The sequence below is a fragment of the Pseudorasbora parva genome, chromosome 20 (assembly GCF_024679245.1).
Source record: "Pseudorasbora parva isolate DD20220531a chromosome 20, ASM2467924v1, whole genome shotgun sequence".
Taxonomy (NCBI): Eukaryota; Metazoa; Chordata; class Actinopteri; order Cypriniformes; family Gobionidae; genus Pseudorasbora; species Pseudorasbora parva.
This window is the reverse complement of record NC_090191.1, coordinates 6,481,777-6,607,422: the sequence shown is the minus strand read 5'-3', so window position 1 is coordinate 6,607,422 and position 125,646 is coordinate 6,481,777. Positions and strand designations below refer to the sequence as shown.

At 39.2% G+C, this 125,646-nt stretch overlaps 3 protein-coding genes and 2 long non-coding RNA genes across 9 annotated transcripts in view; 3 read left to right on the top strand and 2 right to left on the bottom strand.

Annotated features, from left to right (window-relative positions):
- Window positions 1-5,119: 5,119 nt before the first annotated feature.
- LOC137049215 (NACHT, LRR and PYD domains-containing protein 12-like) lies at window positions 5,120-64,234 on the top strand. 2 transcript variants are annotated; one of them, XM_067427680.1, is made up of 12 exons: window positions 5,120-5,208; window positions 23,520-23,632; window positions 23,799-23,960; window positions 24,041-24,148; window positions 26,754-26,783; window positions 30,746-32,549; window positions 32,700-32,873; window positions 55,820-55,987; window positions 56,091-56,258; window positions 57,016-57,189; window positions 63,051-63,097; window positions 63,635-64,234. In XM_067427680.1, exons 3-12 carry the CDS (start codon window positions 23,903-23,905, stop codon window positions 64,207-64,209), a joined length of 3,306 nt encoding a protein of 1,101 aa, XP_067283781.1. In that variant the 5' UTR covers window positions 5,120-5,208; window positions 23,520-23,632; window positions 23,799-23,902; the 3' UTR covers window positions 64,210-64,234. The 2 variants fall into 2 exon arrangements, with proteins under 2 accessions (XP_067283781.1, XP_067283782.1); XM_067427681.1 differs by having other exon boundaries at window positions 57,016-57,133; window positions 63,635-63,793.
- A 5,946-nt stretch (window positions 64,235-70,180) lies between these two features.
- LOC137049436 (uncharacterized) lies at window positions 70,181-73,855 on the top strand. The gene is made up of 3 exons (XR_010899597.1): window positions 70,181-70,767; window positions 71,171-71,265; window positions 72,291-73,855. It is a non-coding gene; the product is annotated as an uncharacterized lncRNA (long non-coding RNA).
- Window positions 73,856-87,184: 13,329 nt separating this feature from the next.
- LOC137049433 (uncharacterized) lies at window positions 87,185-88,276 on the top strand. The gene is made up of 3 exons (XR_010899594.1): window positions 87,185-87,728; window positions 87,841-87,935; window positions 88,185-88,276. It is a non-coding gene; the product is annotated as an uncharacterized lncRNA (long non-coding RNA).
- A 10,003-nt stretch (window positions 88,277-98,279) lies between these two features.
- On the bottom strand, window positions 98,280-99,992 carry LOC137049321 (uncharacterized). Its single transcript, XM_067427838.1, has 4 exons — window positions 99,347-99,992; window positions 99,126-99,179; window positions 98,899-99,030; window positions 98,280-98,699 (listed from the first exon to the last, which is right to left on the bottom strand). Exons 1-4 carry the CDS (start codon window positions 99,930-99,932, stop codon window positions 98,419-98,421), a joined length of 1,053 nt encoding a protein of 350 aa, XP_067283939.1. The 5' UTR covers window positions 99,933-99,992; the 3' UTR covers window positions 98,280-98,418.
- Window positions 99,993-123,049: 23,057 nt separating this feature from the next.
- Window positions 123,050-125,646, bottom strand: part of LOC137049244 (zinc finger protein 569-like) — a 10,146-nt gene continuing 7,549 nt past the window's right edge. For all 4 annotated transcript variants that reach the window (XM_067427732.1, XM_067427733.1, XM_067427734.1 and 1 more), the window contains exon 3: window positions 123,050-125,071. In XM_067427732.1, coding sequence (XP_067283833.1) covers window positions 123,444-125,071 — 1,628 coding nt within the window. In that variant the 3' untranslated portion in view covers window positions 123,050-123,443. The remainder of the gene's footprint in view (window positions 125,072-125,646) is intronic.

Below are 125,646 nucleotides of genomic sequence, written 5' to 3'. Positions count from 1 at the left end.
CACTTTGGTCTGTCTTGCGGCTGTTTAAATGTGCTATATAAATAAATTAACTTGAACTTGAACTTTTGATATATAAAAGGTCATGATAATATAAAATTGTCCTGTAACGGCCGTTTCACAGCGCGTATTTTTTTCGGCGCCCATGTTAATCAATGAGTGCATTCACACCGGGAGCAGGAGCAGCGCGCGTGAGCGTCAAGCAGGAGCGTCGCGTGAGCAGCAGTGAAGCGGGGGTTTCAGCTGCGAGCCTATTTTTGCTGCGCTGCTGACGCTCCTGATGCTCAATTAAAGTGAAAGCACACTTTTAAAGGACAAAATAAATGTGATTTCACACAAAAAGCACATAAAATGCACACAGGAAGCTATAGTGTTGTGTGTTTTAACAATAACTGGAGTATTTGAGAAAAGAATATCTGTGGAAGATTTTAGCAATTTAAACTTGTTTTGATTATTCAGTTTGGGTGGTTATGATTATAAAAAATTAAGTAAACGAGCCAGAAAATATAACAAACTTTCGTTTAGTTTAGTATTTAATATTCAGACAGGTAAAGGCTCTCGGTCTGCAGCTGCAGTCACGGTGTAAAGCGAAAGCACACTTTTGATGGACATAATAAATATAATATCACAAAAGCGCTCAAAATGCACACAAGAAGCACATGTGGTGTGTTTTAACAATAACTGGAGTATGTCATTAAAGAAAACGAAGAATAAAAAATCATCTGTAGAAGATTTACCCATTTAAACTTGTTTTAATAATTCAGTTTGGGTGAAAGTATTATAAAAAGTAAAGTAAACTAGCCAGAAAATATAATAATTTATTTTAGTGTAGTATTTAATACTCAGACAGCTATAGACTCTATCATTGTGGGAGCCGCTGCTGTGACGCTGCACCAACGCTTCCAGTGTGAATACTCTCGCGCGTTTGCAGCTGCAGTCACGGTGTAGTTACGCTGAAGTGCTGCTCACGCGCTGCTCACGCTTGCTGACAACGCTTACATAGCTGAAAACTTCCTTTTTAGTCAAAGAAAAGCTTTTATAGACACCACCCAGAAAACCACTTAGCCATTGTTTAAATTCACCTGTTTTAGACGGCTAGCTTTATCTCGCGCTGAAGTCCTGTGGGAACGCAGCGGTAGCCGGAAAAAAGGCAGTCCAGTTGGTAAGAGCGTCATGTGTGTGTAAAGCAAGATTATTTTAAATTACTGCACATCTTTCTTCAAGGGTGTGCCCAAATGGAAGGATAAATAAAGTTTACATTACCTCCACAGTGGCTGCAGCCGTCTTTAACCTTGGAATAGCATTTTTCTTCAACCGGCCCAGCTGTGTTTTGTCTGTGTAAGTGAATCAAGTGTTCACTGCAAATTTTTACAATTCGGAAAGGCACAAATGCGAACAATTTCTTCTTCACTCGTGAGCCCGATCGGATCATCACTCTAGTGATGTCCGGTCATGAACGAATCATTCTTTTTAACCGGTTCTTTTGAACCGGGCGAACCAGTTCACCTAATCGGACTGAATCGTTCTAAACGGTTCACGTCTCAAATCAGCGCTGACACACGTTATTTTAGTTACTCACTTTTTGACATGAGTGACAGTCCCTCCGTATATAAATAAACAAATGTCTTGAATTATATGTTGTAACTCTAACCGTTCACTGAAGTGAGACATGTTTTGCTGAGAGATCTGATGAACTCACGAGCAGCTGATACTGAGCATGCACGAGTAACTGAACGAGCAGCGATCCTCATTGGATCAGCAGTACAGAATCGAATACTGAGGACCGACGAGCCGATGAGCAGAGCCTCTTCATATATACGATGCTCTTCTCGACTTTCCGGCTACCGCTGAGTCCCCACGGGACTTCAGCGCGAGACACAGCTAGCCGTCTAAAACAGATGAATTTAAACAATGGCTAAGTGGCTAAACGCATCTCGTTGTCATGTAAGGGCCCTGTTCATGTTGGACAGACATTTTAATTGCATTTTGTGTCTGTTAAGAGGCACAAAGACACCCTTTACGTGAATGCCCCCAAAGCTGCCGTTTTAGCTGTGTGTGTGTGTGTGTGGGGGGGGGGGGGGGGGGCTCTGGGCATTAACTGTAATAACTCCGCGTTGCAAGCACCAATCCGATTCGTTTTTTTTCTATAGACTGTACTCACAAAGATATAACGATCATGAGTACCTTAAAAATTCACCGGAGTTGTCCTTTAAATGTACCCCTACACTCAATCACTCCCCTATGTTCCCCAGCCCCCTGGAACCAGGGGGCTGGAAACACTTTCCTCACAGTCAACGAGCCTGTACGCGCTCGTCTGTACACAAGCACCAATATTCTATGTCCCACGACCCCCTGCACTCAGGCGGCGGGAAACGATTCTCTCGCAGTCACAGAGCCCATGAACAGACGTGTTCCGATAAGCGCCATCTTAACACAATACCATGGGGCCACTGAGTCCCTGTTACCCATCGACTCGTCGCCACAAATTAATTCAGCCCCTGGCTTTGAAGGCCGAGGCCTGGCAGGCCATTCCCGGCATTTCAAAATGGGAGTTGAACATAATAGAACAAGTTTACTCACTACAGTTTGCTTGCAGACCACCGTGCTTTCGTGCCGTGGTAGAGACAATGGTGAGAAGCGACACAAGTCACGTGCTTCGAAACGAAATATCGAAGCTGTTAATGAAAGAGGCGGTGGAAGCCATTCACCCCTCACAAAGCTAGCCAGGCTTTTACAGTCGCTATTTCCTTGTATCGAAAAAAGACGGTGGTCTCAGGCCCATTCTAGATCTCAGACATCTGAACAAGGCCCTTATGAAGCGCCTGTACAAAATGTTGAGAATGAAACGAATCTCGCGCACATTGAACCATGAGATTTGTTCTTCACGGTGGATTTAGAGGATGCTTATTTCCACAAACAAATAGCCCCTCACCACAGGCTATTCTTGAGATTCGCCTTTGAGGGGAAATCTACCCTTTGGTCTATCTCTGGCTCCCCGCACGTTTACGAAGTGCATGGAAGCGGCGCTAACCCCGCTGAGGCTTCGGGGAATGAGAATTCTCAACTGTCTCGACGACTGGCTTGTAATAACTCAGTCAGAGATACAGTTATTGAACCACAGATCTTGGCTTCTCAACCATTTGAAATGTTTGGGCCTCAGAATCAATGTGGAAAGAGCTCATTGTCTCCCACACACAACGTTTCGTTTCTGGGAACAGTGTTAGACTCACTACAGATGAGCGCGCGGCTGACGTCACAGCGCTCGCTTTTTGTTCAGAACCGAGCGGTTTCCCTCAGGTCCGGTGTATAAACCCCTCTCAAACACTTTCATGTTGGGACTCATGTCCTCGGCAGCGCCAGTCCTCAGACTAGGTCTGTTACACATGTTTCAAGCTCATGCATGGCTCTCGGGCCGATTACAAATCAAGGTAGACCACAGCTGTGTTTTGGCTCTGGCCCCTTGGAAAAATCCCGCCTGGTATCAGACGGGCGTGAGTTTGGGCACTGTTATGAAGTGGAAAGTTATCTCGACAGATGCATCCAACCTAGATTAGGGAGCCCTTCACGAGGGCAGGCCAGTCTCTGGTCCCTGTTTGGGTCTTTGTCTTTTGACTGGGATATATCTATGATAAATCAAGAAGAGAACACAGATTGTTTTTAAAATGAACTACTACAAAAACTACTACTAATAACAACAATAATAATATGATAAATGTCAGCTAGTGGTAGCCAGTGCAGAGAGATGAGAAGAAGTGTGACTTGCGCCCTTTTGGGCTCGTTGTAGACAAGAAATGCCACAGTATAACTGAAAGCTTAATTTTAAAATTTATTAGGATATAAAAAATAACTTTATTTTATGAACCATATCAAATTATAATGTAATTATTTTCTATTCTAATAATGTCACTATTATAAAGGCTAACCCAAATTTTTATTTTATTGCTGAAATTTTGTGACTTTGGTGCTCCGAACCACTGATTTGAAAGTATACTCACATGAACTATTTTAAATACATCTTTAGTAATTTTCTGGATCTTTGCTGGCAATGAAGGCCTCACTGAGCCATCAGATTTGATCAAAAATATCTTCATCCGTGTTCTGAAGATGAACAAAGGTTTTACAGGCGTACACCAACATGAGTATAAATTACATTATTTTCATTTTTGTGTGAACTAAACCTTTAAAACAATCTTCACATAAACCCATTATAGTAAATGTACTTACCTGTGGCCTTTTTTCTAACAGATAGGAAATATACCAACGCGATCACATGGTAATGCGTAAAAATAGTACAAGGCCAGTCGTGCAATCGATAGTCAATAGTGCAATCTTGTGGAATGTACACGGCAAAATTAGTTTTGGCATGCATATGCTACGTGTATATGACACGCTCTTAGATAGGATGGGGGTGGTTGTTTCGTACATATATGGGGACACATATGGGGACACCACACTGACAAAGAGCACCGTCCTTCAGATAAGACGTTAAACCGAGGTCCTGACTCTCTGTGGTAATTAAAAATCCCAGGATGTCCTTCGATAAAGAGTAGGGGTGTAACCCCAGCATCCTGGCCAAATTTGCCCATCGGCCCCTGTCCATCATGGCCCCCTAATCATCCCCATATAATGATTGGCTGGTGTGTGGTGGGCGTTCTGCCGCAATATGGCTGCCGTCGCATCATCCAAGTAGATGCTGCACATTGGTGGTGGTTCTATATGTAAAGCGCTTTTTGAGTGTCTAGAAAAGCTCTATATAAATGTAATGAATTATTATTATTATATAATATGCCATAAAATTGCGTATCATATGCACACAAAAAACCACGTACCATATGCACGCCAAAACTCATATTGGCGTATACATTCGACAAAATTGCACACTTGTACTATTTATATTTGCATTTTCGTGAGATCGGGCTGAATATACAGAAACTGAATAAAGTTATCAAAGTCTGCACTGCACTAATACATTAAGATTAATCCTCATTAATAGATAAGAAAACATACATTGACGTACCTGACACACATTGTCTAAAACACATTCTCACAAACTTCTACAAATATTCAGTATCTGAGAACGAGTCTCTCTGAACAACCAACCAGATCAGAGACGTGTGCTGACATGTGCTGCCTCTAACCTAAAAACGTTTCAGAGTCTTCAACACGACAGTTCAGAGCAACGCAAAGCAACCTCTACAAATGTGATTTGAGGTGAGTGTTTCTTCTTTATTCAGAGTTTTATCATCGTCTTATGATGTGTCATTGGTGCTTCTGAGACTTTAATGCTGTGCTGAAGTCATTTTGATGATTTTATTTAAACCTCTTTATGTCATGATCTGACAGATGACCAAGTGTGTGTTTGAAAGTGAATCACTGAAGGCTGCACAAATCACTGTTTTATCATTTTACTGTTTGTCACGTTATGGTTGAATTAATAAAACACACAATGAAGAACTCAAACAAAGAGGGCATTACAACCATGTAAAGATGACGTAGAACATTGACCAGAGGTAACTAAGAATCAGAATGAGCTTTATTTGCCAAGTGTGCGCAAACACACAAGGGATTTGGGCAACACATTAGAATAATGATCCGTCATTAGTTAGTAACTGTGCAGGAAGTAATGCAGGACTAATGAGTAATACTACATTAACACTTCAGCTACTACTATTGAGTATATTACTACTATTTAGTATAACTCTGGGCTAAACACCATAAGAGTACTGGATTATGAGTCATGACAAAGAGTAATGATTGGCATGCTAGCTATTTAAAGGGATAGTTCACTTAAAAAATGAAAATTCTGTCATCCTTTACAAAAATTCTATGGAAGTTAATGGCTCCAGTTAACTGTTTGGTTACTGACATTCTTCAAAATATCTTCCCTTGTGTCCAGCTGAAGAAAGAAATTCATATAGGTTTGAAACAACTTGAGGGTGAGTAAAAGATGACAGAATTTTTATTTTAAAGTGAACTATCCCTTTAAGGTAGAGATAGCCTGGGGAAAGTTACTGTTTTCATGCCAAAATGTTCTAGTGCACAGAGATGAAACCGCTCCAGGTGGAGCCTAAGAGAGGGAAGAAGGAGTCATGGCTGAGCTGACTGGTTGATGGGCTGAGGACAAGTGTGAGATTGGACAATAGAATAATAATGATTTATGAGGCGACATACTCTGTGCTCCCACACATGGGCTGAAAAGCGTAGAGACATTTATCTGAAGTAAACGAACCCTGAAAAATCTTCTCTGAGACATAAGCCGTCTTTCTGGGAACCCATCCAGCTGTAAACATGCGTGTGTGTGTGTGCATGCATTTTTCTTTTTTTTCTTTTTTCTTTTTTTAAATAGTCCTGGTTAAACTGGTTTGATGTTTTGTTGGTTCAATGTTTTGGCAGTTGTTTCAAATGATTAACTGTAAAAAAGTAAATAAATATCAGAAGCAGTTCTGAATATCAGAACATATTCATTTATTCTACACATTTTTCCCATTTTACTGTCCATCATGTTTCACATACAATGAAAAACTGCAAAAACATTCAAATGCTTTTTATCTGCAGTACTTCAGTTAGAGATGGGGCCAAGATCAAGATCTGCCAATTGCCAATCACTACCAATCACAGAATGGGAATGGGAAACTATATTATTGCAGAGTTTGCAACATTTGTAGAAATGAAACTAACTCTAAATTAACTATATTGAGAAAAAAAACTGTAGAAATAGGCTAGAGTCAAGATCTTGAAGAACCACCAATTGTTAATTTTAGAAAATGAGATAATTGAAGGCTACTGTAGGCCATCTTTCCCAAATAAGGCAGAGTAACATGAAATTATTCCAAACAAAGAGGGGTTAGGCAGACCAACACACATCAGATCAGCTAAATGGGATGTAGCCTCTTAAAACACTGATTACATTTAATAATTAGCAGCTATATGTAAAACGTGTTACACCAGGGATAAAACTATGGCAAGTTTTTTTCCTGTTATTATTGTGAACATCTGATGTAGTTAAGGAACCAACTACATCAGATCCAAAAAAATAAAATAATGTAAGCTATCACTGTTAATTATTTCCCTGTTAAATAATAGGAAATTACAGGCAGCAGGGTTACCATTATTTTCCTGTTATATAAACAGTTTTTTTTTTTTTTTTTTTTTTTTTTTTTTACAGTGCATGCACTCCCCGTAATGTTTTTCAACAGGAATTTACAGGAAACAACTGGCAGCAGTGTTACCATTATTTTCCTGTTAAATCACAGACATATTTCATTTTATAAAATATTTAAAATATGAATCACAATATAACATTTTGTTTCCATTAAATATTGTTAATTAGGGTTAGCATATAATGTGAACTGATTGTTATAGACATATTCTAACTTGAGTTAATACAAGAATATGCATAATCCATCAGATAACACTTAAGTGAAAAAGTGAAAAACTAATAATACTTTGAAATTAACTTTTTTTTTATTGTAATACAAACACTGAAAGGTAAATTCTTACAAATGTAGGCACACATGGATCAGACCAATCACAGAAATATACATTTCATGTTCATTGCTGATATGTCTGGTCGGAAAATACGGAAAATAGCAACTGTGTCTAGTAAAGACACTTGCATTGGGCTTTGCGGTTAGTCAGTGCAAGATAAGGCCCTAAACCTCAACATTTAATGTTCCCTAAACTGCTAAAATTCAGCTAAAAAGACTCAAACCAAGGATATACACTGACTCCTGGTCACATAAAAATGTTACACATAGACTCAAATAGAAACAATATCTCATTTTCTAATGTTCATGGCCTAAAAAGTAGCAAATATATTTTTAAACAAAATACATTGTTTATTATAACAAAATACTGAACCTCAACACTTAGTGTTACCTAAACCACTAAAATTCAACACGTATGAATACATTCAAACCGATAGTTAACACTGAAAGGAAAACTCCACCGTTTTTAGAGATAGGGCTTATTTAACTTCTTTCCTACATTTAGATATGTGGACAAATGCATTTTTGTCTCAGTGCATGCATTGTTTTAGTTTGGCAGGGTCGCCACTAGCTTAGCTTAGCATAATGAATGGAATCCTATGTTGCCAGCTAGCACGTCTCGATTAAAAGTGAACCAAAAAAAAAAACCCCACCTAATTACTTCTTGTGGCCTGTGTATTCACAACGAGTACAAATAGCGGTGCAGATTAAGACAAGGCGATTTTGGCAGATATTGACTAGGGACTATATTATGGGGAAGCACAGGGGAAGCAGAGATATCACACAACACATTGTGATCACTCAACAGCCGGAGGACGTGAGGATGAGAGCCGTGATATCTCTTCCCCATAATATAGTCCCAAGTCAATATCTGCCTAGGAAATCGCCTAGTCTTAATCTGCATCACTATTTGTACTCGTTGTGAATACGCAGGCCACAAGAAGTAATTCGTTTTTTTTAAATTTCTTATCAGTTTTACTCCGGACATGCTAGCTGGCGACATAGGATTCCATTCATTATGCTAAGATAAGCTAGCGGGGACCCTGCCAAACTTAAACAATGCATGCACTGACAATGCATGAGACAAAAATGCATTTGCCCAGTGTGATAAAGTTTGTGTGTGGGAAGGAAGAGGACAAGGGGTCGGCTTGACTGCTGACACTTTTATTCAAAATAATAACTCAATATTTGTACACTCTCAGCGAGTGTCTATTTCTCTCCATCACTTCTGGATTCCGGTTCAAAATCCGCTTCCGGTACAAAGTGCTCAGTGTCCTCAGTGTCAGCGTGTAGCGTCAGCAGTCCCTCTCTCTCTCCTCTGCTTCTGATTCCACAGGTGTTTTATCCTCTCCCCACGCCCATTACTGGAACAAGATACAGGTGTTATCAATCTGCGTCCAACCCACTCACTTACCGCTCGTCCCACGGCTCTCTCTCCCGCTGCAGACCTCGCTGAACCACGCCCCCCTTGCCACATACCCCCACCGCCCGACTCAGGCCGGGGAGCTGTCCGGCCTGCAGGTAGTAGCGGAGGGTGAGAACGGCCCACCTGATGGCAAGGCACTCTTTTTCGATGGTGCTGTACTTAGCCTCTCTCTTAGAGAGCTTGCGGCTAATGTACAGCACCGGCCGCTCTCCCCCCTCCACCTCCTGGGCCAGGACTGCGCCCAACCCTCTGTCTGACGCGTCAGTCTGCAACAAAAAAGGGAGAGAAAAGTCAGGGGAGTGTAAAAGCGGCCCGCCACACAGAGCAGCCTTAACTCGGGTGAAGGCCTGCTGGCACGGCTCCGTCCACTGGACCGTATCTGGTAGCCCCTTTCTAGTAAGATCAGTCAAAGGGCTGGTGAGGTCCGAATAATTGGGTATAAACCGCCTATAATATCCCGCCAGCCCCAAGAACTGCCTTACCTCCTTTTTGGTCTTAGGTCTCGGACAGGTCGCAATTGCGGCAGTCTTATCAATTTGGGGATGCACCTGCCCATGACCCAAGTGGAAGCCCAGATACCTTACTTCCACCCGCCCAATCGCACACTTCTTCGGATTGGCCGTGAGCCCCGCTCCTCTCAGCGACCTCAGGACCGCCCTGACCTGCTGCATGTGCCACTGCCAATCGTGACTGTAAATCACGATATCATCCAGATAGGCAGCAGCATATGCGGCATGTGGGCGCAAAATCCTGTCCATGAGGCGCTGAAAAGTAGTGAAAATCTGTCTTTTCTTTGGACAATGGAGACAAGGGGATCTGCCAATAGCCCTTTGTTAAGTCCAATGTCGAATAAAATCGTGCCGTGCCCAGCCGATCAAGCAACTCGTCAACCCGCGGCATTGGATATGCGTCGAATTTCGACACAGCATTCACCTTGCGATAGTCCACACAGAACCGGACTGAGCCGTCGGTTTTAGGAACCAAAACTATCGGGCTCGCCCAGTCACTGTTAGACTCCTCTATTACTCCCATGTCCAGCATCGCCCCTAATTCTACCTGAACCACCTTTTTCTTGTGTTCAGGTAAACGATACGGCCGGCTGCGAACTACCACGCCCGGCTCGGTCTCAATATGGTGCTAAATTAAGTCAGTACGTCCCGGTAGGGGCGAGAACACGTCGTCAAACTCAGCCTGTAACTTAGATAAATCAGTGAGTTGGGACGGTGAGAGGTGATCTCCACCTGGGGCCAGCGCGACTGATTGTGCCTTGATGCTCGCCTCTGGCCCGAGATCATCCTCCCCCCCCCGATCACCGTTGCCAACAACACTGATTCGACCTCATTCCATTTTTTGAGGAGATTGAGGTGATAAATTTGACGAGCCCCGCTCCTATCGGCCCGTATCACTTCATAATCGAGATCCCCGACCTGTCGTTCGACCTCAAACGGCCCCCTGCCACTTTGACATTAATTTTGAGCTCGACGTAGGGAGTAATACGAGCACTTTCTCTCCCGGTGTGAATTTGCGTAGTTTAGTTCCCCTGTTATACGACCGGCTCTGGCGGTCCTGGGCTTGTAACAAATTCTCCCTGGATAGCCGCCCCAGTGTGTGGAGTTTTGTTCGCAAGTCCAGCACATATTGAATTTCATTTTTCGCCAAAGAAGGTCCCTCCTCCCAAGTTTCTCGCAGGACATCCAGCACCCCCCGCGGCTGGCGTCCGTAGAGAAGCTCAAAGGGGGAAAACCCCGTGGAGGCTTGCGGGACCTCCCGCACGGGGAATAAGAGGGGTTCTAACCACCTGTCCCCAATTTTTGGCGTCTTCCTGTACGAACTTACGGATCATGGTTTTAAGCGTGCGATTAAACCGTTCGACCAGGCCATCCGTTTGTGGGTGATAGACGCTTGTTCGAATGGATTTAATGCCCAGTAACCCTTACAGTTTGCGTAATGTACGTGACATAAACGCCGTGCCTTGATCAGTGAGGATTTCTTTCGGAACCCCAACCCGGGAGATGAGTCGAAACAGTGCGTCCGCAACACTCTTCGCCGAAATGTTGCGGAGGGCCACTGCTTCTGGATATCGTGTTGCGTAGTCCACGATTACTAACGCAAAACGATGTCCGCGTGCGGATCGCTCTAATGGCCCGATGAGGTCCATCCCAATTCTCTCGAAGGGGACCTGCATTAATGGGAGGGGGCGCAATGGCGCTTTTGGAGCGGCCAGTGGATTTACCAACTGACATTCCGGACAAGACGCGCAACACCTGCGCACTTTGTTATGAATGCCTGGCCAAAAAAATCGGGTCATGAGGCGATTCAGTGTGGCCGCCTGTCCCAAGTGGCCCGCCATTGGATTGGAGTGAGCCGCCCGGAAAAGCATTTCCCGGCGGCTCTTAGGAACTAATAATTGGGTTGTATCTACCTTTGTCCGAGTGTCTTGGGTCACTCGATTCAACCGGTCTTTTAGTATGGCGAAATAGGGATAGGTGACGGGCAAGGCGGGTTGGAGAGACTGGCCGTCGATAGAGCGGACCTGCTGAAAGGCGGGTCTCATCTTGTGACTGCTCCAGAGGGAAGTCATCGCGGTCCGAGAGAATCAGTCTCTCGATCCCGCTCGTTTCCTTTGAAGCCGTCCCCAAGGGTCCCGTCTCAGTCTCCCCAAGCTGCACTCGCGCCGTCCCTATCCTAGCCTTTTTTCCCCAAGCGGCATCCGCACATAACAACCCCAATAAAACCGTAAATGCGGGCCAATTCGTCCCTAAAATTAGCGGATGCCGGAGGTGAGGACTAACCGCCACCTCTACACTATGTTTTTCTCCCCTAAACTGAATCGTGATTGGGACAACCGGGTATTCCACCACATCCCCGTGCACACACCGCACCTTAACCACGCGGCTTGTATCCAATGCCCCAGGCTGCATCAGGCTTTGATGGATTGAGGCTTGGTTACATCCTGAATCCACCAAGGCCTGATATGTACCCCCCTTGATACTCACAGGAATTTGGTACTCTCCTGCTTGATCGGGGGTGGCCTGCAGGACGTCCGGAACCCGGATCATTGTCCCGATGTCCATCATCGGACACCGGTCCACAAAATGATCCGGGGGGGAGTGGGTTGGAGAATGGACGTGGAGAGGGGGTGGAACCAGAAGCATTATCCCCTCCCGCCCCCAACTCCCGAACTGCCCAGGGCCCATTCCGCCCCGGCCTCTGGGGGGAATGCGAGGAGGGCCCGGAGGGCGGGACCTAGGGAGAGGGACAGGGCGAGAGAGAGAGACAGAGGCGGGAGAGAGAGAGGAAGAAGTTAGTAGGGGGTCGCCGACCTCAGGGCACGCCACCATGTGGTCCTCCGCCAGGTTGATGGCCGTCTCCAGCCACGTGGGCCGGTGGCACTGGACCCACTCGGCTGTTTTCTTCGGAAGCCAAGCGATGAATTGCTCCAGCACCACCAGATCGACAATGTGGTCCACGTCGCTTCCGCCGGCCAATAGCCGGCGAGGAGTCCCGGAGCTGCTGGGCCATCGCGAATGGTCGGCCAGCCTCGCCCCAGTCCAGGGAGCGGAAGCAATGCCGATGCTATTCTGGTGACCGGCCGACCCGCTGAATGATGGCCCTCTTGAGATCATCGTACTCCAGGAGGTTCGCCACCGGCAGTTGTTGGTCAGCCACCTGGGCTTCTCCCGATAGTAATGGTATCAGGCGCACCGGCCACTGTGCCCGGGGCCACCCGCAGGCCTCCGCTGATTTTTGGAAAAGTTTGATGAAGGCCTCGGGATCATCTTGTGGCCCCATCTTATGCATGGGCACATGGACCGGTGCGCCGGTCTGCCCGGCGGCCTCGGCACGAGCCTCCCGGTCAAGCCAGCTCCGGAACCTCTCGCGGTCCTCCTGCTGGCCTTGGACGATCGCCGCGAACCGGCATTCTTGATCCGTCCGAAGGTCCAGCAGAGCTTGGTGTTGTTCGCGGTGGAGGACCGCGAGGGATGTGATGATGTCCTCAAATGGCGTGGCGGAAGACGTCTGCATGGCGGCGCCGTTATCCTACTTCCTCCCGGGTTTCGGCACCAGTGTGATAATGTTCGTGTGTGGGAAGGAAGAGGACAAGGGGTCGGCTTGACTGCTGACGCTTTTATTCAAAATAATAACTCAATATTTGTACACTCTCAGCGAGTGTCTATTTCTCCGTCACTTCCGGGTTCCGGTTCAACATCCGCTTCCGAGTCAACGTGCTCAGTGTCCTCAGTGTCAGCGTGTAGCGTCAGCAGTCCCTCTCTCTCTCCTCTGCTTCCGATTCCACAGGCGTTTTATCCTCTCCCCACGCCCATTACTGGAACAAGATACAGGTGTTATCAATCTGCGTCCAACCCACTCACTTAAGCCTAGTTCACACTGCCCGATTTTTGCCCCGATTTTGAGTCGCCGACAGGTTTTCCTAAATCGCCGACAAATGCCCGAGATCACAGGCAAATCGGTGCTCGTGCACGCGAGTGACAATCACGCAGTGTGAATAATCAAAGACGCGATCAGAGAGAGTCGCCGACGCCGGTGAGATATTTGGCATGCTAAATATCTGGACCTGTCGGCGATTCAAACCCCCGCTGTGTGAACTGCGTTCTGACTGAAAATTACATCGGCGGGGGGCGCTAGAGAGCACCACATGGAGTGGACGTAAATTTAGGGAGCTCCCTCAATAAGCCTCTATAAACTCGGATATTTTGACTATTTTCATTACGAAAGTTTGCTCAACAATATCTAACAGTGAGATGAAGAAGGCTAAACCCAAGAAAGGTGATTCACCAACCTGTGCAGGTGAAAAACTGGCCGAGAACACATCGTCATCTGAACACGAGACTGATCGCGATCGCAGCACGGACCCAGAATCAACAGCTATCCTCTCCGCAATTCAAACTATGAATAACAGTATGACTGACAGATTTAATTCGTTGGAAGCGACTCTATCGCAACTACAAACAGCGCTGTCTGATACCACGTCGCGTATCTCGGACCTTGAGAGTGTCAAAGCTGAGCACGAAAGCCGCATCTCTGCCCTTGAGGTCTCCTGTCAGGAAATCCTAGCAGCTAATAAGGCCCTACGCGCTAAAGTAGACGATCTCGAGGGCCGTTCCCGACGACAGAATATTAAAATTGTCGGCCTACCCGAGAACGTGGAATCCGGTCGTCCCACTGAGTTTGTGGAAAAATTCTTACCGAACCTCCTGGGAGCCGAGAACTTTCCTGAGGGGATTAAAGTTGACCGCGCGCATCGTACAGGGCCTTTTCCATCGAAAGGGGGGCGTCCGCGAATTTTGATCGCGAGGATACATCACTATCCGGTCAAGGAGATGATTCTGCGGCTCGCGCGACAACACTCGCCTCTGAAATATGATGGAATACAGATCTCTATATTCCCAGATCTCACAGCAGAGGTGCTTTCACAACGAAGGGCATTTGACGGAGTGAAAAAGAAGTTGAAGGATGCTGGTATCCGATATGGAATGCTGTTCCCCGCACGTCTGATGGTCACCCAGGGTACCATCAAGAAAATCTTCGGTTCAGTTTCGGAGGCTGAGGTTTTTGTGAACACCATTGAACAAGATCCTTCTTGATTTGCTGCTTAGGACTGTGTCTTTGATGCTGTTGACCATGACTGAAGGACTCAAATCATTGTTCCTTCTGTTTATTGACGGCCTTTTATATGAGGTTCTGAGTATGTTTTTGGCCAAGAGAGGAAGAAAAGGGTGAGAGAGAGGGGGAGAAGGAGAGAAGGAAAGAAGAAAATAGACAATAGACATAAACACAGACTGTTTGCTTCCTTCTTTTCCTTTTTTTTTTTTTTTCTTTTTTTTTTTTTCTTTTTTTTTTTTTTAATCTGTCCAGATTAGACAGGGTATACTTTGTTTACATTTAATATTTGAGACTTTCAAAATTTGTATGTGTATATGTGTGTATGTATATATATATATATATATATATATATATATATATATATATATATATATATATATATATGTATATATATGTGTGTATGTATGTATATATATATATATATATATATATATATATATTTTTTTTTTTTTTTTTTATTATTATTATTATTATTATTATTATTTTTCTTCTTATAATTGTTTTTTTTTTTTTTTCCCTTCTCTTTGTTACATTGGTTGGATGCTATATGCACTATAGGCCAGGTTTATTGAGCAATTCTTTTGTTAATTATTTAGCTGGAGGCTGTGGGGGTTTCCCTGGTTTCTCAGTTAGAGGTTACTTGGTAGGCAGGTTTTCTTCTTACTCCTTTTGCTGCCCTGCAGCTCCACTGTTCCTATGAGGGTTTTTTCCTGGCTTCGTTTGGGGAAGCTGAAGGATGGGGGTGGGTGGGTGGTTTTGTTTTTGTTTTGTGTTTTTCGTCTCATGTTTAGTGTCTGTATATCTCCTTCACCGATTAATATCCATTTAAATTCTCTTTGCAGCTGGCTTTACGCTAGATATTGTACTCCATGACTAGTAGTACAGGGCCATCACCTAAAGGTGGCAATGTTACTTTTGCCACCTGGAATGTCCGGGGATTAAATAACCAGATTAAGAGAGCTAAAGTTTTTTCCCATTTGAAGTCCATCCCTGCTGACATAATATTTTTACAAGAGACACATATTAGGCATTCGGAACAAAGACGACTGAGATGCAATTGGGTCTCACAAGTATTCCAATCTACTTTCTCATCTAAGGCTAGAGGAGTAGCTATTTTGTTTCGTAAATCAGTCCCTTTTAAACATATATCAACTATTAGCGACCCTAATGGCCGCTATTTAATTGTTTCTGGCCTACTTTCCTCATTTCATATCACACTGCTTAATGTGTACGGACCTAATTTTGATGATCCTGCTTTCTTCCGCAGAGTCTTTAATCTTTTACCAAATACTCTGAATACACACCTGATAATAGGCGGTGATTTTAACTTGGTGCTGGACCCTGCTCTAGATAGATTTCCTTCTCGCCCTGGCACACCCATGGCTAACTCTGCCATTGTTCTTACTGATTTGATTACTTCTCTTGATCTAGTTGATATATGGAGACTAAAATATCCTACAGACACGCAGTATACTTTTTTTTCACCAGTTCATAAATCATACTCCAGGATTGATTTCTTTCTAGTCGACTCCAAAATTATTCCCTGTGTAAAATCATTGAGGCATCACAATAGAATCATCTCTGATCATTCACCAGTGACAATATCTCTAGATCTCTTGGAAATTAAGCCCAGTTATAACTGGCGTTTCAATTCTACCCTGCTCTTGGATGTTACATTTTGTGAACAATTAACGAAGTTGCTTGACGAGTTCCTCAAATTTAATGATACAGGCGAGGTTTCAGATTCGACACTATGGGAAAGCCTAAAGGCTGTCTTGAGAGGGCATATTATTTCATACGAGTCCAGTCTAAAAAAGCAACGGGTTAAACGACTTTTAGAAATTGATAATTGTCTCACTCGTTTGGAGGATGCTTATAGAGACGCTGTAGACCCTGATGTTTTCAATGAAATTACAGCACTTAAATTGGAATATAACCTGATTATCTCGAATCAAGTTAATAACATGCTGTTAAAAGTCAAGCAAAAGCAGTTTGAACTTGGGGACAAACCAGACAAATTACTTTCTCGTCAGTTGAGGGGGCTACAAGCCACAAGAGCAATTCATAAAATCAAAAATAAGAATGGTGTTATTCTAACAAATACCAGGGAAATTAATGATACATTTAAAGAATTTTATGAAAAACTATACAAATCAAAGGGCTGTTCTGACCCCTCAGCATTAGCTAATTTTCTCCACTCATTATGTCTTCCAAAGTTGGAGTGCATAGACCAGACAGCACTGAATGCGGATATAACTGTAGAGGAAATTCTAGATGCTATTAAATCTTCCCCTAGTGGCAAGGCGCCTGGCCCAGACGGTTTTGGGATTGAATTTTATAAAAGATTTGCGCATGTGCTCTCTCCTTTGTTGTTGAGGATGTTTAATCATTCATTTGTTGAACACAAACTCCCTCAGTCCCTGTATGATGCAAATATTTCCCTAATTCTTAAAAAAGGTAAAGAAGAAACTGACCCTTCATCATATCGACCCATAGCTCTTTTGAACTCTGACCTTAAAATTTTTACAAAAATTTTGGCTACTAGATTAAATAACTGCATTGGGAAAATTATTCACCCTGACCAATCCGGTTTTATTCCTGGCCGCTTCTCCTTTTTCAATGTCAGGCGTTTAATGAATATTTTATATACCAAATTTGAATGTAAAACTAACGTTGCAATTCTTTCCCTAGACGCAGAAAAGGCGTTTGACCAAATTGAATGGGATTATATTTTAGCTGTGATTAGAGAATTTGATATGGGTGACTCCTTTGCCTCTTGGGTGAAGATGTTATACGCTCATCCCACGTCTTCGGTTCTTACTAATTTTAACAAGTCACCGCAATTCCAATTACACAGAGGCACTCGTCAGGGCTGCCCTCTCTCGCCCTTGCTCTTCGCGATTGCAATTGAACCTCTTGCCCTCGCAATTAAAAAGAACCCTTTTATTTTGCCTTTGAATTTAGGTAGAATTAATCACCAAATTTCCCTCTACGCAGATGATATTATTCTTTATCTTAGCAACCCAGAACAGTCTGTCCCACCCTTACTAGATCTTTTGGACACGTTCGGTAAACTTTCCGGTTACTCTGTGAATTGGCAAAAAAGTGAATTTTTAGCTGTGACGAACAATATTAATCCAAATTTTATACATACTCTACCTTTTAAAATTGCCATAAATAGTTTGAAATATCTTGGAGTTAATATACCTAAAAGCCCTAAGGATATATATAAGCTTAATTATTTAACTATGCTTGAAAATCTAAAGAACAATCTAAAATGCTGGAGGACCCTACCACTGTCAATGATGGGGCGTGTGAATGCTATTAAGATGGTGACATTACCTAGATTCCTGTATCTTTTTCAGAATCTTCCAATTTGTTTGCCCAAAAAGTTCTTCAAAACCTTAGATTCCATTGTGATGCCATTCGTCTGGGGCTTTAAAGCACATAGAATATCTAAAATCCACGTGTGCAAGCCTAGGATGCTGGGGGGTTTGGGTTTACCAAATTTCCAACATTACTACTGGGCTGCCAACTGTAGAGCCTTAACTTACTGGCAGGACCCACACCCAGACAGGCCTACAGCTGATATACCTTCATGGCTTATGATTGAACGGGGGGCTTCAAATTGGTCTCTGTCTTCATTACTTTTTGCCGCCTCTGAGACATTTAAAATCTCAGCAAGATCCCACTTTATGATTAACAATTCTCTTCGGATTTGGCTACAGATTGTGAAGACATATAAATTGCCAAATACCTCCTCTTTTGCTCCCGTCTGTCATAACCATGCCTTTAAACCTTCACTATTAGATCCGGTGTTCAAAGGTTGGGCTAGAAAAGGAATCCTTACCCTGAGAGATTTATTTATTGACAATAATTTCGCCACATTCACTCAACTAAAAGAGAAATATGACCTCCCCGCATCACACTTCTTCAGATACTTACAAATCAGAAATTATGTTCGTTCCTCACTGCCAAATTATGAAACATTATCAGCCGATAATGAAGTACATAAACTGCTTACTTGCATTCCCAACACCACAAAGTTAGTTACAAAATTTGTAGTTTTTTTCACAAGTCAACTAGATATTTCCACTAGCCGTTTGAAAAACGACTGGGAAGCGGATCTAGATATTCAGATCTCTGAGGAGGACTGGGGAAAATGTCTTAAAAACATATACACCTGTTCTATCAATGCTAGGCATCAACTTATTCAGTATAAGGTGTTGCATAGATTGCATTACTCTAGGGTTAAACTCAACACTTTCTATCCTATTATCTCTCCCCTCTGCAATAAGTGTGAATCCGCGGAGGGCTCTCTTGGTCATCTTTTCTGGACATGCCCAAAACTCTTTGAATTTTGGTCAGAAGTTTTTAAATTTCTTTCTGAAGCTTATTCGTGTGAGCTTCCAGTAGATCCTGCGACTGCAATTCTTGGCTGGTCAGCTTCCCTGCAGTGTCTTAATCATGGTTCTCGATTGCCTATACAGTATGGTATGATTATTGCCAAAAAAACTATACTTCGTGTTTGGAAGAAAAATTCCAAGCCATTATTCAAGATCTGGTTGTCAGAACTTTCCTCCACTCTGTATGTGGAAAGACTCAGATACAGTATCTCTGGTAAAATTGATACATTTGAAGCTTTTTGGAGTCCTCTTTTGAATCATCTGTTAAAAACCAAAAGTGATGAAACTATTTAATTTTAATCGAAAAATATTCTCTTTTTTTGTTGTCACTCCCCTTAAACTCTTTTGGTCTATTACAACATTTCTACCTCCATATCAAGTTGGACTAAAATCTTCCCCTGCTTGTGACTGGCACTGTCGTTAACTGCAAATGTGAATCTAACTGAAGGAGAGTTGTTATCGTTGTCTGTTGGGTTTCCTTTTTTCTTTTACTTTTTTTCTTTTTTGGTGTGTAGTGTTTGTTTCTGTCATGTGATTGTATTGTCCATATGTATGTAAATCTGAAAATACTACAATAAATATAATATAAAAAAAAAAAAAATTACATCGGCGATGGCCGACAGCCAATGAAAGAGTGAGATACAGGGCAGCAGGACGTTCAGGGAGGAGTTATAGAGCAGAATATCAGTATTTTAATAGATATATTTACAATTCTATCAAACAGAAACAAAGCCCAAACATTTGCACATCCAGCCACAGCAGCAGCACCTTACAAAATTGTTTATTTACCTCAAACTGTCTTTGCAGAACACAATCCTGACTCTCTCTGTCTCTCCAACAATTTCTTCCGCCATAATCTTTTTTCTTTTTCTCCTCAAATCAGCACAGATACAGTTTGAAGCAAATGTTGTGCAGTTTATCATTTTAAATAAAGTCTCGCGCGAGAACTCTGGTCTTACGCACGTGTGATCTCGCGTGGTTTACTCGGCACATCACACGTGTAGTTGGTAAACGTAGTTTGCGCACTGGAGAGCGAGAGAGTTGTCGGGGATTCTTCCTCCTGTACAGTCATGCAGTGTGAACTCCTCTGTCGTCAAACCATCGTGCAGTGTGAACACAGCAGTGACTGAATAATACCCCAGATAGTCATGCAGTGTGAATAGAGCAGTGACCCGACGAGTTTGAAAATCGTGCAGTCTGAACTAGGCTTTACCGCTCGTCCTGCGGCTCTCTCTCCCGCTGCAGACCTCGCTGAACCACGCCCCCCAAACGGATAACAATTTATGTATATTTCCTGCTTGTTATACAGGTAGGAAGAGCACAGGTACAATCTAAATGTATTATTATTATTATGGGTTTATGTGAGGAATCCCCCCCCCCCCTTTTTTTCTTTGTGAGGTGTGTCAGGTGTGTGTGTGTAAGATCACGGTCTCTTTGGAGAGCGTGCGAGTGTTGAGTGAACACTGAGAAGACTTAAAAATAAATGCAAATGATAAACTTTAGTGACGATTCGACACTGCTTCGATTGTGCAAGTGGCAAATCCTGTGTCAACTGTGCAGCTCGATTTTAGTTGCAGATGCGTTGCGCTGATCTGGAGCCATTTGAGCACTTTGAGAGTGAAAGAGAAAGAGTGCGCATGCAGTGATTCACTCGTGATTTCGAAGTTTGCGCTGTTTGTGAACTTACATCTCACAGAAAGTTTTCAAATAACTTCGTAAGTTATTTAATACAGACTATTTATTATTATTATATTTATTATATCAATCGTGTTTACAGTGGTCTAAAACAGTATTTGCGCAGCAAAATACGCTTTTGTGATTACAAGCGCCGTACAAAACACGCAAAATACATCAAGGACGGCGTTTTAGTGTGCCTAAAAAAGCGCCGATTTTTACACCGGTCAGCCTGCCATATGATGCCGTAAAAAAACTCTGCTTTGGTCGCACAGAGCGTGCGTTATTTACGGCATTTTGCCTGTAGTTTAATGAGCCACACCCAGCGATTTTCACAGCCAGTCATTTTAAACTGTTCTAACCCAATCCATGATGAACTGAGTCAGACTAGACAAGTTTAAGCCAAAGGAGTGCCTATGAATTGATAGGGTATATTTATCTACAATAGCCAATACTTCTTTGGATATTTTCATCTTTACTAACATTAAACATATTAAAGATCACAACTCGTTATCATACTTTAATGTAATTTGCTAAGATTTCATATTCAGCAATTATCCTACCCCCATGTATTCAACTTGTTACACACTTTTCACGTTAGAATAAATAACTGGACAAAGCTTTTGAGTAATTTTTCCAAAACGAGAAATCGTCACTAATATAAAATCAAATAAAATCAACTCAAAATTTATTTATATAGCACATTTAAAAACAACACAAGTTGACCAAAGTGCTTTACAGGCTCCACAGTTAAGTAGCGTTTAACAGACATCCATAGACACAAAGCATTCAATCCACATATAGCTAAGGACAACTGAAAGCAACGGAAAATAAATACGTCTTTAACATAGACTTAAAACCAGCGATGGAGTCACAGGACTTGATGTAAACCGGGAGACCATTCCAGAGCCTCGGTGCCGCCACCGCGAAGGCTCGATCTCCCTTTGTTTTTAGGCGAGATTTCCGAGCCTTTAACAATAAGCTTTGTGATGATCTTAGTGGTCTTGAGGTACAGTGATGCTGTAATAGCTCTGAGATGTAAACAGGAGCTTGTCCGTGTAAGCCTTTAAAAACCATTAAAAGGACCTTGTATTGGACCCTAAACTCCACAGGGAGCCAGTGCAAAGATGCCAGAACTGGAGAAATACTGGAGTATTTTCTAGTTCCAGTCATTTTAAAAGAATGAAAGAACCCGTCCCAGATAGTTTGTTAGTGTCTGACTCCAATAGCCTACCAAAATGATCGCTGGTTCATGTCCCGCTCTTTGCAGGCCTGGTTTGAAAGAGTGTAGCCTATTTGCTGAATATGATATAGGCTATTTTAGTTAGACCCTCACTCTAGAACTAATCCTTTAAAATAAATGATATTCAGAACAGAAAAAGAATGAAATTATATGGTTATGAAGCCAAAACGATTTTTTTAAAGCAGAAATGAAACAGAAACGTAAGTTATAGCCTACCTCTCTCATTTGTCACAAATCCAAAGTTTCCATATTCAAGATCTAAGCTATTTTTATGCTAAACTAAATTATTTAGCCTACAAGTTTTGTACTTCCAAACATGCGCAAAAAGCTTGGCATAACAGTGAACGACACAGATTGTACACAGACTATTTCAAATAGCATAACTTTTTATGCATTATGTTGACTGTTTTATATTTTGACAATGAACAGGCATTTCTTATACATCTACACTAGCTAAACACGGCACATTTAGATCCTAAACGGAAATCCAATACAATGCAAATTTGTGACGAATGTAGGGGTTTGCCATATCTATAAAATGTGGTGGCAGTGGCAGAGCCAGAGGGGTGTCCAGGGTGGCAATGGACATTTGACTGGCCACCCTGGGTGCCACCTTAAATTTAGATTTTACCTTTGGCTATTTCCCTTTCACGTCCTATTGAAAGAAGCATGTATTTTGACGTGCGGCGGCACAGCACATTGTTATTATTACCGTTCAATATTAAGAGAATATTAACGTTAGTTGCCAATCAGATGATTAATAGCCTAATTAAAGTTGTTCACAATCCTGCACCGCTATTAGTTTTCTATTAAACAACCCAATTTGTCTTCAAACGTTGTTAATGTATAATGACTTCACCCTTGGTTGGATGAGTGTGTATAGAGCTATTTTTTTTCTGTGTGAAGTCTGTTTTTATGGAAGGGATGTGTAACACAATAACCATATCGCGTTGTTCATTTTAAATGTGGATTTTGAGAATTATGGAATTATGAGAACGTCATACATAGAAAGCATGTCGTAATGTAACAAACCCACTTTATCCGCATTCAACGTGAAGGGTGCACGCATTTCAAACTACACTCACTTCTTCTGGAGGGGCAGCAGGAACACGAAGAGCTGGTACGTTACAGATCTTTATTCAGGAGCAGCTTCTTAGCAAAACCTGCTTTATACTGACCCTCGGTTATTAAGCAGTCTGGTGAGAAATGCTTCAGGGTTTGTGCAGACATAAAAGCATCGACGAAAACAAAACTCAGCCACTGCGTCTTCAGCGGTTCGGATTTAGGAACATCAGAATGACTGCTGTGTTCATTATTACACCCAAGAACAGAACACCACAATCGCTTAGATGCCCTTCTGCTCCAGCGTATCAACAATGGCGGACTGTGATGATGACAGCTTGAGCTTGCTCAGGGCGGGTCTGAGATGAAACGCTGCTGTCAATCAACAGTCGTGGGAGGGGCGTCTGACCATGTGACATCATTGTCCTCAAAGAACTGAATTTTCAACCATATTATAGGACGTAATGAGTAGTGTTTATAGTGTTGTTACGTACACAGTGCTACGTAGTTTTTTGTTTGTTATATGACCGTAAACGAAAGTTTTGTACATGTCGCATCAACATGTTGAAATTATATTGTTCGCCTATGCTATCTGACAGATCGCCGGAGGAAACAGGAAAGCCTGTGCCGACTTTGAGTGAGGTTTCAGCCGCTGCCATTATCCCTGTACCTGACACCGCAGCGAGTGGTGACGTGTCGGTGATACCTTTGGGTGAGTGTGATTCTGATGATGGGTTTGCACTTTGTAATATGTCAACTTGTGGCAGACTTGTGAATTCGGAAATTTTGAGAAATTTGCCAGCTAAGCTTGACAATCTACTCGAATCCCTGCAACAGGATATTACTCAGTTAATTCAAGAATTCCTTGTGCTGTTCAGTGATGTGCCAACCCAGACCCATGTGATACAGCATGATATTCAAGTGACGTGTGATCGTGCTATTAAGCAACATGCTTATCGAGTGAACAATACCAAACGGGACGATGGCATCTGCAGATCAGCATCGTGACACACTAGATGATCTGGAAGAAGACAAGAAAGGTAATGAAGGAAAGAATATCAGTAATGTTAAAGTTGTCATTTAGGAAATGTAATTAATCTCTGTCTCTGTTCCACTGGAGTCTGTGTTAATCTGAATGCTCAGGCGGGAGCGACTGTAAATTCTCCTGTACTCGCTGGAAACATCATCACAGGCTCCGTGATCTTCAACTACAACGCTGCAGGAAAAGGTACTGTCACTATAGCTGTGCTTCAGTGGTATAATGTAACACAGTAATAATACTCTGTTACAGTACTTGAGTATTTTTTGGAGAATCTATTTGAGGTCACAAGATTTCTGGTTACAAGGCATAAATCTTTATTCTGATTTCAAAATGCATGCTTTGACATTTGTAATACATACACTGACGTGTCTTGTCCACCTGCTGAGCTGATTATAATGAATCTACTATAATGAATATGAACCTAACTTTTTAATCAGCAGGAGAAATTCCTGACTTTAAAAGAATAACAATTTACATGCTTAGGACATTTGTGTTGTAAGAATATACAGATATAAAATGATATAAGCTTCAGAAAAACAGTGTCTCCTTTAGGTAGTACTTTCTCAGTAGAAGCTGTACTTTACTTGAGTTTTTATATTTCTTACTACACTATATTTCCTAAATATAATGTATACTTTAACTCTGATACATTTTTTCAAAGCATATCCGTTACTTACTACAATATAAAGTCGGAAGAACACAGACTACAAGCAAGCATGTGCTTGCTTGTTGATTTCATTGTCCGTTGCTGCACTGTAAAAAATATTTAAACAATAAGTTACCTAGTTGCCTGAAATTTTAGATAATACATTGAACATTTTTGAGAATCGACAGCCTTTAAACAAATATTATTAAAAGATTTTGTAAGCATATGGTATAATTGTGTGTGTTTTATTTGTGATCACACAGTGAAACATGCCAAATTGAGCTAATTTCATGATTTATCCCAACCCGATCACACATAAATGCGTATAAATAGTACGAGTGTGCAATGTCGTGGAATGTATTCGCCAAAACTCATTTTGGCGTGCATATGATACGCTGTTTTTCGCGTGCATATGATACGCACTTTATGGGGTATATATGACACGCTCTCTTCGGTAGGTTTAGGGTGGTGGGGTGGGGGGTTCTTATGTATAATACGCCATAAACTGCGTATCATATGCACGCGAAAAACAGCGTGGGATAGACACGGCAAAATGAGTTTTGGCGTATATATTCCACGACATTGCACACTCGTACTATTTATACGCATTTTCATGAGAATAGCCTGGATTTATCACATTTTTTATTATGGTTCAGACACAATCATATTTTGAGTTTCTATTTATTGAACCAATTTCCTTCATTGTATCAACTCAAATTTTTAATTTCAATAAACTACAAATTTTAAGGCAACCAGGTTACTTTTTAATTTAAACCAACAAAACATTTTTACAGTGTGTAGCGGCTGACACTTGAGGCTTTGTGCTGCACAGAGCAGATACTTCAAAAACAGATTTAAATTATAGACAACAAACTGGTGTGCTATACACTACAGTTTTTGTTATAATTCTGTTCTGGGTTTTTTTCGTTTCTTTCATATCTATATTAGATCTCATTAGTTGCTATGTTGTCTGATTAGTTAATGTCTGCCCAGCTGTTCCTGTTTAGCGTCCTCGTTTACTATGTATTTATTCATCTCGTTCTGGTCAGTTCTCGTCGGTTATTGATTGTGTGAATGTAGTTGTGAACCTTCTCAGTTTGTTATTTTGATTAAATACTTTGCATCTATCAATGTCTCCGTTATCGTGTGCTTTCTAAGCCATAAACCGGTGACAGTTTTCCTATCACAATAAAGTAATTAATCTGTTGACTAGATGCTACATTAATGCTGTCAAAACTGAGAGGATGCCAACATTAGTTCCTCAAGCTGTTAAAACAATGTGACAAAAACACAAGCAAGCCAGATCTAAATGTTTAATGTCATGTTTTTTTACCATCTATTTGCATTAGTTTATATCCAGTGGGATGTATAAAGCTTGTGACATGAGAACGCAAACTGCATCGTCATGCAGCCGACAGAAACATAAATCAGCAATGCATTCAATCAAAGTCCCTTTATATAAAGTCTTTGATTCGATTTCAGTTTTATCGTCACTATAACATATTTTGATTAGATGACCATTAACTGTTCTAAAATAGTATACATATATACTTTCTAATTTCAATGCTCCCTCTCAATCGTCTATGGTCTGCATCTGCGTAGCTGTGGGAAGAATCGCCACATGGACAGTCCCAAATCTTCAGTCTTTATTGAGCAGTTTACACAATTCATACTTAGAAAAAAGTGACACCCCAATCCCAGATGTTGCCTTCAGTGGGCATGCAAATATAAAACCATAGAAGGAATCATGACAACAAATGTGACGTAGGCAGGTGAAGACAAAACTTAAGTCCAAAATAACGTGAATGTGACAGAATAATTTCACAGTTGGAAATATATAACTTTGAACAAAGAAAAACAGGAACAAGCTGGCTAGAAATAAAAGAAAAAGAAACATAAGTGGTTTTCACTGCAGTTATGGAAAAATACAATTCATACATATTCTCTATGGTGACTGAACATAATGAAGTTAATGGTGACTTTTATTACACTCAAGAGAATTAAAGGGAGGGCTGTATTAAGGCCGCTATATCTCACTATTCATTTTATGGTCACGTTTTTCATAGGCAAACATGCTTTAGCTTCAGTATTTTCTTTTGTGTTTCTGTATATGGTTCTCATTTGTTTCTCTCTCCTCTCTCCCAGAGACAGCAGAGGAACTCACAGAAGAGCAAGGTACATTCACAACAGTGTTGACACCAATAGACATGAGCGCCAGGTTTTCAGCTTTTGTTCTATTACTGTTGGTCTGTTTATATTCACCCGTTATCTTCATTCACTTTTTATCAGGAACGTGATCTGGTAATTGCTCAGTGTCAGTCTGTACTAGTCTGTTTAAAGTGTTTCAAAAGTGATTTAAACAGGTGGGAAGTATTTTGAATTTGGACACCAGTCCAGTGGCCTAATGTACAGAATTCATGGGCATTAATATTAGAACGGAGGTTAACAGTGAGCAGTAAACCTTACATACAAGAACTAGAGCATTCACTGCCAATTGTTCCTCCAACCATGTCCTCTGTACTGAGTTTACAAATTAGGCTTAAAAAATTATGCTTGGATGACAATTCGGATTATAATGTTTAATAATATTTCCTTTCATGAGTGTAATATATTTATCAAGATGTAGTGAATTAAATGGAAGATCTGAGGCCTTGTGTCTGCCCATATGGAAATGCAATATATGTGTTCCTATATCGCAAGTGACACAGTCATATATGCTAAATGTAAGACAATATATTACTATCACATTAATACAGTCTTGGTCAAAATTGTTGGCACCCCTGGTAAATATGATCAAATATTGCTGTACATTTTTTTTATAAAAAAAAAATCAATCTTTTGATCTTTTATTTAAAAAAAAAATCACAAAAATCGAACCTTTCATTAAAGTAAAATAATTGAAAATGGGGGGTAAATCACATTATGAAATAAATGCTTTTCTCCAAAACATGTTGGCCACAATTGTTGGTACCTTTTTATTAAATACTTTTTGCAACCTCCTTTTCCCAAGATAACAGCTCTGAGTCTTCTTCTATAATGCCTGAGGAGTTTGGAGAACACCTGAATAGAGATCAGAGACCATTCCTCCACACTGAATCTCTCCAGATCCTTCAGATTCCCAGATCCATGTTGGTGCTTCTTATCTTCAGTTCAGCCACACATCTTCCATGGGGTTTAGGTCAGGAAACTGGAATGGTCATGGCAGAAGCTTCATTTTGTGCTCAGTGACACATTTGTGTGTTGATTTTGATGTTTGTTTTGGATCGTTGTCCTGATGGGAGATCCAACCACGGTCCATTCTAAGATTTCTAGCAGAATCCATCAGGTTTTGATTTTTTATCTTTTGGTATTTGCTAGAATCCATGATACCATGTATCTGAACAAGATGTCCAGGACCTCCAGCAAAAAAATACATGACTTTCCAGTCGTGACAACTGAATATGCTGGAGTTTGTTTATGGATCAGCGAGGAAGATTTTCCTTGAATCGCTCCCAAACAACATGTGGTGATGTAGGGGTTGTCTGATTTTTTTTTTTTTTTTGGCTTTCTGACCCCAAGACTCAACTAATCTCTGCGATTCTCCATCTGTGATCCTTGGAGAGTCTTTGTCCACTCAAACGTTCCTCCTCACTGTGCATTAGGACAATATACACACACGTCCTCTTTCAGGCAGATTTGTAACATCTTTAGTTAGATGGAGCTTCTTAATTATTGCCCTGATGGTGGAAATGGGGATTTTCAATGATTTAGCTTTTTTCCCACAGCCGCTTTCTATTTTGTGAAGCTCAACAATCTTTTGCTGCACATCAGAACTATATTCTGTGGTTTTACTCATTGTGATAAATGATTAAGGGAATTAGGCTTTTATGCCTCCTTATATTTATACTGTGAAACAAGACATTCTACTGGACAATTTCATGTTCCTTGTCACCTTGGTGTGCTAAAAAAATGTAAATATTAATATAAATATAATTCAGAGATATTTTACTCATTTAAAATTCTTGGGGTGCCAACAATTGTGGCCAACGTGTTTTAGAGAAAATAATTTATTTCATAATGTGATTTACCCCCCATTTTCAATTATTTTACTTAAATTAAAGGTTGGATTTTGTGATTTTTTTAATATAAGATCAAAAGGATAAATAATGCAGTTTATTTTTTACAGCCATATTTGATCATATTTACCAGGGGTACCAACAATTTTAACCACGACTGTACATATCTCAAGATATATGTTGATATAAGTTTAGAACATATAATTTGTCCATATTAAATGAGTATATTGAAGTATATTTAATATATATTAAAGGTAGGGTAGGTAAGAATTGGTTAAAAATGTTTTTCCAAATTTGTTTCAACTTTCTTTATATATCAATACATAATTAAAATGTAAGTACTCTGAAAAAGAAAGTGTAAAAATTAAGTGTCTGTAGACCTCTCACGACTGTTTTAAAGACAGCTCATTATTTCCATTCACTCCACTTTGACGATCAATATCTCATAATTAAATTTTGCGACTTCACACACCGCAAGCGTGAGCAGCGCCTGAGCAGCGCTTCAGCGTAACTACACCGTCACTGCAGCTGCAGACGCACGAAAGTTTTCACACTGGAAGCGTTTGTACAGCATCACAGCAGTGGATGTAGCAGAGTATTACATACTAAACTAAAAGAAAGTTTATATATTATATTATATTATTTGGCTAGTTTACTTTACTTTTTATAATCATAATACTTTCACTCAAACTGAATAATTAAAAAAGTTTAAAGGTAGGCTAAATCTTCTGCAGATATTTTTTATTCTCTCTTTTCTTTAATGATCCAGTTATTGTTAAAAGCTTTTTGTGTGATATTATTTATTTTGTCCATCAAAAGTGTGCTTTCACTTTACACCGTGACTGCAGCTGCTAGACCCTATTTAAAAGAAAGTTTATCATATTTTCTGGCTCGTTTACTTTATTTTTTTATAATCATAACCATACTTTCACCCAAACTGAATAATTAAAACAAGTTTAAATGAGTAAAACTTCTACAGATATTTTTTAAAATTAGCGCGTCAATAACGCGTTAACGTAAATACATTTTAACGGCACTAATTTTATTAACGCGCGACATAGCATTTTCTGTTTGATCAATGGCCCGTAGTAGAAGAAGTTGAGATAAGCCATAGACGTAATGCAGCACCAGCAAACAACAATAACATTACTCTGAAACAAGTGCAGTTATGCCTATAAGCTACTATATTTTCTGTTAACTTTTATTAGACTTATTTGAAGAAAAGTGCGTTTTTTCACCGAGCACATTCTCTGCAGTCTGAACGCGATACACTGCGAGCTCATTCTCGCTCATATCTGAGGTAAATCATTAACACATTCACCGCTTACAGTTCATACTTTATTGAACTAAATACATAACAATCGGCTAAAATTAATGCGCATGTTACTTTTCTGAACAAACGCACTCCCGAGTCCATGTTCTTCACACTTTTTGTGTGCATCGCGGCACAGTTCGGCGCGCACTCACAAAATACCGTCAGTTCAATGGGGGCAGTTCAATACCGTCAGCATCTCTTAAAGGGGCTGCACTATATTCCTACTCATGGAATATGGACCTCCTCCAGGTATGGTGTGGTACTGGTGCGCTCTCAGGTCCGCATGACAGCCTTCACATTACCAATTTTTCATACAAACTGTGCCCTGTTCTGAACTAAACAGCCAGTATAAAAACTCCCTTTATTTATATTCTTAAAATGAGAGAAATCACTGCTTATTCTAAAATTTTAAGCTTGGGCTTAAGAGACATGAACAAGTTCTTTGATATATATGTATATTAATGACTGTATTATGCATATATGAACATGCATTTATATGGGCTAGTTTTATATGTCAATATATGAAATTGCTTTTTCTAATAGGCTTTATATATGGGCAGATATGTACATATATTTTTTCACTTTCTATGTGGATATATTTAATAGATGTATATTTCATATGTGTACATATATTCAATTTTTGTATGGGTGTAATACTTTAATACTAGTAATTTAATTACAATATGTTGAATGAATTTTCAGATAATCAGATGATGCTGATGTGAAACGTTTGTAATTTATTTATTTACACCAATATTTTATAACAGAGGATTTGATTCTGAAAAAATTCTTGGAAACTCACAAAACCAACATGAAGAAGAAAGCAGGGCGTATTTTTGAGTGCAAGAAAGAAAAAGAAGTGTATCTCAAGGCTGTGTACACAGATCTGTTCATCACAGAGGGAGATATGGAAGATGTCAATCAGGAACATGAGATTATGAAGATTGATGATGCTTTCAAGAACAAACAAAAACAAACACAGGACAAACCAATCCAATGCAGTGATATATTTACATTATTAAAGGAAAACAATGAGGAAAAGATTGTGCTGACTAAGGGAGTCGCTGGCATCGGAAAAACTGTCTCTCTGTACAAATTCATCCTGGACTGGGCAGAAGAAACAGCCAATCAGGATATAGACTGTGTGTTCCTGCTTCCATTCCGAGAGATTAACAGCATTAAAGACAGAGAGTTCAGTCTCCATGAGTTTCTGCTGAAAGTTTATCCCCAAATGAAGGATCTGGAAAAATCTGGAAAACCTGTAAAAAAGTTATATAAAGATTGTAAACTTGCCTTTATATTTGATGGACTTGATGAGAGTCGCCTGCCTTTGAATTTTGGAAGTGGGATATTGGACAATGTTGAGGAAAGATCATCTGTAGATGTGCTTTTCACAAGTCTGGTCAAAGGGAAGCTGCTTCCATCAGCTCTCGTCTGGGTGACCTCACGACCAGCAGCAGCCAATCTGATCCCTCCTCGGTATGTGGGTTTGTTCACAGAGGTGCGAGGATTCACTGACCAACAAAAGGAGGAGTACTTCAGAAAGAGAATCACAGATGAGACTCAGTACTCCAGAATCATCTCACACATTAAGACGTCTCGAAGTCTCTACATCATGTGCCACATTCCCGTGTTCTGCTGGATCACAGCCACGGTACTTCAGAATATTCTCATCACAAACAATACAAATAACATCAGCACAACCCTCACTGAAATGTACATCCACTTCCTGCTGATACAGATGAACATGAAGAACCAAAAGTACGATGAACAAGAAGAAAGACAACGTAAAAAGCTCTTACAGTCAAACAGAGAAATTATAATAAAGTTAGCCAAGCTAGCGTTTGAACAGCTGAAGAAGGAAAACATTGTGTTTGATGAGGAAGATCTGGAAGCATGTGGTATGGATGTGGGTAAAGACACTGAGTTCACAGGAATGATTGCTGAGATCTTTAAGAAGGAAGATGGACTTCATGAAGAAAAGGTCTTCTGCTTTGTGCATCTGAGTGCTCAAGAGTTCCTCGCTGCTGTGCATGTGTTCCTCTGCTACCTGAGCAAGAATATGCACGAGCTTCAGTTTTTCTTTGATGAGCCCAAAGAAAACATCACATTACAGGAGCTACTAGAGAAGGCTGTTGATAAAGCCATGAAGAGTCAGAGAGGACATCTGGACCTGTTCCTGCGGTTTCTGATGGGAATTTCATTGGAATCCAGTCAAAAGTTGCTCAAAGGCTTTTTTACAGACACTGAAGACACCACAAAGAGCATCAAAAAAACAACGGAATACATCAAAAAAAATCTACACAGGCAAATCTCAGATGAGGCTTCAGTCAACCTATTCTACTGCTTACTTGAGCTCCAGGATCATTCATTATATGAGGAAATCCAGAGATACCTCAGTTCAGATGCACATCCAAGAAGGAAACTCTCATCTTCAATGTGTACAGTCCTGGCCTATGTACTGCTGATGTCAGAGGAGGTGCTGGACGAGTTCAACCCAAAGAAGTTCACATCATCACAAGCCGACTACACAAAACTCCTTCCAGCTGTGAGATGCTGCAGAAAAGCCCTGTGAGTAATTTCACTGATCACTGTTTAATTAAAGGTTTAACTCTACATCGTTAAAGAACTGAATGTCAAAATATAGTGTGAAATATCTGGCTGATTATGCAAAACACTGAACATCAGAAAATAATTTGGGTTAATGTTCTGTTTTGTCAGATTTGACAGCTGTGGTCTTGATGAAACATGCTGTGAAACTGTATCTTCAGCTCTACAATCATCAAACTCCCATCTGAGAGAGTTAGACCTGAGTAGCAATCACCTGAAGGATTCAGGAGTGAAGCTACTCTCTGATGGACTGAAGACTGCGCACTGTCAACTGAACATACTGAGGTTTGACATTCACTTTTTTACTATGTTCAAATATGTGGATGAATAGCCATTCCATATCTGACTAGCAGATATTTTTCCTAGTCTATATTGTAGTATGAATACATCAGTGGCATTTTCTCCAAGAATACAAGACAGACAAGCCGGTTTCAGTTTTTACAAAAAGACCATGCATGAATGAGAAAATAAAGTGTGGGACATCCTTGCTTTTAAAGAGAGTTATCAAGCACAATAAAACACAGAAAAGATCTCAATACATTACTTGCACTGACTGACACAAAACCAAAAAGCTTGCACAGAAAGATGCCTCGCAGACACCATGAAATCCTATATTGTTCTCTTTAGCGACATATGATCCAAACGCAGAGTGTGATTAGACTTGCTGTGATAGTGTATGTTACCAGTGTCACCAGTTACATCACTTGCCTACCACTGCAGCGCCCCACACCATCATTTTTTTATAGTAATAAAATCATTTAGTGCAGTTGGAGAACAGAAACTTTTTTACAATTAAAAACTGAAAGCGTCTGTTCAGTGCATCGTAAATCAGATTTGACCTCGCTTCGCCCATTTCACCTTCACTCTTGACTAGACGATGGTGGAAGATCTGGTTTTAAAGCAAGATGTAAAATGCACCTATTCCGCAATATTTTGGATTTAAATCCAATGCTAATAGGGAACATGCAAAGGATTCGTTTTTTTTTCTAGTTGTTGTTAAGAATAATAATTAACCCACCATTCAAGCAATTGCTGCTTGAAAGTAAAGTGTTTCACAAAATGTGTCCAATGGCACAGAGCTGAGTGAGCATTTTCAGTTATGGTGCATCCGGAAAAAAAAAAATCACAGAGCTTCACTTATTCCACCTTTTGTTATGTTACAGCCTTATTCCAAAATGGATTAAATTAATTATTTTTTAACTAATTTCAACAAACAATAACTTTGTCCAAATTTATAAAAAAATATTTAAAAAAATTAAATCACAAAACAAAAAACCCACATGTGCATAAGTATTCACAGCCTTGATACTAGGGGTGTCCCAGACTAAGGATTTAGACATTTGAATCAGAATTTTTGAATCTCTATGGTCGACTGATTCGAATCTCTCTATGGTCGAATCATCTATTTGTGTGTGAATGCAGGGTATCCGCGGGGTCTTGAAAAGTCTTAAAAGGTGATAAATCAATTTTGTGAAAATTAAGACCCTTATAAAGTATTAAAAAGTCTTATCAAGGCTTTATAAAGTCTTACATTTTGAAAGTATTTTGTTCAAGCTTTGTCAAAAGAGTTTGACTCCAAAAAGTATTTATGAATATATTTATTTTCATCCCCATAAGTATTAAAAAACAACGGGGCGCTCAGTCTGAGATCAGCTCGGAGCGCCCGCCAGGGATGGACATTAGCGCCGCCACCTGCCAGACGCGGCTGATTTAGAGTTGTGGCGGGTAAACTCGCTTCACCTACCGAGCTGTTTCACCTCTTTGTAAACTTTGTTCAATGCATGCGAGTGCTGCCGTATGTGCGCATATGACCAGTCGTTTTCTCCATCATCACTCACGTGAGTCTCACAGTCTCGCGAGTCTCACAGCGCGCAAATATTGAGTTCTCTTTCAAGTCTTGTGCTTAAACGGACAAACTCACACAAGAAGTATGTCAACATGTCCATCTTGATGCGTATCCAAGCAGACATAGTCTGAATGTGCCTCAAGTGAACTGTATAGTGTGCACAGTCGAGAAAGACGAGCATATCCCTGCATCAGCTCTTAAAGGCGCAGTAGCCTTCACTGCTGCCTGAGTGATGTCCTTATATTTAGTTTGACATTAAATATCTTTTGTAAGTTTAATAAGGATTAATCTTTCATTTAAACAGTTAAGTATGCAGTTATTTTACATTTGATTACTTTATTTAATTCCTGTACCTTTCTGCAGGCCATTAGGCCTGTGCATTATTATTTAATGTACACATGAGTGCGGTCGAGTCAAACATTCTAGTTTGAATTTTATTTTTCGGTTTTCGGCTTTGGTTTCTTCTTTTTTTGTTTCGGCCAAGAATTTTGTTTTCGGTGCATCCCATTCTGACAATGTTCTGCTCGGTGTGTTGTCAACACGCTTCAAAGATGCCAGAACGAATAGTTTCATTCTTGGGACTAAAAACCATAAAACTGGAAGCCATAAAAGACCACAAATCATCGTGAAAATGTCAGTATTTCATTGAGACTTGAGATTAAATAAACTGCTTAAGTATTGTAGAGCTTGTAGTATTAATAGGTTAAAAACAAAAAAGTGGCTGGTAAAAACATTGAGTGGTAGACTTTGAAAAAAGTTAATTTCCATCCCGGGCGAGCGCCGTCTACGGGTGACGTCAGGTATTTTGCGAAATCCGCGGTTAGGTGATGTGTCGCCCTCCATACGTTGTAAAACAGATAAGCAATATAAACAATACAAAATTGGCCTACGATAGAGATTTTAAGTCTACATTCGACTACAACTGTTTATTAAAGGTGTGTTGCCGATTAGAACTTGAAGTGCGATGAGGTCTTAAAATATTTTGAGAAGGTCTTTAAAAAGTCTTAAAAAGGTCTTGAAATTAACTTCAGGATTCCTGCATATACCCTGGAATGGGTTGGGAGGGGCACGAGACACTAGTCAGCAGGAGGGTAAAACTAATTTTATTTTCCTTTACATACTGCACACAGCAAAAACTTTTAAAAAACTACCAAAACTGCCTGCCAACTGACAGACGAACTGACAATGGCTTTCTTATTTATGTTTAAATTATTGCTGGGCAACGATTAAAATGTTTAATTGCGATTAATCACAGTATGCGCAAAATTCAATAATGAATACAAAAGTAGTGTATTGCATACTTTTATTTTAAAAGTGTTTATAAATGAACAAAAGTGCAATAACATATGGTTTGCAAACAAATAATGTGCTTTTTACAGCAGTTAGTAACAGTTACAATAGTTCTTGTAAATATCAACTTAAACATTCAAACACTTATGTCTAGAGCCTCAATCATAACATTACAACATTTTGGTGCACATTGGGCAATCACAAATTTCACAATTTGATATGATATTGATTAACTTTGGGCCAATCAGGTAGAGTACATAGCGAATTGTATGTACTGTACAATGTGTGGGGGTGATTTTTTGTTGGTATACATGTATTAATTCTGAAGCAATATTCTCATCAGTGTTCTGCCAGCTTTTGCATAGGCCTACTTAAATCTGCATATTTGTGATATTCACCCCAGGGTGTTATTTAATTTTATAAAGGCCATTTTTTAAAATCTTATTAAATGTATTCATCATATTTCATGTTAAATTCTTTCATTTGATTAATAAATTAACAGTTATAATAGTAAAGACACTATAGCGCTGTTACCAATCAAAATAAATAATTTAATCTGCAAAAAATACAGCTGCAATAAATTATGTTATAAGATTGATGTTCTAAATAAAAACATGCAATCATACTTTTAAACTTGAAACTAAACCGCCAATAGGGGGCAGCAAGTAATCGTCTTAATGAGTGAGTCATCGATTCGTTTATTCAAATTATTCATTCAAAACGCTGAATCATTCGGTTACAAAACAACGAGTGTTGCTTTCCTTTGGAACTATTTTCGTTTGTGAAATCATGAGTGAAATAGAACAAAAATTGTTTGGGTCTAAAAATATAAGTAACTTAATATTAATTAGGCTACTTGTTTATTGAACTACACCATTCATGCTACACAATTCACGATTGTAAAGTCGACTTGTGTTATAAACAATATCATAAATCATAAATATCAAGAACTTCAAAAAACTCAGTTTTACCCCAGTGTTTTTCTTCTGTGAGTTTATATTGCTGTTCACTTGTTTTGATTTCTCCAATGTCTCTCACAAATTCAATAAAGAATCAACGAAATAAAGAATATCACATTCTGTGTGTATTCGAATTTTAAAGGGGCGGCACGTCCAGTGCAAAGCTCAGCGCCCTTAAAGGGGTCGCACACCTGACCGATCGCTCAGCGCCACGTCTTTATAATACTAATATTGGGCACCCCCATATTGCCAAAACAGTATGATCCTCGTTTCATAACACCCACAAAGATTCGACTGTGAGATCGGTGGTCGAATCCGGCTCCGCATGTCGATGCATGGATTTTTCAACTATTAGGGGTCACCCCTACTTGATACTTTGTTGAAGGACCTTTGGCACCAATTTCAGCCTCAAGTCTTTTTGAGTATGATGCTACAAGCTTGTGTCAGGCTGTTGAATCAGGAAACACTGCTATCATTCGTAGGGCAAAAACTATTATACAAAACCCTAATCACCCCCTCAATTCATGTTTCATTCTTCTTCCCTCAGGCCGCAGATACAGACAGCTACCCCATAAAAAAAAAATCATGCCTAGGGAAAAGTTTTGTACTCTCAGCAATAAGAGCACTGAATTTACATACAGTACATAATTCTCATATCTTACAGGTTTTGTTGCTGATGCCATCTGTGGTGTATGTTTATATTTATGTGACCAATAATATGTGTATTCCGTGAAGTATGTGTATGTTATGTGTGCTGAATGTTACACCTGGTACAGTCTGTGGAAGCATATTTCCTCTACTGAGGACAGTAAAGTATAAATCTGAATCTGAACACAGAAGATCTAATAGCGAGTTTACAGAACAGGTTTATTGAGCATATATACTTAGAACAGTAGTAAGTGACAGTCATGAAGATCAGGAACTGGTTGGTGTTGGGCTTGGTGATGGGCACAGAAACTGCAGAATAAGCCAGCCCAGAAAACAGGGCATGCACTCGAAACAACAGAGATCAGAATCCAGGAAACAGAGAAAAAGAAACCCAACCGCACCCCAGGAAGGCCTGCAACAAACAGGACATGTAGACACACACATTAAATAGGCAGCCGCAACGAGACACAGCTGGAGCTGAGCAATATCAACCCCAACAAGGCCATACTTAACTCACGCACCCAATCCAACACACAACGCGAGGGCGAGTCAGTAAACCCATAAACCTTGACAACTTGGCACACCTATTTTGGGGCAGTTTCTCCCATTCTTCTTTGCAGGACCTCTAAAGCTCCATCAGGTTGGATGGGGATCATCAGTGCACAGCTATTTTCATCTCTCCAGAAATATAAAATCGGTTTCAAGTCTGGGCTCTGGCTGGGCCAATCAAGGATATTCACAGAGTTGTCCCATAGCCACTCCTTTATCTTGGCTCTGTGCTTAGGGTCGATTTCCTGTTGGAAGATGAACCTTCACCCCAGTCTGAGCGCTCTGGAACAGGTTTTCATCAACGATGTCTCTGTACATTGTTGCATTAATCTTTCCCTCGATCCAGGGACGGATTGGCAATCTGTGTGTTCTGGAAAAGTCCAGAACGGCCATCCAACCGAGGACCGTGAAAAAAAAAAAAAGTATAATAACTAGGCCTGTCGTCGGGATAGTCAATAAATCAATTAATCAAACGATAAAAATAATGAGCTAATTTTTCCGGGCCACAATCATTTCCATTTGCATGCTTATTTGTTTTCCTCATCTCTCTCTCGCTGACGGAGCGCGCGCCTCGTCCGTTTGGGGAGGTGTTTAAACTCGACACGCAGACTGGATCCCGGCGCGATGAAACATCATGCTCGGACACAGCCGCAGACAAAGTTACACAATTTGACGTGAAAACCACCAAGCGAAATGGGGTCTCGCGCACACCACGTTGACGTTATTTTTGCCACGCGCACCCTCGCGCTCGTGCGGACACTTCGAGTATAAACAAGGCTTAAACCTACACTGAAGTTGGCAGTTTGATAAATGCAAGTTAATTCTTCAGTTCAATCTTTGTGTGCTAAAAGGGCACATTAGTTCCTGTTGTAGAGATAGCAATAAACACTCATTTTTTTGCCAAATAAATTAAAAGCATGTCATCAGTGTCTTCTCTCTCGCTGTATGCAAAATCTTACCTAGCTTTCCTCAGAGATGGTCAAGTTCAGTTTGTGCATGATTACATGATACATTTTTTTAAATTCGGTATCCTAAATTGTGGATAATTAAGCTATATATAATATGCTGAAGTAAATTTCTGGAGTGTTAACGATTACAAGAAAAAACAAGAACCGTACAGAACCGAAAACCGTGACCCTAAAACAGTGAAATGAACCGAATGGTGTCCATTGCTTTTATTGTTTTTAGTTGTTTTGTTCATTTATTGTGAATATTTAAAATGTTTCTGTTTTCAGTGTTAAATAGTCTTTAGAAATAAAAGTTTTTTTGATCTTTGAAAAGGTGTACCTGCATTATTATGCCATTATAATTATTTTAGATATAAATGACAATATTATCGTTTATCGCAATCATTTCTTGGCCAATTTATCATCCAGCAAAATTTATCTTGACAGGCCTACTAATAACACAATATGAACAGCCATCAGCAGGGGCACTAATACGATCACTTATCACTATACTGCTGCATGCAAAACAACAACAACAAAAACTGAGGAAGACGAGTCGGTCTACTAGCCAGTTTGTGATTGGCCCCCGGATTTCCGGAATCAAATTACGACAGAATGGCTAGTAGAAAACGTAAGGAGAAAGGTAGATGGGAAAAAGTTAGAGAAAAGAGGGCCAAGTACAGTGTAGTATATAGTACCACATAGTACAGTGTCTGTTGCGCACAGCTAGGGGCGAATGGCCGGATGATGGGCCTATTTGGGAGAAAGTCCAGGGCTGTTTTTTTAGCCCCAGTCTGTCCCTGCCTCGATCCTGACTGGTCTCCCAGTACCTGTTGCTGAAAAACATCCCCACAGCATGATGCTGCCATCATCATGTTTCACTGTAGTAATGGTATTGGCCAGGTGATGAGCGGTGCCTGGTTTCCTCCAGACATCACACTTGCCATTCAGGCCAAAGAGTTTGATATTTGCTTCATCAGACCAGTGAATTTTGTTTTTCATGGTTTGAGAGTCCTTCAGGTGAATTTTGGCAAACTCCAGGTGGCCTTTTACTGACAAGTGGCTTCCATCTGGCCACTCTACCATACAGGCCTGATTGGTGAAGTGCTGCAGAGATTTCTTCTGGAAGGTTCTCCTTCCAATTCCAATTATAACCAATAAAATAATATCCAAATTTCCTGTTTTTATAAAATAATTCTTACAGTCTGTTTCAATGAACATTGTTTCATTGTGAACATTTCCTTGTGCATTTGATTATTATTGTAGCTTTACTTTCATTTCATCAGTCAAATCCTCTACACACCAAGCTCAGAGGATCGTATTACTTCTGGTTCTTGCCTCATTTTAGTAGGACAGATTCAGTATGTTGATAACTTGAGAACCGCTGTGAGCATTGAGTCAGTGAGTTGAACTGTGTCAGTTCACAAATGCACAGATGAGTTATAAACATAACTCTCAGGATTGACCTTGATTTTTTTTGTGTGATTATTTAAGTTCCTCATAACATTTTAATGGGTAAAGCAGGGTGGGAACATTGATCCAGAAGGTCCACTCTCTTGCAGAGTTTAGCTCCAACCCTAAAAATAAACTGCTCATCTGCCTGTAACTTTAGTAATCCTGAAAACCTTGATTAGCTTCAGGTGTGTTTGATTAGGGTTGGAGCTAAACTCTGCAAGAGAGTGGCCCTTCTGGCTCAACGTTCCCCACCCCTGGGCCTGAATACACTGTGTTATGCGCAAATATGCAGTCCAGAGTCCTCATGTATAAAATAGTTGATTTTATCCTAAAAGTATGTACTGTACACACAAAAGCTAGATTTTGTATATGTACAAAAGTTTTTAGATTTATAAAACCATGCATACAGCAGAACCTGTGCAAAATGACCTTTTTAAAACTGCAGAAGATTGTGCGGTGCATCTCCACCCAGTCTTCTCCCTGAAATAACCATATGGAGCTTACAACGCCTAGTTTTACTATGCATAACGTAATCTGCATATCATTTCCATGCACATTCCCATCCACATTGTGATACCATTTTTAAGACATTAGGAAAATATGAGCTATAGACTACTGTCACAGAAGTCCACTTAAGAAAAGTTGAACCCATGTGCAGTTGTATTGCATGCAATCCAAACTTGTACTTAACTTGACTGAACCACATGAACTTACCAATGAAAGAATTACACAAACAATACTAAAGGCTAGTTCACACTGCCCGATTTTTGCCCCGATTTTGAGTCGCCGACAGGTTTTGCGAAATCGCCGACAAATGCCCGAGATCACAGGCAAATCGGCGCTCGTGCACGCGAGTGACAATCACGCAGTGTGAATAATCAAAGACGCGATCAGAGAGAATCGCCGACGGGTCGCCGACGCCGGTGAGATATTTGGCATGCTAAATATCTGGACCTGTCGGCGATTCAAACTCCTGCTGTGTGAACAGCGTTCTGACTGAAAATTACATCGGCGATGACCGACAGCCAGAGATGGGCATAAATACATGGAAATGTATTTAAAATACAAATACAAAATTCTGTGTGGAAAAATGTATTTAAATACAAATACAGTATTTTGTATTTTGAAAATACACCAAATACATGTGAAATTGGCAATTCAGTGAAGGTATCCATATTAGGCTGTAATCTATCTGGGCCTATTCTGAATGCCAAAAAGCAACTGCTTAGAAACTTTCGTTTTCAATTTGAATTTGAATTTCCTTTAGCGGCAGCTATAATAACACAAATTACGTCAATAACTCATTCGCCCTCACTTCTTTTTCCACTCCAACATTCCAATTATTCTTGCCCACTAAAAGCTGCACAGATATATGTGCTTACCCCGATAGGCCTATCTATGTAAATGATTTAGAAAAAGTTCCATCGATTCACATTTTATATTATTGCTACGAATCTACGATATGTATTGTCATATGATATCACTCATCCCTAACATGCAGTAACGTTAATACTTCAAACACATTTGACAAGCTACTTTAATCAACAAGTAGAATTGACCATGACATCCTCACCTTATTCCAACAATTTTGTAAAGTTGCCGATCCAAGGCTGGGTTGTACTAGCCTAGAAATCTAGACGCACCCTAGCGGCAGCAAATCTAATCTGCCACGAGTGCCGTCTAGCAACTCTCAATACACTTCTGAGCTGTAAAAACCAAACTCTGGTCGGGCCAATCACATCGTGTATAGAGTCAGTGGGCGGGGCTTAACATAATGACGGCAGAGTTGCGTTTGCGTCAGTGTTGCCAACTTGGCGACTTTGTCGCTATCTTTAGCGGCTTTTCAGACCCCTCTAGCAACTTATTTTCAAAAAAGCGACTAGCGACAAATCTAGTGACTTTTTGGACAAACTTCAACTACTTTAGTTTACAAATGTCGCCAGTACTGTCCTGCGAGCGCGAGGTCTTTTTTCCCCTCTGCCGTCACACACACCCCTCTCTGCGTCTGCCCTGTTCAGTGAATGGCTGAGGGGAGCTGCACGCGCACACAGACAGCTGCTGACAGACATGAATGAGCGAGCTACACGAGCACACAAGGTTGCCATTGATTTCTCACTTAATGTTATCTGCTTCTTTTATTTTATATTTGAATAAATTAGTTATGATGAGTTCCATCTCTTGTGCTTATCACTTATATTACTCACTGTACAGAGCTTTAGTCCAGAGCTTTCATCCAGTTTCTCAATTCAGATTTTACACATATAATTTTTTTTGTAATTCACTATATCATATATTGTATGACAAAAAGGTATAGGAAATGAAAACATTTATTGGACAGTCGGCTGTATTATATTATTGTAAAATATAGTAAATGAGCACGGATTAGGAGAGAAAAAACGTCAGGCAGACTGAACGCAAGGACGGCGTGATGACGTCACTAATATGCTAATTAACGCATGACGTCATCTAGCGACATTTAGCGATTTTTTGGGCAGGCTTTAGCTACTTTCCTTGGAAAATAGTTGGCAACACTGGTTTCCGTGCTTCTAGTAAACAGACGCAGGCGAACGGCGGTCTTTCGAATCAGCTTTGACCGCGACTCTGGAAGACTTAAGCTTTTCTCTGAGAAAAGAACAAAGAACGGCACTGAAGTCATTCTTAAGAAGGGAAGATGTGTTCAGAGTTTTGCTGACTGGATACGGCGAATGTTTAATCTGTCAGCTCTGCTTCACCTTCGTTGCTCTGGTTGGTGTAGCGCTATCCTATCACGTGCAGAGGGAGTTTGACAGACAGCCGTTTATCCCGGCCCTCGGATTGAGCCCTGCCAATGGTGAGTTTCCAGACCAAACATCTTGATGTGGGTCTGGCTTGTCAGGCTAGGGTTGTACAGCTGCGGCTCACCTGAATGAATGTTGGGGGGAGGGGCGTGTCTGGTCTGAACTAGTAGATGCATGAAAACAGCTCCTGATAAAGAGGTTGCCTGGCTCAAAGTATTTTGAGTATTTTGAAAATACAAAAATACTCATCTTAAATGTATTTAAATACAAATTACATTCGATTTTTTCCAAAGGCTTTAAAATACAAAATACAAAATAGTATTTTGTATTTCAAATACGTATTTTAAATACATGTATTTGAAATACTGCCCATCCCTGCCGACAGCCAATGAGAGAGTGAGATACAGGGCAGCAGGACGTTCAGGGAGGAGTTATAGAGCAGAATTTCAGTATTTTAATAGATATATTTACAATTCTATCAAACAGAAACAAAGGCCAAACATTTGCACATCCAGCCACAGCAGTAGCACATTACAACATTGTTTATTTACCTCAAACTGTCTTTGCAGAACACAATCCTGGCTCCCTCTGTCTCTCCAACAATTTCTTCCGCCATAATCTTTTTTCTTTTTCTCCACAAATCAGCGCACATACAGTTTGAAGCAAACGTTGTGCAGTTTATCATTTTAAATAACAATTCAAAGTCTCGCGCGAGAACTCCGGTCTGACGCACGTGTGATCTCGCGTTGTTTACTCGGCACATCGCACGTGTGTTTGGGAAACGTAGTTTGCGCACCGGAGAGAGAGAGAGTTGTCGGCGATTCTTCCTCTTGTTCAGTCATGCAGTGTGAACTCCTCTGTCGTCAAACCATCGGTTAGTGTGAACACAGCAGTGACTGAATGATACCCCAGATAGTCATGCAGTGTGAATAGAGCAGTGACCCGACGAGTTTGAAAATCGTGCAGTCTGAACTAGGCTTAAGAGACAGTGGAAACATGAGGCCTATTTATACACACAAGACTAATAAGCAAACAAGGGACACCTGTGAACAATCAAACAATGAACCAGTGACAAACAGAGCAGACTATCAAAGACAATAGGGCCCTGTCCCAAATGGCACCCTCAACCCTCACGGTCTTCCTCTGAGTCCACACTTTCACAACGTAATGCCGCTTTGACTGCCGAGTAGAAGTCCTCTGCGTAGCTCGCAAACTTGCCGTCTCGGCTGAAGTGTGCATCGAGGGCGCAAAGGGGGCGCTCACGAGCACCCTTCTTTAAGCTCAAATGAGAAATGGGACAACCTACGGTCTTGTGGACTTAACGGACAAGCACACGCAATGACCATTGTAAGTCCACAAGACCAAAAGTGCACATGAAGTGTGCCATTTGCGACAGGGCCTAGGTGTGTTGAACAACGGCTGGGGCTGGATGTATCCGATCGGTGAGAGTAGCCGCATGCAGGTGGGGAGGAGCTGCAAACGAAAAAGTGAAGTCGGACACTTTCTGCTTCCCGCAGTGACGCTTGCGCTATATTAGCATACTGTATCACAGCTGAAGTTAAATAAATTTAATATTTCTCAAATACACATTATACATTAAAAAGACATTTCCGTTCAATACTTTGTGCATTTGGTGGGTGTTAATGTCAAGCCCTGGTTTTAAATATATGATTTGTGAGCATTAGTGTAACATAAGGATTCAGAATAAACACGAAACACACGTGATCGATGTCATGCAGGGATTCCAGCGGTGATTTCAGCCAATCGTGGATCAGCTGTGTCGTCCTCAGAGCTCATGCACCTGCTCTTGAGAATCTGCACCAGCTGCATCAGCCGGCTGCTCTCGAATCGCTCTCCTGGTACTTTGTTGTCATACGTCAGTCACGTGCCATCAGCGCTGTCTCAAGTCGGACAAAATTTCTAACTGGCATGCAGTGCTTCAAGTCAGCCACCAATCGGTCTGCGCATCGCTATATGAAGTTGTACAAGCCTACCCAGATAGCATTGTAACATTGAGTCAATGTTGAAATTCCATCAGAATCATAATTTTGGTTGAGGTTGAAATTTCAATGCTAAGTAATAATGGATCAATGTTGAAAATTCAATGCTAAAAACATAATGGACCAATGTTGAAAATGTAATGCTAAATAATATTGGATCCTGGATATTGGATATTGAATTCCAAGCTTTTCAGTGTTGAAAAGACAAACATTGAATCAATGCAGATGTTTGTTCAGCTTATTTCTCCACTGGTGAGGCTTATGGTCAATCTATCTGTCCCATCATTCAACATGTTAAAGCAAATCCAAATCAATTGGGTACATTTCTGTGAAATGTGAGCACATTCATTATAGGGGTTGAACGACTTTCATTTTTTTAAAGTCCACATTTATGTGATGAAAGTCGAGTGGACGTCGACTAGTTGCTGATGACGTCATTAATAAAAAATAAATAAACGTGAACCTTGAGCTGAGACTCGAACTCTGGTCTTCTTGTGCACAGCACAGCTGATATGGCATATGACACAGCGCTGCCCATAAGGTTATTGATCCTACATGACAGCTTTTATATCAGTTCTTTTATCTTATGGTTGTGTAACAACAATGACTAATGAGTTTAATGTCTCGGGGAATAATTAACTCAAAAGGGATTTAATATTCAATATTCATGAATTTATGAATATTATTTGCCAGTCATTCATTACGTATTAAAATTTTCCGATAGGGAAAATTGTTTAATTAAATACAAGTAACCCTTTATGAAATTGCTTGAAATTATCCTACTAAGTTTGTCCTGCAAATTAGTTATAGACTTTTCAAATCAATTCTCAATAAGGGATTACTGCTTTACGAGCGCATAAGAAACATTAACTTTACTGATCAGGATAAGTTCAATATTTCAAATGGTCATACAGTTTACTTTACTAACATAGTAGCATAAGCAGTTAGGTAACGTTAGATTGCAAGTTTCATTGACTTTGTGTATGTGGCAGAATAACAGGTTCAACTCATTAAATGTCTTTTGGAGGTTTAATAAACACAGACTAAAAATAACACTACAATTCACACAGAAAGTACATACTAAATATGCATCAAGAGAGTAGAAGTATAGATATTAACGAAAGAATACATAAAAGAGAATAATGAATAGACTGAAATTAGAGAGAGATAAAAGAGAGAGAGAGAGAGAGAGAGAGAGAGAGAGACAAAGAGAGAGAGAGAGAGAGAGACAAAGAGAGTGTGTGGGGGGGGGGGGGTAAGCAGCAACTTTCCTTCAGTTCATCAAATACGACCTTCACGTGGTTAACTTGTCCCAACGGGAAAATAACACACCCTCTTTACAGCAGTAAGAATAAGAATACTTGCATTCTTTTTGGTTTCGTTTTGGCTTCTCGCTTATGTGCGTGTACTCCGAGTTCAAAATGCCCTGCGTGTCCGGGTCGAGAGGGAGCGGCTGGTTGCTTTTAGGGATGCTCTGTGTCCTCCTTCTGAAGAATGCCCTTGGGGCTAGTAAGTTGATGACTCAGTAGGGAAGCGAGGAGAACAGGATTGTTGAAGATCGGATTGTAGAAGAGAAGATTTTTGGAAGAGCTGAGGCCTGTTGGAGGGCCTGCATTGGTGGCATGGCTTAAGTGCCAGCCACCGTGGGGGTTGGCTCCCACAGGGAGAGAGTTGGAGAAGTAAGAGCCAGAGAGTTTTTCCGAGAAGAGAGCTAAGAGAGAGATTGTGGTCTCCACTGGTCTTTTAAGACAATTAATCCACGCCCCCTTCTGGGTAGTCTACCCAATCCAGAGGGTGAATTCTGAGCGGAAAAAGTTCTCTTTGTCTTGGTTTACGACCTACTTTGCATGTTTCTGAGGTGTCGTAAAGGGGTGTTGATTTTGTATGGTTTTACTCCCAAGTTTGCTAAACATATTAATGATACATTTCATAATCCCATTTGGTGCATCGTTGAGTAAGTCAAAGAAATAGGAATATTTAGATATCAAACACCTTATGGCTGGGAGGTATTAAAGCAGAGATACATTCTTATACAGAAATACAAGCATTTAAAATAGACTTACATTGTTTCTACCCCATGATTGAGGAGGCATGAGTCAAGGAGCATGCATATATGAGGTTACCTGAACTAGTAATTTGTTAAGACAAAGATAAAAGAGATGCAAAATACCATACAGAAGAAACATTTTACAAAACAGTTATGTGTTTACATATAATGTCCTGGGGTGCATGTTCATTTATAGATGGTTTGTCTATAATTTGAGGCAAAAGCTCTGTGTCTTAAGCTCTTTGTGTCTGAAACTTCATGTGGCCAAATTCTTTTCGGCCATAAAACATCTTATCAGATGGTTTCCAGGGTAACTAAGAATCTTTCTCTGTTGTGTTGGGGGAAGGTCTGCCACCCAGCACAACTTTCAAAACATATTTGTTAAATGTAACTGGCGATTGTGTGTTTGATTCGCCTGAGTCGCTACAGTTGTTATATTTCTCACAGATTTCTGCTCGTTCTGAATAAGATACAGATAAAGTATCACAATAAAGATTACATGAATGCATTAGTAAGTGATTGTGTGTGAATTAATTCTACCTGGCAGCGTCTCTCTACTATACTAATAGTAAAGCTGTGAGTTTTAGTTATTAAGAAATATATGCTAGAACGTTTCATTTTCTAAGCTATTTTGTTGATAAATCACAGAACAGTGTTGACAATACATTTCTGCGCTACTGAATGGTTTTTGTGTGAGACGCGCGATCTCCGCGTGATGTGCGATCGGCTATGTGTGTGTGTTGCAATGCAGCACGCAGTTAAGCGCGATGATTAACTTATGTGTACAATAAGCCTGCATTCTCACGATCAGTTTTGAGCATCTAGATGGTAATCAAACATGTCTTGTGGAGAGCTCACGGAGTATGCATTTATTCATTTTTAACCGTTCAAAACAGAGCCTGCGTGTCAGGAATTGCTTATCCTGTTGCGCCCTCTATAGGCCAGCCACTAGTCGACGTCAAGCTTAAAGCGTCATGGCAGAGCATTAAGGTCGACTAGTCGATAAGTCAAATAGTCGGTGCAACCCCTAATCCATTATTAACCTTAAAGGATGAATCTCCACCAACGAGTGTGCGGATTAACAAAGATCCCCTACCATAAATTAAACTCAATGGGATGAACTATTTGATTATTATTATTAATATTTTAATTATTTTTTAAAAATCTCCTCCATCATGGAAAACATCTCCGATCCCCTTTTTTTTCTGCTAGCTACAGCGCATGCAGTGAGACATATAATGTCACAGAGTCCTTAATTCTTGTGGTCAAAAAAATATAGGCTATTATTATTATTTAAATCATGTAGAATTTATATGAATTTAATCATGTATCTAAAGAATATAGGGTTAATAAAGAATTTTAAATATTTTCCCCTACCTATCAAATGCGCCAGCAGTAATCCAGCAGTAATGCACCTTCAAAACAACCACAAATCAATGCAAGCGCAACTGAACAGACTTCAAACGTGAAAAAGACAGCGACAGTGCTTTTTAGCGGTAAGTACAAAATTATGAATACAAATAATCTCAATTTTATTTATCTTAATTTCTTACAACTTGTGTGCTTCTCCTGGGCGAGTCAAAGTGAACTGTGATGTTAATAGGGTCACGCGAATGCCCTCGTACACAACCAATGGTTAGGATAATCTTAATACATTGAGTTTCAGTTTGTTTTTCACTAAACCCTATCATATTTTTATTCATCTTTATTTCTAAAGATTGCATACTTTGTGATTTTAGTCCAATTTCGAACCAAATTCTGACTTGTGCAACTAATTTTTTTGTGTGCTTTGTTCGTCTATCAATAATCAAGATGATTAACGTAATTTGTGCAAGGAACAAAGATGTGCATTTGTAGAAATGGTGCCGTGCATGCTTTCATTGACTTAAGAGTCTATCCTATTTCATTCATTTGGATTTTGAGACAGTATAAGATCGATTCAAAATCTAGTCAATAAATGCAAGCGCGATTGCGCGGTACTGGATCCACAAATGCACATTTTATGCATCCAGTTTGTGTTGTATATGTATAATCTCTTCCAAACTAATGTAGCCTATCCAGTTCCTCTTTTATTAATTTAGCAACTTGATCAATAATTTACTTGTTTCACTTTCAAACTTTATGTATTTACTATTAAATACAATTATACTCTCTTCTCACTTCATTTTTTAGTACATTTGTAATGTATAATTAATCACATTTCCAAATATTTACGAACTACTTGTTGTTTTAGATGCCTTACAAGTGAATGCTGATTAAAAAGGAGGCATCAGAGATCTTTGCTGGGACAGTTCGAAATGTCTCGGTTACGTATGTAACCCTCGTTACCTGTAGGAAGGTAATGGAAACGGGGTTTCGCTTTGAAAGCCAGCTGCCTTCAATCTCAATCAAAATGATCCAATGACATGGAAATGTCATGGGCCTGCGGAATTTGCCTAATTTCAGTCAGAACAGTATGAGTTACGTCAGTACTGACTAAATGGGGATCCAGTCTAATCACGCCACAGTGCTGTCTTCCAGCATCCTGGGCTGACCTGAGCACCCTGCCTCGGAGTTTAAACAACGAGGGGGCGGCTCAGCTACCAAGGTACACTGGAAGGCATATCCCACTTAGAGAAATGCAATCACAGCGCCTACCCGTAGGGAGGACTTAGGAATACACGTATGGCCCACATATGGGTTGCATACGGAGGAACAACAAATGTAACGTTAAATGTGAAAATTAAATTCTGCTATTCCTCACCTGTTCCAATAGAAATGTGTAAATAGGTAATTCATCTAATTACTGTAAGCATTTAACTCCTATTTGTCACATAACCAATCCCTTCCCTAAACCTACCTGTTTGTGTTTTATATATAAAAAAACAGGCAGATACGACTGCAGAAACAATTTATTAAAAAAGTACAATTATTCCAAGTGTCCCGAGGCCAAACGAATGGTTTGTGTGAAGTAAATCCCCAGAAGCGATCAGCAGCGTCGAGTTCATCCACCGGCCGTTGATTAATCATTAACACATATCAAAATTTGCATTAATCATTAATGAACGCGTAGTCATATTTCATAAATCATTAGTTAATTATTTACTAATCACTTGTAAATGACTTGTAACGGAATTTACAAAACATTCATAAAATGTTAGCATATCACTTGATTATCATTTATGAATGTTTTGTAAATTACTAGTTCATCATTAACTAACCACTTATAATGACTTACAACTGAACATTATTGTAAAGTGTTACCAACAGATCTATCTGTGTGTCACCGAACTGGTCCCATATCAGCTGAACCACTTGGGGATGGAGCCGCCATTCCCCCGGCAGAGGCTGAAACCGTGACAGCTTGTCAGCTGCACGGTTCAGTTTCCCGGGGACATAAATGGAACAAAGCGACCTCAGATGCTGGTTGATGAACGCTACTGTCGCCGTGTTGTCTGACCGGACCAGTATGTGCCTGTCCTTGAGCAGGGCTCAGAAGCAGTGCAGGGCAAGATGTACGGCCAGCATCTTGAGGCAATTGATATGCCACACACGCTGGGGCTCTTTCCAGGCCCGAGCGGCGGCATGACCATTGCACATGGCACCCCAGCCCGTGGCAGAGACACCACAACATGCCTGGAAACTTGTTCTAAGGGAATTCCCATTCGTAGAAACTTAAGGTTCCTCCACGGAGTGAAGGTTTGGCGGCAGGTTTGAACGTGCCGCATTGCCATGCCCACCTCGGGACTTGGTCGCGAAGCCAGTGCTGAAGCAGTCTCATATGAAGCAACCCAAGCGGCGTTACTGCGGTTGCGGATGACATATGCCCCAGGAGCCTCTGAAAAGGTTTCAGTGGGACCACGTTCCTGCGTTCGATTTGGCGAAGGCAGGCCAGCAGAGACTGCATGTGCTCGCTTGTAAGCTGCACGGACATGGCGGCCGAGTCGATCTCCATACCGAGAAAAGAGATCCCCTGCACTGGGCAGAGTTTGCTCTTATCCCAGTTGACCTAAAGGCCCAGACGGGCAAGATGGTGGAGAACCAAGTCCCTGTGTTCACAAACCTGCTGTTGCGAGTGGCTGAGGATCAGCCAGTCATTGAGATAATTCAGGATGCAAACCCCGAGTGGCACTAGGGCTGCCTCGACAACCTTCGTAAAGACGCAAGTAGACAGGGCCAGCCCGAATGGGAGTACGGCGTACTGGTATGCTCTCCCCTCGAAGGCAAACCGAAGAAATGTTCTGTGTCGAGGAAGTATGGAGACATGAAAGTACGCGCCCTTCAGGTTGATCACTGCAAACCAATCACGTGGACATCACGTGGATTCGAAAATGCGTTTGGCTGTCAACATCTTAAAGGGAAGCCTGTGTAGAGTTTGGTTCAAGATGCAGAGGTCCAGGATTGGCCTTATCCCACCGCCTTTCTTGGGTACAATGAAGTAAGAGCTGTAGAAGCCGGACTTCATCTCGGCCGGCGGGACGATCTCGATGGCACCCTTTGCCAGTAGGGTGTCGATCTCCGCACACAGGACAGGGGCATTTCCACCCACCAAAGTATAACGGACTCCCTGGAAGCGGGGAGAAGATCGTGCAAACTGAATTGCATAGCCGAGCCTGATGGTGCGGCGAGCCAGTTGGACAGCTTGGGGAGCGCTAGCCAGGCCACCAAAAACAACCAAGGGGATCATGCGAGCCACAGGCGTACCTGGTGTGGGGCAGTGAAGCAGAACAACCGGCCCAGAACCTGGAGGCATGGAAGCGGCCAGGATGGTGGACGGGGTCGAGTTTCGCGGCCTGCCAGTGGAGAACAGGGGAGGCGGAGCGGTCACACTGCCAGTCGCACCCTCTTGGGGCTCGGAGGTGAATGACTTGGTTCTTTCTTTAACCAACAAAAGGGTGTTGCCGGCCCCTTTTTGGGGGCTAGCAGCGAGTTGGGTTTTTTGGGACAACAAAAGATTCTCCCCCAGGGGAAGGAGTGGTCCTGTCACCATCTCCTTGGAGAGAACCGAGTTAGTCTCCGAGCGGCCTGTCTCAGGACTGCCACATAGCCTGCTTTTTTGCCGCCTTCCTGTTGGCACCTCCATGCTTTGGCCTGGGTGAAGGCTGCTGCTGTGGCTGAGCGCGAGAGGTGGGTGCTGCAGGAGGGCGTTCTCGGTGGGGAGCAGACTGAGGCACCTGAGCCGGCGGCGTAACGGGCGCAGCAGCTAGCCGCCAGGGCAGGATGTGTTTGATCGCCTCAGTCTGTCTCTGAGCGGCCGAGAACTGTTGGGCAAAGTCCTTGACTGCCCCGCCGAATAGCCCAGCCTGGGAGATGGGAGCGCTCAGAAACCATGTCCTGTCAGCCTCACGCATCTTGGCCAGGTTGAGCCATAGGTGGCGCTCCTGGACCAAACATGTGGACATCACCTGACCAACAGCGCGAACAGTCACCTTCGTCGCCCGTAGGGCGAGGTCGGTGGCCGCCCGCAGCTCCTGCATAAGTGCAGGGTCAGCACTGCGCTCGTGCATATCTCTGAGCACTTTTACCTGATGGACTTGAAGGATTGCCATCGAATGCAAAGCGGACGCAACCTGCCCCGCAGCTCTATAGGACTTACCCACAAGCGTGGCTGAGAACCTACAGGCTTTGGAGGGGTGCTTTGTGTCACCACACCACGTGGTGGCGCTCTGTGGACACAGTTGCATCGCAACAGAACGCTCCACGGGGGGAATCCTAGTGTACCCTTTAGCCACGCCCCCATCGAGCGCAGTGAAGACGGAAGCAGCTGCCAAGCGGTCGCGATAAGACAATGGAGCCTTCCACGACTTCGACACCTCTTCATGCACCTCGGGAAAGAAAGGCATTGGAGGCTGGCGGGCGCGCTCGGCGCGGGCCGCCCCCAGATACCAATCATCGAGCCTTGAGCGCTCGGGACATGGTGGAGGATTCCACTCAAGCCCGATGCTCTCGGCTGCCCGGGCTAGCATGGCTGTTAGCTCTGGATCAGACTCGCCAGGAACGGAGCACGGGCGAGACATATTTAAAAAGACGTGCCACCTGCAGCTCTTTTTGTGAGGAGTTTTTACTCAGGCAGAGTGCTGAGACGCCCAGGGAGAACACACAGACCTGCACAGATCACTGCACAGACCGACAGGAATGCGGAGTCACACCAACACTTTGGGGAGATACTCGTCTTGAAGAGAAAGATTGCTAAGGTAGGCAAGTTGAACTCGGCTCCGAAGCAGAAACATAAATGTATAAATGTGTGACTGTAACGCCGTTTATACCCACGCTGTGGGGCGGGCTTGCATTTGGCAAATTTGATTGAGATTGAAGGCAGCTGGCTTTCTAAGCGAATCCCCCATTTTGTCTGTACTGACTGAGAGGGAACTGGGTCCCTTACGGCCCTTAAAGGCTTGAGGACATTGCTCATGGTGGAAAACCCCTAAGTTTGGAGTATTTCATTATTTCGTCCATCTTCTTTCTTTCAGCAGTACTGTCATTTTTGGCGAGTTTCCATTTGTTGTCCACAGGTTGTCATGTTTTTCCAGGCTCTTCTCTTCTCATTTGTGTTATAAATTCAGATGTAATTGTTTTAATTCAATGTGAGATTTTCTGTTGTAACTGTGGGGGTATAAATAAATACATTTGCATGTAAACTGAAGGATGGTGTTTACTTTGAGTGACTTTTTGATACAAAATCATATCGATTGCAGCCATATATGGTCTCTGATTGAATGGAATAAAATAAAGAGACAATTAACTGGCATAGAATCCTGCTGTACATAAAGCAAGATTGATCTATTTTTCATCATTGAAAAAACATTATTTCACAGTGCAAACCTGATGAAAAAATCAATGTTGAATTTCAATATTGATTCAATAATATTTTGATTGATACATTAACATTGACTCAATGTTGATTCAGTGTTAAATAAGTGATTTAATTTTAGTTGAAAAACTATTGATTTTAAGCCCAACTTGATCTATTTTTCATTGTTGAAATAACATTATTTCAGGGTGCAAACCTGATGAAAAATAAATCAATGTTAAATCTCAACATTGATTCAATAATATTTCAGTCGATGCATTAACATTGATTCAGTGTTTGTCTGCTATCTGAGTAACGACAAGACAAAACCAACGAGATAACAGGCTTGATCGACTTAATGCTGCGGCGCAAAGATCGGCTGCAGTTTGACAAAAGCAATGCATTCTGGTTAGAAAATGTGTCTCACTTTGATCGGCGCTGCAGCCGCCTTATGATCACGTGCCATCAAAGTACCGCAAGGGCGAAATGAGACCAGCCATCTGGGTCAGGTGCTGCAGTTGCTCAAAATCAATTGTGAAAGCCTTGATGACGACACACTTTATTCTCTTGTTCATATTATGTGATGACAAGGACGACATGTTTTTCTTAGACAAGTTCCTGTATTTAACCAATCTTGATATTGAATATTTAATACTCAAACAAAACACACAAACATTAACAAAAATTAAGACTACACTTTGGAGTCTGGACCCTAAGGCTAATTTGTGGCCCTGAAGAAGTTTGACATGCTCTGACATTTGTGTTTTTTTTTCAGTTGCAACATGTACATAAAAGTTTGTAGTTTGGAGAAAATATATACTTAAATGAATAAATGTACACTGTATGTACTTTGTATATAAAAATATTTGCATTTAGATACTGTGTATATATATATATATATATATATATATATAAAAACATTTCTTATTTATGTGTATTTATATACACATAATAATTATACACACACACACACACACACACACACACACACACACACACACACACACACACACACACACACACACACATATATATTATGTAAACATAAACTTTTATTTTGGATGTGATTAATCACAATAAATCAAGTTGGCAGCACTAATATAAATAAAATAGTAAATCAGTCTGGCGAGTAAACAAAAAAATGTACTAGCCAATGGTGATTATATTGCCAAGGTGTGCGTAGAGGGTTGGGGGGCGTTTACAGGTTTGCGTTCCTTCACGTGGACGATTTGCATGTGAATCATTTGCGCGCGCATGGGTGTGGTCCAGTGATGTGCGGGTCAATGTATAAACAACCCGCACCTGACCGACGCTTTAAACAAACACGGCCACAACTCGGACCACAAAAAAATAAAGAAAATATTGTACCGACCCACTTCCTGACCTGTATTTTTTTTAAGTAGTAAATGCTCGTCGTAGCGTCAATTTATTCATTTATTTTGTTTCATTTTCTTAACAGGTAAGATACTGCATGTGTTTATCTAGTCTAATCGAAGCATGCGTCTCTCCCCTGATTTTCCCAACAAAAATCTCATTAAAACTATAAATCTCATTAAATCAATAAAACTAACATTACTGAGCTATATGCATTTAAAAGTAGCCTATTAAAATGGTACAATGGCATTGCTCAGTTCAGCGTGTTGGGAAATGGCCAATCAGGCATTTTGTCCTGCGTCAGGAAAGGGGAATTCGGCTCAAAATCTGACAAAAACCTGTGTATGCCCAGCTTTACAAGGCCCTAGCAATGACAGCAGCCCTCCAGGACTGAGTTTGGAGACCCCTGGTCTAGAGTGTCCGTACGGTGCGCACAGATTTACACCTAGTTTATTTTTTATAAACCCTGATACATTTTGTGTGTATGCAATGTTTATACATCAGGCCCCATATTATAAACCCTACCTAATAAACACATTGATATCACTGTTTGTTTTGTCATCTACACAGGCTATGTGGATGCAATCTCACTGCTCAGTCCTGTGAAAGTTTGTCTTCAGCTCTACAATCCTCAAACTCTGTCCTGAGAGAGCTGGACCTGAGTAACAATGACCTGCAGGATTCAGGAGTGAAGCTTCTTTGTGATGGACTGAAGAGCTGTAAGCTGGAGATATTAAGGTCTGAGTTTCAAATACTTTCAATGTTTTTTCCCATTAAGCTAATTACTAAAAATCACTCTGTTGAATTTATTCATTATGCAATTACTGTTTTTCTTGTTCAGATTGACCATATGTAATCTCACTGCTCAGTGTTGTGAGAGTTTGTCGTCAGTTTTACAATCCTCAAACTCTGTCCTGAGAGAGCTGGACCTCAGTAACAATGACCTGCAGGATTCTGGAGTGAAGATTATTTTTGATGGTCTGAAGAGCTGGAAGCTGGAGATACTGAGGTAATTAATGTTCCTTTTTTTTTTGGCAGTGTCTGTAAATTCGCTGCTTCTCAACTGCACTCAGATTGGCCATACTTGACTAATATGTAATTAGATTTGTGCCAAATGTTTTAAATGTAACTTTTTAATAAACTAATAAAAATATGAATTAAACACAAATCCCTTGTGTGGATGGGGCAAGCAGCAAACGATTATCATTGGCTAGTAAGTTTTTGATTGACAACTTCTTGACCTGGAAGTGAGGATTTCAGTGGAGTGTTTACAATTGTGAGAATCATCAAGCAGCTTCCTATTTTATTTTAGTAACAAAGTTTGACATTTTGTTTTTAAATGTTCGATTTATATTCTTTCTTTCACTAAGATTTCAGGGCAAGTATTGCACCACTGTTGTCTGTGTGGGATCAAATCCATTATTTACTTTTCATTTAAGCTCAAGATATAATATGAAATGTTTTGAAGGGGAATATTTATTTCTTCCGGATAATGATAATTGACCACAAAAAAATATTTTATGAAATGACGATCAATTAAAAATGGGTCTTCAAGTTTCGACCCCTGGTGTTTACTGACGATGTAGAAATACTTTGTTCCTGTTCTTATATTTCTTAGTTAAGTATATTTCTACTTTACTGGAGTATAAATGTTTCGGTTGAGTTCACTTTTGTTACTTTTGAGACTGAAACTACAGAAAATTACAGCTACCACCCAAATGACTGTTAGTGACAAGCTAATGTGATATTGCTGTGTGTGTTTGTAGGTTGTCTGGCTGTATGGTGACAGAGGAAAGCTGTGGGTATGTGTCTTCAGCTCTGAGGTCAAACCCCTCACACCTGAGCGAGCTGGATCTGAGCTACAATCACCCCGGAGATTCAGGAGTAAATATACTCTATGATACAGTCAACAATCCAAACTGCAGGCTGGAAAAACTCAAGTATGTTGAGCAGGAAGAGTGTTTAATAAGTTCTACTATGTTGTAGTGCACTTCCATAACTCACTGAAATTGAATAAACATTTATGCAGTATATAATAATAATATAAATAAATGAGAAAAGTACACAGCTGTAAAAGAGCACAGTAAAAGTGTTAGTGTTAAAATAACACTTGCTCTGTGTCTGAGTCCAATCTACAGAGTAAAAAAAGTAATACTACAACAGTGCTGAAGCTAATTAGATAATTAAACGATCAAGTAATGATTAATCCTCATATGCTCCTAGTTTCCTGTGCACGATGACACTATGAATGAAATAGTGACTGTAAAAAAAGAAACTAATGATTAGGACTGTCAATTGCTTCAAATATTTAATCGTGATTAATCGCATGATTGTCATGAGTTGCCTCGCGATTAATCACAACTTAATCGCACATTTTTATCAGTTGTAAATGTATTTTAAATTAATATGTTTCAAGTTTTTAATACTCTAATCAACATGGTTATGGACAAATATGCATGCTTTATGCAAATGTCCGTTTATTATTAAAGGGTAACTAAACCCTTAACCAACTTTTTTTAGTTAATGATCTGCAAGAGTGGGGCTTTATTAATGCTCTTTATTGATTTCGAGTAAATGTTTTGTCATTTGGGTATAAAGTGTTTTAATTCCTTAATATATGGTGTAAAAACGTCTTAGTGCTGCCCTCTTAAGGTTGAACGGTTACTGCAGTCGAATTTTCCTATTGGACGTTGTGGTGCATCGTATGATGGTACTTCTAACGGCTCACTATCCACGCCCCTGGCACAAGCTAACCACCATAGATATGTATACATATCTATGCTCACCACGCCATGAGAAATGTTGTCCCGTGATCACATGATGACAACTAGAGGTCTTCACGGGTCCAAAAATTTGTTCCCGAACCCGAAGAGACCCGCGATGTTCTACACAGAACCGACCCGGACCCGTCTATTATTTCTAAAACTGGACCCGGACCCGTGCAGATCCGAGAAATGCCAAAAATATGGTACCCGGGACCGACATGGACCCGTCTATTATTTGATAGCTGGAACCGAACCCGGCGGGAAGACACAGACGCGACTGGACCTGATTGTCTCATATTACATAATAAACTGCTGTTAACAAGTTAATAAACAAGCTGCGAAAAATAACTTTGTCTCAGTCAGACTATGTACCTAACGATAGATAGGCTAGCCGGTGTCTCCCTTCCTTGTACCTTGATTGTGATGTATTACAATATTCCTCTGTAATTGTTCCAAGCAGGCTTAATTCACTCATTTCAGCTGTAAAAGTTCTCTTTAATTCAGTGACGGATTTATGAGTTAACTCACATAAGAACTTTGACTGTTTACCCTTTTGAACTAATATCTATTGCTCGTTCAGTGCCATGGCCGCTTCCGTTAGCATTATTTATTTGCCATAATCTCTCTGAGCCGAGTCTGACTAGCAGAAATTTAAGATTAAACAAGACGGTTCATTCATATTATTTTTGAAGTCATTGCAGTCACGGCAGAAGCTCGGGCTGCCATAGAAACATGACACGCGCTTGAGACTGCACTCGCGCGTCAGCTGGAGCACCTGAAATATGAGCTTTTTTTTACGCAATTTGAGCATCACAGAAAACATTTATTTGACAGGTCACTTGAGGTCTTGATGCTGATTTGAAATATATTCTTGAGTACATTATTACCGCGCGCCTGCCCGCTTTCTAAACGGCTGCGAGAGAGAGAGAGAGAGAGCTTGTGTTTTTGTTGTTGTTGTGTATTTCTAAACCTCATTTCCCGGCTCACACTTTTCTTATCCTAATTTAGCAATTTGTAAGTTACACAAAAAACACAAGCCATGCTGACTCTCACGGCCAGGTGATCTCCGAGTCCGATTTATGTATTACATAGGCTACAACGTTAACAGACCCGGGACCCGAAGTAATAGATTGGGACCCAACCCGGACCCGGCTGACCATTTAAAATATAGACCCGAATCCGTACGGGTCCCGGGTCGGATCCTGGGTCCACGGGTCTCGGGTGCCCCGTAAAGACCTCTACTGACAATGGCTTCACTCCAGTATTAGCGGCATGTTACATGAAGTAGAAACATTATGAATGAAACTTACTCATCACTGGCTTTACACATCCTAATGAAGAAAATACAGATAAATAATGCACTTGTAAGTACACGTTAAGCTTCTCTTATGATATTTTTGCCCCTCGTCATGTCTACAGATCATTTTCAGACGCTTTCAGACCAACCCTGACACGCAAATGGTTGCCGTAACGTGCTGGCGCATATAGTCTAACTTTTATTTGAGGAAATCTGTTTATAATAGGCTATTAGGTTTGAACTTATTGGTCCTGTGCTTTTTTTGTGTGTGGCAGTCAGTATAAGGATTTGACTGTTCAGTGTTCATAGATTAGTTAGTGGTCTCATTCTCTCTTGTGCTGCTGCTTCGCTAGCATAAATAAATGAATGAATGAGAATCGTCAGCATCGGGAGTTAACGCAGTTTAAACCCAGTTTAAACTACGATTTTGGCATGCGATACGCCAATGTCACGTGATTTCAGCAGTTTGGCAGTTTGATGCGGACCGAACTGCTGAAATCACGTGACATTGGCGACCCGAATCATTGATCGATTCACTGATTCAATAACCGTTTGATTCTTTTTGGAGGCACATGGAGGAGAAGACAATGTTGAATAAAATCGTAGTTTTTGATATTTTTGGACCAAAATGAATTTTCGATGCTTCAAGAGACTCTAATCAACTGATGTCACATATGGACTACTTTGATGATGTTTTTATTAGCTTTCTGGACATGGACAGTAAAGTGGGCATTGACTGCATTATGCTCTGGGACTAAAATATAAAGTATCTTAAACTGTATTCCGATGATGAACGAAGGTCTTACGGGTGTGGAACGACATTAGGGTGAGTCATTAATGACATCAATTTCATTTTTGGGTGAACTAACCCTTTAAGGGCAAAAATTGTCCAGATACAGTTTTACAGGTCCATTTACAACCCTAGAAATTGTCCCTAGGATGTAATGCTCTGTTTTTGCCTTATTGGGAAGGGTCATGAATATTAATGTTGAGCTCTTCTCTGATTGGCTTATTTTAGCAGCTCACACAAGTTCAGGCAATGACGTCACATATAGGCAGACTGCATCGAGTAACGTTTAACACCTTTATCATTACAAGTGCTAAAAGATTGATATATGTCGTTCAGAAGGGCAACTTGCCGAGCACAGATCGATGTAGTTGGATCGTGTGAATATAAGAGTTAGTCAGTCCCTTCAGGAATTCGCAGGCCTTTTTTGTGATTGTTGCGGCCTAAAATGCCTGTTGCGGCCACATTTTTTAAAAGTTGCAATGAAAGTTGCAATGTTTTTTGGCATTTGTTTTATAGGTTAAAACGGCAAAGGTAGAGACATTTTTACTGAAATTGCTCATATTAGGCTTTTTTTTTCCTTTTCAATGTTCTTTATTGTGTTATAATATCTTTTTGTTTATGTTATAGGTTTACAAAGTGAAAAAGCCTAAAGTGCACCACAAAGGGACTTACCATGTCCCACAGAAAACAATGTTCAACCTAGTCCACAATAATACAGCAAGTAGACTAGACATACATCACATTACATGTCTCTTAAGCCTAAGCTTTAACATTCTGAATAAGTAGTGATTTCTCTCATTTTAAGAATATAAATAAAGAGAGTTTTTACACTGGCAGTTTAGTTCACAACATGAGACAATTTTTCGTATGAAAAATTGGTAATGTGAAAGCTGTCATGTGGACCTGGAAGTGCACCAGTATCCCACCATACCCGGAGGATGTTGTAACAGGAATATAGTGTGGCCGCTTTAAGATCTGCGTTCCCTTTTGAAATTCCAGTATTTTGTGTTTGTGTGCAGAAATATGCCGCGATTCACTAGCCTAGAAATCTAGACACACCCTAGCGGCAGCAAATCTAATCTGCCCGCGAGTGTTATCTAGCAACTCTCAATTCCTATCTGAGCTGTAAACGCCAAACTCTTGCTGGGACAATCACATCGTGTATAGTCGGTGGGCGGGGCATAGCATAATGATGATGGCCGAGTTGCGTTTGCGTGCTTCTAGTAAACACAGAAACTGGCGAACGGCGGCGGTCTTTCGAATCAGCTTTGACCGCGACTCTGGAAGACTTGGAGTTAAGCTTTTCTCTGAGAAAAGAACAAAGAACGACACTGAAGTCATTCTTAAAAGTGAAGATGTGTTTGGAGTTTTGCTGACCGGATACGGCGAATGTTTAATCTATCAATGAGCTCCGTTTCACCTTCGTTGCTCTGGTTGGTTGTAGCGTTATCCTATCGCGCGCAGAGGGAGTTTGAAAAACAACCGTTTATCCCACCCCTCGGATTGAGCCCTGTCAATGATGAGTTTCCAGACCAAACTGGTGGAAACAACACGAGACCATAATAGCTAACGCGACTGTCAAGATGGCTCGCACAGCGTTCAGAGCATTGGTTCAGAGTCCGCGCCAGCAGCAGCAGCACACGTTGCTTGTGAGCAAGGCGTTTCTGTTGCGTGTCATCCGCAGGGCGTCTGCTGCTATTAATGTACAGGGAAGCCCTATACTTCATGTTAAATATAAATATATTGCCTATTGATACAGCAAAGGCAACGTCGGCAGTAGCCGGCCCATACCATATCCATGGTATCGACGGCAAAAGGCTACAGAATATTTCATTCTGTATTGACATTGAAGTTTAATATTTCAAAATCGATAATTATGTTGTTTTTTATTATTACAATTAGGCCTATATCTGCATTTATGTTAACCTAGAGACTTTCAAACATGAAAATATCATTATGTGTCAGAATGTGTTATGGGCTATATGTTGTAGTCAGATAGATATGATGCTGCAACACGCATCGCCGCAAATGACTAATGCAAGCCAACGCAAATGGCCGTAAATGAAACTTAAAATAAGTCTTAGATGCTCAAAAACACAATCATCTTCAATAAAAATGAATGAGACTAAATGATCTTACCAGTGCGCTTAGGTCGCGCTCTCTTATGTGGTCTTTGAATTTGAAATAAGCTGCTGAATAAAATGAATCTTTTGCTTCTGTTGCTGCAAACTTCGTTAAATGAGCATATACCCCGGGAATTGAAGATGGGATTTATATTCATTTGCGTAGGTGTAAGGTAGGCTATAAGACAACCTGCATGTTCTTTTTTATTATTATTTGTTTTTAGATTGTTTAGCTCCGTTTGCGAGAGCCGCGAGCAGAATCAGCCTGCCTCAGCTCGTTAAAAATGCCTTTTAGGCTACTGTGGTGGTAATAGTTGGCGAAATTAACTAACATTGTGATGCTTGAAGTGTTTTATATCTATGGATTTTATTATAGGCAAGACAAGCCAAGAGTTGATTTGAGTGACTAAATCGATTAAATATGCGGTTAACTCACTGTCGGCCGCTGGCCGCTTGGTCGTCACTTAAAAAAAATTAAAACTTTAATTTAACAAACAAAAAAATGTTCTAAACATTTTTCAAAATTAACTTAATAAAGAAACTAAATGAAATATAACTACTTTGACATTAAAAACAAAACAAAACAAAAAAACACGGGCTCCAGTCGGACTCGGGCGGCGAGAATTTTGATAAGCTGTCGGACACGGGCCGGGCTAGGGCCTCAGCGTCTCAGGCCAGGGCCGGGCTAGGGGCCTAGATTTGAGGCCCGTGCAGGGCTGTATGAGAGTGAGATGGAGTATGTGTTGTGTGTGAGATTTGGTGTGTTGTGTTGTGTTGTGTGTGTGTGTGTGTTCACTGATTAACTGTTACTGTGTGTGTTTTATAGTGTGGATCATGGAGGAGAGATCAGGATTACTGCAGGACTACACAAATGTACGTCTAAACACACACTCACACCCTATCACACACACACACTAACTCTCTCTCACACACACACACAAACACACAAACACACTGACACGCGCTCTCTCTCACACACACACACACACACACACACACACACACACACTTAACTTTATGATCTGATCTGTTTAGTAACCATGATGATTTCAGTCAGAACCTCATTTATGACTAAATCTATCACAAAATGACAATAAAATAAAATTAGAATGAAAGTATAAAAAACACATTTTATGAAGATTTTCATAAAAAATGTCCTTCTGTTATAGATTTTGATATCATTGGTTGCTTGGCAACAGACCTGAGGGTTGAGCACTGAACTACAGATGAGATAAGATTTATAGACAAGATAAGAATCATAAATCACGTTCAGATTTGCTGCTGGAATATGAATTTGTGAAAATTATAAATGTTAGATCTGAACTCAGTTTCTGTAAGAATATTTTTTCCAGTGTTCATTATAAGATCAGATTCATAATTCCTGATTGTCATGTGTTTTCTCTCCATCAGATTTCAAAAAGTTTACTCTGGATCTTAACACGGTGAATAAACGCCTCCGTCTGTCTGAGGAGAACAGAGAGATTACATTCACTGACACAGTCCAGCCGTATCCTGATCATCCAGAGAGATTTGATGTGTATGAGCAGGTGTTGTGTAGAGAGAGTGTGTGTGGACGCTGTTACTGGGAGATTGAGTGGAGGGGTGATGTGCGTATATCAGTGTCATATAAGAGCATCAGCAGAAAGGGACGGGGTAAAGAGAGTGCATTTGGACGTAATGATCAGTCCTGGAGTTTGAGCTGCTCTTCCTCCAGTTACTCATACAGACACAATAACAGAGAGACTGTTTTCCCTGTAAAGCCAATCAGCTGTAGAAGAGATCACAGTGGAGTAGATCACACTGGAATAGTGTCTGGTGATATCTATAGAACAGGAGTGTATGTGGATCACAGTGCAGGAACTCTGTCCTTCTACAGCGTCTCTGGAGACACAATGACCCTTATCCACACAGTCCAGACCACATTCACACACACTCTCTATCCTGGGTTTATGGTTTGGTCTGGAGCATCAGTGAAACTGTGTTGATTAATCAGGACAGACTGATCAGAGATTCAACCCATAATGCTTTGAGCTCATGATAAATCAGTGACAGTGAGACTCTTCATGAGGCTCTTATATAATCTTTATGACAATATGACAAACGTGTGTGCGTGTGTGTGTGTGAGAGAGAGGCATGAAAAAAAAAATCTCATGTCATTTTACTTCTCTAGTAAAAGCATCTTGGTTTAAGATTTATTAGATATTTAGACTAAACAAAAATACTATCTATCTATCTATCTATCTATCTATCTATCTATCTATCTATCTATCTATCTATCTATCTATCTATCTATCTATCTATCTATGTTGTTTTTTGGAGTTGTGTTTTTTTGTGTTTTGCTGTTGTTTTTTGTCATTTGTGGAGTTTTGTTATTTACCTTAAACCAGAGCTACAAATCCTTCAAGTAACACTTCAGAATCTCTTGAAGCATTCTAAAATACATTTTGGTCCAAAAATATCAAAAACTATGAATTTATTCAGCATTTTCCTCTCTTCCGTGTTTCTCCAAAAAGATTCAAACAGTTAATGAATCAGTGAATTGATCAATGCTTCGGGTCGCCAATGTCACGGTTAAGTAAATTCCTGTTATTAACAACAATAACATTTGTAAGTTAACAGCTAATTTATGTAAGTGTCAGGGTCTGGCTGTATAAAACACATTTAAAGATGAAGAATAAGGTAATTAGTACAATTTCATAAATCCACATGATGATCCAACAGAACAGTGCAACATCTGCAGTTAAGTGTGTGTATAAAAGGCTCTCAGACATAAACACATAAACCGCACGGCTTTAATACGGCACACTTCATTGATGCCTTAAAGGTTTAGTTCACCCAAAAATGAAATTGATGTCATTAATGACTCACCCTAACGTCGTTCCACACCCGTAAGACCTCCGTTCATCTTCAGAACACAGTTGAAGATATTTTATATTTAGTCCGAGAGCTTTCTTTTCCTCCATTGAAAATGTATGTACGGTATACTGTCCCAGTCGTAATATCAGTTATTAGAAGATCTGGGGTCAAATCATCTCAGATGTATTAAGCGAGGTATGAAGAACAGACCCCTGGTCTGGGAGCTCAGTCCACTCTCAAATTCTCAATAGCACATAAAACGGTAACACTTTACAATAACAAGACATTGATAATCATGTATTAATACATGAATTAATAGTTAATTCAACATGAACAAATGAGCTATCCTTAATTAAGACAGTCATAAGGATTCATGCATGAATACAGCAGCATTACTACATGTTAGTACATGTTTGGTAATTAATGCATTAATTAACATGTATGGGTAAACTAAATCAAACAGGTTCCTTAAAATAAATAAAAAGTACTCTGACTTTTAATTAAACATGTGATTTAATACTTTCATAATTTAAACTGTAAACTGTATTAAAATCTGCCATCTGCAGCTTTGTGACAATGATTGTAACATGATTATTTAGCCATCAGTTTCACAGATTTGTCTAATCAAACGTGGAAAATAGACTAATAATTACCACTTATAATTTTAATTTGATATAAACCGTTTTCTGATTTTTATAGTTCAATTACATTTAGTCATAGCTACAGTTTTCTTCCCGGAACTACAGTATTTTTGGTTTGTTTCTTGTGGGACAATCTTTAGTGGCGCTCTCGGTGCTCCTAGCATGTTAGTTGTGTTACTTCGGTAATGCTGGCATTTTATCAAATAATAATGTCAACTGCTTTGGTTAATTGAAATAATAGTTTAAGAAATGTTTGTATGATTGTTTTATTGGGATATTTGTGGAGGTGTGTACAGTAATTAACTGTATTTTTTAATTGTTTAAATGTTTATGATTCGATTAGTATTAGCCAGTGGATGTGCTCTGCTTTACATGTAAACGTGCCTTGTATGTGTATTTACAGTTATGTTTGGCCTTTATTTTAAGTCCATATATGTTTAATTATATAAATAAAATAACTAGCCTACAAATACTTTGTATATTTTTGTTTGTTTTTTGTACCGGGGTGAAAAGGAATAAGGATTCTTTGTGCATATGTTAATTCATTTTGTAGTTAATGAATTGTTAGTGCATCATAGTGTCTAAACTCATGGTTAACTAACCATACACTAATTGAGGGGGCACATCATGGTTAATTCATTATTAACTAACCATCCATTAACATCAACTCATAGCTTGTTAATGCATCGTGTCATGACTTCATGATTAATTCACTATTAACTACTTACAAAAGTCAGCTCATGATTTATCATAAACTTATTATAAATTTCACATGTAACTAGTATAACTAGTATTCAGCCCAGTTAAGAGAACGGAGGTACCGTATCATCATAGCCTATGTCTGGGTGGAGAGAGAACTGTACAGATCCCAGCAGACGTTTCCTCAATTCCGGACTTAACTGCATTTCCTGTTTGGTTATTTTTTGGGGACTGATTCCTCAGAAACCGTTATAAGTCACAGTAGGTTTAGTTTGATGGGAAAGAGATCACAAAACAGACCTTTTGAGATAAAATATAGCAAATTTAGATGATCAGTGAAAGCAATGAAAAACTAATGTTGGCTTTCAGTAATATTTATGATGAAGCTTCTGGTAAAAATGGTTTAAATTATGACAATAATTCATTTGAAAATGTGTTTTAAAGTCAAAATATCTGTTATTCCTTCTTAGAGAGCCTGTTTAATTTAGTTTACCCATACTTATTAATTAATGAATTAATTACTAAACATGTACTAACATGTAGTATTGTTGTATCATTATGACTCATGTCTTAATTAAGGATAGCTCCTCATTTGTTCATGATTAGTTCATATCTTAACTAATCATGAGTTCATGTTGAATTAACTATTAATTCATGCATTAAATACATGATTATTCATGTCCTGTTATTGTAAAGTGTTACACATAAAACTTCATTAGATAACTTACAGATTTGTATTTATAGCCATTATCCAATATTCATTCTCTGGACAAAGATTAGTAGAATATTCATATTCTTATGTTTTAAAGTATCAATATCTCACTCTCCCATGTCCTTGAAACAGAGAAGTTTCAAGTTGTTCCTTTTCAAGTCCTTCAATTATTAACGCTTAATATTTCCTGCAACTCTCAGGAATGCAGTTTATTATAGTCTATATGGTTATCATCACAGTCTCACTCCGTTTGGACTTTGTTTGCACTTGCATAAACGTGTATTGTTTATTAGTTCTTCTGTTTCTGTTCATTACTGTCGGGTCTAATATATGTTAGAAGCTGTTCTCTTCCTGTGGATTATTGCCTGTGGATTCATTAAACACTGCCTTTTGTCTTTATCATGTTCATGTGTGCTTTATAACACAGTGTTTGTGACAGTGGCATCATTGTCTGAGTCTGCACTGTCAACTGTTACGACCCCTTCAAGGTGTTTAAAAAACTTCATCATTGTAAATATTAACCATTGCAGTTCAATGTATGCATTTATCTATCCTCCAGCTCCAATCTTTCATCTGATGCAGCAACAGAGAGAAAGTTATGTTTTGATATTAAAGACCACTGTGTAATATTGCTACATATACTATTACTCAAAAGTCTTGCAAAAACTGCAAGAGATTGTTGAAAACTTTCAAGACACCCTTGCAATGCCAAGAAGATCACTGGCTGCTGAATCTGAGATTGTCACGGTTCATGGATTCCCTGTCTCACTCTTGGGTGCGTGTTGAATGTAGGTGAGGGCGGAGCCTGGGATTGGCTCATCATGCACCTGTGGCTGATCACCTGCACCAGCTGCAACTCATCACCTTCACCCTATTTAGTCTCTCTGTTTCTCTCTTGTCTTTGTCAGAGCGTTGCTGGATGTTTCCCCTTGTGTCTCCGTGTTGGTTGTCGTTTCCCCCTTCCGTGAAACGCTGGATCCCTTCCCGGAATACCTGTACCGACCTCCCGAGTCACAGCTGCTCACAGCCTGCCCGTGTCGCCAAACAGAGCCTCTCTCACTGCTCCGTCTTATCCGGACTTCTTCAGTGTTCTGAGTTTTGACTTCTGTGACACTATCTGTCAATAAACTGAGTTACTTGCAATTGAATCCTGCCTCTGTGAATCCGTTACAGAGATAGTGATGGAGGAAGGAGGATATCCTGGAAAATAGACCATGCCAGACAGTGCAGGAACTTCAACAACAGAACTGGGAAATAAATAAAAAAGAACAATATTTTAAGACATATGCAAGAAGCTTAAATGTACAATTATGTCAATACGTTTAACAGCAAAGGGGAACACTGAAAAAATGATGATAGTGGATGATAATAGTAGATTTACAACTGGTGAAAACAGGGGAAGGTACTTAACCTTGGTGCAAAATATTGGATGCTATTTACACACTAAAGTTCAAATTGATCAAAATATAAATATAGTTTGTAAATCAACTATGGTAGGTTCTTTGCAACGGAACTGAGTTTTTTTTTCGGGAGTTGTGTCAGGAACAATCACTGAAGCCTTGACTAAAGAAGATCTGAGGATTTGAGAGGACTTCTGTTCAGTCAAGACAACAAAAGTCTAGCTGAAAAGAATCGAGAGTTTGGTGAATGAGGAAGATAAGAGATGACCTAACCAATGATCTAGGTCTGTCAGACAATGAAAGAGAAATCATTGATTCGCAAAACAAACATTGTCAGAATGTTGAGGGAGATACCAGTAGATTCACAAGGGAAATCATTTCCAGAATATTTGCAGTTCTCAAAAGCCGCCAGAGGAAGAGAAAAGCTTAGATGGGACTGGCCTGCTTACAGCAAAATCTAAAATTCTTTTTGCAAACTTGTGTGGTTGGACCGACAGCTCTCGACCCATGGTTATATTAGCATAGTTTCTTGTTAGTTTAAAGCAGTGGTCGGCAACTGGCGGCGATAATATCTGGCCCGCACCCGCATCTGCCGAATCTGGCATATTGTTTTTATAATAGGTGGTTCTGAAACATATCTGTCAGTATAATGGAGGCGAGCTAATGAGAACTGTGCAGGTAAACTCCTGTCAATTCAAGAGACGCTCACCTCATCTAGTGGCCAGTGGAAAAATATGCAGCATTTAGCCTCGTCGTTAGAGCATCAGACTCCCATGCGGAAAGACCTGAGTTTGATCCCCGCTCATAGCAGTGCAAACCTATAGGTAGGGCTATATCAATATACACTTATTATCGATTTTGTTTTTAGTGATCTTGCCTTCAAAAAATACGACTGTTTTAGCAGCAATGTTTTATTTTTGGATAATTGAGAGCATTCAATTAAAAATGTTCTGAAAGACATTCAAGGGTCTGTGGAATAGATCGCTAGACACGCCTCTAAAAGAGCCGTTAATGAAATGGGTGGTATGATGATAAAACAAACAGTGGACCATTGAAACATTTGCCTATATCACAGGGCCTCAGCACATGAATAATAACAACTCAAAGTCAGCTTCCTTTTTATCAAAATTATTGACAAGACAACCAGCAAAAAATGTGCCATGCTTCATCTCGTGGCCCTTGTCAAAAAATCCTATTGGAATTTCACTTTGTCCTATAGGATCTTATTGGATTCTTAGAATCCTATAGGACAATCTGATTTATTTTATTGGAATTTAACTTTGTCCTATAGGATCTTGTTGGATTCTTAGAATCTTATAGGACATTCTGATTTATTTTATTGGAATTTAACTTTGTCCTATAGGATCTTATTGGATTCTTAGAATCCTATTGGACATTCTGATTTATTTAATTGGAATTTCTCTTTGTCCTGTAGGATCTTATTGGATTCTTAGAATCCTATTGGACATTATGATTTATTTTATTGGAATTTCTCTTTGTCCTGTAGGATCTTATTGGATTCTTAGAATCCTATTGGACATTATGATTTATTTTATTGGAATTTCACTATGTCCTGTAGGATCTTATTGGATTCTTAGAATCCTATTGGACATTATGATTTATTTTATTGGAATTTCTCTTTGTCCTGTAGGATCTTATTGGATTCTTAGAATCCTATTGGACATTATGATTTATTTTAATGGAATTTCACTTTGTCCTGTTGGATCTTATTGGATTCTTAGAATCCTATAGTACATTCTGATTTATTTTAATGGAATTTCACTTTTCAATGAAAAAACACAGAGACTGGCTTAATATTGTTATATAACCAAAGCAAAGCGTTTGCATAGAAAAACAATCACACTTTCAAATTAAATAATTAGGTTGAGTGTTCCTATAAAAATACAAAATACATTAATATAAAATATATATAAAAGTGCCATTGTCTCACTATCTAGTGCAGGGGTGGCATTTTGCACCTATGAATGGCTCATATGACTAAATTAATTTTAAATTCATGATTTAATATCAATGAGATTTTTATTTATGTAATGTTTTAAATCTATATGGTTATTTATCATGTAAATAATGTGTGACTGTGGCGTTTTAATGCGCATGCGCGTTGGATATTCGAATCGCGTTCTTCAAACCACACTGGAGCAGAGTTGCCATGGAAACGGGGACTCGGAGTCAAACGAGCAGCACTTCCTCAGACGCTGTTTTCACTAGTTTCAGGTGAGTTTAGTCCCTAAAACCACACAAATTATACACACAACTGTTCCTGACACCTTTCTTACGTTAACTGACACACTTCTGTTGAATATTTACTTGATAGAAATGGTTTAGTGACTTCGGGAAAAGTCAGCATCTCAACCGTTTTCAAGAGGGTAACTTAAGCTAACTCTATCGATTTGATCGATTGAGCCCTTGTTTATGAAAGCTTGAGCTTTTAAATAAATCTTTATGTGAAACTTAAATGTTCTGATAGTTTTGTTAAGGTTTTGCTGCTAATTTGTCAATGGTACGTATCAAAAATATAAAAGTATACACTGTAACATTGATGATGTCAGTTACATGGAGCGCGAAAATTAGCTACAAAATGGCAAACAAATATTGTAAAAATGTTCTGTGATTTCAGGAGGGACAAAATAACCCATCTACAACAGGGGAAGATTCCAACATTTCTGGAGGAAGCTGCTGACAGAGCTGTAAGAAACGGGTGAACTGAGGAAGGTAATTTAATATACATGTATTTCACATAATATTTGACATAATATCAGCATGATTTTAGTTATTTTCATTAGCAAAATTATACATATTAAGAAGGCTTTGACATTCAAAACATAAGTGACACTGTATGAGCAATATTAAATTAACAAGTAAACCTAAAAACACAAACCCTGTTTATATTAAAACAGGTCACAAAACTATTGAGTTTCACTGGTATTAGCTATAGTGGAGATGAGTGTGATGAGTTTCAGGTGTGAGTAATCAGTATTCGGGAGAGGGAGTGCGCTGTGATTGGCTGGTGTGAGAACCTGGCAGATTAATAACAAATAGAAATTGAATTTGAATCTAAAACCATATTCTGTATTGTTAAAGAATTAGTTCACCCCAAAATTAAAATCTCCTGATAATTTCCATCGGTCATTTTCTAAAAATAAATAAAAAAGCATTTATATACCTTTTACCTCAAATGCACGACTTTGATGTTGTTTTCCCACTGCGTATTACGCCGGAAAGGTCAGTGCTGACCCAGTGCCGAAAAACTCCATCTCATGTTCTCCTCTAACTTTAAAATTGTCCGACATCGTTGTTTTACCTTTTATTTTTGTAAAGGGTGTTTGATTTAGTCTTTGCACGTTTGTTTTAACACTGGGATGGTACTTCCACATACGTCACACGCGTGACCTTTCAAACGTAATGACGCCACAAAGCCTTACATCATCAAAGTCGAGCATTTGAGGTTAAAAAGTATATACATGTTTATTTATTTTCTACTGAAGAATGAAAGACATGAACATCTTAGATGGCATTGGGGTGAGTAAAAGATCAGGAATTATCGTTTTGGGGTGCACTAATCCTTTAATGTACATTCTTTCTGCTTTACTTTTGGAGCCATAATAATTTATGGGTTGTGAAAACACAGACTGAATAGACATCATTGTACTTGGACATTATTAAATGGCTACTCAATAGTAAAGTTAAGAATTCCAGCTAGCCGTGTGTTAATGTGGTGTGTATTCTTCTCATTTTAGATCCTACATCCATTTGGGCTGAAGGTCAAGACAGAACCAAACCAAAGCTGGCCTGTAACCTGCCGGCCTATACGACAGACTTCACACTGACAGCTGCTGGCATGGATGCTGCATCACATGTTTTTGAACACTTTTCCACCTAGAATGTATTCGTCCCCCACCAGGAGACTTCATGTCTTCATCTATTGTGAGTGGATATCATTTTAAACATTATTTTAAAAAAACACTAATTTCTTCTAATTTTTATTGTGTAGTATATGTATTTTTTCGTAAAAAGAAAAGAAAATTTTAGTAATGTTTTTAAGTAATAAAGTAATTAATTGTTAAGTAATGTTGTTATAATCCTGTTAATTTATGTACAGTATAAATTGCAAACGTATGCTTGTTTTGGGCACATGTTTACAGCTTATAGAAATTTTAGGAGGAAGATGCTGTGTATTTAAAGGTGCTTTAAGTCATTTTTATTTGTACAATGTTATTTTTGTATATAAAGCATTATTACAGTGGAACAAATTGCTATTTTTTTATTTGTAAATTAGCAACTGAATTTTTTAACCATTGCACAGCACCACTTTATCACCAATAATTTACAACTTTTTTTTATGTCACATGAGAACACATGAAAGTTTATATTTTTGTTCAGATTATGTAATTTCTGTAATAAAGTTTGAATCATAGAATGGTAACTTCTTTCTGTTGTTATTTTGTAGATGTTTGTTGTAACTTAAGTACTTAAATGTACTTCAAGATAATTTAGTAAAACCATGGCTGCACTGTGGTAATACAACCAATTTATGGTACATGATCCATGTTTTTTAAAACCATGTTTACTGCAAAAACCATGGTTGCTGCAGTCATGGTTACAATGGTTTTACTGTAGTATTAGTACTTATTACTACAATATAACTGTAGTAAAACCATGGTTGTTAAAAATACCAGTTACTACAGTAATTCAAACTACAGTTTTACTATAGTATTACTACAATATAACTGTAGTAAAATCATGTTTTTTAAAAACCATGGTTTCGCACCAAAATACCACGGTTACTACAGTCATAGTTAAACTACAGTTTTACTATAGTAAAACCATAGTTCTTTTTCGTAAGGGAAGTTAACCTAACTATGACGACTTCCGCTCTGAGAAACCCGGAAATGTGAAAAGGGTCTAATTCTACTTTTTTTTCTTTCTTACAGTGTACCAAGTATTCAGACATAGTAGCCTTGGTACACTTTGCTATCTTTGCTGTGTCCGAATATGCCTTCCCTACCATGTAAAAAGCAAAGATAGCAAAACCGTGTGTGTGCGTGCGTGCGTGTGTTTGTGTGTGAGAGAGAGAGAGAGAGAAAGACCCAATTGGATCCAATAAAATCCTGTTGAAATTGTCCTACAGAATATGTATGTATTGTCTTATAAGACAATTCTCACAGAATCCAATAGGAATCAGATTACATTTGGAATCTTATTGGAATCCTTTAGGATTTATCCTATGGGATATTTATGTATTATCTTATAAGACAATTCCCAAAAAATCCTATAGGAATCAGATAAGAATCTTAAAGGACAAGACATAAATTATCCTATAAGATTATTTCTAACGGAATCCTATAGGAATCAGATAAGAATCTTAAAGGACAAGACATAAATTATCCTATAAGATTATTTCTAACGGAATCCTATAGGAATCAGATAAGAATCTTAAAGGACAAGACATAAATTATCCTATAAGATTATTTCTAACGGAATCCTATAGGAACGGTTCCAAAATATGATAGAAATTTTTAATGGAATCCTGTACAGATTTCCATTAAAAATCCTTAAGGATTTTTTGACAAGGGGGTGCCGTCTGATATTATATTCAGATTCGTTCACTGATTCGTTCAGTAAATTTTTTTTTCATATTACATAAATATGAACGCAGGTGATGAAAAAGAGTGTTATGTGTAATGTCTTAAGTCAACGAACACATTTACTTACAAAAAAAAAATGATTTGGCTTTATTAAAATGTGCATAATCTACTCATTAAATAAAAAAAGTCTAAATAAGTGGTTCAGATGACCAAAGCATGTTTTCTTGCATGATTAACATTTAATTGTTTGGAGACATTCATATATCTGGGATTATGGTAAACGTGGGGTTATAATGATGTTTTTCTATAACTATGCTTTGCATCCGCTTTCTGCTGATTGTTCAACGAGACATGCATGCTAAATGACCATGGAGGTAGCCTACCAGTTCGTTTACGAACGAGATCTCTCTCTCTCGTTCAGAGCTGGTTCATTTCGTTCACGAACGAGAAGTACCAGTTCGTTCACGAACGAGATCTCTCTCTCGTTCAGACTCAAAACAGCAACTCGGTCAGTGAAGTTCGTTCAGTAGCTCAGAATGCTATTTACTGACGGGACACACGAGATCTATTTAACCATACCGTCACATTTTTTATTTGTTTTACAGTTTTTAGAGAAGTGCATGACATGACTCAAACGTAATAAAGAAAATGGTTCAAACATAAAAATAAAATAAAAACACTTTACTTTACTCTGTAGTAATCATTTAACCATAAACCTGCATTATTACACTGTTTTCATTACAGTGGTAAAGTGTACATTTCTTTCTTTGCTCAAAAATGCCACCTACAAGAGCCGAGCTGTTCGCTATCAGTATCCTTCAACAACTGGTTCATTTCGTTTACGAACGAACAACATGTACCAATTCGTTCACGAATGAGATTTCTCGTTCAGAGTCAGACTCAAAGCCTCACGGTCAGTAAAGGGCGTATTCGTTCACTGAATTCAACAAATCACATGCTCCGTCACATCTCATACTCGAACGCTATTGGCTTGAGGTTGTCATTCTTTGACACAATTAAACAGTCGACAGCGCTGCGCATGCGCTCGCTGCTAATAGCGCCATGCTGCGGTGGAGGGAGGAATTTCAATGAACGAGAAACATGAGTCAATAGACTATGTGAACTAGGGTTGTGCCGATAGACGGCTCACGCACCTGGTTAGACCTTTGCTGGTGGTCCGGGCTCTGTGGCGATGAAACCCTCCATCCTTGTCCTCGGTACGGGCTCGTCATCCACGGCAGCCGGTCCCCGCGGTCTGCGGTGGGCTCGTGCAACTTCTCTGTTGCGTCACTCACTGGTGGTGGTTGGCCTCGGGCAGTGGTGGAGTGAGGCTGGTACCGCTGTCCTCCTCAGCGGGGCCGATGGTCAATGGCGAATGGTTGTTTACCAGCACCCACTCCACGAATGCGGCGAAGTCTTCCTTTGGTTATTCCCGGGTGTGTGCGCTTCCAGCAGGCGGTCTCCCTGCTCCAGGCAGATGAGTTGGACGTCGGGAAGGGCCATGGGAAGACAGGGTAACAAACAAAAAAAAGGGGGGAAAAACAGCAAAAAAACTGTTTCAGTCGGTACTTCTGTTACAAACTGTGCATCTTAGATAAGCTCACGGCGATAAAGGAGAACAAGAAACATGTATTTTAATGATAAACTCAAGGAAACACAGCTACACATGAACGAGTACTGACAAACACAGAGGGCAAACTGAGGGATTAAATACACTGGATAACTGAGGATAACAAGGTGCAGGTGAATGACAAGGCACAGGTGATTGACATGACTAATTAACTGAACAGGGGAGAAACACAAGCTAAACTAACAGACAGGACAGGCATACATGTAACAACATATGTGTCATGGTAGATTATTTTTCAAAGTGGTGTGAGGCTTTCCCACTAAAATCCAAAAGAGCGGAGGAGGTGACAGACTGTATTGTCCAGCTCTTTTATAAATTTGGTGCTCCTAAAAGGATTTTAACAGACCAAGGCACTGAATTTGTCAACAAGGTTGGTTTTATACCTTTTTGATTATTCTTTTAGTGATGCTTGAATAGTTGTTGGAGTATAATAATCTAACAAAAAGCATACATTTTCTTCTTGCTCCACTAAAACTGAGATGCATTATAAAGATCAATCTGGGCGTGTGTCCAATGCTTGGCATCAAGCGGAGTTTATGTGCTCCATATCATCCCCAAACAAACGTATTGGTGGAGAGGCTTATTGGAACAATTCAGAAGTAAGAAACCATGTAATAGTTTAATTGTAGGTGTAAGACTGCATTGCGAGCCATGTTTCTCTTCTCTCTTTTTTTACAGAACATTGAGCAAGTTAGTGGAAAAACGGCCAGACACATGGTCTGATTATTTAGATGCAGCCATGTTTGGTCTGCAGACCAAAAAACAGCTGACCACAAACTTTTCCCTATATTTGTTACTTTTTGGTTGAGAGGCTAGGTATCCATGTGTGGTACCAGACACGTATGAGGTTAGTGCATTTATGAGGAAAGTAAATTATATTAAACTTGGAATGTAAATGTTTTAACGCATAATTTTTCTCCTAGATCAATGAAAGTGTAGAGGAGATGATTGCATTGGAGCCAATATCAGAATCCATAAACCGACAGGACAGGATTTATAAAATTGTTCAGGAAAATATGGCGTGGGTTCAAACTAAAATTCAAAAAAGAAAACTTCAACAGGGAAAGCCCGTTGTCATGCAGGTTGGGGACAGGGTGATCAGGCATAACATCCGAAGGCAGCAGAGAAAGGGTGGAAAATTAGAGCCTGATTATGTTGGCCCATTCACTGTAGTGAAGGTAGATGGGAAAAGCATCAACCTTTTAGATGACAGTGGAAAACAAATCCCCAAGGTAACAATGATCAGTTGATATACTTTTTTAGAGGATCCCCCACCAAAGCATCCTAAAATCACATCTGTCACAACTACATCCCTCCCTGCCTCTGTGCCTGTGGCAAATTATAAAATTTCAGCAACTACCCAGCCCCCTTCTCTTCAAGCACCCTTCACAGTCATCCTTCCAATTACCCTGCCAATTGCACAACTTTTTCTCCACCATTTAACTGCTTCAGCAACTATGCCTATTGACATGGCTCATCCTCAGATTACATCCATTTGTCATCAAATGCCTGCTGCCCCACCTGCCTCACAGCCTGCTGCCTCCCAGACTGCTGTTTCCTGCACTGCTGTTTCCTGCACTGCTGCCTCCCAGACTGCTGTTTCCTGCACTGCTGCCTCCCAGACTGCTGTTTCCTGCACTGCTGCCTCCCAGACTGCTGGCTCCTGCACTGCTGCCTCCCAGACTGCTGGCTCCTGCACTGCTGCCTCCCAGACTGCTGCCTCCTGCAGTGCTGCCTCCCAGACTGCTGCCTCCTGCACTGCTGCCCCCCAGCCTGCTGCCTCCTGCACTGCTGCCTCCTGCACTTATGCCTCCTGCCCCCAGCCTGCTGCGTCCTGCAGTCCTGCCCTGACTCCTGCCCCCAGCCTGCTGCGTCCTGCACTGCTGCCCCCAGCCTGCTGACTCCTGCCCTGCTGCCTCCTGCCCCCTGCCCCCAGCATGCTGCCTCCTGCCCCCTGCCCCCAGCATGCTGCCTCCCAGCCTGCTGCCTCCTACCCCCAGCCTGCTGCCTCCTGCCCCCAGCCTGCTGCCTCCTACCCCCAGCCTGCTGCCTCCTGCCCCCAGCCTGCTGCCTCCTGCACTGCTGCCTCCCAGACTACATGTATGTCTCCACTTTTAACTTCAAGGATAATTAAATGAAAATTGAGCATTGTTTCTCTTTGGGTCCATTTAGTGTTGCAAGACATCTGGGCAGGCAAAGTAGGAGGAAGGATGTGTTCTAAAATAGGTCCCTATTAATTGTTTACATGGGACCTTGAGCGCCTCAGGCCTGGGATGATGCTTGAGAGTGAGGTCAGTGACTTCATGTTTGATTTCGTTCACATTTCCATAATTATAAAATGACACCCTTTTTTTTTTACTTTGTTATACTGCCATATACATTAAAGTGTGGAATTATGGGAATTGTTCACATTCTTAAATTTGCTGCAGGTTATCAATGCATACCTCACTTGCCTGAAAAAAATGCTATGCAGGGAAGGCATTTGTCATGGATTCATTTGAAATGACATATATGGGATGGCAAGGGCAGTTCAATGAAGAGGGTAAACTAAAAACCATGCTAATCCTAAAAAAATGACAATAAAAGTTAATGTCCTTAAGGATGTGTTATTCTTATTACCTATACCTGTATACTGTAGATGGATCCTCGGGTATATGATGTTCTGTTGGGGTCCGTAAATGAGGGCAAAACCACTGGACACTGCTGGTTTGTTTGTTTCATTACATGGCTTCTGTCTTTCTCTCTAAAACCAATTTTTTTATTTTTTTTTATTTATTTTTTTTACAATTTTAATAACTCAATCTTTTGGCAGATGATTTATCCTCAAAAAGGGAGGATTGTTTATATGAAATCATGTGGTGAGAGCCACAGGAATGCAGTTCACAGCAGAAATGCAGTAAGGTAAGAATAAATGGAAAACATGTTCATGGATCCTTGTGTTAACTTAAACATTTTTAAACTAAAAATTCCTCTCTTGCCCCCAAAAAAGGTGTTTCATGAACCGCAAGGGTTTCCATGATACCAAATGGGCCTGTCACTTTACCACACAGCTTGCAGGCTGATGGCAACTCATGTGGTGTGTTTGTCTGCAAAGTTAATAGAAGCTACTTACTTATATTTATTTTAAAAAACATATGCAGACAAAACAAAATTAATAACTGCGGCTCTCGATGATATATTGAGGTCTTAAGAAACTACAAGATTAGTCTATGTAAGAAACTGAACATTATTTACAACATGGTTACCTCTGAGGCACAGCCATGGCAAACGGTCCTGAGTGCGTTCACAACAGTCTGGAGTGCGAGCTTCCTGTCATGTATGACGTACGTGCGGCTGCAACTGCAACAGGTTTGTTCACTTCAGAGAGGGAGGGTGCATGTCCGATGCAGGCTGATGGCAACTCATGTGGTGTGTTTGTCTGCAAAGTTAATTGAAGCTACTTACTTATACATGTATGTTTATATATATATATATATATATATATATATATATATATATATATATATATATATATATATATATATATATATATATATATATATATAATATTTTCTCTCATTGAATTTACTAAAGTGTTCAGTTTGCAGAAGCTATTTTAACAGGGGGAGACCTTAATTTTGCATGCAAGGAAACAGATATTGCACTGATGCGGGATGACATTGGCCAGCGCCTGCTAAAAGAATCAGGTCTATTTTTTTGCTTTAAATTTGGTAAATAGATTTTCATTGCCATATGTATATTATTATATTGACCAATTTTCTTCCACAGAAGAGCTGGATGACTTGTGCCTGGCTTGTGGCAATAAATATTCACATGCAAAGGGCAAAATGGACACGGGTAAATTTAACAGCGACTATGATTTACATAAAGAGAATTTTCAGCAATCTTGACTTTTTGAAGATTTCTTCTTGTGATATCTTTTTCAGATTCAATGTGACAGTTGCAGTGGGTGGTACCACTGGGACTGCATGAGCAGACCAAAACTAAAGGCAGTTTTCATCTGTCCAGCATGCAAAGGGCCTATTCCCCTCCCCCCCACCATCACCATATTGCAATCCTTAAAGATTTATTTTTCAAGATATCAAACATGTCTTTTCAATATGCACACCTGTAAATAAAACTTTCAACCACATTACAGTAGTGAGTGCAGTTGTTAATCCAAACTTTTTAATTTAATATTTAACCATTTAATTCCTTCTTGCTATGGAGTAGGCTAACAAATGTAATGGCACTGCTCTGATGGAAAACATTTTCATAAAGGATGGTATCATCACACACACACACACATAGCCTTTAAGTAGCTTTTGCTTTGCATTAAAGTAGCCAAGGCTATTCCTCCTCAAATAAGATACTTAATGTCACAAAACCACAACAGTGTAAGGTAAAGTTTATTAGGCAACAGATCCATTTGTTCAGGTTTAATAGTTGTTTTAATGCTCTGGATTTATAAACTGATTACTAAAAAGAAAATAAGTCTCACAAGATACAAATGCCCAACTGAAATTAATGTAGACTCGTGTCAGTTTAGTATGTTTACTTCTGTATCATACTTACTGTGAATGTCAGTGTTTAACATTAATCATTAATGTTTGTAATCAAGACAAATGCACAGAATAAAATAAATAAATACAATAAATTAAAAAAACGTTGCAAGCAATAAAGTCTTTAACAATAACAGTTGTACTACGGTTAGTTTGTCGCTGAAACCTGATTACCTTTTCTCATAATTGTTTTCTCAGTAATTCTAAAACGTGTGAAGATTCGAGCAGTGTTGACTAAAATGTTCTGTTTCAAGCGTGGCGCGCATGCAGACGAATCTTATGAATATTCATATAAGCTCCGCCCAGTGAAACCGAAAATCTCGTAACACCGGCGTTATAACCTTTTATTGCTGTTTGCTACTCCGTAGCAGCAGAGGGCGTCTTTCATTAACAACAGCCATTACAACCCTGCATATTTAAAAAAAACTACTGTTAATGTGTGGCAAAATGTAGTTTTAAAACTTTTTCAGGCAATAATGTACTTTGGTAAAGCGCAAATCTGTGGTTTATTTATAAAGAGAGCGTCTATTTGAATATTGTATCTAGCGTTTTTGGAGTTCCAGTGGATCAGCGGGTGCTCAGCACTAGTTAACTCGCCGAGAGCCTTTCCTCAGTTAGACCTTCTTACGTCAGCCACTGGCTCTGATGTCTCTGTAGTGGTTAAGCATGATATATAATTTGTCTTGTGTTGATCTAACAGGCAATCTTTGGTCCTATGGATCTATCATTTGTTCCCTGGCAAATTGTATAGGCTGAGGGCAAAGTGAAGTTTCATTACTTTAAATTTTTAGTCTATTTAACTTTGTGTTACTGTTGTAGCTGCTAGCACTGACTTTGTAATATGTTTGCCAAATAATTGCCAGATAAAACCACTACTGTAATGGAAACATGACTTTTCTCAATGCCTAATAAGTAATACTCAGCCATTTTAAAAGGATAGTTAAAATAAAAAATTGCTGTTAATTGCTATTTTTACATTTAGCATATCTTTGCCATCTTCTAATGCTCACTTAAAGTTAAACTTTATAAAACATGAATCATTTAAAAACACTGCTCATTAGTCTCAATTCATTTTTCACACTGTACATTATAAAGTTTTATCTTGAAAACAAAGTATTTGTATAATTTAAAATATTTTATCATATTTTTTTTATTTAATGCAGTCAGTAACTTTTTGCACTCTAGCGGGTAAAGGTGCACTATGTAGTATATTTGCAGTAAAATATCCCAAAACCACTAGGCCAGTGTTATATATTTTGATCCGTACACTAGAGTTCTTACAATATGCCAAATGTTTTTAACTATTTGTAAATTGTGAGAAAATTGCTATTTTAACCAAGGAACCGGGACGTCTGAGGGAGTCGCCTGTCAATCTGTGTTACCCTCGGATTCCGGTTTTATTTGGCAGAAACTCTTTTCTCTTAGCAGTGTGAACAAGTGTCACAGCAGCCGCTGAACGAACGCACAGAGTTATGTCATAACATCATTTTAAACACACTTAAATGTATCTGATATGATAAATAGAGCTGCGTTACCTCATACTCATGACCAGAAAAGCGGAAATGGAGCCTGTGACTGTGTCCCGTCATAATTAAAGTCCTGCTGCTCGTGAGGCGTGTGTTTGCGTAACAATCGCTTCAGCTCCACAGCACTCTGTCTTGCTCCGTTTCACACTACAGTAACATTAATAATCACATCCATGAACATGATTTCTGCCAGAGTCCTATCCCGATTTTTTTCCACCGGCTATGAGGTGAAAACCACATGTCTCCCAAGAGTCTGCGCTCAAACTTGGTGTCATCAAACTACTCCTTTGTTTAGAATTGGCAACCTCTAGCGTACATATTCCTGGTTGTGGAAGAACACAGTCGCTGCATAAGCTTCCTTTGGATCCTAATATTAGGAATGTGTGATCTTCATTTATTTTTAATGAAGTTCCAGCTCACGTGGGGAAGACATTCGTGCGTTTGCTTCATTTCACTGCGGAATCGTTTGTAAACAAATCTCAGGTCGATGCTGGATTTGTAGACATTTAAGATTAAAACATCTAATAGTATATATTACATTTATATGTAATAGTATTGCATTGTTATAGATCGTTTTGCTTTTGTGTGCCCTCAGAAGAGACACAAACGATAGCATATGATGAACAGTGGCCTGCTGCACAAAGCTGGTTTCAGTTGCTACCCAGGTAAAGCCTAGTTCACACTGCCCGATTATTGCCCCGATTTTGAGTCGCCGACAGGTTTTGTGAAATCACCGACAAATGCCCGAGATCATAGGCAAATCGGTGCCTGTGCATGCGAGTGACTAGCCTGACAAACCAGATGATCAAATCGGTGCCTGTGCACGCAGATGTCAGACTAGCCTGACAAGCCAGACCCACATCAAGTTCTTTGGTCTGGAAACTCACCATTGACAGTAGGGCTGTATACCTTGGAGAACCTGGCGATACGATACATATCTCGATACACAGGTCACGATTCGATACGTACCTCGATACAGAGCTGTCTCGATACGATTTGATACAATGTGAAAATTCGATACGATTCAATAAAAATACATGGGCCAGAGTTAATTAGTTAATGCTGAACACATTTATTCAACAAACAGAACTCTGCATTTTTCTTCAATTTATGGAAGACAAAAGTGCATTATAACAAAGTGCATTTTGCTTAAATATTTGCAACTTTAAGTGCTCTGATTAATTGTACACAAATTGTATTAATCTGGAAATTACCACAAGTCAACATTTAACTTTCCAATAACAGTCTGAGCTCACACAAGCACAACATCTTATTATTACGCTTATTCTTATTATATCTTCTTATAATTCATTTGTTGTGACACCATGTACTGCCATAAAATATTTCACTATGAAATCACTTAAATGCTACATCTTGCTTTAACATTTAGCACAACAACAAATCTAATCTACCTCATAACTGGATGGATTTTTAAAAATCTTAAGGCTAAACCAGGTTTGTCCTCAAAAAGGCAGGTTGAGAAAAGGATAATCTTGGTAATGCTAGCTTTGTCCTATGACGACGGATAGGATAACTCACGAGCACCACCCGACCTTACGATCATTTTTAAACATGTTTAAAAAGTTCGGGGAGTCGGCCCGATTTTTACCTGCATATGGCTGTCCCCTATTGCCAAATCATGCACAAGCACTTCACATAGGCTCAATCTATGAGTATTATTAGCTCAGTGGCTGCAAACATAGGCTACAGCGTTCACACACACACACACACACACACACACACACACACACACACACACACACACACACACACACACACACACACACACACACACACACACACACACACACACACTTTCTCTCTCTCACGTGCACCCTTTCTCCCTCTGGTTGTTTCGGTTAAAAGGAATGGCTACTGTTCTCTGCTTTTCAACAAATCATTTGCACACATATTTTTTCTTTATTTTTTTGTATCTGAAGCTATAGCAGCAACATTGAAAGCTCCGGTGTCTGTGTTTAACACGAAAACTCGTGTGATCGCGGCTGGCTCGCGGTGCAGAAACAGTCGTGCCGTGTACCAGCTGATTTGATGCGATGATCAAATTAAATGACTCGTAGCGTCTGCAATATCTCACGACCTCCCGAGTGTCCGAATTCGCAGTGTACGCTCGCTGTATTACCGGTGTAGCATATAGAAGCCTGGCAATGCTTGCAGATTGCATTTGTTTTATGGATCCCTTGGTTTCCTTCCTTTGCGTGTGTCCAAACATCTGCCTTTAGGGACAACTGCGCTTCTAAAATCTTCAACATTTTCCATGAGTTTTTTTTTAACTCGCGGGTGTCGCTGCGCCCCCTAATGGCTGGGGGGAGTATCGATACTAAGGGCTATAATATCGATACTGTATCCTTTTTTATTATATCGGTATGTATCTAAGAATCGATATTTTGAGCACACCCCTAATTGACAGGGCTCAATCCGAGTTGCGGGATAAACGGTTGGAGTCTTTCAAACTCACTCTACACGCAATAGGATAGCGCTACCACCAACCAGAGCAACGAAGGTGAAACAGAGCTCGTTGATAGAATAAACATTTGCCGTATCCAGTCAGCAAAACTCCTAACACATCTTCCCCTTTTAAGAATGACTTCAGTGCCGTTCTTTGTTCTTTTCTCAGAGAAAAGCTTAACTCCAAGTCTTCCAGAGTCGCGGTCAAAGCTGATTCGAAAGACAGCCGTTCGCCAGTTTCTGTGTTTACTAGAAGCACGCAAACGCAACTCGGCCGTTGTCATTATGGCCCCGCCCACCGACTCTATACACAATGTGTTTGGCCCGGCAAGAGTTCGGCGATTACAGCTCAGAAGGGTATTGAGGGTTGCTAGACGACACTCGCGGGCAGATTAAATTTGCTGCCGCTAGGGTGCGTCTAGATTAGAAATTTGCAGTTTATAGTGAAAAAATGTTTGCTCATCAAAATTACTCATCCTTTGGCGCTAATTATTTATTATATTTTTATTATACAAATTACTTTTAATTAATATAATATATTCACATAATTATCATATTAATTGACAAGTAGACAAATATTAATATAAATGCATAAAACATGCATTCATAATTATTTTAAACAATGTGTATTCATTTGAGCTCATTGTGGACCTATAAATATTAAGCATATTCTTTGATTCACATCATGCATTGATATAGTTAGATATTCTTTAAGCTGCCTTCTTGTCTTTCGTTTATTCCTGTAAGCGCATTTAATTTTATGATAATTTTCAAAATGATCTCTCAATCTTCAGAAGAGAAGTGAATCAAACAGACACTGTGATTGGCTGTTTGCTGCACGTGTCACACTTTCAGGTGCATGCGCTTTAGGGTTAATCGCAAACTCTGGATTAAACCTGAGTTGACAGAGAAAGTTTATATCAAGCTTTGAGAAACGGTTGAACTTCATCTAAACCAGGTTGGATTTATCTGGATTTGTCAACTCTAAACCTACTCTGAAACTCAGTTTGTTCAGCCAGTTTCATGCAATAGGCCTCAGATTTACCAAAACATGCATACTGTAATAAACAAATGTTCAAATGCTTGACGCATGAAAACAACCCTTGTGAAAAAGTAGTGTGCTTAATTGTATTGAACAATACAACCTTTGGTCTTATGGATCTAAAATAAGTATTTGAATAGTACCCTGCTATTTTGCAAGTTTTGCCACTTGGAAATCATGGAGGAGTCTAAAAATTGTCATCGTAGGTGCATGTCCACTGTGAGAGACATAATCTATAAAAAAATACAGAAATCACAATATATGATTTTTTAACTATTTATTTGTATGATACAGCTGCAAATAAGTATTTGAACACCGGTCTATCAGCTAGAATTCTGACCCTTAAAGACCTGTTAAGCCCTATTCGGATGGGATTAACATGGGGACATGGGGGTAAAGTCATTTTACCTCAGGACGTCTGTAATATTAATGGCCAATTCGCACGGGATAAGACATCTCAGTAAAACTAGCAGAAGTGGGAGGAGTAACTCGCTTTACGCACCTCCTTGACGTCATGTGCGTATGACGTTACCGTTATAACGTGAGCAAACACACAACCTGAGCGCCAGTCTGAACTCCGTCTCCAATATATATGTGTGTTTTAATAAACAGTTAGGTCCAGTCTAGCGATTCTGATTGGATTATGTTGGTAATAGACACTTTCCTAGAGCTAAAATAAGTGTTGTGCCTCTATTAAGTGCTTTTGATCTTCCTTTTGCTTTAAATGATATGCGGAAAATACCGGACATTTTCCACAGATTTGTCCCACCACCTACAACGCAGCCGAATGCTTCAAGTTCCTCCAAGTTCGCAAAATGCGCTTTTTTTTTAACTTTTAAACAGGAAATGACAGAATTTTACCATATATTTTTACAGCAGGTCTATTCGAACGGGATTAGTATTACCCGAGGTCATTTTTCCAGACCTTTTTCCAGAAGCTAAAAGTCTTGGTAATCTTCACTGACATTGTCCGTAATGATTACCGAGATGGCACATTCGGACGGGACTAAAATCACAGAGAACCTCTGGTAATAATTACTTTACCCCCACGTCCCCATGTTAAACTAATCCAGTGCGAATAGGGCTTTAGTCTGCTTTTAAAATCTCCACCTCCACTCCATTTATTACCCTAAATTAGATGCACGTGTTTGAGGTCATTAGCTGCATAAAGACACCTGTCCATCCCATACAATCAGTAAGAATCCAACTACTAACATGGCCAAGACCAAAGAGCTGTCCAAAGACACTAGAGACAAAATTGAACACCTCCACAAGGCTGGAAAGGGCTACGGGAAAATTGCCAAGCAGCTTGGTTAACATTGATTTTCTCAGGGGTTCAACTACTTATTTGCAGCTGTATCATACAAATTAATTAGTTAAAAAATCATACATTGTGATATCTGGACCTTTTTTTTTTTGATTATGTCTCTCACAGTGGACATGCACCTACACTGTAAAAAAGCCAACTTCCAAAAAGTCCTCCCAATAAACATAAAATAGTAAATTGAACTAAGATATATTTTTTGGAAGTGTTCATGCATGATACTAAGTTGATTTAACAAATTCGTTCCTTAAATATTAAAAACGTGCAATTTTTTGTTGATCTTACTACGAAGTTTTAGTTTTCATTGAATCTCGCGATTCTCGTTAGCGCGTGCGCAGTTTGAACATTGAACGCATGCGCAGCTTGAGACAGCACGGGGTTTCCAGAAGTTCATGCAGGTGAGAAGAAGCGTTTTTTTCTAGAAGTTGATGCTGATGAGAAGAAGCCAGTTACAGTGTGTCCTGCCTAATCAATCCTTCTTTTTTGCACAATAACTGGTATGTAATAATTTATATAATCGCTTATGTTATTTTTCATATGTACTGTGCTCTTCCCAAACTGATGGCGTAACTTAATCAAATTTAGCAGTGTTACAGACAGTTCATGGTTAATGAGAAGAAGTGCCTTAAATCAACCTCTGCAGAATAATTTGTAACTTACGTGTTAATGTTTATTTTTTGGTAATCCACTGTATGTTATTTGTCATAATTAATATTGTGTTCTTCATGAACTGATGGCCTAATTTCATTGGGCAGTGTTTCTTATTCCGCGCACTATTGGGTGCTTTTCAATAACTTAGCTTCACTTACTGATGTGAAGGCGTGTTGTTCATCCTAAATCTAGGTTTTCTTCAAAATAACTGGTGTGTATTAACTAATCGTTTTGTTTTTATAGTTGACTGTATGTTATTTGTCATATATAACGAATATTGTGCTCTTCACGACCTGACGGCCTAATTTCATTGCGCAGTGTTTCTGATTCCGCGCACTTTTAGGTGCTATTCGATACTGACGTGAAGGAGTGGTGTCGTTCATCAATCCAGCTTTTCTTCAAAATAACTGGTGTGTATTAACTAATCGTTTTGTTTTTATAGTTGACTGTATGTTATTTGTCATATATAACGAATATTGTGCTCTTCACGAACTGACAGTCTAACTTAATTTCATTGCGCAGTGTTTCTGATTCCGCGCACTTTTAGGTGCTATTCGATACTGACGTGAAGGAGTGGTGTCGTTTCTTATCAATCCAGCTGTTCTTCAAAATAACTGGTGTGTATTAATCATTTTTATAGTCGACTGTATGTTATTTGTCATATATAATGAATATTGTGCTCTTCACAAACAGACGGCCTAATTTCTTTGCGCAGTGTGAAGGAGTGGTGTCGTTCTTCATCAATCCAGCTTTTCTTCAAAATAACTGGTGTGTATTAATCATTTTTATAGTCGACTGTATGTTATTTGTCATATATGATGAATATTGTGCTCTTCTTGAACTGACGGCCTAATTTCATTGCGCAGTGTTTCTGATTCCGCGCACTTTTAGGTGCTATTCGATACTGACGTGAAGGAGTGGTGTCGTTCATCAATCCAGCTTTTCTTCAAAATAACTGGTGTGTATTAATCATTTTTATAATCGACTGTATGTCATTTGTCACATCAAACCAATATTACATAACTCAAGATTTAACATTGATGTTGGATATATTAAATTAGCATGCTTTTTAGTGTCTGACGGAGTTGACACAAATTAAGATTTTGGAGTGAGTATACATTTTTTAGAAAAAAATATTTAGTAATCAAAAAACCCTTACATGGTTCATTATTACCATTTTTTAAATAATGTACTGTTATTTTTTGTTTTTCTTTCTTTCATCTAAAAAAGTTCCTTATCTTAAGAATCAATGATAGACAAACATGTATTGACCATCTAGACATCTTCCTGCAGTTGTTTTAAAAGTAAATGAGCACTGTCCATGTCTTTTTTAATTTTTGAAAGAGAACATTGCTAATAGGAAAGGGGATTGTATTTTAATCGTTTGATGGAAATAAATTGCGCGTTATTCATAAAATGTAGTATAATTAGTGCTAGGCGGTATACCGGTTCATACCGAATACCGGTATTTATTTTTGTTATGATATGAATTTTGATGATACCACAATATCGGTATATGTCGCTTTAAACAACGTTCTGAACACGGCGCAGCGTGACACTGTTTATAGAGGGGTCCCTTTTCACTGTTGCACTGTAGTGAGAGTACGACAAGATCCTATGGCGAGATCGCAAGGCTGAATCCGAAATCACCCACTGAATAGGGGTGCAAGAAAATATCGATACACGTGAATATCGCGATATTATGTTTGGCAATATTGTATCGATTCTCAAAAACGCTGTATCGATATTTATATATTTATTTATTTACATCCAAGATTCGTGGCTTTGTGTTCGGTTTAAACCACAGACTGTATAACACCCAACCGCTAGATGGCAGTGTTATCTCAGAACGCATAACTGACGCGGAGCCGGAGAAGCGCAAGGTGAAAGTGCTACGCTGCGTCCCAATTCGCCTACTTATACTACGTCCTAAAAGTATGTACTCTTTTTGTGAAGAAAAAGTATATACTTTTGAGTGTGTAGCAGAAAAGTATGCAAGCTTCGGGACATACTACTTCGCCATCTTTAACGGACTCTGTCGATTAGTTACGTGCCAGTCACCGTTTATCTGCCCTGTCAATCATCGTCAGATTCGTCACAATTCAAATCCTCCACATTCAGTTTAATCTCCTACCGTATCGGAGAGAAATGTAGCCGCTCGTTGATCTGCCATTTGTGGGTCTTTAATGCAGAGACTCTCCTCATGTATTTACAGTTTAAATATAATGATGCATTTAAAAGTTAATGGCCAAACGTGTCATTTCAAAAGTTCTCAATGCTGCTGCGGGTGAAATATAATGTGACAACACTGAATAAATATATTTTTGTCAGGTTAAATATTGATAGTTGGTCACTCAAACCCCTTTATCTAAACTTCTCTACTTAACCGTCGAACTCGCACATCCGTCATGTTTGTAGTTTTTTTTAACGCTTTTTATCCGCGTTTGTAGTTCTAATCGAATCCTCGTCCAACTCGCAATGGGTTGTGGGCAATATCAGCCGTTAGAGTGCCCATCGATCCATACTGTGAATTCGGACCGGAAATAGTAAACCATCCGGGAATCTTTGGAATACTCTTTTCAACATACTACGATTTGGGACATACTAATTCTATTTTCGAATACTATTTAGGATGGATAGTATGCGAATTGGGACGCAGGGCTAGTGTTTGCATTAGCAAACCCAGCTCTCAAGACGATAGAATTATTCCGCTCTTGCAGTATACAGAGCTGAAGTGTGGACTCATGTTGGCTTCAGCTATAAAGAAGCCACTAAGGAAATCGACAAGAATCATTTTGTTTGCAAAATAGGCCAAGTTATAATCTAATACTCGGGAAACACATTGAAACAGAGAGCTCGCTTAACATCCTGATGTCACCCGCGCTGCTGAGAAGTGTTTCGATAGAATGTCCTGCACGTTTTCCTCTCAGTAACAAAATAAACACGCACCAAAACTGACAGCGGTGGCAGGAGAACGAAAGATAATAGCGATGTGGATATGGATGCACCAGCTCTGCAGTTCAGTAACGTTACTTGAAATAGCACTTTATACAATAGACTGCTTTATAGAAAGCTTTAGGGTCCGATCACACAGAACGCGTTTTTCAGGTTCGAAAACGCGAGGCGCACTGCACTCCCTTTTTTGGTCGGCGTTTTCTCATTCAAAAATGAGCAGTGCACTTTAATGTTTCTAGGCAACCCCCAAATCACCTGTACTGTCAGTCAAATCAATGTAACGGTCAACACAACGGAAGGTCCGCCGCTTCATTCATTCGATTGGACAACAGAACATAAGCGCGATGATGTTGCGCGCTTTTCCGCTCAAGAGTTGACTTTTTTTTCAACTTCATGCGCTCGGAGCGCTCCTTCAAAAACGCGAGGCGCCCAGGGCGCATAAGCAGCGCGCATAACGCTCTCTGCCAACCGAAATCCATTCAAAAAAGGCTTCTCGCTGCAAAAACACGTTCTGTGTGATCGGGGCTACTGTGTTAAATATAAAACAAACAGTCATTCAGTCATGAAATGGACTGCACTTTCTGTTGTTAAATAGCCACTGCTATACTGTGAACCTTTAAAACATATACACATAAAGAATCCTGCAGTCACTTTACATTTCCCTTAATTTAGATTGCACATTGCATATGATTAGTGTTATAAATGATACTGTATTAATTAAATAAAATACTTTGTCTCGTGTTTTAGGCTTATGGTTGTGTTCTTTATTCTTTTAAATTATAAAAAACAAAAACACACAAAAAGAAATATCGCAATATATTGCCTCTCTTACAATGTCGCAATATATTGCAATATATTGCCTCTCTTACAATATCGCAATATATTGCAATATATCGTATCGTAACCCCTGTATCGTGATACGTATTGTATCGCCAGATTCCTGGCAATACACAGCCCTACCACTGAAGCATCATTCAGTATTTCCTACATTATCCACTAATATAGTTCACTTGAAGGAGTGAATGAAAAGGAGTGCGTGAAGTCGGACAGCCGTTGTATGTACATCGGCTGTACACTCGACATTGCGGTGCAATGTGAGATTGAATGGGTGCACTCAATAACGTCCACTATGGTCGCAGACACCACTATAAATGGCTGTCCCCTCAAATAATGTCTATATGGGGCGATTTCGGGTTCAGCATTACCGCAGAGAATTCAAACAGCATGCGGTGTGCGCATGAGCAGTTTCTGTGCGGAGTGCCGTTATGAGATTAACAATGCTCAGCAGAGGGTAATATAGATCAGATTCAGAGCAGAGCGAGTGCTTTTAAGTGTTTTTTATGGACCTATTTCATATACTGTAGTGCTCTAAACATGAACTAGCAGCGTGCATGGGCACATATTTCATCACGTCTTCTTCAAATGAAATGTAAAGGACACGCTTATAACTGTACATCTGATCACGACAGCGATGGCACCATAGATTATTCTGCTACACAAAATACAATGATGTAAGTTAATTAACAGACTGATAATTCAAAGAATATTGGGCAAAAAAGTAATGGATTTATTCATTCTGTGTTAAACTTAAGTGTGTAGTTTGTTCAGTGTTCTTAAATATATTGAAAATGTCCTAGACCTTTTAAATGTTCCTCCGCATTTTTTCTCCCTCGTTTTTGCATTTTGTTGTTATATAGGGTTAGATTTTAAAAATACTTAAGGTGCCCTCAACTCTCTAAGGATCTCTAAGTCAACTCTATCTAAAGATTAATCAATGATTGATTGATTTATTGTTAATAAAACGGTTAATCGATAAAACTTATCGATCATCGATTAAGCAGGGTCATGCACGTGCTTGCTGCCCAACCGTGAAACATGTAAAGCAGACATGAGAAAAAATTAGGCATGTCAGAGTTAAGTTTGGCACCATTTTGCAGCTAGAGTTACACCTTCATCATGACTAAGTTTGCGTGTGCATTCGCAGCCTTTTGTTTTGTGCAAATGCAAGTTTGAGCAAGTTGTAATATTGTGTTTATATTGTGTAGGCTTATCTTAATCTGATTTATTTCATAGAATGCATTTGGTTAAGAATTAACATGGTAGTTAAGCACACCGGCGATCATTTTCAGCTTTAAACAGGAACTAATAATGACTATGATTAGGACTGTCAAATTACATGATATTATAAAGAGAGCATATTTTAAACGTGAGTTATTTTTATCAAGTTGCCCATTTCACTGTGTTGCTCCAGTAAGAGCACATGCACAACATGAGTCATGCATTTTGACTCGCATGTAACTTAGTTCAAGATGAGGAATAGGGTCTTATCTAGACAAATCATCAGTCATAAAAAATAATCATAAATTAATATCCTTTTTGACCTAAATTGCTCATTGTAATACGGTTTGTAGATTGGAAGGAAGGAGGCGGGAACCGGCGAACGTTCAAACAACTTTTATTAATTAAAAATAAATAAACAAAACGAAAGTAAAACCGCGGGCAGCCCCTCACGGACGACTGCCCGCAAACACACAAAATAAAACGTGGGCAGCCCCTCACGGACGACTGCCCACAAACACATAAACAAAACATAACATAAAATAAAATCCAGGCCTGGTCCTCTCTCGTCTTCCGCAGCCCTTTCTCCTCCTTATATGCTCCCGTCACATAGCCGCGAGACGAGACCGGTGTGCCACGCAGCTGGCACTCGTGAACATTAATCACCGGCCCGCTCTCGCGGTCCCTCGCCCCGCTGCCTGTCACACCACACTCATCTTGTGCTGCTCTGCGACCTGCTAAGGATTGCGCAATCATGTCGAAAACGCCACATAGGCAGAAGTACCGCCCCGTGTTTACAAAGTGCACATTCAAAAAAAAAAAACTAGGTTAAACAACGATGACGGATGATTTTGAAGTTGAAGATGGAGTGTTTTTTGGTAAAGGGCGTATGTATTAGTCTTCGCAGGTTCGCTTGGGGCGGTACTTATGCCTACGTCTAGTGTGACCTTTCCGATGTGATTGTGCAATCCGTTGCAATCCGCAGAGGACGATGAGCAATTTAGGTTAGAAAGTATAATCATTTTTATTTTATTTTTTAAATGGCCGATGGTTTGTCTAGATCAGACCCTATTCGTCGTCTGGGATTGTGCAGAGACTCTGAAGCCCTTCCTTTGAAACTCCATTGATTTGGAACTTCAACATCTTGTTTGCCATTGAAGTCAATGGTGTGGAGAAAAATCCTGGAATGTTTTCCTCAAAAAACTTAATTTCTTTTTAACTGAAGAAAGACAGACATGAGCATCATGGATGAGACTGGGGTGAGGAAATTATCAGGACATTCATTTTGAAGTGAACTAATCCTTTAATAAAGTATTTGGCGATATTTAAGAAGTTGAGCAATAACCAGCTGTTTTAATGTCATGAAATTTTACATTGAATGAACATACAGATAGGAAAATAGTCAGTAAGTAATAACTTAAATACTGTTTGTCACTCAAAGCAATTGTGTCAATTAGGAAACGCAATGAGTTTTGTGGAGTAATTTTATGATAGTTTTCTTTTTTTGATGCAACAGTATGGAAAAAAGATATCAGTACATTTAAAAAAAGATCTTCTTTGTTCCAAAAAAGAGAGCAAGTCATATGGGTTTGGAATGACATGAGGGAGAGTAAAATATGACAGTATAATGTTACACTATACCTTTAAATACCAAAGCAGTTCATAGAGCATCTGCAGATTTTATGAAAAGAAACTATATATATATTTTTTCATTTTAGGTGAGAGACATTGCCACACATCGGAAAAGAACAGCTCTTAAGGGATTGCCAATTTTTCTGCGTGAGAAGCCAGCATGTTTACTCAAGATGTGCCTGGTAACTATCATACCCAATATCTAAATCCTTTTTTTTTTAAACTACATATTTTACATGTATTCAGTTTACTTATACAACAACGATGATTATAATGATAATAATAATATTTAATTTACATAAACATTCCATTAATACCCCCCTCCCATCCATTATTCTCCCAGGATACTGATTCTTTGGACCACTGCACCAAAAGTGTAAAGATCGGAATCCTTTCTGTGATGGAAGATGATGTTGCTGCCGTCACCTCACCACCAACTGTAATCAACCTTGCCATAATCCTTGAAGAGGCCATTGTGCTTGAGGACATTGAAGATCTGCCAGCAGCATTCGCATACTTGTTCGGTCTCTTGTATGCGCTCAACATGGAGTATCCAAAAGAACTTAAGTACACTTTTGAAGTAATACAAAAACTCTTCTTGGATCTTGGTGGTACCTGCTCTGCAAGAGTACAGTCATTGAAGTCAAAACTTGGCTAAATGGACATCTGAATGACGTTTTTCCACTGGCCATTGTTTCTTTTTTTATTTTCAAAGGTAATGACTTAAAAAACCTTGTTAGAACCTTTGCCTTAAAGGGTTAGTTTCCCAAAAAATGAAAATTCTCTCATTAATTACTTACCCTAATGTCGTTCGACACCCGGAAGACCTCTGTTCATCTTCGGAACACAAATTAAGATATTTTTGTTGAAATCCGACGGCTCAGAAAGGCCTTCATTGACACCAATGTCATTTGCTCTCTCAAGACCCATAAAGACACTACAGACGTCGTTACAAAGCCCATCTCACTACAGCGGCTCTACAATCATTTCATGAAGAGACGAGAATAGTTTTTGTGCGCAAAAAAAACTAAATAACTTATATAGTGATGGCCGATTTCAAAACAAGCTTCGAACCGTTATGAATCAGCGTATCGATTCATGATTCGGATCGCGTGACAAACTCCTGAAATCATGTGACATTTGCGATCCGAATCATGAATCAATACACTGATTCATAACCGTTTGAAACTTTGTTTTAAAATCAGCCCATCACTATACAAGTCGTTATTCATAAAATATCGTCGCTTCATAAAATTATTGTAGAACCGCTGTAGTGAGATGAACTTTGTAACGACGTCTTTAGGACCTTTATGAGTCTTGAAAGAGGAAATGACATTGGTGTGAAGAGGCAAGGGTGTCGGCCCCCTACCCTTGAAATGAAGGCCTTTCTGAGCCATTGGATTTCAACACTAATATCTTCATCTGTGTTCCGAAGATGAACGGAGGTCTTACGGGTGTCAAACAACATTAGGGTAAGTAATTAATGACTGAATTCTCATTTTTGGGTGAACTAACCCTTTAAAGAGATAGTTAATGAAATGAAAGTTCTAAAACAAGTTGTTCTAAACCTGGGAACTTGGGGGTGAGTAAATGATGAAAGAACTTTCATTTCATGAACTATATCTTTAAGGCAAAGGTTGTAACAAGTGAATACTTAAAGGAACACTCCACTTTTTTTTTTGAAAATAGGCTCATTTTCCAAGTCTCTTAGAGTTAAACAGTTGAGTTTTACCGTTTTCAAATCCATTCAGCCAATCTCTGTATCTGGCGGTACCACTTTTAGCATAGCATAGCATACATCATTGAATCTGATTAGACCATTAGCATCGCGGTCAAAAAAATTACTAAAAAAAGACTTTCAATATTTTCCTATATAAAACTTGACTCTTCTGTAGTTATATTGTGTACTAAGATCAACATAAAATGAAAAGTTGCGCTGTAATATCATTGTGCTGCTGCACCCATGGGACGGCAGCAAAGTTCCATGATTATTACGCAGGAACGAGAGAATAGTCCCTAACCATATCGGTCTAAAACATCTAAACTTTTCATTTTCTATGTGGTCTTAGTACACAATGTAACTACCGAAGAGTCAAGTTTTAAATAGGAAAAATATTATCTTTGAAAAAATAAAGTCTGGTCATTTTTGAGCTATGCTAATGGTCTAATTCGTTTCAATGATGTATGCTAAGCTATGCTAAAAGTGGTACCGCCAGATACAGAGATCGGCTGAATGGATTCAAAAAGGGTAAAACTCAACTGTTTAACTTTAAGGGACTTGAAAAATTAGCCTATTTTCAAAAAAAAAGTGGAGTGTTCCTTTAACAATAATTAATACATCGAAAGAAAACATTGTTTATTAAGTAATTAAGTTTATTAAGGATTTTTGTGTGAACACTCTTCAGGCTGGAATTTATCTTGAAGTGTTTTTTCCCTTCCCTTTTTTTTTGTTCTGGCCAAAGTAATTGTATTTTATTTCTATGTAGACACTGGTACATCCAAGGGTTTAGGTCAAGAGTTTACAGGCATATCATTGTAATTGTAGTTTCAATGTTGATGTTCTGACAAAAAATTACAGTGGATTTATATGTTTACTCAGATGCTTTCACTAGTTTTGTGTTTTTGGACACACTAGTAACTTAGTTTTGAGGAACTCTTAGGTTGATGTTAAAATGTGCAATAATAGTTTTCACATAATTGCTCCTTAAAAAAATCAACCAAAAATGGTAAATATGTCCCTAATGCCACAAGACAGCTAAGGTATTATAACAGTGGATTCATTGAGTTCAGTGTAAAATGCTTAATGCAGAACTTGATACTGTAATGTGGTGCATTGGACAGAAACTGTTAAAATAATAAAAAAGAAGTTTTTTGACCTGTTATGACTGTCTTTTTTTTTTATTAGACTATTTAAATGAATCGGTCTATACCTATAGATAAAAGGCCTATTTGTGTTCAGTGAACAGAAAATATTTTGTTCTGTTATTCATTAGGTAAACACGACTATTTATGTTGTGACAACTTGTGATGTTAATGTAATATTTTAAGTTGGGTGGACTTAAGCGCTTGTTGGTTGAGTTTACTCAAAGAAGCGCTTGCGATAAGTTGCCTTATTATTTTAAGTTTATTCAACTTTTTTTTTTTACAGTGTATGATGACAATTTCAGACCCCTCCATGATTTTCAAGTGGGAGAACTTGCAAAATAGCAGAGTGTTCAAATACTTATTTTCCTCACTGTATAAAGTTGTATTAAAGTCCCACTTAAGTTGTTCCAAAAAATCACTCTTAATGGCAACTTATTGCATTTAATTTCAAATAAATGTTACATTTGAAATTAATTACATATAAAATGTATTAAGTGTGTCAAAAACATTGCATTTAATTCACACTTAAGTGTATTTATAGCTGACTTTATAGTATATTTTAGGGCATATTAATTGCTTGTCAGTATATTGAGCAGTGCACTTTAATTACATTTTTAAGACACTAGAAGCGATTATGAAAGTACATATAAAGTTGTATTAAAATCCCACTTAAAAGTGGTTTTTAAAAAATCACTCTTAATGGTAACTTATTGTATTTTATTTCAACTTAATACATAATACATTTGAAATCACATTTAATGTCTATTAAGTCTATTAATCACACTAAAGTGTATTTTTAGCTGACTTTAAAGTACATTTTAGTACTTTAGTACATTTGAAATCAATTATGTTTAATGTGTGTTAAGTGCGCCTGAAAACATGTCTGTCTCAGAGCTAAGACACTTTATACAATGTGATATATATATATATATATATATATATATATATATATATATATATATATATATATATATATATATACATATACACACACACACACACACAGCTCATAACTTGTGAGTATAGTGTATAGTCATACAGTCATACAGACTCTTGTAAAGTTGTACAGTACATTTACTGCAAATTTCAACCACACTGTAAAAATTTGCTTTTGTAAAAAAAATGTTTTTTATTGGTTTGACTTAAAAAAGTAAGTAACCTGGTTGCCTGAAAATTTTGAGTTTATTGAAATTAAAAATTTGAGTTGATACAATGAAGGAAATTTGTTTAATAAGTAGACATTCAAAATATTTTTGTATCTGAACCACATAAAACATTTGATAAATCATGAAAATTGCACTATTTGGCATGTTTCACTGCGTCATCAGAAATAAAACACACACACACAATTACCCAATATGCTTACAAAATACTTTTATTAATATTTTAATAAAGGTTGTCGAATCTCAAAAAAAAAAAATCATTGTATTAACTAAAAAAAAATAATTTCAATGAACTCAAATTTAAGGCAACCAGGTAACTTTTTTTCTAAATAATTTTTTACAGTGCACATATTATTCCTCATTAATACAGATTCAGTGTTAATGATTCAGTTCAAAATTACTGGAATCACATTCTGCAAAGCTCTAGTTATTTTAAGGGAAACAGTAGGAAACCAGTGAAAGTGTTGTGGTTATTCTGGCTTTCATACACCCTCCTACCAGACCAAAGTCCCACGTAGACAACATCTCCAACCTCCAGGATCAGCACAACTCCATTCGAGGAGTTTGACTGATCGTTAACCTGATAATCATGTGCAACAACCACATGCTTTCCATTCTTAATAATGACTGCAGTTGATTGAGTTCCCCCATAACTATATATAGAGATTCTGAACATGTACGCTCCTTTCAATGGGGCTGTGAAAACACCTGAATCAAATAAAAAGAGACACAGAATCACCTGTTTCCTGTAGGATTGATGAATTACCAAACACACTGTGTAATAGTTTTGACAGATGGCAGATCATTTAATTCTCTTACACACATTACACAATTGCAGAGATCTGACTGAGCAGAAGGGATTTCATTACTATAAACTGAGTTTATGACTCATTTCATTGATAGTTACCTGTAGTTGGGTTGTAGGCGTTCCCTATGTTAGTGAAGACATTCTTGTAGGTTAGTGTGATCTCAGTGGTAAAAGGACCGATATATCCACTGCCAGATTCCATCAGTCCAGCTGAAAAAGCAATCTCTCTGTCTGTTGTTGAAAAACATAAGCAATAATGTGATTTATTACTGTATTACATAGTGAATGTATTCACTGAATTTAACATAATTCAAGCACACTTTCACCTCTATTCTCCTTTCTCAACTCCTCCACTTGACTTAGAGTAAGATTTGACGTTTCTGTGTAGGAATATTCTGTTAAATTACATTTACACTGCTTATTGTAATATATAACACAATTTACACAGTAAACTCTCAACTTTACACTAACATTTACACTGCAATGAACTGCATTGGTGTTTTACTCTGAGGATCATTGATAAAAGAGTGAATGTTTTGGTAGGTACCATCAGTTTTCTTCTTCAGCTCTTCCAGGCTAAACGTCTGTTGTTCTGCAGCCTGTTCAGCATCTCTCAAGCGCGTCTCTAAAGCTCTGTTGATTTCTTTCTGCTCTGTGACCGTGGTGGTCAGTTCTCTGATGTTTGCTTTCTGCTCTGTGACCGTGGCGGTCAGTTCTCCGATGTTTGCTTTCTGCTCTGTGACCGTGGCGGTCAGTTCTCTGATGTTTGCTTTCTGCTCTGTGACCGTGGCGGTCAGTTCTCCGATGTTTGCTTTCTGCTCTGAATCCGTGGCGGTCAGTTCTCTGATGTTTTCTTTCTGCTCCGTGACCTTGGCGGTCAGTTCTCTGATGTTTACTTTCTGCTCTGTGACCGTGGCGGTCAGTTCTCTCAGGGCTGCATGGATGTCAGGGAAGCACAGATGGCAGTATTGTTGACAGTCAGTTGAAGCTTCATCTCTCAGAGTGTTTGTTTGAGGTGGATTCTGTCTTCTGTCCTCAGAGCTTAGCTGTTGACTGATCTCATTCTTATTGAGTCCTCCATCGACAAACACAAATGTTTCCAACAGCAGCAGTAAACACACTAAACCCTTCATTCTTCTCTGATGTTTGTCTCCAGCTCTTGCTCTGTCATCCCTACTGCCTCTCCTGTCCTTTTATAGTGTCCTGATTTATTGTCTTTTCTACTTGAGTTTTATTACTTCAGATGATAAAAGTTGTTCAAGTTAATTGTTAATCGTATTCGAAGGAATGGTCCAGGTTCAGTAGATGTTTATCTCTATTTACAACATTTATGGCACTATGTTGATCTCAAAAGAAAATATCTGACTCATCTCTTTTAATTTTTTTAAAATATATTTATAGACCAGTGGTTGGCAACCGTATAGATCTGTGCGCTAAAGCAGGTTAAAATCTCACACTTGAATAATATTTATATCACCTAACTTAATAAAACAGGCTGTTTGACTATGAGGAATGATTACTTCAAAATGTACATCCATATGCAATAGAGTGCGGATCGGGCCGCATTTTTCTGTCCGAGCCCGACCCGCGTCCGACAGAGCAGTAACCGAACCCGACCCGAGCCTGACAGGCATTCAAATATTTATGTCCGAGCCCGACCCGCGTCCAACAGAGCAGTAACCGAACCCGACCCGAGCCCGACAGGCATTAAAATATTTATGTCCGAGCCCGACCCGAGCCCGACAGTTAAAATCTATTTTTTTCCCTCATATACTAATGACACGTACGTTTGTTTGTGTGGAAAGCCCGCTTTTATTAAGCAACTGTAAGAAAGGCATTCTGAAATGTTTACAGACGAGTGCATCAGCGCGCATGGGGCATCAAACGTTACAGAGCCCAATCAAATAGCCAACTGAAATTAAATGAACAAAGGTCTGCTAAAAATGGCCCAAGCTAACAGAACAAAACATTAACATAACACAATTGAAATGCTTATTGAAATGAAAGTCATCTTACCAATTTTCTCAAACTGTATGGTTCCTAAACTGCAACATGGGATCTATTTACATAATCTATCCATCAAAGTTTAGGCTAATCAAGGTTTTATGCAGAAAAAGGATTGCATCAACTGTGGATGTCTTCAAGGCTGTCCTGCCGCCAGCAGCGCTGAAGTTGCGCTCACTGGAATGACAAGGATGCCGCGGGCAATATGCACGCACGTGTTGCGTGTTATTGTCACGGCGACATAAACAAATTTCCGCGTGCAGGATGTTAGGGTAATATTTTACATTTATTTTAATCACAAAAACAAACCATTGCATCAAGTTAAACAGGCCCATTGGCTACTTGCATAATAGGCAGTTTTAAATTTAAAAGGTTCAATGCCTTATCGCGCTGACGTGACCGAGCCCGACCCGAACCCGAACTCATTTCTAAATATCTGTCCGAACCCGGCCCGACCCGTCGGGTACCGTCGGAACCCGTCGGGCTCGGGTCGGGTATCCATCCTCTAATATGCAAGTGTGAGTGACTTTATTTAAATTAAATACATTAGCTTTTATTTTTGACTGGCATATATTTCCGACCTCTGATATAGTTATAGTTAGCTGGTTTACCAGCATTGTTATGACAAAAACAAAAAGGAAAGATTGAATGTTAATTTATACAGACAAAATTAGCAAGTGATGTTTCCATATTTAAGGTTTAGCCTCTATACTAATGAAAAGGTGTGTATTTTAATATTTATTGTTGGCCCATTTACATCGATTATAAGTGCCTGACAATTTATCTAACTAAAAAATTAGTTAAAGGTTTAGTTCACACCAAAATGAAAAATCTGTCATAATTTACTCTCCCTCTAGTTTTTTCAGAACTTTCTTTCTTTTGCTGAACATAAAAAATATATATTTTGAAGAATATGGGGAACACAGTAGCTGCTGATGATACTAAAGGACCTTATAGTGCTGGGATAGTTTCTTATTCTAGGTGGACGTGGATCATCGTATTTGACTGATTTGACCTGACAGAACTAACACACTAACAGTTATTACAGATTTGCCCTTAGACTGCAGTTCTGATTAAGTTTACAATACCTTGTTTTATGGTTTCATAATATGAGCTGTTATTTTATTATTTTTGCAGTGTGTACTTTGATCTTAACACCTTTAACCTTATTATTTATTCATCTCAGGTTAGGTGAAGTAAATCAAGTCAGTCCTAAATGATTAACATTTTAAATTACAATTACAGTTCAGAAGATTTCGCTGAGGTAAGTTCTTTCTCAAACTCTTAAAACACTATAAATCAAAGCTTCTGTGGACAGTTTTGTAATCAACTAAATTTATTTTAATTGGTTACTTTATTTTTTATAATGAAAAAAAAATGTAGAGGCAAATAAAACTTAATCATTAAAGTATAAATTACAATAATCCCTCTTTGAATCAAAGGTGTCATCAGCTCTGGGCTGCTCGTCTTCTGAAGTTTTACATTTACACACTTGCCAGATGTTTTAATCCAAAACAATTTACATTACAATTCAATTCATTTGTACATCACCTTTTACAATGCACACTTTGCACTGGAGAGGTTTAGATAAAGGTGTTTGAGTGATCAATTATCAGTATTTAACCTGACAAAAAGATATTTATTCTGTGTTGTCCACATTATATTTCACTTGCAGCAGCATTGTGAACTTTTGTAATGACACATTTGGTCATTATATTTAAACTGCAAACACATGAGGAGAGTCTCTGCATTAAAAACCCACACATAACAGATCATCATGCGGCTACATTTCTCTCCCATACGGTAGGAAATTAAACTGAATGTGGAGGATTTGAACTGTGTGATGATTGACAGGGCAGTTTAAACGGTGAAGGGATGCAAGTAACTAATAGAGCTGTGCGATACCGCTAGATTTGGTATCGATCCGATACCAAGTAAATACAGGGCCAGTATCGCCGATACCGATACCAATACCGATACTTTTTAATAATTAAGGTGGATGCGTCTTCAACCTAAATCAAAATGAATTTTCATGACTTTTAATTTGTTTTTGTGATTTGCATTTTGAGTTATTAATCAGTGCTACAAAAGCTTTTGTTCAGAAACAACTTTTGGTTACTTCTGCTTTATTTAAATAAACAAAGTTACAAAATGATTACTTCACAAATATAAAAAATGTAAAAACAAATTCTCTTTTCAAGTAGCATGTTAACAAAAAATGTTTCTTCTCTTTAGTGCACTTCTTTTCAGGATTTTTTTCTTAAATAAACAAAGTCACAAAGTTTTACTTCACAATAAATATAAAAAATGTAAAACAAATTCTCCTTGTAATACGATATAATGCTGAAAATTAAAATGCGCGGCTGAGCTGCGCACGCGCCTGACTGCTGGTGGTAGCGCTATAGTGGTGAGTCACGTGACGGTACAAAACAGGAGAGGGGGAGGAGAGCAGTGTCGAGCACGAGCAGCCCTCTCTTGAGAGCTTCCTCTGCTCTGTGACAGCAGCAGCATTTTGACAAACACAGCCAGGTCGCAAAACGAGAGAAACTGAAACTTAAGTATCGATATTTTCACGTTGGTATCGATCAATACCGATACCAACGTTGGTATCGATATTATCGATATTAGTATCGATCTGCCCACCTCTAGTAACTAAGCAACAGAGTCCGTTAAAGATGACAAAGTAGTATGTCCCGGAGCTTGCATACTCTTCTGCTATACACTCAAAAGTATATACTTTTTCTTCACAAAAAGTGCACATACTTTTAGGACGTAGTGTAAGGCAAACTGGGATGCAGCACGAGTTTGAAGCTCAAAAAAGTGCATCCATCCATTATTAATGTACTCCACACGGCTCCAGGGGGTTAATAAAGGCCTTAATAAATGCCTTCACACTATCATTTTCCAAAAAATGTTCATCTACTCTGAAACGTCTGAAAACGCTCACATCCCCGTACTGCGCATGAGCAAATACAAGACGCTTCGACTTGCGTCATTTCCGCTACTCGTTTATTTACTCTTTGAAATTTTGCGGCAATGTCAAGAAAAGTTTTTTAACAGTATGTACAAACTGACATTAATATTTAACAAGGCTGTCAAAACAGAAAGCATACAAAACAACTGCTGTACAATGTCGTTCACCATCTTGGCTGAATTGGTCATATGACTGAATCACATGGCTAAAAATGCGTCATCGTATTAAAAAGCCTCCTATTTCACAGTCCACATTACTACGCAAAGACGGCGTTTTCAAATTCATCCACTTTGGAGAGCGTTTACAAAACGATGCGTTTTCATTGACTTAAAATGCTGTCTCAGTGTGGACGGAAGAGAAAAACAGAGAGAAAAATATGCGTTTTCAAATGAAAACGTATTAGTGTGGACATGGCCTAAGCAATGCCATTGGACCATTTTAATAGGCTACTTTTAAACGCATAGCCTATAGCTCAGTAATGTCAATTTTATGTATTTTCTGAGAGGCGGTGGGATTTTTGTAGGGAAAGACGCACACTTCAATTAGACTGGATAAACATTATTAATAAATTGACGCTACGATGAGCTTTTACTACTTTAAAAAATGTGGGTCAGGAAGCGGGTCGGGTACAATATATAAATATTTTTTTGCGGTCCGAGTTGCGGGCGGGCAGTTTAAAATTGTAGCTACTGTTGCTTGTACAAGTCAATTTAATACCAAACCCAGTCAAGTTTAAAGCAGAGCATTTTATTAAAACTGCAATCCTAAATCAGTGCAATGTTATTCATATTTGTAATTTTGTACATTTAAACTGTAAACCCCTAACCAGAAAATTTGAAAATAGAGCTAAAGTCAATTGACAATGCTTAATTGGCTGTAAGGTACAGCAAACTTGTAAAGACTGTTTAACCAATAGGCTTATTATAAATAAAATTTTAAAAGAATAATAATAGAAATCCTATATTAAAATATTGACTTTTGTGACCTTAACGATCAAAATGCTAAATCAGTTACAATTTTTTAAAGGGTTACTAATTTACCCAAAAAGGACATTTCTATCATTACAAGGAAATAACCTGTTTTTTTTAATAAAGTCATGTAAACACGGTTACTTGTGTTGTCAGTTTACTGGTTTGTATGTAAATGAGGAAAACTGTCTATTTCAATAAGCTGATATTTGTGAGTTATCAGCTAACTGGTGTGCATGTAAACGTACTCGACTCAACATAGTTCAACGAGTCAGTGTTTCGCGACACCATAGTTCCCATGAACATTTGCAAACAGCCTCACAGAGTTGTGTGGTTGCAACAACAGATCTCGACCTGTGGTTAGAAGCATAGTTTCTTGTTTGCATGACATGTGGACTGAATATGTCCTCAAATTAATTGATTAAAAGCAGTTATTACTCCACCACCTGCATGACATCATTAACCAACATGGTTGAACGAACGATTTGCGACAATAAAGTTTCTGGAAACAGTCGTGACTAGCTAGCTGATTTCTTCAACGATGCAATGTACTGCTAGCCTAGAAATCTAGATGCACCCTATCGGCAGCAAATCTAATCTGCCCGCGAGTGTCGTCTAGCAACTCTCAATACGCTTCTGAGCTGTAAACGCCAAACTCTTGCTGGGCCAATCACATTGTGTATAGTCGGTGGGCAGGGCCATAATGAAGATGGCCAAGTTGCGTTTGCGTGCTTCTAGTAAACACAGAAACTGGCGAACGGCGGCTGTCTTTCGAATCAGCTTTGACCGCGACTCTGGAAGACTTGGAGTTAAGCTTTTCTCTGAGAAAAGAACAAAGAACGGCACTGAAGTCATTCTTAAAAAGGGAAGATGTGTTCGGAGTTTTGCTGACCGGATACGGCTAATGATCTATCAACGAGCTCTGTTTCACCTTCATTGCTCTGGTTGGTGTAGCGCTATCCTATCACATGCAGAGGGAGTTTGAAAGACAACCATTTATCTCACCCCTCGGATTGAGCCCTGTCAATGGTGAGTTTCCAGACCAAACATCTTGATGTGGTTCTGCCTTGTCAGGCTAGCGTACATAGGCATTCAATGCAGTTTTGAGCAATATCTCGCCTTGACTTTTAGTAAATATCTTTGTAAAATTAGGGACAGTCGTCAAACGGACCCATACTCGAAAAAAAACTCTGAAACTTGTGAGAAACCGGAAGGAGTATTTTTAACACAGAAATACTCCATCAAACGTCCAACATTAGTTTTTGAAACTTTGTCAATGTTTAGGATGGGAATCCAAGTCTTTAACAGTGTAAAAAGCTCAGTATGCATGAAACAGCATTTCACCCCCCCTTTAAAGGGAGGATTGATAATACTGTTGTCACATTAGTTAGTGTATGAGGTAGACAAAACATTCTTTAACTTATTGTTTGACAGTTACAATAATGAGTGAGGGGATTTTGATATGTGGAGGCAATTGGAATACAATTTTGATTTTATACAAAACATAAGAAAACTAGAAAAACAACAGCATATACCGGTAGATTAGAGTGAAAAATTGGCTGGAATTAGAAAAGGAATTAGAAAACAATTATCTGACATGGCAAATGAGGATACTGGAAAGAAACTGAGATTAACAAAACAATTTTTTTTAATGAATCAGGCTTAAAAAATCCAAAGCTACTAAAATATTAGCAAAATGATTAAGATCATAGCAAATAAGGAATTCAATTAACAAAATCCGAGACCCTGAAACTAAGGACGTAAAATATGAGGAAATCAAAAATATATTTTATAATTATTATAAATCTCTGTATTTATAATAATTATACAATTATTATACTGTATAAAATATAATGTAGTATAAAATTATTATACTATTATTCAGAACATGTAGACAGGAAAGAAATTGAGGATTACTTAGCTGAATTAGATCTCCCCTCCATAGGAACTACTCAAAATGGATCATTAAACACACCGTTACCAAAAAAGAGCTGGATAAGGCTATCAGTAGATTGAAAAACAATAAAAGTCCAGGGAACGACGGCTATCCTAACGAATGGTACAAAATTTATAAAGAAAACCTTGCCCCTCTATTGTTGGAATCTTTCAATTGGACACTCAAACATGCAAAATGCCCGCCATCATGGAAAGAGGCCATGATAACAGTCATACGAAAGGAAGGTAAAAATAAAGCGTTATGTGAGTCCTATAGTCCAATCTCTATTTTGAATGTTGATTATAAATTATTTACATCTATAATCGCCAAAATATTAGAAACCTTCTTCCCAGACCTGATAAATGAGGACCAGACGGGCTTTATAAAAGGACGCCAAACACAAGATAACTTCTGGCGCACATTACATATAATTAATGAAGTTAATAAGCAGAGCACTCCTACAGCCTTATGGGCCTTTCACACCGAACGCGGAACGCGCTGCGCTTGCCGCGGGGTTCAGCGCAGCCCTTCAGATGCGCTTCACTGGCCAGCGCAAAGTAGGCGGAGGTTTCAAAACTTTTCAAAACTTCAAATTATTTATGCACTGCAAAAGATCATGACTAGATCCAGAACAGTACTGAATACAATTCCTCATAATAATCTCATTGTTAACACTAAGTAAAGCTAAAAAATGGTTTCAAAATCAATTATATCTTGATATTTTTTTTACACTTTTAAAAACCTTATTCGCCTACCTACAAGCTACCTTAAAACACACCTGGCATGCCAACTTGAATTGAGATGTATCTCCATGACACAGCTTTTCTCCCGATGTCCCTATCTGACCGCAAACTTGTATTATACAATTCCGGAAATTTTGACACGCACAGTACAAGCAGAGTACAAGATGTTCATCCATTTTGATTTCCGTGCTCGATGTACTGTTTCTATTGGCCGCGCGGGTAATCGTCACAGAGCGCAGCGGCAAAAGTTAAAATATTTTGAACTTTGACCGCGGCATGCGCGCAAGCTCGTCAAGGGTGCGCTCCGCCGCGCGTGCGCTTTGGTCGGCGCAGCAACAAACCGTCCTTGCGCGGCGCAAGCCATTGAAATGAATGGATTTCTTAGCGCAGCTGCGCCATTGCCGCGTTCGGTGTGAAAGGCCCATTAGTAAGTCTTGACACTGAAAAGGCTTTTGATAGAGTCAGCTGGAACTTTTTTAACGGTTCTGAAAAGAATGGGTTTCAATAAAACTATCATTAAATGTATACAGGCCCTGTACGATAAACCAGTGGCTAGATTCAAGCTCTTCAGAGGGACAAGGCAGGGATGCTGTCTGAGCCCCTCCCTATTTGCATTGTTTATAGAGCCTTTGGCTCAGTGTATAAGACAAAGTAAAGAATTTAAGGAGTCAAAGTTGCTAAGGATGAACATAAGACATAAGGTCTCTTTGCTGATGATATCATCATTTTCCTCAGTAATCCCGATCATACGTTTCCTAAACTTTGAATGTTACAAAAAGATTTTTGCGGGAGATCTGGGTATAGGTTAAACATTTCAAAAACCCAAGTCCTCTGTACAAAATATAGACCAGCTGACACAATTAGATGAGCATACAAATTAAAATGGGATTCAAGAAAAATAAAATATTTAGGGGTTTATCTGACTAGAGTACTAAACACATTATATGAGGCTAATTATAGTAAGATTAATGAAGCTACACAAAAATATCTGACAAAATGGGCAACACTTGTAACGGATCTTAGCTCAAGGATAGAGGTTATAAAAATGAATGTATTGCCCAGATTATTGTACTTATTCATTTCACTGACAATTTGTATACCAAATACTCATATTGATGAATGGGATAAACAAGTGAGTAGATTTACATGGAAGGGGGCAAGACCATGGGTTAAGCTCAAAACTCTACAACTAGAGAAAAAAAAGAGGACTTAGTCTTCCAAATTTTAAAGAATATTTCTTAGCTGCCTAGTTGAGATATATACTTTATTGGTGTTCATAAGAATATTACTCCAAATGGACCTTTGGCCTTATCTATGGAGCATGCCAATCACAAAGGAGACTGGGTGAGAAAACCACAACCCAACTGATAGAACCAAATCCTATAGTAGAGACAACAATTAAAGGGATCCCATGGTGTTGAGACTTGTATGGCTTAATATAACATAAATGATGTCTCTTACTGAATTATGTAGTAGAAAACCCATGAAAGATCTACGTTATTTAAAAAATCGATTTTATATTTGGACCATGGGCGGCGCCATTTTGTTTGCGTTCTAGGTTGATGACGTAGAGTGGTTGAACTCCTCAATCAGCTGGCATTACCCGTAGCTATTTTTACCACAACGCAACTCGAAAATTGTTTCAGAGTTAAACAAAACCAATGAATTCCTTTGTAATTATACTTAAAACACACTCAAACATACATGTGCACACAAACTCACCTACACAAGTCACAAACAGATCGGCGGGCGCGCACACGACAGGCTCTGTCTCAATCGAGATGTTGGGCTGCTCAGTCTCCACGACAGGGGCTGAATCTGAAATCGACCCTATACCCTTAAATAGGGCATTATTTGAAGGGACGGACATTTGTAGTGTTGTCCGACACCATAGTGGACATGTTCGAGTGCAGTCATTCAGTCTCACGTTCCACCGCAATAACGAGTAAAGCCGATTTACAAACAGCTGTCCGACTTCACGCACTCAAACATACATGTGCACACAAACTCTCTCTCTCACACAGACTCACACACACCCCAACAGATCGGCGCGAACACAGCAACACACACACCAACAGATCGGCGCGAACACACACACAGCCCAACAGATCGGCGCGAACACACACACACACACACGCACTGCGCGCGCATACATAACCCTCAATCTATTCCCTGTGTATCCTGTTCAACACATCCTGTTCCCCAGATAGACTGTTGATAGTAGATTAACTATAATGCCTAATGTGACCAGCAGAGGGAAATATCTAGGTAGGACGATGGGATAAAGTAACGTGAGGAAGAGAGGCAGGATGTTTTGGTGATGATGCATGCGATTGAGACAGAGCAGTCTGTCAGTGTGTGTGTGCGCGCCCGCCGATCTGTTTGTGACTTGTGTAGGTGAGTTTGTGTGCACATGTATGTTTGAGTGTGTTTTAAGTACAATTACAAAGCAATTCATTTGTTTTGTTTAACTCTGAAACAATTTTCGAGTTGCGTTGTGGTAAAAATAGCAACGGGTAACGCCAGCTGATTGAGGAGTTCAACCACTCTACGTCATCAACCTAGAACGCAAACAAAATGGCGCCGCCCATGGTCCAAATATAAAATCGATTTTTTAAATAACGTAGATCTTTCATGGGTTTTCTACCACATAATTCAGTAAGAGACATCATTTATGTTATATTAAGCATTACAAGTCTCAACACCATGGGATCCCTTTAAGATCTGGTGGGATTTACTGAATAAATACAAAATGGAAGGGGAATGTAAATTGTTGATCTGGCCATTGCACTCTCCAAAATTCAGAAATGGTCAGATGGGATAGCACATTTACAAGCTGGACTGACAGTAAAACTGTGCCACTGGATTTTGAATTCTAATTTTTAGCACTGAATTTTTTTACATCAATTTTTTAACACTGAATTTTATTTTGCTTCTAAATCAGACATTGGACTTCCGCTTACGTCATGGCCGAGAGCGGTAGGTAGACTTCTCAGCCCCGACAGATCCATTAAAAATAGCCGTTGAAAGAGTTTATTGATAAATGAATACAAGACTACGTGAAAGAGAAAGCCTAGCGGACATGCCGATCCAAAACCCGAGCAAGAAAGAAGTAGGGAAAGGGAGTAAAACGGACGAGGGAAGACCAGGTCCTAAACAGCTAACGATAGCTGAAGCTACTCCACTGAAAACCAGCGGGGATGCTAACAGCATGGCTAGCACGGGGGCTAATGATGTGCTAGCGGAGTTACGAAAACTCCGACAAGAAAACACAGACTCATTTCGAGATTTAAAATCCTCTTTCACCAGAATGTAGACCACGTTGACTGAGATAGCTACACGCACAGGCGACTTGGAACAAAGAATGACCGAAGCCGAGAACAGAGTAAATGCCACAGAAGACTCTCATGTTAAACACGGGAGGGTGCTAAGATACTTGTTGCGAAGGGAAGCTGATCTCACGAATAAGTGCGACGATATGGAGAATAGACTGCGCCGCAACAATATTCGTTTATATGGGATCCCGGAGGAATCAGAGAAAGGTGACATGGTTGACTTTGTGATACATTTTCTGAGGAGCTCGGTAAAACTACCAGAGGGTCTTGAACTTAAAGTGGAAAGAGCACACCGAGCCCTTGGGCCAAAACCCCGAGCCGCGGCTCCGCCGCGGTCTATCATAGTCCGCTTTTTGGATTTCCAGGTGAAGCAGACAGTGTTACAACAAGCATGGAGACAACGCAATATCCAGTTTGAAGGCCATACAATCTATTTTGACCAGGATTATTCATCTGAAGTGCAGAGGAAGAGGAAAAAGGTTCGGGAGGCGATAAAAAAGCTAAAAGAGAAAAACATCAAAGCCCAGGCACTATACCCTGCCCAGCTGAGGATTTCACTGGAATCAGGTACCCGCGTTTTTGCAACACTGCTGGAAGCACAACCTATACTGAAAGATTTGGGGGTTGAGATAGCTTTGGAGGACAGAGACGTACTCGAGATGGAGATGGCACGGGAAGCTTGGACAGCGCAGCCCAATGGGAGGAAAAAGAACCGGCATCATCTGAAGGCATCAGATATAAGGGAGTTTATTTGTGGAACGGAGGAATGTGAATAAAGCTGGACAGGATGTGAGTAAACGAAACATTTTCGGCTGTCACGAATAACTCATTTGTCAATATAGTATTTTATTTTATTTTTTGTAATCTGGGGTAGAGGCTAGAAAATTCACACCGAAGTACACTGAGACTGGATCTGTCTGGGAGGGGGGGTGGACTGGTATTTGATCTTGGCCTTGGGACGGTCTGAATGCAACCACAAGTTTGCCTAAAAGATCGTCTTCACTGCACAACGTGCATTTTACCCAGAGAGCAACCATTCTCTGCCCAAAGGACACCGGGAGTGAGAAGCCCTTTATTTGTTCTTCAGCTGTTCTTATTTCAAGGGCTAACCACTGGTTTTTTGGAAGTTTATAAAGACTTGTTCATTACAGTTATCTGTCCTGTTATTATCTCTGTTTTCTTTGTTTTGGCACTTGGCAGTATCATGTATAATGATTTTCTGTTTCTATTTCTAAATACACGGTATGAATAATATCAATGTGGTTAGTTATAACATAAATGGTATTAATCACCCCATCAAAAGGAAAAAAATGTTGTCCCAACTAAAAAAATTAAATTGTTCAATTGCGTTACTTCAAGAGACACATCTTGATGATAATGAGCACCAAAAGCTACGGAGGGAATGGGTAGGGCAGGTTTTTAGTTCAGCATGTAGAGAAGGAAGAAAGCGAGGGGTTGCCATATTAGTACATAAAGCTCTCGGTCTCACTGTTGAGAAAACATATGCAGACAAAGCAGGCCGGTACATTTTGATTGTTGGAACAATAGGAGGGATAAAAATTTCCATTTTAAATTTGTATGCCCCAAACAAAGATGACATTGCTTTTTTCAAAGATATTTCAGCTGTCCTCACCTCACGAGCTGAGGGGATGCTCATATTGGGCGGGGATTTCAATTGCGTGTTGAACCAGCAATTAGATAAAAAACCTTTTGAGTCTGGTTCAATGACAAAAAAAACAGGGGTGCTGCGGAGTATGATGGAAGAGATGGGTTTAGTAGATGTATGGCGTCAAAAACATCCTAAAGAACGAGACTACACTTTTTTCTCTAAAGTACATGGTAGCTACTCCAGAATAGATATGTTATTTATGTTAAAAGGAGATGTTTACAAAGTGAGTGACTGTCACATTGAATCAATAACCATCTCTGATCATGCTCCGTTGGTCCTTTCATTGGCTCTAGATAAAAGTTGCAGTTTAAAACAGTGGCGGTTAAATGTTTCCCTCCTCAATAATTTGAGTGTTGTACAAAAGATTAAGCAAGAATGGAAAGATTATTTAGATCACAATGATAACGGAGAGGTCTCGACCTCTACGTTATGGGAGGCAGCAAAAGTGGTTATAAGAGGAAAACTGATCGCACTATCATCTAAAATCAAAAAAGAAAGGATTAAGGAACAACAAAAACTGGAAAAAAATATTTTAGATTTAGAAAAGGAGCATAAGGAGTCTGGTCAAGAAAATACCTTTCAAGCTTTAAAGAAGTGCAGACAAGAGCTTAATGACCTGTTAACATATAAAGCAGAGGGGAACCTACGATTTGCCAATCAACGATATTATGAATCGGGAAATCGAGCAAGCCGATTACTAGCGTTTCAATTACGCAAAGCACAGGCCAGTCGTACAGTAGCAAAGATTTTACATCCAAATTCTAAAAAAATCATATCTCATCCTAAGGATATTGCCAATGCATTCTCCACTTACTATGAAGTTTTGTATGACTCACCGGAAGCCACAGAAAAGATAATTAAGATTGAAAGATTCCTGGAAAACATTAATCTACCTTCATTAAATGACACCCAATCTGAAGCATTAGTAAAACCAATTTCAATAAAAGAAATCGAAACTGCCATTAAGAAGTTAAAAAACAATAAGTCTCCAGGGGTAGACGGCTATCCAGGTGAATTTTATAAATGTTTCAAAGATGAAATTATCCCTCTATTACAAAGAACATTTAACTATGCTCTCACTCAAAATGACCCACCTAAGTCCTGGTCGCAAGCTATAATATCCGTAATTCATAAAGAAGGCAAGGATCCAACGAGTTGTTCCTCATATAGACCAATAAGTCTGTTATGTTGCGATATGAAAATTTTAACATCTATATTAGCCAAAAGATTACAAGAGTGTATAAAACATGTAATTGGTATTGACCAAACTGGTTTCATACCAGGTCGCTTGGGAATAAATAACATTAGGAGAACATTAAACATAATGACAGTAGCTAAGAGGAAATCAGATCCATCAATGCTTCTCAGCCTTGATGCTGAGAAAGCATTCGATAGAGTGGACTGGTTGTTTTTAGAGTATACTTTAAAGAAATTAGGATTTCATTCTAAATTTATAAATTGGATCGGGGTGATGTATGTAAATCCTACCTCCAAAGTTAGGGTAAATGGCTTTATTTCAGACGAATTTGCGCTCAGAAGGGGAACCAGACAGGGTTGCCCCCTCAGCCCCCTGTTGTTCGCAATTAGCATAGAACCACTGGCAGAGTTAATTAGGGAAGATCATAGAGTACAAGGAGTAACTGTCGGAGACAAAGAATTTAAACTGTCATTGTATGCTGATGATGTTATTCTATATATTTCTAACCCACTGACTTCTGTTCCTGCATTGTTAGAGTGCCTGAGAGAATTTGGACTAGTTTCGGGTTATAAGGTCAATGAGACCAAGTCACAAGCTTTGTGGTTGGTAGGGAACAAACCAAACCAACTGGACAAAATAGCCTCATTTAATTGGCCCACTCAAGGCTTTAGATATTTGGGGGTGGTTATTACGCCTCTTGTTTCCCAATTGTATAATGAGAATTACGGTAAACTAATGTCCAAAATCAAAGCAGACGTGGGGCGTTGGGAAATTCTCCCCCTATCTTTTATAGGCAGAATAGAAGTTGTAAAGATGAACATCCTTCCTCGTCTTTTGTATCTCTTTCAGGCCTTGCCTATATGGATACCTCCATCTATGTTTAAATCTCTGGATAAGATGATTTCTACATTTGTATGGCAGGGGAAAAAAGCTAGGATCCGGAAGAGATTACTATGTAGCTCTAAGGGAGCTGGTGGCTTGAGTTTACCCAATTTTAAGCTGTATTATTGGGCAGCACAGTTACGAGCAATAGTGGAATGGGTGATTCAGGACATGGATACAAATTGGTTATGGTTGGAGAATATCTCAAGCCCATCGGTTCCCTTGGAGACAGCATTATTTTTGGAACAAAAGAAATGGAGAGAACTTAAAATACAAAATGAATGGATTGCCTGTACCCATCGCATATGGTCAATGTTGAGGAAGAGACTGGGTATCTCTTCAACAACTTCACGTGCACTCCAAATAGCTAAATTGAATGACTTTCCTCCAAATAAAATAGATCCTGGTTTTTCAAACTGGGCAGAGAAGGGATTGATAACTGTACATCAGATGTTTGACGGGGAAATCCTAAAATCCTTCACACAATTACAGGACAAATATGGACTATCCTCCAAAGATTTCTTCAGATATTTGCAGATACGGGATTATATAAGATCGAGAGGGGATTGGGAGTCCTTGAAAAGATTGCCTACCTCAATGGAATCCTATCTGATTAAAAATATCACCAAAAAAAATAAGAAAAAAACAGTTTCAAATTTATATAATTTACTACAGTCACAACTGTTGGACAATTCTTTTGACATAAAAGGCAAATGGGAATTAGAAGCAAATATTATTATTGGAGATGAAGATTGGATGGAGGCATGTGAAAATAGTCATAAAACCACAAATAGTCCAGTGTGGAAAGAATTTGGTTGGAAAGTCATGATGAGATTCTTTAGGACTCCATCAATTATATTTAGTTTTGACAAAAGTAAATCAAAGTTGTGCTGGAGAAATTGTAACCAATTTGGAGATCATAGTCATATTTTTTGGGATTGCCCCATCCTGAAACCTTTCTGGCGAGGAGTTATGCAGGAAATCCAAGTTATGTTAAAAAGTAACTTGTCATTAGAATTTGTTCACTGCGTGGTGGGGGTGGCCCCGGGAGAGGGCCTTGGTAAACAGTACACTAAATTGATTCAGATATTACTCTTAGTAGCAAGAAAAATGATTACTAGGTCCTGGCTTGAGGTCCAACCCCCTACACTTGAACAATGGCAGAAGGGGTTGAGGGAGATATATTATATGGAGAAAATCACGGCCCAAATTCACTTGAAAATTGATCAGTTCAAGGATCTTTGGGATCCAGTTATTCAATATTATGGCTGGACACAATAAAATACAAATGATGGGGAATTTTTTTTTTTTTTCCCTTGCTTTTTTATTTATTTATTTATTTATTTGTGTATGTATGTATGTATGTATAGGTATGTGTATGTGTATGTATATATGTATGTGTATATATGTGTGTGTATGTGTATGTATGTATATATATATATATATATATATATATATATATATATATATATATATATTTTTTTTTTTTTTTTTTTTTTAAAGCAGTAAAATGTAGATAAAGAACACTGCACTATAATTGTATGCTATGGAAATATCTATCTGACCTTAAAATTGTTCCTGGTTTTTTTTTTTTTTTTTTTTTCAATGTTTGTAGGACACTGCCGAGCCTGCCGTTGTTCTTCTGTTTGTATAAAATATATGTAAAAAGGATTAAATAAAAATGTTCAAAAAATAAATAAATCAGACATTGAATTTTAAAAGCCATCGATTTTCTAGCACAGTTTTTTTGCCTATGACATTTTTTTCAATGTTTAAAAAAAATTCAGTGTAAAAAGAAATTCAACGTCTCAAATTCAATAAAAAAATTCAATGGCTCAAAAGATTTAGTGTAAAAAAAAATGTCTCAAAAGATTCAGTGTAAAAAAATTAAATGTCTCAAAAGATTCAGTGTAAAATAATTCAACGTCTCAAAAAATTCAGTGTAAAAATATTCAGAGTCAACATCTGAGTAACCAAGGAGAAGCAATCGATCCCTGTATCAAATCATTCAACATCTAGCCAATCATTTATGCTCCATTGGTCATGTGACGCTGAAACGGGAAGGTGGGGAAGTTCAGGTGAGCTCCAGTTAGAGTTCAGCAGCATGGCTCAGAACACAAACGATGGCGCTTCGGTGAGTTTATAGCTGGTCAGTTACGAGCTACTTCTCTTTACTCAAATCAGTTTTAAAAATAGTACAAATGGATGGCCGATAATATAACTGTCACCAAACTCCTATAATGCTTATTAAAGTCTAGTAACATTTAGCTGTTTAAAACATATTTTTTGTGATGCTGGTTTGTGATATCATTTGTCCTGTATTTGTGATAATAGGATAGTGAAATAGATGAAATAGATGAAATTGTGCTGTCAGCCAGGCGCTTACTGAATTTAATTACTTCGTCTGAAAGACAACGGGCGCAGCCAGTGGTGGAGTAACAAATCAAGTAATGAGGTTTAGTATTAGACTTTAGTTCATGTACATATGGCTTATTTCACCAATACATTGCAGAAGTATTGATGATTAATACATATTCTTGGATACAATCTTGCAGAGAACAGAGGCATACGGAGAGACCATCACTTCAAATGGAAATGACCAGGTAAAGACTTAAGGGAGATGTATGCTATTTTAAGTGCAAGCCCTTTGTATACACATTTTAAAATACTGCTGATTTGTACAGACAAAATTACGCTTAGACGTTCAACTCTAAGTTAGTAAACTCAAAAAGAAAGCATCTGATGTATTGTTACTATTCAGTAAAATCTATAAAGGACTGTTTCACTTAAGGCTAATGTAAAATTTGTTTATGAAAAGAAAAAATATGGGATTTTAAGGTCTGAATGATTGCTTATTGCACTATATTGGAAACTGGTGAGGGTATGCAATACAGTGCCAAGGTTTTCTATTTTCATCTGTCATGTAAGACAATGTTCAAATACGCTTTTCGCAATAATGTCCTCCTTTAATTAGAAAAAAAAATAACAGATGATAGTTAATGTTTTTACACTCTCTTGTTTTCTATAGGCCCTTTCCAGGTGTTTTTACCAAGGGCAGAGGGAAGAGGCGCATTCCTGCAGCAAATCTTGTTCCTGCCAAGAGACTTAAACAACTTGATGTGAATTTCTATTTGTTGCCTAAGCAGTGTGAATCTTTTGGCGTTTGAAATTATATTCATATGAGATGCTGGAAGGCACACCGCGGACTTCGTGACCTAAAGAGTTGTCTTTTTAGGGACCCAAAAATGAACATTCTGTCATTTACTCACGTTGTTACAAACCCGCATACATTTCTTTGTTCTGATGAACACAAAGGACGATATTTTGAGAAATCTTTGTAACCAAACCGTTCGTGGACCCCAGTTCCATAGTAGGAAAAAAATACTATGGAAGTAAATGGGGTCCACAGACTGTTTGGTTACAAAAATTTCAAAATATTGTCCTTTGTGTTCATCAGAACAAAGAAATCTATGCAGGTTTGTAACAACATGAGGGTGGGTAAATGATGACAATTTTCATTTTTGGGTTAACTATCCCTTTAAGTGTTACAGTGACAGTTAAGGTCATCGATCAATCTCAGCTTTCACAGAAAAATGCAGTATATGTTAAGTTTAAGTATAAATGCTTAATATCTTAAGTTTTGCAGTTTAACATATTCCTTGTAAACAATCTCTACACAAATATCATTGAAGCAGGAGTTAAGTGAACTATAAGGGGATTAAAGCTCCTTTTGTAATGTTTCTTGTGTTAAATTAAGTAAACCGTTAACACAGGTGTTAAAAGAAAAATGAACTGGACTGGTTTCATTTTTGTAATGTTACGATGCACCTTCCTCTTTTTCTTTCTTTAGCCAAAACAATAACAATAATACAATTCAGATAATGCAAAAATTATTCATTGTTTCTCTTAACTCAAATCATTCTGATCAGTTCTTTCACAGAACAAGAAACTGCTCACAAAATTGAACAGCAGCAATGTAAGCATCTCAACCAAAGGACTGGGATGCAGCTCTTGAGTTAACTGCTTCTCGTAAAGCAGTCATTTGCCCATCGCTCAGGGGGCATGCTGTGTCTGGGAAAATGATGCTCGACTGGTCATCAAATGGAAGTCCGCTGTTTTCCCACTTGATGCCAGGAATATCCTACCCTAAAAAGAGGGCATTTTGAGTTGTATGCAAAAGGCACACTTTCAAATACTACAGAAATGTGCTCTTGGCTTCCAATTACATTTCTTGAAGGAACACTGAATATTTTTACACTGAACTTTTTGAGACATTTAATTTGTTTACACTGAATCTTTTGGGACTTTTTTATTTTATTTATTTTTTTATTTACACTGAATCTTTTGAGACGTTGAATTTTTTTAAACTGAATTTGAGACGTTTGAAAAAATGTCAGGCAAAAAAACAGTGCTAGAAATTCGATGGCTTTTAAAATTCAAAGTCTGATTTAGATGCAAAATAAAATTCAGTTAAAAATTTGATGTAAAAAATTCAGTGCTAAAATTCAAAATCCAGTGGCACAGTTTTACTTCCATAGTGTGTCCATTAACTGATAGAAAAAAAGTTTAAATCTTTTGAAAACTTGAAAAGGGAATTTGACCTGGAAAACTAATTTATTTAGGTATTTTCAACAAAGACATTTTTATAATACAGACATTGGTAAATAAGTATCTGGTCACCTAAAAAAAGCATGATTTTTGGCTCTCACAGACCTGTAACTTCCTGAGCCTTCTCTGTCCTCCACTCATTACCTGTATTAATGCACCTGTTTGAACTCTTTATCAGTATAAAAGACACCTGTCCACAACCTCAAACAGTGAGACTCCAAATGCCACTATGGCCAAGACCAGTGAGCTGTCAAAGGACATCAGAAACAAAATGTGGACCTGCACCAGGCCTGGAAGATTTAATGTGCAATAGGTAAGCAGCTTGGTGTGACGAAATTAACTGTGGGAGCAATTATTAGAAAATGGAAGACATACAAGACCACAGATAATCTCCCCCGATCTGAGGCTTCATGCAAGATCTTACCCCATGGGATCAAAATGATCACAAGAACGGTAAGCAAAAATCCCAGAACCACACGGGGGGACCCAGTGAATACTGCAAAGAGCTGGGACCAAAGGAACAAAGGCTACCATCAGTAAAACACTACGCCGCCAGGGACTCAAATCCTGCAGTGCCAGATGTGTATCCCTGCTTAAGCCAGTACATGTCCAGACCCGTCTGAAGTTTGCTAGAGAGCATTTGGATGATCCAGAAGAGGATTGAGAGAATGTCATACGATTGGGAGAATGTCAGATAAAACCAAAATAGAACTTTTTAAAAACTCAAACTTGTCATGTTTGGAGGAGAAATGGTGAGTTGTAACATACCTACTGTAAAGCATGGGGGTGGAAACATCATGCTTTGGGGCTGATTTTCTGCAAAAGGACCAGAATAACCATCTGTGTAAAGGAAAGAATGAATGGGGCCATGTATTGTGAGATTTTGAGTAAAAACCTACCTCTTCCTAGCCTGACAAGCCAGACCCACATCAAGATGTTTGGTCTGGAAACTCCCCATTGACCGGGCTCAATCCGAGTTGCGGGATAAACGGTTGGAGTCTTTCAAACTCACTCTACACGCGATAGGATAGCGCTACCACCAACCAGAGCAACGAAGGTGAAACAGAGCTTGTTGATAGATTAAACATTCGCTGTATCCAGTCAGCAAAACTCAGAACACATCTTCCCTTTTTAAGAATGACTTCAGTGCCGTTCTTTGTTCTTTTCTCAGAGAAAAGCTTAACTCCAAGTCTTCCAGAGTCGCGTTCAAAGCTGATTCGAAAGACCACCGTTCGCCAGTTTCTGTGTTTACTAGAAGCACGCAAACGCAACTCGGCCGTCGTCATTATGGCCCCGCCCACCGACTCTATACACGATGTGAATGGCCCGGCAAGAGTTAAGCGAATACAGCTCAGAAGGGTATTGAGAGTTGCCAGACGACACTCGTGGGCAGATTAAATTTGCTGCCGCTAGGGTGCGTCTGGATTTCTAGGCTAACCTCCTCCCATTAGCAAGGGCAAAACGTGGCTGGGTCTTTCAGCAAGACAATTATCCCAAAAACACCGCCCGGGCAATAAAGGACTAGCTTTGTAAAATGCATTTTAAGGTCCTGGAGTGGCCTAGCCAGTCTCCAGATCTCAACCCCATAAAAAAATCTTTGAAGGGAGTTGAAAATCTGTGTTGCCCAGCAACAGCCCCAAAACATCACTAGCTCTAGAGGAGATCTGCATGGAGGAATGGACCAAACTACCATCAACAGTGTGTAAAAACCTTGTAAAGACTAACAGAAGACGTTTGACCTGTCATTGCCAACAAAGAGTATATAACAAAGTAATGAATTGTAGCGTCTGTGGTCTCTTACAATGAGGATCAAAGAGGAACCCAATGTTGATTGTAAAAAGGGGGGGGGGGGGTAGCTTTTAGCCGCATGTAAATTAAGAGCCACGCCACAGAGTCTGTGGGAAGTGACAACTCCGGCAGTTTTACGACCCAGTCCAAATAAAACAGGCAGTGATCGGGTCACACGACTCGAACCCTGTTCCCCCCCCCTCCCCCCCTTCATTCCCCAGACAGAAAGGCGCCAAGACTCCTGTCAATACACACGGACTCACAAACACACACACACATTCCTTATGAAGCTTTAATTAAGACTATTCTAGACTGTATACGAGGTAGCTTGGTGTGTATATGCATGCTCCTTGACTCATGCCTACTCAGTCATGGCGTAGAAACAATGTAAGTTCATTTTAAATGCTTGTATTTCTGTGTAAAATTGTATCTCTGTTTTAATATCTCCCAGCCATAAGGTGTTTGATATCTAAATATTCCTATTTCTTTGACTTACTCAACGATGCACAAAATGGGATTGTGAAATGTATCATTAATATGTTTAGCCGACTTGGGAGCAAAACCATACAAAATCAACACCCCTTTACGACACCTCAGAAACATGCAAAACAGGTCATAAACTAAGACAAAGATAACTTTTCCCGCTCAGAATTCACCCTCTGGATTGGGTGAATTATCCAGAAGGGGGCGTGGATTAATTGTCTTAAAAGACCAGTGGAGACCACAATCGTTCTCTTCTGAAAATCCTCTTCTTCTGAAAATCTCCTCTCTTCCGAAATCTTCTCTTCTACAATCCGGTCTTCAACAACCCTTTGCTTCTCGTTTCATCAACTTACTAGCCCCACGGGCCTTCTTCAGGAGGAGAACACGAAGCGCCGCTAGAGAAAAAGCTGCTTCCCTCCCGACCTCGGAAAGAACCACCGGACACGCAGGAACACACGCACACACGCGAGAAGCCAAAACAAAACCAAAAAGAAAGCAAGTATTCTTATTCTTCCAAATTCAAACTGCTGTAAAGAGGGTGTGTTATTTTCCCGTTGGGACAAGTTAACTCCGTGAAGGTTGTATTTGATGAACTGAAGGAAAGCTGCTTCTTACCCCTAATTCTTTGTACCATCTCTCTCTCTCTCTCTCTCTCTCTCTCTCTCTCTCTCTCTCTCTCTTTTATCTCTCTCTAATTTCATTATTCTCTTTTATGTATTCTTTCGTTAATATCTATATGTCTACTCTCTTGATGCATATTTAGTGTGTACTTTCTGTGTGAATCGTAGTGTTATTTTTAGTCTGTGTTTATTAAACCTCCAAAAGACATTTTATGAGTTGAATCTGTTGTTCTCCCACATACACAAAGTCAATGAAACTTATGATCTAATGTTACCTAACTGCTCATGCTACTATTTTAGTAAAGTAAACTGTATGACCATATGAAATATTGAACTTGTCCTGATCAGTAAAGTTAATGTTTCTTATGCGCTCGTAAAGCAGTAATCCCTTATTGAGAATTGATTTGAAAAGTCTATAACTAATTTGGTGGACAAACTTAGTAGGATAATTTCAAGCAAGTCCGTAAAGGGTTACTTGTATTTAATTAAACATTTTTCCCTATCGGAAAATCTTAATACGTAATGAACAACTGGCAAATTATATTCATAAATTCATGAATATTGAATATTAAATCCCTTTTGAGTTAATTATTCCCCGAGATATTAAACTCATAGTCATTGTTGTTACAGAATTAACTTTTTTTATTGACCAAATACTTATTTTCCACCATAATTTGCAAATAAAATCTTTAAAAATCAGACAATGTGATTTTCTTTACGTTATTTCTCATTCTGTCTCTCTTATTTGAAGTGTACCTATGATGAAAATTACAGAAATTACGCCTCACACAAAACCATTTAGTAGTGCAGAAATATTGCCAACACTGTTCTGTGATTTATCAATAAAATAGCTTCGAAACTGAAAAGTTGATAACAAAAACTCAGAGCTTCAATATAAGTAGAGACGCTGGCAGATCGAATTAATTCACATGCAATCACTCTCTACTTTATCTGTACATTATTCAGAACGAGCAGAAATCTGTGAGAAATATAACGACCATAAGACAAAAGAACTGATACAAAAGCTGTTATGTATGATTAATAACCTTATGGGCAGCGCTGTGTCATGTGCCATAACTGGCATGTGCACAAGAAGACCCGAGTTCGAGTCTCAGCTCAAGGCTCAGGTTTATTTGTTCATTATTGACTTCATCAGCGACTAGTTGACGTCGACTCGACTTTCATCACATAAATGTTGACTTTAAAAAATCGGAAGTCGTTCAACCCCTACTCTACAGGTACTCAAGATTGACATGAAATGGACAGAAACTGAATGTGATACCCCCCTTAAATTTAAACTGATTTAGTACCCTAACAATAATCAGCACATTAAACAGTCTCTGAAACAAAAGGTGTTTCCTGTCTGTGAAATTCATTCCACAATGACATATAAAACAAGTTCTCTCAAACATGAATACTCTTGTGGTACTCCAGGGCTATTTTATACCTAAAACATTACCCAGAGTGACCACATGTTCTGGTTTCATTCCAGTGTGAACTCTCATGTGCCCTTTAAGGCTTACTTTATGGTTGAAATCTTTTCCACATTGTTGGCATGTGTAAGGCTTCTCTCTAGTGTGAACTCTCATGTGAACATTAAAGTTTCCAATATCACTGAAACTCTTTCCACACTGCAGGCATGTGTAAGGTTTCTCTCCAGTGTGAACTCTCATGTGCCCTTTAAGGCTTACTTTATGGTTGAAATCTTTTCCACACTGTTGGCATGTGTAAGGCTTCTCTCCAGTGTGAACTCTCATGTGAACATTAAAGTTTCCAATATCACTGAAACTCTTTCCACACTGCAGGCATGTGTAAGGCTTCTCGCCAGTGTGAATTCTAATGTGCCTGTTAAGGCTTTCTTTTCGGTTGAAACTCTTTCCACACTGAGGGCAGGTGAAAAGCTTCTCTCCAGTGTGAACACTCATGTGGACATTAAAGTTTCCCATATCACTGAAACTCTTTCCACACTGCAGACATGTGTAGGGGCTTTCTCCTGTATGAATTCTCATGTGTACTTTAAGGTTTCCTATACTACTTAAAATCTTTCCACAGTGTTGGCATGTGTAAGGCTTCTCTCCAGTGTGATCATTCATGTGGACTTTAAGGTTTCCCATTTGACTGAAACTCTCTCCACACCGCAGACAAGTGAACGGCTTCTCTCCAGTGTGAATTCTAATGTGCCTGTTAAGGCTTACTTTTTGGTTGAAATCTTTTCCACAGTGTTGGCATGTGTAAGGCTTCTCTCTAGTGTGAACTCTCATGTGAACATTAAAGTTTCCCATATCACTGAAACTCTTTCCACACTGCAGACATGTGTAAGGTTTCTCTCCAGTGTGAATTCTAATGTGCCTGTTAAGGCTGTCTTTTCGGTTGAAACTCTTTCCACACTGAGGGCAGATGAAAAGCTCATCTCCAGTGTGAGTTCTTATGGGCTTGTCAAGGCTTCCTTTTAGAACAAATCTCTCTCCACGCTCTTGGCAGGTGAAAGGGCTCTCTCCCGTATGAACTCTCATGTGTACTTTAAGGTTTCTTTTACTACTTAAATTCTTTCCACACTGAGGGCAGTTGAAAAGCTTCTCTCCAGAATGAACTCTCATGTGAACATTAAAATTTCCCATATCACTGAAACTCTTTCCACACTGCAGACATGTGTAAGGTTTCTCTCCAGTGTGAACTCTCATGTGCCTGTCAAGGCTTCCTTTTAGAGTGAATCTCTTTCCACACTGTTTGCAAGTGAAAGGGCTTTCTCCTGTATGAATTCTCATGTGTGCTTTAAGGGTTCCTTTACTACTTAAAATCTTTCCACAGTATTGGCATGTGTAAGGCTTCTTTCCGTTGTGAATTTTCATGTGTCTGTCAAGGCTTCTTTTTGCAGTGAAATGGTTTCCACACTGTTTGCAGTTGAAATTACTTCTAGTTCTTTTCTTTTCTCCCCTTTTTCGTGTCTTTTCAGTCAGTGAGCAACTAAGCGTTTTTTCTCTCGTTATAAAATCATGATTCTTATATCGCTCTTTCTCTTCCATTTCATTCAGTACTTCACTCTCCTTTTTCAGCACCATCAGGTCTAAGACGAAAAGAAACAAATGCACATTAACACCAGTTTAATGGTACAAAGAAACAGACAAAACATTTAGACATGTAAAGCATCAACACCAATGGAAAAGGGAACCCGGGGGCCCAGAAGTTTATGGAATGACATTGATATGAAGTCAGACTAAACTTTAGTTTAGTTCTCACGTCAATAATTTGTGTGTCGTCTGCACACTCTTGCTCCGTGTGATCTCTATCTCTCTCTTCAGGATCTCTCTTGGCAAATAGCAAAAATGTATCACTGAGGGGGTACTGAAGACATTCTTAAGACTGAATATCAAATATAATATCATATGTGCGGGGGGGGGGGTGTAAATAGCTTTCATAGCTATATGACAGCTATTCATCTCTTAGCCGTTCATAAACTTGTTCAACAAAATACAGCGATTAATAACACATTTTAACTCAGTTCATATCGTCAGTCGAGTGTTTGTGAGCTGATGTGACTTCTTATCACAAACCTTGAGATAGACGATGCATTATTTTATAGTATTCTATACAGTGATGAATTCTATGTCCCCTTTTTTATGTATGTATTATTTTATGCAT

Excerpts from the sequence above, each read along its gene's own strand:
- LOC137049215 (XM_067427680.1), top strand. The coding sequence starts at position 23,903 with ATGGCATCTGCAGATCAGCATCGTGACACACTAGATGATCTGGAAGAA. Across the intron at positions 32,874-55,819 it reads TGTCAACTGAACATACTGAG|GCTATGTGGATGCAATCTCA; the intron begins GTTTGACATTCA and ends TCATCTACACAG. Across the intron at positions 63,098-63,634 it reads TACTGCAGGACTACACAAAT|ATTTCAAAAAGTTTACTCTG; the intron begins GTACGTCTAAAC and ends TCTCTCCATCAG.
- LOC137049321 (XM_067427838.1), bottom strand. The coding sequence starts at position 99,932 with ATGAAGGGTTTAGTGTGTTTACTGCTGCTGTTGGAAACATTTGTGTTT. Across the intron at positions 99,180-99,346 it reads GCTGAAGAAGAAAACTGATG|AAACGTCAAATCTTACTCTA; the intron begins GTACCTACCAAA and ends ATTCCTACACAG. Across the intron at positions 99,031-99,125 it reads GTTGAGAAAGGAGAATAGAG|ACAGAGAGATTGCTTTTTCA; the intron begins GTGAAAGTGTGC and ends TTTCAACAACAG.